Source organism: Desmodus rotundus, chromosome 1 (assembly GCF_022682495.2).
Source record: "Desmodus rotundus isolate HL8 chromosome 1, HLdesRot8A.1, whole genome shotgun sequence".
NCBI classification, from domain to species: Eukaryota; Metazoa; Chordata; class Mammalia; order Chiroptera; family Phyllostomidae; genus Desmodus; species Desmodus rotundus.
In genome coordinates this window covers 159525675-159669853 of record NC_071387.1, presented here as the reverse complement: position 1 = coordinate 159669853, position 144179 = coordinate 159525675, and the positions used below count along the sequence as shown (strand labels likewise).

The 144179-nt window shown below is 38.5% G+C and overlaps 1 protein-coding gene across 2 annotated transcripts; it reads right to left on the bottom strand.

Annotated features, from left to right (window-relative positions):
* Positions 1–35541: 35541 nt before the first annotated feature.
* Positions 35542–102523, bottom strand: HAPLN1 (hyaluronan and proteoglycan link protein 1). Of its 2 annotated transcripts, none has more exons than XM_024563590.3 (5): positions 102124–102523; positions 59521–59645; positions 44199–44570; positions 38372–38674; positions 35542–36421 (listed from the first exon to the last, which is right to left on the bottom strand). In XM_024563590.3, the coding sequence occupies exons 2-5, from the start codon at positions 59618–59620 to the stop codon at positions 36132–36134; spliced, it is 1065 nt and encodes a 354-aa protein (XP_024419358.2). In that variant the 5' UTR covers positions 59621–59645; positions 102124–102523; the 3' UTR covers positions 35542–36131. The 2 variants fall into 2 exon arrangements, with proteins under 2 accessions (XP_024419358.2, XP_053780625.1); XM_053924650.1 differs by having other exon boundaries at positions 35694–36421; positions 44199–44567.
* Between the last annotated feature and the right edge of the window lie 41656 nt (positions 102524–144179).

Here is a 144179-nt window from a genome sequence, read left to right as displayed (position 1 = left end):
CTCTGCCCCTTTTCATCCCCCTACCTCCCCACTGCCCACTCTCTCAGCATCCGACCCAAAGCCCCTGAGTGGTGCTCACGTGGGGTCAGGTTTGAGAGCCATTGATAGAAGGCCTCATAGGTCAAACGAGGACTTCAGATTTTATTTTAACTATTATACTAGGTACTAGTCGTCTCCGCTTTTAGAAATAATTCATGACTGGGTACAAAGGTGTTTTAAAGCAGATCACTGATGAAACCCTGACAACTGAACAATGTGCCTTTATTTGGATAGTGAATGAATAATCCATATGAGACAGGCACTGTCTTTATTATCACCTTTATTACAAATGAGGGAGACTTAGAAAGGTTAACCAGACAACTCTGATTCCTGCGGAGAAATATATATAAAAGTACACAAATTGGTTAATTTTGAAATCCACTCATGCCAAAATGGCTGTATAGTTTTATTCCTACTTTCTATTAACTTTGGTCAGTTCCATTATGGGTTATATGGCAGAAGCTAATTACTGGGAGCCTATAATTTGAAGTGACAGGTAATTGAAACTTAGGTTCTCTGTGAATATCTGTGTAATGCACAATACACTATCAAACACTAATCATTTAAAGTGCAAATGAAGTCAATTGAAGTCAGCTCCAGTAGTCGGTGGTTAATAATAAAATTGAAACTACAGATAATTAACAAGGGTCCAAAAAAATCTCATTTCAAGTTGGTCTGAAAAAATTGTTTTTTGTCATTTGGTATTAATTGTGACATGCTAATATGTCTAATTTTATTTGGCTCATCTACATTCACCTCATGTAGTCAGAATGAAAAGCAGAACAAAGCTCTACACCCAAGAAAGAAAGAAAATGATTTATCCCACAGTTGTATTAATATTTCATCTTCTTTACTGAATTAATACTCTGAGGTTACCAACACAGTCCTCGATGGAAATGGTTACTCTTTTAAAAGAATATGAAATGGATTTTAACTTCAAATGGAATGTTATCTTATAAAATTTGATCACTTGATTTTTTTTAAATGAAAAAGCCTCATTAGAATGATGGAATGCATATCACCAACAGTTTATATATATACACACTATGGTAAACATAAAATATAACATACAAATAATATAGATGATATAATAAATATGTACCTATACAATATAAATTATCTATCTATCTTTATCTATATCTGTATTTTTATAATTTCCTTCCTGGTTTTTCCTTCTGAAATTGTCCATCTGATGCTTTGGATCCTGTAGTAGCATCCCTTATAACGATACATCTTGTACAAGAGCAGAACAAAATGTGCAGACTCCTGAAAGCATGGTCTCAGTAACAGTTATTGGTAAACACACCTCTGTGAGTTGCAGGAAAGACTCCAGAGTCCTGCAGCATGCATTTTTCCGGTACACATTCGCCATGCTGCTGTGAAAATAATAGCTTTTACTTCCTCCGCTACTTATGTGCCACTTATCATTCTAGTGGAGTTTGAGAGCCATAACCTCCAGTATTTTGTTTTCAACAAGAGCAACACTTCATATTTGAGAAACTAAATGAAGGCCAGTGAGACTAAGGTGAGCAATTGGCATTTCCTGTAGGTTCTATAGCATAATACAATGGTTAAGACCTTGGAGCTCTAGAGCTAGACTCAAGAGGTCAAATCCAGGCCTCACCTCTTAATAGCTTGTAATATTTAAGTACTTAACTACTCTGGGCTTTAGTTTCCTCATCTGTAAAATACGCATACCACTTATAATGTCTACCTCATATGGTTGCTGTGTTAACAAATGAGCAATTGCATGGATGTACCTAGAACACTACAGACGATGCAGTATATATTTTAATATAAATATGAACATGTATCCTGAAATCAATTGCTTCTTACCACATCTAGAGCTGCCATTCTGTACACCATTACTTCTTGCTTTACTCCTAAAACTGGCTTCTATTTGGTCTCTATGCACTCACTCTAAACCCATTCTCCACACTCAAGTCAGGGTGAATTATTTTTTTACATAAATTTAATCATGTTGCTCATCTGCTCAAAACTTTCCCAGATTTAAGGTAAATCCACTTAGACTAGAATATCAAGCTTTTCCCATTGCCCCCAAGACTCTGCACGATCTGGCCCTGGCCAGCCATTCTGGACTCACTGTCTACCAGGCTCCCTGCGGCCACTACACTCCTGTCTGCACTGTCTGCATCTCATCTCATCACACGGTCTTTTTATGTAATGCTTTCCACACCTGCAGTGTTCTGTCTCTCCCTCTGCACACCTATGTTTTCAGGTCTCCTGCTCACATGTCCTCTTAAAAATGACTTGCATGATTATCACATCAAAATAGGCCCAGACATTATCTTCTGTCCCTGTGAATCATGTACTATTATATTCTTTTACCTTTACAGTCTTTAGCAGCTGAAGTTGTCTTACTTATTTTATTGTTTACTTGTTTCTTATTTGCTTCCCTTACTAGCCTCCAGTACCTATAACTGTAACATACTGGGGCTCAATAAATATTTGTTGATTAAGTGGATGCTTTTTATATATTTTGAAAAATGAAAGAATGATTGAAGATATTTATTGGAAGGTCATGAATATTTCCACTTTTCTGCTATACAGATGGAAAAGCATCTTTTTGCTTTATTTGTTTCTCTTCTCTCAGAGATTTCTGTCTAGTGCTGCCTGTTGTTCATCATCTACAAACCATTGTTTTATGTATCTTATCTTTTGGGGGTGGGGTGTTTAAAACAAAAGAGGAAATCTGGGTCCCGTTTCTCCATCTTGGTGGAAACTGAACAACTCCACATGTATGATTTTTGTGACCCCAAATGGTTGTATTTTATATGGACTTTTATAGATGGAGGGTACCTCACATAAAGGCAATTCTACAAACTGCTGTGTCCTCTCTCCATTCATATGCCAGGTCCTGAATAGCTAGTATGATATCATCCTGGTATACTATGCATAACATTGGAAATTGTATGAATAAAACTCAGAAGGGTCTATGTAGAATTTCCCTTGTCTTCTCCTAGCACTCAACTCTGTTATTTCTGACCTGTTGGGTTGAAAAACCAGGGTAGATCCCAGAGTAGATGCTTCTGGGAGACCCAAAGTCCAAGATGTGACTGAACATTACATGGTGTTTTGAATAATTCTTGTTTATTTTTCACTAAACAAGGTAAGTTTTTTCAAATCTGAATGCTAGAAAAGGGAACACACTAAGTTAATATCTATAAGAATTTAATTTTCTAAGAGTCAACATAAATTTTTTGTTGTAAGAGTCCCACACTCTCCCCCCAGAAATATATTTAAATACTAAAACTGAATAGATGCAGACATTTATACTTGGAAATTTAGAATATAATTCAAAACAGTAAGAAATATTTTCTGTAGAAAATCGGGCTCCTATTACATTGCTTTCTAGGCAAAATACTTCAACTTCAGTACCCTGGGATTGCTTTTCTACTAACTGAGAAGTGGATAATTACATGTGAATTCATCTGCTAGCATCTATACTTTCTACTTTCATTTAGAACAAAACAATTTTTCTCCATCAGTTAAAAGGCTAAAAATGGACGATTTTATTAGAGCATAGAAAATTCTTTGTTATTTAATCTTTTGTATAATGAAAGGGAAAGACATAAAAAAAACATTGAAAAAGACTTTGCTGTTGGTAATTGTTATGATTACGGTGCCAGATTCTGCATTCAGACCTGGTCTGGGGCCAAAAAGTTGTGTATGGATACCCTTAATGTATTTTTATTATACTATAGAAATAAGGCATAAAGAACATAATGATACCCTGGAAGGAATGAAAAAATAAAATTGTGACTGAACAACCAGCTCTGATACGAATGGGGGATATCAACTAGTGAGTTTTTTAATTGAGTTTTAGATATAAATAGAATATCGAAAGTTGCTGTTCCATATTTCTAGGTCAACCCCAATGGCGTGACACCAGTGTCTAGCTTTTAGGTATTAACTTGGATTAAAAGCTTTGTTGAAATATTTTGGCTAATGAGTTGCTTAGAAGACTGGACTTGTGAAAATCTTATTCACCAGAAATCTCTGGGAGACCCCTGCTATTCATAGGGTGGGAAATAAGAAGGAGAATTGTGACGAGGAAGGCCAGTTGTGACAGGCTGCAGCTTTGCTTACCCTTATGATAGAACACAGAGAATGTATTGGCTTGGGAGATGGTTCGAGTACGTGAAGAGGGCGCAACATGGTGCAGGGAAAAAGCAAGCATTCATCTCTGACTCGGACAGACCTGACCTTCAAGCTCACCTCTCCTATATACCCAATTTATATAGCAGGTGCTGTGTGTCCTCCCTCCAAAAATAAAATAAAATAAAATAAAATAAAATAAAATAAAATAAAATAAAATAAAATAAAATAAAATAAAATAAAATCATATGTTGGAGTCCTAACTTCCACAGTGATGGTACCTGGAAGTGGAGCCTTTGGGAGATAATTAGGTTTAGATGAGGTCCTCAGGGTGAAGCCCCATGATGGGATTATGTCCTTATAAGAAGAGGAAGAGAGAACAGAACTTTTTCTTTCTCTACTTAATGAGGACACAGCATGAAGGCATCCAACTGTAAGCCAGGAAAAGGATCCTCAGTAGGAATAAAATCTGCAAGCACCTTGATCTTGGACTTCCCAGCCACCAAAACTGTGATAAATAAATGTCTGTTTTAAGCCACCCAGTCTATGGTGTTTCCTTAGAGCAGACCAAGCTGACTAAGTCAGCAGGCATTCGAAAATACAAGAGAATGTTCCCTGGATATCAAACTTTGATTAAAAAAAACAAAAACAAAAACAAAAAAAAAACAACCATCATTTCAGGATACAACGTTGACTTCAGAAATAGGGAGAAAATGTTGCAGAATAGACCATTATCTCTCTAAGTATTGCTTCTCTCCCATTCTCCCTCTTCTCCCTTCCAGTACTCTGATTATACAGATTTCTGCCTTTTGACTGTGCCTTATATATCTCTTACTTTCTGCTTTATTTCTTCTATTTTGATGTTTATTTATTGTGTTTTCTCATTCACTTGATTTCCAATTCACCAATCCAGGCTTATATGGTATTCAGTCTTCTGTAAAACCCATCCAATGATTTCTTAATTTCAAATATTATATATTTTTCATTCTGAAATGTCCATTTGTTATTTATATGTTTCAATTTTTCACTTAATCATTTCTACTATTCAACTAACTTTTGCTCTAATGTCTAAATCACCGATGGATCATTTTTTCTCCACTCCTGTTTTTTAGTAAACCTAGTGTATTCCATGCATTAGCATGCTTCAGAAGTTTGGATATTGTGGATAAAAAAAACTGTAGAGGCTCTGTGGATTTCTTTCAAAAAAGAGCTAGTTTTTTTTGGCAGGCAGATAGATCCTGCTGAGGTGTGAATTTAGGCTTTATTAGGGCCAGACTATTAATTTGTTTTACCTTATTTGACCTTATTGTGCAGACCTTATTCCTTGTGGGTTTCCTCTGCAACTAGTGCATCCCCTCTCTGAGGTCTTGGCTACAATTTTGTAATGTTTACTGGTGCACCTTCTCTTCAGAAGGGCTTAAACTCTAACCTTTTCCAGGGCTGCATGTTGCTGAAATCTGTGCTCAGCTTTTTAGCTCTCCAGCTGCTGTTTTCATCTGGGTTTGTGGCGCACAGCCTAGGCATCGTCCAACAACGTGTGGCGAATATGTACACCACTTTCTGGGCTCCTTGTGTGAAATTCTTTCACTCTTCAGAAAGTTGCTTCTGGAGTGCCTCACCCCTGCAAAACTGCCACTGTCCACTAAGGCTCTATTTCCCTATGTTTGAATATGGGAACTACCTTAGAGAAAAAGCCAGGGGGAATGTGGGGCACACCTTCTATGACTTCTTCTCTCGGGGATTATAGCACCTGATTGCTGCTTCTCCAGTGTCAAGCCATTGTTTTGTACATTTTATATAATATATATTTTGTTACATTTTGTATATTGTACATTTAGTTCTCATAATAGTTTCAGTTGTAGCATTAAACCAGCACAAGCTACCATCCCAAGGCCAGAACTGGTTTCCCTTTACTTTCCAACTAACTGTAATGTAATTTCCATCCCACGACTCCATTGAAACCGCTGTTGCTAGGGTCACTAGTGACTTCCATGGTGGTACTTCTCTGGATTCTTTCGGCCTGTATCCTACTATATCTTTTAGTAGCATTTGACATAGTCAACCACTTTCTGTCTTTGGTTTTTATACCACACACTCTTGGTACTCCTCCTACCTCTGTTATCAAGTTTTTTTTCTCAGTCATCTTTGTTGACTTAATTCCCCTTTACACAAACTTTAATGTTGCTGGAAACTTTCAAAGTGTATTTCCAGTCCAGGCCCCACTTCTAACTTTACAGCTTAGATCGAATGATCTACTTGAGATCTCCAATGGGTGACTCAAGGATTTTCTAATTCAGTATGTCCAAAACCGAACTATTTTTGTGCTGTATGCTGACCTCCCCTTCTTCTAAAGTTCTCCTTGTCAACAAAGGATGCCATTCTCCACCCCCACTCCCCAGCCTGTAACTCTTGCCAGGCACTCGGGAATGACCTTGATTCTTCCCTCTCATTTTAATGCACCAGGTTTTCACAACTCACCTTTTGATCAGACTTTCAGCTCTATGAGAGTTCATCTCTTTGCTGGCTGATGATTTTACTTCACTTTGCCCTGGGCCAAATGCACAGTTCTGGAACCCATCAGGGTCTTTTTTTTCTTAGGGTATTTGAGGGCATCAGGGCTGTGAACCATGAAATGTCACTGTATCACAACATAGGATACAAAAATTCATAGGCAAGATCAAAGTCATTGCATGAAGATTAATTTATCTTCTCTATGCTTTGTTTTAGACATTTATGATTAATTTTTAAATAACATCTAGGAAACTTCAGAAATATGCAGGCTGAGGTGGGCTGTTAGGTAAATTCTGTGAGGCTCTCTTATGGAAAATAGCTACCATCTCATAGAACTGTATCTGCTTGTAGCTGAATAGGCTACAATTTACGTTATACAGTCTAAAATTTTAGGCTCTTCATTAGTCACAGATAACTGGGAGTCTTAGACTAGTACTAGTACATACCGTCTAGTCTATTATATGTCTTAAAATTAAAATATGTACAAAAGTAACAGTATGTTGTAGCTAATGAGTTTCTAGGAAACGTTGTAAGTAAAATGATGCTCTTATGCTTTACGAACTTACTTTAGGACCCCTAGACACAGCATAGTACCCTCTGACCCTGGGTGACCACGGGCAAGTCACTTACCTTCTCTGTCTTCACTTTCCTCTTTCATGAAAAGGTGATGATAACAGTGCCTGCCTCTTTGGTTGCTGTGAGGATTAAATGACTTAGTATTAACAAAGTGCCTAGAATAGGGCCTGGCACAGGGCAAACATGATAACTGTTTGTTAAATACAGTATTCTTGGCTGTTTCTTTTTGTTTCTGTTGTTTTGTGAAAAAACTAAAGAATGAGGAATCTTGGGGTCCCACCTTAGAGGTGCCATTGGTTATCTATGTGGCCTTAGTGGCACTTAATTTTTAGTATCACTTAGCTTTGGTTCTGCATCTGTAACATAAGTAGCATTTACTGAATACTTCTCTTCTGCCAAGCACTCTATGGAGCACTTGCCCTACACCATCTTATTTAATCTCACAACTATAGCTCTAGACAGATGGTAAAATAATAATTTTCATTTTATCTGAAGCATAGAAAAGATAACAATCTGTCTGAAGTCGCAGAGCTAGTAAGTGTGGCGTCTGGGCTGCTTGTCTGTCTCCAGAGCATGAAGCTACTGACCGCTGCTCTGAGATGCTGAGTCTCACTCCTCACTCTTTCCCATGGCTGCTTTCTTACTGACAGAGCTGCTGGGCATTGCAGAGCAGCCCAGATTTCAGCCAGAACTCCGTCTCTGAAAACCGTCGGCAGTGGGAGTCCTGGAGAATGTCTCCTTATCTGAGAGAGACATCTCTGTGGCCTCCTGGTGCAGGCTGGGTCCAGTCACGTTAGCAGCTCACTGGCTCTCTCCGGAAATGAATAGGGGGAGCCTGGGCCAGCCTTTGTTCCTTGGCTTTTGGCTCCATGTCATTGCTTTCTTTTGAGGACGCATTTGTAATGATAACAAAGCAAACATGCAGACTGGAAGTCCTGTGTTGCCTCTTTAGCATTTTCTCCTCTAAATCATGTCCTAGTTCCCCTTGGCAGCCATGTGGCTTTAGCCTTCACTTTCCCCCAAAGCAAGTCTCCCTGTAGCTTTCACATTCAAAACTGAATCTTGTTGTCAATCTTGTTATTTGTTATTTAGAATCAGACCATCCTTGCAATGGCCTCAGGAGACAATACATTAAATACCTTTGTGACCCTAAAGGTGAGAAGAGCAGGCCAGGAAGGAAGGAAGCGTCACTAGGTGGCAGGGTAGTGTTTTCAGACCAGCAGAATCTTGCGATACCTCTGAAATTACACCGTGGGGGGGACACGGGGGAAGGATTCCCCTACCCCTCCACTCAGGACCAGTAGGAACATTAAATGTTGGTGCTAGGTAAGATCAGACAACATTCCAGCCCCTGGAGAGAGGAGGCAGTCAAGACCACTAGAAGCTAATTGCCTTGTTCAAGATCCTAGGTCACCTTAGCATTTGACCAAGACCAGCTCTCCGGATGCCAGTGCCCATAACCCTGCATGGTGTCACCTCCTCCACACCAAACTCATGTGTGTAGCAGGTATGAACCCCAGACTGTTGGTGGTGAAACAGCACCAGATGCTAGAGGGGTGGAGTCAGACCAGATTGGTTCAGCAATCTCCCTTGAGGTCTGGCTATCAAAGAATTCAGAGTCAAGATTCAAAACTATAAGAGAAAGTTTATTTAGAAAGTCACGGAGGTAGAAGAAGTGATCTGTAAAAGAAATAGGCACAGGAAACAAGTTACAGAGGGTGAAATAAGGTCATTCAGAGCTTAGGAAAGAGAGAGGCAAGGAGAACTTGCCTGGGGACAGGGGGTAGGACAAAGCATGAGAGAGAGAGAGAGAGAGAGAGAGAGAGAGAGAGACTATAAGGGTGGGGATTATAGGGGAGGTCCCAGGGAAGGATCTCAATAGAATATTCATCAACTTTCCAGGTGTGTCCTTTCAGAGTTGTGGTCTCCACTAGTTGGTCAGCATGAGGGTAGGGGGTCATCTGTCATTGCAGTCATGGCATCACTTGTCAGGTTTTGCTACTTTTCTGGGCCTGGAGCTGAAATACAACTGAGGCCTAGATGTTGTCCCTAGAGGTTAATGCTTAAGGGAGTAGTTGTACAAGGGCCCAGATGGGAGTTTCATGAGGCCACTGTTCGGCCCCTTGTTCTTCCTCCAAGGGAGTCTACTGCATGACTAGTGACGTGCCAGGGAGGAAAGTTCAGGCGAGAGTCTGAACCTCATGACCACTGATACGAAAGGTCAGGGAGAAAAGTTTACCCTGGGGGCGAGGTCCTTGGCACCCAGGGCTTTTAGCCCTGTTGCCCTCTGTACCTGGCCCATTATTCTTGCTCTGCTCAGGCCTGTCTACCTGCCTACCACAAGATCACAGATTCAGGTGTGCAGTGGGTTGAATCGTGTTCCCTGGAGAAGCTATGTTCAAGTCCTAATTCCTGGTATCAGTGAATATAAACTTATTTGGAAATAAGATCTCTTCTGATGAAATCAAGTAAATATAAGGTTCTATTGGAATAGGGTGGGTTCCAAATTGGCGACCAATATCCTTATAAGAAGTAAAGAGGGCTCAAAGACACACACACACAGAGAAGGCCATGTGAAGGTCGAAGGAGGCAGAGGCTGGAGTGAGGCAGGAAGCCGAGGACTGCAGGCAACCACCAGAAACTAGAAAGAGTCAAGGAAGGCCTTTCTCCCAGAGTTTTTGGAGAGAGCCTAACCTGGATGCCACCTTCATTTTGTACTACTAGCTTCCAGAACTAAGAGAATAAAATTCTGTTGTTTCAAGCCACCTACTTTGTGGCAACCCTAGGAAACTAATATAAGGTGACTATTAAATATAATTTTAGTTTTCTATAATTCAACATGGCATTTATTTTGTTCTTCCATTTTCAAGGGGGTTAAGGCTGACAAACGCAAGTCATTTAGGTTCCCCACCATCTCCCCGGGCTGTGTCTAAGTCACACCATGTGCACACCTGTCCGGCCCAGTTGCCTGGGGACATGCCTTGTTTCTATGCCCACACCTCTACAGATCTGCTGTCTCCGGTAGCTTCCAGCCTACTGCAGGGCATGTGATTCTTAGACAGGTGTTTTACAGTCAGGGACACCTAGGGGAAGCGATGTGGACATTTCCACAGCGAGTGTGTCTGCCAAGATGGCCATGCCAGGGAAGGAGGCTTTAGAGCCTCTTTTCTGAAGACCCACCTGTGTCTTTTCTGCCATCTGTACCCCACCTCTGCAGTCATGGAAAAACACTGGACCCATTTCCCTCCACTTCACTTCTTGGCACTCTCCCTCTGGTCTTTATCTATGCCCCGGCCCTCTAACTGCCTCACTCAGACTTTTGGGGTATAAACCCCAAATATTTGCTGGAGCTTTCAGTTTTCTGTCTTTCCGCATCCCTCCTCTGAGGCAATGAACCCAGAATATATGCTAATGGTGTGGGTCAAGGAAAGTGGAAAATACTGGTGAAAAAACAAAGAATATTAGTGAGCTTATCAAAATTATGATTTGGATAAACATGATAAGAAAGAAAAATGTACTCCTAAAGCCAAAGAGAAATGTAATCAGATGCCAACAAAGCCACTTCTTAGCTTTAAGTAGGGCAAGTTTTATTTAGTCTCTGAGCCTTTGCACTCACTTAACCAAAATAGGAAATTAAAGACCTACCTTCCAGAGTTGGTATGAGGATTAAATTTAGTGAGATAATATATGCAATGCCATAGTGTCTCCATTTAGCAAAAACACAAAGAGGATACCAACTAGCCAAGTCAACATCATCGCAGAAAGGATTTAAGACTGAGTCAATTTCTCAGTTCTTTCCCACGGAACCAGCATCCGTGAAGACACTGGCTGTTTGCCCTGAAGCTTCATTCTGAAGGTGCCTCCCTCTACTATGTAAGATGCTACAATGGAGGATAACTGGCTCTTTAATTGTCTTGTGCCAAGGAACAGCCAGAGGGTGAGAAAGAACTAGGTTTTCAGTGGCTCCCCATCATCAGTTTTGAGCTTCGGAGCTCTTTGGCTTTTGTGCTTTCCTGAATCCGGATAAATACTGTACAGACAGATAAACCCTTATATTTTAATCTACTTGGTTCTTAAACTAGAGCACCGCAGAACTCTTCTGGGGAATGAGGAGAGCTGTTTGTCGCATTGTTTCAGGAGTTGGTAACATCAGGGCAGAGCCACTGTTGACTCTGCTCGATTTTCCTTCTTTGACTAAGTGGTTGTCATTCAGAGGCAGAGCCACTAGATGTCACAAATGGGGAAGAATTCTGCCTGTTCCCTGTGGTTTCTATTGCAAGGAGAGATGAGGGACTGTTATCCTTATTAAAATAAAATAAAATTTAAATTTAAATTAATTTAAAAGCTTTTGTTTTAAAAGGCTTAATATTTTTAAAGCAGTTTTAGGTTTATAACAAAATTGAGAGGAAGGTACAGATTTTTCTATCTACTCCTTGCCCTACACGTACAAAGCCAACCCCCACTATCAACATCACCCACCAGGGTGGTACATTTTTTAAAAAATATTTTATTTATTTTTAGAGAAATGGGAAGGGAAGGAGAAGGGGAGGGAGAGAAACATCAATGTGTGGTTGTCTCTCCCACATCCCCTACTGGGGACCTGGCCCACAACCCAGGTATGTGCCCTGACTGGGAATCGAACCAGTGACCCTTTGGTTCATAGGCTGGCACTCAATCCCCTGAGCCGCAACAGCCAGGGCCAGCATGGTACATTTTTTACCAAGAATGAATCTACATTGACACATCATTATTACCAAAAGTCAATAGTTCAACTTAGAGTTCACTTGTGTATATTCTGGCACCCTGATCTCAGACTGCCAGGCTCCAGAGAGAAATTGTTGTTGTTTATAAGCTATCCAGTTTGTAATATTTTGTTATAGCAGCCCGAACAGACCATAACAATTATATAGAGCATTTTCACCGCCCCAAAATTCTTCTGTTCTTCCTAGTCATCTCTCTTCCCCATCCCCCACTCTTGGCAATCCCTTATCTTTTTTTATGTTTAAATATATTTTTCTCTCTTTCTTTTCCTGATAATCCCATAGCAAAAGGTATGTTACACCTTTTGTAGTTGTACAACAGTCCTTGGATATTCCGTTTTGTTTTTTGAGTCTTTGTTCTCTTTGCTTTTCAGTTTTCGAGGATTCAGTTGACATGCCGTCTAGTTCAGAGAGTCTTCCCTTAGCCATGTCTGGTCTACCATCAAAGGCATTCTTCATTTCTGCTACAGTGCTTTGTATCAATAACACTTCTATTTGGTTCTTTCTCAGGATTTCCACATGTTTGCTTACATTGCCCATCTATTGTTGAATGTTATCTACTTTATCAGAGCCCTTAGCGTATGGGTCATAACTGTTTTAAATGTCAAATCTGATAATTCCAACATCCCTGCCACGTCTGGTTCCGATGCTTGCTGTGTTGTGATTTTGCCTTCTGGTAAACCTTGTAATTTTTAATTAATAGCTGGACATGATGTACCAGGTAAAGGAACTCCTGTAAAAAAGCTTTAATGATGTGATGGTGAGTTGTATGGGGAGGGGAAATATTCTTAATGTCTTATGATTGGGTCTCAGTCTTTTAGTGAGTCCGTGACTCCAGACTGTGAACTTCTTGAGTGTTTCTCAGATTTTTCTCCTCCTTTTGAGGGGACAGGGTGGCTAGCGTGGGCTGCAGTGGGGTTTTCTCCTTCCTCAGGTCAGTCAGGCGGTAATGTCCCAGCAGGCTGGGCTCTGGTTAACTAGTTCTCTCAGAGGACAGGCCTGGTTAAGAACAGAGCTCTCTGGCGTATTTCAAAGTGGTTCCTTTTTCCCTGCCCCTGCTGGAAGGAGGGAATTTTTCTTTGGAATTTACATTGGGAGTCTGGTCAAACTCCTGGAAGTAAATCTCACAACATTGTGGGTCCCCTGCTCTACCCCACCCCCCATGACTCAATCCCCTGGAGTTTTTAACACGCTTGTTCACACTGAGCCTCTAGCAACTCATCAGTTACAGGTTTTGCTAGCCCACCACTGCATCCCAAGGCCCCCTTTATTTGTGTGTTTCTCCAATCTTGGGAGAGCAGTTTCATCTGTGACCTCTCTTCTCTTATGGATCCAAAATGTTGTTGCTTTTTCAGTCTGTTAGCTTTTCACTTGTTGTCAGAACAACATAGTGGCTTCCAAGCCCCTTACATGTGGAACCAGAAACTGAAGCTTCTCTAATCCTTCTGTAGTTGGGGTGACCACCCCAGTGCACACGTGTGATTTATGCGGTCCGTCCTCATCGGAAGGGCCCAGGATGGTTACACATCTTTTCCACCTCTGTTTAATGATAAGTTCTGTCTAAGATAGAAGCCTTAAGAATCCTTTATGTATAGTGCTGGCAATACGGGATAAGCCGGGAGATGAGATAATGTTCTCGAAGTAAAATCTATGGAATTTCTTCCCAAAAAAGGGAAGATGATCTGTGTTACTTTCTTTTGGGGTTTCCACACCGACCTATGTGTGACAATGTGGCACTGCGCCAGGCTCGGGAAAGTGGAGGCAAACAAAAATGGCGCTCACTGCCCTCCTGGAAGGGTAAGGGAGACAGAAGTAACTTTCCTTTGTAGTGAAATCAGAAAATTAAGAAAATCATTAAAATTAAGGACAGGTTGAAAGTTTTCCTGTAGCTAAAGATACTTACCTTCGTAAGGAACCGGGCTTTTAAAAACTGTTTCTCTTTTGTGTTGATATTAAAATGCCCTGTATTTTGTGAAATAACATTCGTAGGTACGAGTTTTTATTTTAATAATTCTTATTTGCAAAATTAAAAGGCAGCTTTATTTTGGCGGTCTAATTTTGAAAATTTTTCTGGTCTTTAACATCCCCCAATCGGGAACCCCTGTGCTCGATACTCCTAAATGTCCACACTCAGAGCCCAAGATGCCCCTCACACCAATTGTCGTCCTCCTCACCCCCAGTTCTGTCACTGCCATCCGAGAGGCTGTCAAAGGGAGTGGAGAACACACCCTGCAGATGAACTGAAATTGGAAATTAACAGAATCATAGTTTGGGTGATGAATAGCATTAGAGTTCTCTCTAGAGAAACAGTTTTCCTAGAGCATCAGTTTTGCCTGCAGATTATTGATATATCAAATTTGAGTCTCTGGGAATGTTTTATAAAACAAACTCCTATTTTGTATAGTGTCCCAACAGAATGTAACCTATCCAACTTTCTTCTGTCAAACACACCAGTGAAATGAAAACGGAAAGGCGAACTCTCCGCCTCCAGTAACTAACCTGCCAAGGGAACACAAGAGTCTCCCTCCCTGTCATGGTCCTCTGACCCATCATCCGTATACCGACCTGCTGCCACCCGATGCTTGAATAGCCCATGAGAATAATGATGACGATGATGATGATAATAATAAAATGGTGTATGAATGTGCCAGAACTAAATGTGACCATATGAGTGTATGTAGCAATCGGCTCCAAATAGAGAACTTGCTGCTCTTTCTGGGAACAAATGCTGAAAAAATCAGCAGTGTTGTTAGGTGAAAGGAAATGGCCCTTTTCTCTAGAATGGTGATGGGGCAGAAGGTGGAAAAGGGTTGAGCTCTTCAGGGCTGGTATGAGCTACAGCTAGGGTGTACTCCAGAATAAACAGCACTCCATGATAATGACCCACTCGGTGCCTACAAGCTTGAAAAGAACTGGGCAGAAGGAAGTACTCTCTGAACTAAAGAACTTGAAGGCATTCTGTTAGCATGGGGCAGTCAGGAGGGTGGCGCTTGGACTCTTTGGTGCTGAGTACAGCACGTGTCCAAAACAGTGCAGCTTGCACAAGACCAGAGCTATATTCAATCAACATGAACATGGACCCCCAGAAGCCCCATCAAGGAGGGCCTGCTGGGGGTGGTCAGAGTTAGCCTTCAGATATTATTCTCTTGAAGGCATTCCTATGCTGGAGGTATCCCTGCCAGACCTAAGGGCCTGCCCTTCCTAGGGTGGCCCATATTCAGACTGACAGGTCTGTAAAGGCTCAGTCATTTCAGCACAATGTGGGACAACTTGGAAGGGCCATTATTTCCAGAATAGGACCAGAGAAAGCTGCTTATCAAGCCTGCATCACAGCTCAACTCTGAGCTGCGATCTACTATGACTCAGTATATACCTCAGTTATGCTGCTGTTCACATTGTATTGTACTGTTTACCCCAGACTATGACTTCCTTATGTCTAATTTAGGTATGGATGATTTTTGCCCCTTCCTGTCATTTGGTTATGATCTCTATTATAATCCCTGGCCCAAAGCAGTCATCAATAATATTTAGTTTAATAAAGGATAGTAATTCAGTCTTCATCTGCATGTGGGAATAGCCGGTTATCACAGAGATAACAAAGACTTCCAGCCCTAAAGGTCAATCAACATCCTAAATCAATGTCATTGTGATCTTCTCAAATTTGATTTTCTTTTATTTTTCCACAGTTATTAAATGAAAGCTCCACATCTCCTGGTATCACTAGCCTGTTAGAATAGATAAAGTTATGTAACAGTAATAACTTAAATGTCACTAGTGCATGACCTTATCTGCCTAATCATGACTGCCATTCTCATTTATTCACGTGAGCAACGGATAATTGTTTATGTAGTGAGTAAATATTGACTGCCATGTGCCAGGCACTGGGCTAGATGGAAATCTTGTCCAATTATGTCTGAGAGGATATCTTTGCCATGGTTACAAACAGAGTGTAGCCAAAACATTGCTAATACTGACCTCCTCCCATAATGCAACTTGAATGCATTACTTCATAGTAATGTCTGACAGTGTGTGAGTCTTTGCAAAACTCCTTTTTCTAAGGATGAGGAAATAGGACAAAAACAAAGGAAATATTCTGTTGTCACTCATCACCCTTCATTTCTCTAGTCTCTCCTTTACCATATGGTTGTGGGTGGAAATCATGCTCTTCCATGGGATCGCAAGAAAAGGTTCCAAGAACCCATGCATGAGAAATTGTAGCGTGGCAATATGGTTTATTTGTATGGAAGGCTGTCCCTGTTCCCTTCTCCATCAGTCTCACCATGGAAAATTTCCAACCGTGTCCCCTGTAAGGCCGAAACAACAGCCAGTGTCCAGAGTTTCTGCTTCATATTGAAGTTTAATCTTTTGGAGCCCTCACCACCTGCTGTGGGCCCCTGTAGCTGCTAGACCTGTATAGCTGTGTGCTCCTGGGTGAGAGAGAATGTGCAAATGCACGGGTGAGTGCATTACTGGGCGCAGGAGAGAAAAAGAAACAGAGAGGCCGAGAGAGTGAGAGCTCTTTTGTTCCCCTGGGATTATATTAGCTTGGGTTTGGGATAGACCAGGTGCTTTTTCAAAAAAACAGTCAACTTTTCAAGCTTTTGTGGGCTTTTGATAGGTCCACCTACCAACAATTCCTTCTTCCCCCAGGCTAGACAGACAAGCCTCTTTGGGCACCTACCCCTGTGTCCCCCTGAATCCAGCATACTGGAGGGGGGAAGGGAGGAGTGTTGATTTCCTTGGAGGAGCAATGCTATAACCCCGTGGGGTGTGCAGCTGTAGCATACTGGTGAAGCAGACAGGCTGGTGGTGTTCTCCAACATATAAGCTCAATGTCTAATTCTCTTTGTTCTTTCTTATTAAGAACTAGTTAACTACTTATGGTAACAAAACTATCTTCCAATGTGTATGGATAAGTCCTTTTCTTCATTATATCTCATCAGTGCTTTCCTATTACTATTATACAAAATAACCCCCCAAATCCTATGACATTTAAGGCTAGTTGAAGGGAACAACATACAAACAAATATCCCAGAACCAAAGTGACTGATCTATGGGACCTCTCAGGCTTTTTCTTCTTCCTGCCAGCTCAAGAGTGGTCTGACCCCCATCCCATGCTCAGTTTTCCTTTCTTTTTCTTTTAAGAAGAGTTCTTCCAGTGTCTGATGACAGCTGCTGGTCACTGTTGTAGTTTGGGGGTTTCCCAACAACACCTGGGGCAGGAAGAAGAGTGGACCTGAGCTTCAACCTGTGCTCAGTCTACTGGGCTTTGCCTGGTGCCAGGAGGTGACAGTCCCTCCAGAGGTGGCTTGCTTATCTTGCTGTCTCAGAGGTTTTTCATAGTTGGCTTTTGTGATTCAAAACTGGGAGAATTGTAAAAAGTCTGAACAAAGAAAGTAAAGGGGCCAGAGAGATGATGGCTAGGACTGGAAAAGGAGGTTTTCAGGCAGTTGGTGTGAGAAAGGACCAGAGAAGCTGCAGGTTGGTATGCGAGTGGATGGAAGGGAATGGGCCCTTAAGAAACATTACTCAAATAAAAAATCTAAGTTACTTTGAAATTTCTCTTGGTTGTCGAACTGTGTTTTCATTGTCTGGTCTGCCATAGTGTTCGAAAAATCGTTTTACACTCCAGACTTCATGTCTCAGTTTAACTAGCTAACCAGTTAGTTCCGGCTTGCAACTGCATTGCAGGTCCACGCGTGCTGGGAGGAGAAATCCTTTCATCTTTGCATTCATGAGCTGTTTGACCTTGACAAAGTTAACATTTGCTTAACCTCCATTTTTTTCCCATCTACAAATTGGGATGGTAACAGCACCTGCTTCGTGGAATAGCTGTGGGGATTAAGTGAACTCATGTATATATAAAGATCAGTATTTGGCACAGTGGGAGGGCTAACTAAACGATAATGTCCTGTGATTGTTTAGGTTGTTAAAAGGTGAAAACCAAGCAGACTCCTTGGAAATCTCCAAGACGAAACTGTGTTCTGACAAGCTAGATGGGACCCAAAAGGGAGCCTGGGGCCTGCTGAATTACAGTGGCTGCAAGCAAAGTGGTCTGCTGCTTGCTGTAGTCTGTAGACAAAACATACTTTTATTTCTAACCGCTAGCATGCCACGGTTCCCTTAAGTAGTAGTTTCTTATTTGAAGTCCTTCATATAATTTAACATTTTTCTGTGCCTCATTTGTTGTGTTTGTTTTCCCTTTCTTTTCTATTTCATCCTGTTTGCTTGCTCCTACTCATTCCTACTTCTATTGAAAAGTTTTAAGGATGTAACGCTCCTCCAAGTATGAATTTAATGGTGAAAATAAGCTGAACATCTTATCTTCTTTTGGAGCCATTGCCTTCTTTTCTTCCAACTCCCTACTCTACACCTTAGACATTTTCTTCAAGAACAACTTGCTCCTAAATGTCTCCTCTCTCCCACCTTCAGAGGAGAAAAGGTTAGAGTCCTTTAATCAGTTGTATCTTTTTGTCTCATAAAGAAATAACACCTATTACAACAAACCCACACTGCCTCAACAGCTAGTTATAATGATAAGCCAGATATAGCTTAAAATAAAATTCAGACAAACCCTGGGGCAAAAGCTCTTTTAGCCAGTGTGATCCAAAGGGACACTATCTTTCTTTCCTATTGTAAATTTCCACTTCTCCTAAAGCTTACTATTCGTTGCATTACAGAGTTCTGCCTCTCACATCGTTTTCAAATATGCAGTGTTCTTAATCTCTGGTCAGGGGTTGCTAGCCCAAAAGTTCTCTACTGGAATCCATGGATGCATTTCAAGGGCAAAAGACCTCTTAAAACTATCTTGAAGGTATGTGTGTGTGTGGGGGGGGGTGTTCATGTGCACAAGCAGACCCTTTTCTGAGAGGAGAATATTTACTAGTAAAATTCCAAGGACTCCTCCAAAATTAGTCACAATTCGTGTAGGACTTTAATGGTTTATTCAAACACTTAATTCCATTCATTTTCTATTTTGCCCCTGCCTCTCTCATTGCGTTTATGTATTCTTTACACACTAATAGATGTATACAGGCACTTCGGTTCTCAAAGCAGAAAAATCTCTTTCTTTTTCATTGTCACTTGAAAGGATTAGCTCCCAGTGTAGGGTGTGTATAATAGACATTTCAATTAAAATCATGTTTTCAAGTAGTATGATTGCATAAAAATACAAAAGCTAATTAACTGGTTCTTGCTGTCCTATAGTTTATAATATAACAAGGAGGCAGATATGTTTAAAAATGCATGAAGAGCAACAACTGCGAAATGCAATTATATGTATGGGGAGTTATGAGAAGCATGGATGAGGGGTTTCTATATCTGTCCAAGAGAGTTAAAATCGATGTGCTGAAATACGAGATATTCAAGTGTATCTAAAAAGGCCTTGGGGAACGTTTATGGGGAGAGCATTCTTGACTGTAATGGGAACAACAGCTAGTTTGGGTGTACCTGGGGCCTGAGGTGAATGGGCAGTGAAGTGAATGAAGTGAATGTGGTGGGCCTGTTACTGGTGGGGACAGTAGAGTCAGGTGAATGACCCCAGGTGAGCGACTTGGGATTTTAGGTCAAATCCTGTGTGTGTGTGTGCATCCCTACATGGATGCCTACCTAGAGAAAAATGTCATTTGGGGAGAAGACTGCTTAGTTGTGAAGAATTTCCAGGGTGTGGGAGATGGGGAGGCAGAGGACGAGCAAATAGAGACCATTGGGAAGTGCGGAGTCTGGCCTCGGTGCCCTGGAAACGCACGTCCAGGTCTGAGATGGCGATAGAGGGACAGTTCCCAGAGACATGAAAAAGGACCCAAGTCAGTCAGACGGGGAAGAAGCCAAGACTGCTATAGATCCTATGCAATTCTATGAGCACTTTAAAAGGCATCAGTAAATATACACCCTTACACACTTCTCAGTTTGCTTATTTAAACTAGGAGCTTTCAGCTTATTTTACCAAGAAGTACATTGGGTTTTGTGAAGAACGCTGTGCTGAGAGCACATGGTTTAGGTCATGTAATTATGTTCCAGACGAAACCCTAGTACTCACCGGTACAGGTCAAATGTACAATGACTACTTTTGAAAAGGTGACTCTCACATAATTCCTTTTCATTTTAATAAATAGTGTGTTCATGGATACTTCATTCTGAGCATGTCTTTAGTGCCTTGGCAAGTAGGCACTAAACATAAATCGGATGGCAGAGTCTATAGACCAAAGAAAGCAAGACTAAACATTGTGAAGTTGTTTGTAAGTTACGGCTCTCTGTGAGCGGACCAGACATTTGCGTCCTTTGCCTAGGGCTGCTCACAGACAGCTTAGCTGTCAAATAAAGTTACTAAATGGGCTTTCAATTTACCATATTTATCAGAACCTGAGGATCCTGTTGTAAATATCTGAGAATTGGCTGTGGAAGAAGCTGAGTTTGTCTGTCATCACTGTTAAAAATGCCGTATTTGATTCGTTGTTTTAGTTACAAAATCTAAGTATTTTGAAGGAGGTGCTTAGATAATATACTGGAGGTAAATTCAAGGGGCAGAGTAACCATGAAAAGACTTTTGTGCTGCAAATAGTTTTCACTTAAACTCTTTTCCATGATAAAGATAGAAAACTTATAGGGTAATTTTTTTGTTTATTTTGTTTTTGTTTTTCTAGTTTCTTTCTTGATGACATAGGCTTTGTTCCTCCTATTGTTACCCTTGATTTTCATTAAGCACGTTGCTGATATTTAGGTTTAAATCAAGGATCTCTAGGGGCTGGCAGGCAGGAGGATACATAATAATGTTTTACAGGATATAGTCACAGCGTTTGTAAGATGCGACAGGAAGTTTTGAGGAAGCACTGAGGAAGCACCACCTGCAAGTCACTTTGCTCTCACCGAGGCCTGCCGCAGACTGCGGCCCTCGTGACCAGCGTGGCTTCAGGCAGAAAGCCCTGCCTGAGTCTTCCCAGCCATTCCCACAGGGGGCATTTGCCGATGGGAATTAGCAGAGAGTGAATCTCTCAGTCTGGCCCTGCAGGGCTGTGGGCATACTGGATACAAAATTTTCCCAGAAAAACTGCACTGTGTTAATATTGGCTGAAAGGTATTTCTCCATAGGTGGTGTATTACTGCTAACCCAATGGTGTGCTACATTTGGTGCACGCCAGTTTGGGACACGGAAGAGGGGAAGCAGACAATATAGACCATACAGTCGTGACAGAAGAAGCCTGAGCAGGACCTTCCTCCACGCCTGTCTGCTTGAGGATCAGGAACATCTTTGATGTCCAAGGATTTAAACCTCAGTGAGGCGGACCTGTCTGTGGGCTGAAGGATTTTCTGGGGTAGTGGGTTGAAGAAATGATCTCAACCATTGACAGCAGAATTTCTGTTAAAGGGGAAGGTGTTCTTATTTTGGAAAATCATTTGTGTGATAGACTGGGGTGAAATAGGAGAACTTGGAGGCAGTAAAGTAAAGAGACGTTGGAGCACTGGAACATTAGGAATAAACAGGGATTTGGGGCAAAGAGAGCCACAAGCAGAGGAGAACAGAGGTGTGGTTGAAAACATAGAGGCCAAAAGACGTTTAAGAATAGGCTTTCTTAATGTTCACTTTTTAAGTTTCACGTGGCATATTATACATCCCCTTCTTGCCCGCAAAGACAGTTAATACAGTGTGTTGGACACCTCAAGGCTTTGGTTAATTGCTAAAACAGCCCTTTCTCACACACCTGAGCCACATGTATATATAAGAATAAAAATGTGTGTGTCTAACATCTGTTCTTAACCCCTATAAGTATAATTTTAAGATGTTAAAATGTTAATCAGAATAGCACTATAAATATCGTGTCTGGAGCCTTTATAGAATTAAAGAGTATTTACCAGAGGCTTACAACAGTGTTTTTCTATTTTTTTATTTTCATTTTTTGGTAATACACTTGAAATCCCATCTGGACTATTTAAAAAGTAATTTTACATGGTGGTTTAAAGTATGTTAATCTTAGTTTTTATATGGCAAGTCATGATCATTATTTAAAAAGTAGTTTATTAGTCCAATTTGACATCTCATCATAGCCAATTAACTTTGGATGCTGGTACTCTACCTTGATTTCTGAAGTTTTGCATATACATTGTTAGTTAAAACCATTTGTCCAGAAGTTTCGCCACTTAGCAATTTAACTCTTTCCAAAGTGTTCTCTTGTTTAAATATGAAGTCCCAACTTCCTTTTATCTGGGGACTACTTATCTAGAAACACAGCTATTTTACACTGCAGAAAAACCTAGTCACATACAATTATAGGATATTGTATACTTCAAAACAGTACCACTTTCCCCTAACCCAATTTAGTGTCAGCAATGCCATTGCCCTATGTGTTAGAAGAACTCCATCAGCTTGCTCAGAAAAGTTTTTCTCTAAAGATAAAGATGCTGTAGGTGCTCATTCTAAAGGATTGGTTCAGCAGTTGCCGTGTGGCACTCAGTGCCTAGATACTTTTTATATAAAGAGAGTGTGAACCTAGTAAATAAAAATTATCCAAGTAGTCAGCCGAAGATATGTTTATTGATTTGAGAGAGAGAGAAACATCAATGTGAGAGAGGAACATCGACCAGTTGCCTCCTGTACACGCCCTGACTGGGGATCCTATCAAAATCTAAGTATGTGCCCTGACTGGGAATCGAACCCACAATCCTTTTGGTGTATGGGATGATGCTCCAACCAACGGACTCACCTAGCCCAGGCCAAGTAGTCATATTTTTAAATGCAATTATATCAATATATCTTAATACATCAGTTTTTTTAAAAAAATTATTTCTTAGCCTACTCTTGAGTGACTTGAACATGTTTGGTTTCTGTCTCTGACAGCAGACCTGAATCCCATCTCTCCAGCATTCTGCTCAGCAGCAGTCCCCTATATTATCTGAGGTGGTTGCCAATACTAAAAGTCTAGAATTTACTTTGAAATCACTAGAAGTTTTCCTGCTCTCAGCACTTAAAAAATGCGTATGTAATTGAAAAAATTTAAGTTCCTCTTCAATGCTTATAGGGAAATTCTTTACTTAAAATACTTATTTCTTTAATGTAATTATTGTTCTATGAAGCTATTTGTGCAGTTCCTTAGCTTTAGATTTTTGTTTGAACATAATGCATAAAAAGGTTTCCAGAACTTAAGTATTTTATTGCCGTGGCTGATATAATCTTGAAAACCAGTCATTTGACCTACTAGAAGGATGAAAATGGACTCTGTGGAAGTTGTAAACACTGTCTTTCGGACGCCGTGTTCCTGGTGAACAGTGATGTGCAGACGAGCTACTTCGGTGGTAATGTGGCATTGGTACAGATTTCCTGCTAGCAGGAATGTTGATGTGGGCTGGCTGCTTCTGACTGTTCTGAAGAGCTGCAAAGAAAAAAATTCATCAACTAGAATTTTTAATTTTGGCTCAAGGCATGATCAGGATTATCTTAAAATATTGTTTTAATCTTTTGTAACCACAGAGCTATCATTACAAAAACAAGACCCAGGAGTTGCTGATGATTAGATGAGCTGAATGTGCAGATTCACCGGATCTGTTGTGTGGCTGGGAAGGCGGAAGGCCATGAGGGTTTGGAAAGGTAGACTTCCTAACAGTTTGGACGATGCTGTGTCCCGGTCCCCACAGGGCTTCCTCTGCCAGTAGAGCAGCCCCTCCTTTGTTAGCGGCAAAGCTGGTCCTGCCTTGCCTGGAAACCTCAAACAACTTCACCTGAGATAGTTATGCTGCGAGGGTGACACTTCTCATGTCCTGCCCTTCCTGTCTCTCATTTCTTAACCTGGCACTACAGTTAGTCCTAGCTTGCTCCAGGCAGACAAGTACGAAGTATGACTGGAGAGGAGAGGGCTGGCAAAAAGAGATTTGCAGGACCTTGACAATTTACCAAAGGGACGCTTGGGCATCAGGACTAAAGGCCCTAGATCAGGGAGACATGATTTTAAGGGACACTTGTTCTCCCAGCTGCTGGGCATGTTAGCTGCTGAAAATGCACATCTAAATCCCTCAGTAAGAGTTGGCTTCTGCTGAAGAGCCTCCTTAGAGCCGCCCACTTTCAAGGACTGGTCAGTTCAGGGACACAAAGACCTTGCCTCTTCCCTCAAGTCAGGACAAGCCTAAAGATCCATTCTACCTCTTGAGTGCCCGTGGGCTTGGCTGAAGCTTCCGTTGTAAGAGCCTTGACGTTCAGCTTCTCCCTCTGCTCACTTCTGCTGCTCGGGGTCCCTCACAGGTGTTACTACTGAGTGCACGGCACTAAAAGCTTCCTGAATTCAATCTACATCTTAGAGTCTGTTACCAGCAGAAGGGGATCGAAGACAGCCACTGCTGGCAGTAATCCGCAGGGGCCAACTCTAAGGTGAAGCATTGGAGGCGGACCCTGTGCTGTGGTCCGCAGCGAGGACCTAGTTCCTGCTCCTAGAGTGTAGGGAGAGCTCCTGGAATGTGCCCTTGGAAGCAGTAAGTAAAGCATGCTGCTTTTACCTCTGTAACTGGAAGGCAGGGAAAGCTAAGGAGTGGTGGCCTCACAGGACAATTCTGCACTGACTCAGGCAACACCTCTCCTTTGTGTTGATAGGGACAACATGCAGAGACTTTCTGGTTCTCTTTATTTGCTCTCCTGTCCACATGGCAGTTCCACGTTGTCTCTCCTCTCATCCACTGGGGAGCAGTAACCCCTGCAAGCAGGCGTCTGACTCTCAGTCTCCTGTGGAGCCAGTGCTGTTGAAGGGTTGAGTATCTTAGATTTCTCCCTCTGGCTCTGCATGGGTGACATGTGTCTGACCCCAGCACTTGGAGGGAGCAAGCCCTCAGGGTGTGAGTGAACACGTTCAGTATTTGGGAGGAAAGATGCAAACTGATATTTTAACATACTATTGTACCACATCACGAATCTCTATAAGTTTGTTGTGTGAGAGGCAGCAGAAAATAGTTTGAGAACTGCTGAAATACACACATTCTTGACGAAGCCAATCAGGAGACATTTCAGTCAAATCTTGAAGTTTGGTCTGCTTTTAAAATTTGTGGGCTCTTTCAAGTTTCATTTGGACAAGTAACATGCATTTCTACTCATTTATACAGAAAGCTGAGGAGCACCTGTGGACTAGGAAATTTACCTTATGACCCCAATATGTACTAAGATTAATTTGTATTAAATCACCCACCAAAACTTGAACAAGCATCAATAACATTTTCCTGTTGCATAATTTGCTCTTCATTAAAGGATACATGAAGAGGAAAAACTCAATTATTTTAAGAAAAATGTTAGATTAGGTGGAAATCTGCATATTTGTCAGCCATCTGGTTCACAAACTCCCCAGGGATCCTGCACATATTGCAACTAAAAACAATTTGAACTTGAATGACTTTTAAATTGGGACATAAAATGTGGCAGCCCAGACAATGCACGGGTACTTAACAAGGACTAATGAATAGATCTATTTTGAGCCTTTTGCTTTGTGATGTTTTCTTTTGTTTCTTTTTTTAGAACTAAAAAGGGTGCAAACGCTTGTTAATAATTTAATGAAAAACCCTCCCTAAAGTCTTCTGCTCTGAGTGACCCTTCTCACTTACCAGTTGGCAGGGACACAGGTTATCAGTCGTTAAGATCTTATATAAAGGAAACTCCTATAAAGGATAGTCAAGGTGGTTTATAAGTAAGTCTGCACACTGAAATGCAAAAAACCTCATTTTATCTTAGAATTATCCTCATTTTTCACATCAGACTTACCTCTTCAGCTACCTCCCCCTCAGACCCGCTGCCCCTTGACTGAGGGCTACAGCTAGCAGCACGTGCTGCTAGAACTGTGCAGGAGCTGGGGAACTGTGGAGAGACAGTACTGGATCTCAAAACTTCAGTGTTTCTACATCAGAGACGCTGTATGTCAGAACAGGGATGACCAAGTCCTAGGTCAGAACGCAGCTGACTTGCAGTTTATACTTGTTTGTCTGGCAAACATCAATTTTAGATCTTTTAACAGCAGTTAACTAGTGCCCTTAGTGTTCCCTCCCCCATAACTACCCAAACTGCATTTACTTACCTCACTCCACTAAGCGTCTGCAGTGTCTGCCAACACAGGCCCAGTCAACAGGTGCCCCAGGATTATTATTTAAAGACATGTCAAACCTTTCATGGATGTAATTGATAGTGTACCATTTCGAGACATTTGATTCTAAGTCTGAATCCTAGAAAGAGGATCTTCAGTCAATGAAAAGAAAAAAAAAAAGACTCACTTGCTACAGAAAGCTCTACTAAGCCATGAAAAAATATTTCTGGTTCAAGTGTTACCAGTCTTGTATTTTAAGAAACTTCAGCTGTTCAGTGCATGCAGAAAATTTCCAAAGGAATATGTATGACAAAGTTTACGTTGTGTTTGGTTTTACAACTCAACAAATGTTTTTAAAACATATATTTGTGAATAATTTTGGTAATTGTTTTTTGGAAAAATACAAATACAGAATCATTGTGTCTATTAGAAGTATGGGTGCAACTTAAAATTTTGACTATTGGGCAAAACTGTTTGTCTTAAGTTGATTGTCACCAGACTGAAGAAGAAATAACTTGCTTTATACAGAGCATGGCATATAGTAGACTAAGGGGTAATCATTGTAAGCTTCCAGGCTTCAGCCTTTGGATAAAATTATTTGATATATTGTGCTTGGAAAGGAAATCACAGATGATGATGGTGATGGTGGTGGTGATGATGATGATGATAAAGAAAATTATTGATGAATATGGCATTTATCGAACAGTTATTAGTGCCAAGCACTTACACATATTATTAATTCACTTAATCAACAAATAATCTTAACCAGAGGGATAAGGGCTGACATTAGTTTCTCCCCTAACCTCAGGCATTCGTAGAAGGACTGCAGCAGATAAGAGACTAGCGTAGGGTAAACTATCCCAGGGATTCCTGGAGAAGGTCAGCCCTGACCCAGCCCCAGACACATGGCTGGTTTAGGGAGGAGCATACCCTTCTAACTCTGGTGGACACTGCATCAGGAGCTTGGTTGTGGCCACTATATAGAACATGTAACAAAGCCCCACTGGGGAGCATTAGTTTCTTTCCTCTCCCTTGTACTCTAATCATCTGCCATGTAATAGAAAATGCAGGCATTTCTCAGAAAAGTGGCTATTGCCTATATTAGGAATCTAGGGAAAAGTGTGTGTTTTGAGTTGTTACAATGATTAGAAGGGAGCAATTACTAACAGTGAGTGGCTGGAAGAGTGAAGAATTTTAAGGGCTTGAAAGGTGAGATAAGCCCAGACAGCAAAGGATCATTTTTATCCAAAATGCCCAGGGCACTTCTTGAGAAAAACTAGAAGTGACTCAGACCTTCACCAAGAAATATCCATGGGGCTTTACAGTGGTGGAACTGGAACAAAGTATGGTGAAGTAGGGAGGGAGGTACAGAATCTAATCTGAAATATTGTTTCCAATTTTGGGGGGGAAATTTTAGCTCTAATGAGACTGTATTAATGTTGTGACACATTAATTTGTTAAGTAATTTTTGTATAATGTACCTTTGCTGTGGAAACTTCAGAAGCAGGAATAGAAGTAGGAAAAAGGATAACCCCCATGAACACATTAGTGTACTTTCTGCCTTTCAGGATTTGCTAGACTTAGGACTGCTTGCAGGTCATTGAGATCAGAAAGACACACACAACTAGCTCTTTTTGATTATTTGAATAGAAAGGAATGACTTTCATAGCCTCAGATCATTCCTGTATGCTTGTGAATTTTAGTTTTTTTAAAAGTTTGTATATGTGAGTCCCTGGCTGGTGTGGCTCAGTGGATTGGGTGCTGGCCTGTGAAACAAAAGTTTGTATATGTGAAAAGTCATTAGATATTTACATTTCAAATAGAAGTGACCATTAATTACATGTTAAGTGTTTTATTTACCCTTGCATAATTTCAAACAACATTGGGAAGAGTCTGTTTCTATCTCATGTCAAAACTGACTTGGGAAGTAATGCTTTACTTTAGCAAATGAGACAGGGCGTTTCCTTACACCAGCTGTCACAGGAGCAGCCGTCCTCCACGGGCTCTCTACACTATTAGGCGTCAGTCTGTGTTTCTGAGTTTCCACAGTTAATCCCAAACAGTGTTCTTCCACCAAATCCTTCAGACCCTGATGCCTGGACTTTCCAACACTGACCCTCTGCAATGGAGTCAGTTCTCAGTGAATTTGTCATATGTCAGCAGTTTTCTGGATCTTTTTGGTGCCAACTAACTTATATTGTTAGTATACTTTTCTACTTGTTATCTATTCTTTTTAATCTAGTTAGGGTATTGGTTATCATTGTTTCTTTGGAATTTAAAATTGTTATTCCCAGTGGAGGGAATACAACATAGAACTTTATCCTTCTGGTTTTTTGCAAGGATGTATTCTGATATGAGTCCTTCATGTCTTCAGCCACTAGTCTTTCCTTTATGTCCTCTAAAGCTAGGGAAGGAAGGAGCAGGTCCTGTCCCCTTTGCCAGTGTTAGGCCATTGGCCTCTGTGCTTTCTGCAGGACCCATAGGATTAAAGAAACTGAAGGACAGTAATGGGTATTTCAAGCTAATTTATTACTCTATCGTATTGTTCATGTTTTTCATTTGCATCGGGGTGGGTTGTAACAGACTCAAATTGCTATACCAGACCCATGAGCCCATTAGGAAATCAGTTATTGTTTTATTATGGCATAGTCTATACATCATATATTGTTTAGAGTTGATTAATCTGTTAATTAATTTAACAAGTGTTTAAAATCTATGTTGCTGATCTAATTTTTATTAACAGCTATGACTTATTTGTATATATAATAGAAAATATGATATTATTAAACAAAATAAAACTTTATTTTTCCCCTGGGTATTTGGATTATGAATGATACTTTCTTTTTGGTCTTATACTGGTATTTTCCAGTATTTTTACTATAAATGTGTTCAATGTGATAAGAAAATATTATCCATTTTAAATAACATTTATAGCACTACACTAGACTTTGAAGTGAATGTGGAGAATTATTAAAATCATATTAATAGTCTGTGCTTTTGTAAACTTACAGTTTAGCTTAATGACCAAAAGTATATGCAAATAGAAATATTAATTACATATTGAAGGTTTACATAGTAACAAAATGAACCATAATGATATTTCAAGGTAGTATTTAATGATGAATGATAATGAACTGAACTTCAAATAATCTCATTTAATTATGAGAAAAACTTATAATATTAGTATCCTGATCTATTTTATCAGTTGAGGAAACTGAGGCCTGTTTACCTATTTGACTTGGAAATCTACCAATAGACTGTAATAAGGACTAATACTTATCCAGTGTTTACTAGGTACCAGGAGCTGTTCCATCATTTTCTACAAAGTTAAGTATGGTGCAGTGGTTAAGAGAGAGGCTCCTTCAACCATCTCTTGATTTAAATCTTCACTGTGCTACTTACAAGAAGCTATGTGACTCTGAGCAAGTCATTTAACCTCCTTGGGCCTTTGTTTAGTCATTTTAAAAATATAGATAATAATACCTATATTACCGAGTTAGGTAAATTAAATAAATTGTATATGTAAAATATTTAGCACACAGTCATATATTGTGTTAGCTATTACCAAAATATACTAACTCATGTAAATTTTATAACTCAGTGAGGCAGGCATTGATGAGATGGGGAAACCAAGGTCAAGAAACATACTATGATTTGGGCAGACACAGTATGTGGCAGACCCGGATTTGAACTCCAGGTATCTGGCTCTAGAGTTTGTGTTCTTAGCCACTGTACTGAATAGTGTCTTCAGATTATAAAACAGCTCAATGTCTTTTATTCAGTGAGCGAATTAGTGAGAAGTAATAAGGAATGCATGTTTCCATATGTATGCACAATAAAATAAATATGCTTTTGGAAAACAGCAGATTTATACATTTTAACATGTATACTTATAGTATTAAAAAGTAGAAGTTGTCTCTGACACCTGGCAAATTTATTTCATCAAACCACATATCCTTTCTCAGGACAAAGGTAGATTTCTTTCTCCTCTCTCCTCCCTCCTCCCTTTCCACCTCTCTTCCTCCTCATCCCCTCCACTCTAGATCCTCTTGTCGATCTTGCCTGCATTGTGTTGGCATTTTTTTTTTCTTTTTTTTGGTCTTGAGGGTCCACGTTTGTAATGTAAGGCTCACAATGGAACTAGTTCTTTTATTTCTGAGATATAACTGAAATCTCAGAAGCCATTGACTTTCATGTGGAAATTGATTCTTTTCCCCAAAATATTTTATACAATTACTGTATAGCCCTTGGGTTTCAGATGGGGAAGAGTTTGATATGAGAATAATGTATAAATGGTTTAAAGTCACTTTGACATAAGTGACAATAATGGAGCGGGCATATAAATAGCTTCTTGGATACACATGTGCTCATGGGAACTATCACCAAAAGAAAAGACTAGATCAGATAAATTAAATATTTGAATAGTATTCTAAGTTCAATCAAATTTACACCTATTATACTACTTAAAAATTACTTTTAATTGAGCTTTTAATATTAATATAATTCTATATCAATTGAATGCTTTTAAGTTTTTGTCCTAAATCTATTAAGACCAGTGGTTCTCAACCTTGGCTGCTTATTAGAATTAGCTGAGGCTGGGGGAGGTTTAAAAAATCGTGATGTTCAGGCTGCACTCTTGATCATAATCTGGTGAGGAGAGACCCAGGCCTCAGTCTTTTTCGAATTCTCCCAAGTGATGTAAATATGCTGAATGTAACTGCTTTTATTAGGTTACTGGAATTCCATGCATATTGAACTTAAAAACTGGCTTTTAACGTTCTGTCAGAACAGCAGAATTCTCTTCTCAGCCACTTGATATTTGGCTCTCATCACAGGAGTGTCTTTCCATGGAGTAAGGATGTTCGATTTGGCAACAGAGCACAGGAAGAACCCCAAAGGACTTTATTTATCTTTTCCCTGGGCTCACAGCAATCATTACACATGAATATGTTTATTTCTCAGGATAATAAATGAGTGTTCTGCAGCTCTGGTTTTAGATTCACATGTAAGATTCTCGGCATCTTCAAGGAAGGGCTTTTCAAAGACTCTAAAACCTCAAACCCATTTTTCCTGCTCTCTACATACACAGTATGTGAGTTTTGGAAGGCAGAGTTTTCACTGATGAAAATCAGTGGGAGAAACATAAAAACAAAACAAAACATATTTCAAACAGGATGAAGAACCTGTGATTGAGCCCATTCCTTAGAAAACAATTATGGGAGTAAAATATTCTTAGAATTCTTACATTTGTTGATAAAACCAGTAGTTTCATTGTTAGGTAATGGAAAATCTGAACTTTCTCTCCATTTGGGGAGGACTCCCTGAATAAACAGAGCTCAGGCTGCAGTTCAGGTACCAACTAAATGAAAGGGCTACCTCTTAGTAGCTGAGGCAGGTAACACTGCACAACCCCAGTGGACAGAAATAAGCTGAGAAGGAAAATTGGTGGATTTCAAGAATGACGTGGAATCACCCTCTGGGTTGACCCATGTTGTTTCAGATGATGAGTGGCCATGAAGGTGATAAAAGTTTATTGGCCTAAAAGAAATATGGAGAAAATAAATAAGCTTTATTTGCTTCTCTGTAGAAAAAAAATGTGTGTAGTGAATTTCCTTCAAAGACTAGGGGATGCAGCCTGCTGTCAGTTTCCTAATATATCTATCACCTACTGAGAACCAAAGACGACAGAGACACTCTAAGTGGTCCATCTAAATAATCCTAAATGGACAAGAAAGCCCAAGAAATCAAGACAGAAAGGGAAATATCAGTTTCTACTTAGTTCATCCCTGTGTCCCTCTTATGCCCCAATAATCTTTTGCTTTCATTATTCTCCTTGCATATCTGACTGTCCTGGACAGGGTCCATTTTATTCAAGAATAGTCTTAATATGAAGCTTTGCCACTTGGTTGGGAACTAAGGACGCCACATCTGAACAGTGTTGCTTGTTTTTATTTAAGCATAATGAAACTCCATTGGACCCTTCAGTATCAGTACCAGGAGGTTTTGTACACGACCAGGTTGTAGCAATAGATGAAATTTGCTGGCAAGTTAAAAATAATATATTTCATCTGTGTGAGAAAATAAACACTAAAAGAAGATGTTTTAGTCCTTGGACTTTCTTCTCCAAAGTTTTTCATTGTATTCCAAATAAGAATGGGGAAAATTTTGGTGCATTTTCTGTTTGAATGTCAAAGACTCAAAATGTTTGGTGTGTGTTTGTGTTGAAGTCATTGAACCAGTAATGGACTCTTGCACCCAAGAATAGATTTCTTGTACTAAGAAAATCCAAAAACTATTTTCCACATTGAAAATTCTGGAAAAAGATGGAAATATTAAAAAATGTTCCCTGTTGTTGGAATGTAGTGAATTTACTATGAAAACAAAAATCTTTTAATTCAGTACTAATAATTGAAGTCACAAATTATCTCAAGTATTTTAACCAAATTATTAATATCATAGATTTCTGGAATTGTTAACCAATGAGCAAAATAAATTATTCTTTGAATCATACAAAAAGAAAAAAAAATAGATTTTGAGATAGTACTATTGCTGATTTAGCAACACCATAGATATACTTCTTTTTTCCTTAAGTTTATAAAAATCCCAGGAAATGGAAATTTCTATGTGCTTACAATTTGTACCTGAATGTATTAGAACAAAATGGGTTAAATATCTTTTCTTAAAATAATGTATTTATAGAGTTTGACACAAAGAACAATAACTAAGGTTGTACAACTCAGAAGAATCAAAAGATACTGCAGTGACACAAAATTGTCTTTTAATGTTTTTCAGTTCATTGTATCTTACAGAAAATGAAAACATTTTTTTTTCTTGTAATACAGATTGGTTCTTTTCCTCAGACTTGTATTCAGTAGGTATTAAATGCCTTTAAATACTGATTGTCTTTTAATCAGATGGCTTAATGACTTTCTGTATTTTGTATTTATTTTGTACATCATCGCTGCTCTGGCAGTAGTGAGCTATGATACAGTTAGCTTCTCAACAACACTGTCGGTTATCCATTGGTCATTCTCGATGCATTCTGTGCTGAAAACTGAGAATAATTCCCTTTTACTGCCCCCCACAGTGGTCAGCTACTCCGTGAGACCACCATATTCTTTGGAGCACTGAAATCAAGAAACCCAGTATGGCTGCCAGCAACCAAATTGGAATCTCCTTTGAGTCTACTTTGAATTGCCAAAATAATAAGCGACTATATTATTGCATAAAATAAAACTTTAACAGGTACCGGCCCCCTTTCTATGAGAGAGTTTAAATTTACAAAAACCATATCTGACTAAAAATTACTGTGATAAAATACGGCAGCAGTCATTAAAAGATAGCTTCCAGTGTTAATATGGTTAACTTGTCTCTATTCCTATTCTTTTTCTATGAATCATGTCTTATTGCTGGGTTTTAAAATACAGGTGTCTCAATCAAACTCCAAGATAAACCTTGCTGCTGACATGGGCCATATGTGTTAATTATGGACAAAATGATCAAAACAAGATTTTCTAACCCAGAGTCCCATCTTATGTCTTCTTGATACTCTTGGAACCCAAGCCTGAGGGGTAATTTCTGAATTAGCCAATGTTGTGCTGACTTTCTGTTAGTAATTATCCTACGATAATCTGTCTTTTTCCAACATTCTTCGTGAGATATCTTGGTCAATGAAGTAGGAAAGAAGACGTTTGGTGGGAAATGGCAAATGATAACATTTAAAAAAAACCTATTCAAGTAGAAGTCCAAAGGGGTAAGGAGATCCTCATTCTTTAGGGGGAAGTCAGAAGATAAAAATTCTGCCCGGCAGTTTTTTTTTTTTTTTTAAGATTTTTTTACAAGCTTGGAAAAATGGTGTGCAATCAGTATAGATTTTAATCAGCTAACAGTCAGACCAGAGTTTTTGATCAGCACCAATTCCTATACTAAATATTCAAAAGTTAAGAAATGTTAGCTACTATGCTTAACATTATAAAGGTAGAGTTTTGCAGCAATAAATGAAAATTATATATCTGTTCAATATAAATTTGTTCCCACTTGCATTTCCAATAAAATTCTTGTAACATGGGTAATAATCGTTCAAGTATAAGCTTCCTCCAATGAACTCACCTCCATAGTTGAGGTCTTAAGAGTCACTCTTTTGGAGATAGTACCATTTTTAAATAAAGTGTTTATCTTATTTGAGACCATTCAGGTATTTTTAATTTAAAACTTCAAGTTCTATTTGTATCATCAGCTTTTGAGTTAAACCTCACGATCTCTTTGGATTTATATTTGTAATTTTTGTACAATTTGCATATCCAATCTAATGTAAAAATGTGCATGCATACATTGTTATCTTTTAATAATTAACGCATCTGAAAATTTCCAGCTATGTCCTTGATAAAAGAAGTGATTTACTTTTATTTACAATATTTTGTCTGGATAATGTATGAATATACTTATGGTTTTATGGACTTCAAATTATTCTATACCTTCCACAAATGTAACTCTACATTTAGAGAGTAAATTTATTAGAATTATTACAGCACTTTAAATGCAACCACAATCAATTCAGGAAACAGATTTATTTACTCATGTTCATGGGAGGAAAATCTACATAAAAACATTCATGAAAGCATGCCAGCTATGTCATACTTGGATTATCATACTAAATCCCATTTATTAGAACTCATTGTGAAACAATGGGAAACCATAAAATGTAATTTGCATACAAATATTGGTCCCTGTGGGGTCTCAACAGTCATAAAAATATAGGAAACAGAGCTTTATTTAAGATTGGAGCTGCTAATGTAAAAGTTGTTTTTCTGAAGCTGGCTTTTTTCCCTTTTGCTTGCAGCACGGAAGATTTTAGTGTAAACCCTTTGATGACAGCGTCAGCGTCTCATTTGCACCTAATGGCGGCCAGCAAGGAGGATGACATCATTCACCACCATTTCCTTACGGTGGAAGGTTTAGAACTACTCTGTTGACTTCGTTTTCCTCAACCACAGGCACCAGTTGGGCTTTCTAGTGTAAATACAAATAAGAAAAATAAGAGTTTTGAAAGCTGGGTCCTTATTTCTTGGTTAGGAATGTGTGTAGTTATTTATTACTTTTATGAATTACAATTTTAAATGTAATGTAAATAAGAAGGAAATATTAAATAGCTTAAAGTTATTTTTATAGGACAATACCATTTCATAAGCTAACATAAAATCAAGCTGCTAAATTTTACAATTTTCTGTCCAGCAGTTTATCTATATAACTGCCCTGAGTAGATGCTAAATGCTGCTTAGCCAATGGCCCTTAGAATTTAAATATAACTCAGTAAAGCTACTCGAAAGATAAGATGATTCTTCTTAGGCATGTGTAATTTTAATAAGAAGAAGGTAGGAATCTCTCATTGGTTAAATATTATCTGCTTATTTAAATCTCATACTTCATATAAACGGGGTTATTAAGGAGTTTTAACTGTGCTTATTCTATGCATTGGAGTCCATATGAATTTTATTTTATTTTTTTTGGTCAAAAAGGCAGGATTTTAAACAGTAAGACATTCTATTGGAGAATTGAAATATTAACTTCTAGAAAAGTGTAGACTTTTTTCTTGTGAAACTGAGTTTTGTGCAACCTCTCAGAATCTCAGTTTATGTAAAGAAGCCTGCATTTCAAATCTGTTGCTCTAATTTGTTTGTTGTCATGCATCTCAAAATTGTACAAATGTGTAAAATTTGTGCTTGTGGAAGCTGCTGCTCTGAGTAGCTTTACTTTCCTGAATTTCGTCCCGGCAACCCTCAGGTTATTGCATGCCCCGTTGGTGGAAGGGTACTTCGTTGGGATGATGTAGCCTACACGGTTCAGCTCTAAAGCCTCTTTTATGTAGCACTTCCCTTAGAATTATATTAATTTATAATATATATTGAATGATAGCTTTACAAAAACAAATTAATGAATTGATCTTTATGAAAATGACTCTTTACAGTAAGTAAAAAAAGGGTTATCACAGTTTTGGTAACTTGCATGAGTTCATATTGAAGAAAAAAAAAAAAAAAAACCTTTCACATGTTCTTAATGACTTTGAACTTGCCGTGCTCTGGGGGCACGCTCAGTTGTATGCTCTGAAGCAGTAGACACCGTACAGCTTATGTTTTTTATCTGGGAAACCCACGAAGCGCACCGCAGCCTCCGTAGGACTGCAGCGCCTTCTCGGCCTAGAGATAGGGTAGCGGACGCTGCCGTCCTCCAACCAGCCCGCGTCGCAGCGGTCGTAGCCCAGAAGTCTCCAGGCAGCGAATATCTGGCCCACTTTCGCAATCTGAGCACCGTCGTTGAGACAAGCCTGCACCGCTTCATCGTAGGTCAGCTTGGTGGGGTGGATCAGGTAATAAAAACGGCCTGCGGAGAGAAGGAGAGAGATCAATGGGCCTGTGTGCGCCTGAGCCACACAGAGGTGGAAGGAGCCCCACAGGGAAGTGTTTCTCAGGCAAGTGGGAAATACAGCCATGTCTGAAAAGTTTTTGGAACCTAGGATTCTCATCAAACACAGTGCCCCTAAATCACTCTCCATTAAATTCGTTTGTTTGTTTTTTTTTTTTTCTGGCCCCTTAATACATGTTCAGACATACCCTTTTATAGCTCTAACAAAGAAAAGGGAAATGACAGATGAAGTTTCTGTTCACTAATTAGTGACTAAAAGGGCCCTTCTGTGGCAATAGAGAAGACAGAATTCCATGTTAAAAGCAAGAGCTATTGAAATTCTAGCTGTAGCAAGACTGAACCCCAGCACAAGTTTCTGGAGAGGCAAAATTTGAATGTGAAAGGATCAAAAAACATTCCTGACATAAAAGTCCATTAAAAAAAATCAAAAGCCCTCAAGTCCTTTTCATCACAGGTATCAATAAGACATTATTCTTATTCAAAGACTACAGTATGAAAATGCAAAAAAAAAATACAGGAAGACACTTGCCATAAATAATACCGGCTCAGAATGTGAACCTAGTCTGTTCACTCACCAGCAAAAAGGATGAAATTATTTTATTTTTTTCAGCTTTCCTCTGTAGGCGCCTGATACCTTTTTTTAAATTTATTTGACAAGAGCAATTTAAAGTTAGTGTCCAGCACTTACTGAATAGTGTTAATTACTAAGATGCATTCAATGTGTATTAAATATCCATAAAATATATAAAATATGACAGCACTGACTGAAGTGATACATGCCAATTGAATATTTTCTCAGACTTTTTTCAGATAGAATGTGATCACTCTTATATCTGTTTATCATGAAATATAGATTCTTGAAGTAGAAATTAATGCTTGCCAGTACTTTCTAGACCAAGATGATGTGATCTGGAGAAAGGGGAGAGGGCATCGGAACATTAGCTACTTCTGTCACTTACACCAGATGTCGGCAGAATACAGCACCTGAGTCCAGTGAAGTTTTATCAAAACATAATCACACCCATCCATTTAATACTGTCTATGGCTGCGATGGTGTTACTATGTCCAAAGTTAAATTGATTACTTGCAAAAGAGAGCATATGGACTACAAAGCAAAAAATATTACTATCTGGCCCTTTACAGAAAATTTGTTGATCCCTGACCCTTTGCTATTTTTTTCAAAGCATGTCACCAGGGAACTAAAATAGATGGGGCCAGGGTTTGCTTCACAGGTGTGCGACCTCTGCAGTTAGACACGGCCTCATGATTGCTTTAATGCCCTGCTGTCAATAATTTTGGAACAAGGGACCAACGTTTTCATTCTGACTGGGCCCCACATTATGTAGCTGGCTCTAGAAGGGGCTAGGTAGGTTGGGAGTTATGTTGAATGCAAAGAATCAGTCACCAACATTGAGGCAACATGAACCTGTTCTCTTCTGCTCTCACCTCCAATGTTGCTTCTACTGAGTTTTCTTGCAAAGTGTTCTTTATCCTCCACTTTGCTGATCACTTATGACTAAACTGACATTAGAATGTAGTGAGAGAGAACATGACACAAAAGCTACCCTTACTTCGTTTGGGAGAGCTGTATCCTAGGGAGGGTACACGGGGCAGCATCACCTTTGGCAATAAGAAGCAGACCCTAGACCACATCATGCCGTAAACTATTTCATAGTAACAATCAGATGCAACAACACCCAATAGTGGAAATATACACTCTTGCTTGACTTCTGTCAATTAAAAATAAATTATGACCTCAAAGAACTTTTTACATCTTTTCACACTGGAGCAATACTTCAAAGCTTTTATCTTTTCTTTTTAAGTACGTAAGACTGAAAGTCATGTGTAGTGTCATAGCACATACTGGTTTATGGTACAGGAAAGAAGGCAGTGTGGTTAATATCTTACCATTGAAGTTGGATGTAAAACAGAACACATCATATCTGCTTTTCTCTTTATCCCAAAACCCGTAGTTCCTGACACCGGGCACGGTGTTTTGGCCTCCGCAGGGCTCCCTTGGCTTGGTGATGGGGTATTGCACAGAGCCATCGCTGAGCCAGCCGGCATTGCACCAGTCCAGACCACCCCGCCAGGCATCGTACAGCTGGTCAAAGGAGGCAATCACAGCATCCTGGTCCAGACAAGCCTGCTGCGCCTCATGGAAGTTGAGATTATAGCGCCCCAGTCGTGGAAAGTAAGGGAATACCACACCTGTCCAGAGGAGAAAGCACAGGATCATTAGTGGCACAAAAAGTTGTAACAGGTATGAACAAATCCCACTTGACTGGTGAAAAAACATGAGAAACTCTCCATCAGATGAAGTAGTAGTTTTTGGCAACTTGCAGTGGTTTCTCATTGTCTCTTTCCCCTTCAAACAGCCCCTCAGCTCTGAGCATGTCACAGTTCACTTGGTTGTTTGACGACTTCAGTGATTTACCTCTTCTGCTAAGAGTTCAACCTGACCCTTGAAATTCTCCTTTCTAAAATGATTCACCTGCAGACTGTATTTTCCAAATAGCCATCCTGGAGAAGTTACCACCTGCTACTGGACCCTAAAAATGTATTCCTGAGCCCTGTTTGGGAAAAAGTCAATATTGAAAACTAAGCATGGTAGGGGATGCAGACAATAGTGCTGAAAGAGAAGTTATTTACCAAAACTCACAATGTATTTTTCTTACTAATTATTCTTATATAACTAATAATTCATTTTATATTCTTTTAAAAGTATAAACAAACATGTTAAATTATCCATCTATATATATATTTTTTCTTTTTTTATTGTTGTTCAACTACAGTTATCTCCATTTTCCTCCCACCATTCCCCCCACCCCAGCCATCCCCACCCTCGATCCTACCCCACTTTGGCGTTGTCCGTGTGTCCTTACACATGTTCCTTGACGACCCTCCCCTCTTTCCCCCATTATTCCCTCCCACCTGCCCTCTGGTTACTGTCAGCTTGTTCTTAATTTCATATACTTTCTTTTACCCTTGGTCCTAAAAACTTGCAGATAAGTAATTTTCCCTTACAGGACTTCTGATTTGGAGAAACCTCAAAGTGAAATCCTTTGCATATCTAACAGAAACCTAATTGAACAATATTACTTTATATTAATAAAGCAATTCTTTAAAGAGAGGAATACCTCCATAAAAAACATGGCTCTCTTATTTGTTTCAGTTTTTAACATAGCCCTTAAACTTTTTTTTCCTGTTCTTAAACAATGCAACTAAAATAAGGGCTTTATTTTAAAATATTTCCATTACTATTTTTCAGTTTTCATATTCATATATTGCAAAACAAAATTAAGCTTTTAAAAACATTTTTATGACAAATAAGAAAATAAATAAAACTTCCTGATGCGTGTCCTATACAAGGTAGGTAAAGAATAGACATCTGCTGATTAAGTTAATGCCAGAGAATTAAGTTAAATATCTAAAAAGGCAAATTAAGTGGTGTGATTTGGCAGTTAGCTAGCCTGGGAAGATGCAGTGGTTTTCTAAAAGCATTCTTTTTGGTCAAATAATCATGGGAGGGAATTGAGCTGTCTCACAACTTTCTGCACAATTTCTGTAAAGGATAATGATTACTTAAGAAAGCAAAGTCTTACCATTTGCTGGACTTTAAGAAGGACACTGTATCAAAATGTTTCCCCCATTGTTGCTAAAAGACAATTTTAGTGTGATTATTCAAGGCCTTGCCTTGGATTTTTAAAATATAATTAGAATTAAAATTTTAGATAAGGAATATAAAAAATTATCCCACTGACAGTAATGTGGTGAATTATATCACTTGTGCTATTTTTATGAGACTGCAAGTCCTATTAAAGATGAATGTACAATTCACCAATAGTGTAACCAGTACACAGGAAGCGTTTTCTTTTATAAGTTGTCCTGGAAGACTCTACAAGAAGAAATTTCAATAGCCTAGATCAAGTCACATCCACTGAAGGCCTCTGCAGGACACGTTTGTCCCTGTAGGGCAGTCCAGCTGGCACTGTCCACGACAGGCAGAGATCCAGGAAGGCTTCCTGATCTCATCCTGCCTTCTCAGGTTCTTGGCTGAGTGATCTGTAAGCTGAATCAGAGCCAAAAGGAAGGAGGAAAAGACTCGCTGGGTTGCCAGTGCCCCCTGTAGTGATGATGGAAGCCTGCAGATGGCTCTATCTAAGAAGAGTTATGCCCAGGTGTCCAGCTGAGAACGCAGTCAGTGCTCCCCGTCCCATTGTGCCTTTCATCCTTTCCTCAGCAACCCCAGGAATGCCACTGTGAAGGAAAACGCTTAATTTTTATCCATTAGTGATTTCCTTGGCAGCTGGATGTCAAGTAGCAGAAAAATTCCAAAATATGTCCATGTGGAGAGAGAAGGAAACCATGTGGGTTGAATTCCATTTTCCAAATGGCTTAAGATGGTAACAGTGGAGAATGTAGAATATATATTTTCTTTCATTTTAAATTGTTATTCTATTATAGGTATCCCAATTTTTCCCCCATTCCTCCCTCCTCCAAGCCTATCCCCTGCTCCCACAATCTCCACGCCATTGTCCGTATCCATGGGTCATTCATATATGTTTTTTTGACTAGTTCCTTCACCTGTTTCCACCATTATCCCCTATGGCTGCTGTCATTCTGTTTCATGTTCCCATGTCTTTGGTTCTATTTTCCTTGTTAGTTTATTTTGTTCATTAGTTTCCTCATAGAAGTGAGATCACATGGTATTTGTCTTCCACCAACTGGCTTACTTCACACTTTCCAGTTCCATCCATGCTATTGCAAAAGGTAGGAGCTCCTTCTTTCTTTCTGCTGCATAGTATTCCATGGAGTAAATGTACCAGTTTTTTAATCCACCCATCTACTGATGGGCACTTAGGCTGTTTCCAGCACTTGGCTATTGTAAATAGCACTGCTATGAACACTGGGGTGCATAAGTTCTTTTGAATTGGTGTTTCAGAATTCTTAGGGTTTATTCCCAGCAGTGGAATCACTAGTTCAAAAGGCAGTTCCATTTTTAATTTTTTTGAGGAAATTCCATGATGTTGTCCACAGTGGCTGCACTAGTCTGCATTCCCACCAACAGTGCACTAGGATTCCTTTTTCTCCACATCCTCACCAGCACCTGTTGTTTGTTGACTTATTAGTGATACCGCCATTCTGACTGGAGTGAGGCGATATCTCATTGTGGGTTTGATTTGCAGGAATATTTTAATTTATAGTAACTTAAAAAACCAAAAAAATCAGTTTAAATTCATTGCAGTATATTTAGTGGACTTTCATGGACATTAAGGAAAATTTTTCTTTAGTAATTTGTCCTTGATTAATCATTGAATATTACTGAAATATGGTAGGTTCAGTTCCAAATCCAGTGTAATATATTTTTATTTGAGTTCCTTTCAAATTTAACATAATTTCAAGCAAGCATTTCCTAAAGTCAAAATTAAACCCTATATTAAAATTTCACTATTTTCCGATCGTAAGAATAAATGATCAACTTACTGTTTTATTAACTTAAAAGATTTACATATATTTTAGTTAATATTTGATGATGCTGGAAAGAACCCATTGCAAGTACATCAAGGTCAATTTCTATGTTTTACTCAGCCGAAATTTTAAAGGCTTCACTGTATCATGCACATTCAGTGCATACATTTCAACAATCAAATATTTCTTCCGAGCAGGAACATTTCTGGAAGAACATGACTTTTAGCATTTATTTATTTACTTATTTTACTTTCAGCTTATTAAGACTTCAACTTCTATGACTATGATTGCAGAAACATTCTTGACTCTTTAAGAAAAATCTGCGACTCCTACAGCTGAATTATGGTGCAAGTGGTGATTGCTTTCATCCTCCACTTACAAAAATAAGAGAAGTCAAACTTGCATGGGTGAAAAGAAGGGTATTTAGTTATTTTCTGAGTATAATCAGTTCATCCTTATATGTCAAATTATAAGTGCTCTTTACTTTTCCACAGAGGCCTGGTACGCGTCACTGCAAAGGGGATTAATAAGGATGATACATCATCACATGGAAGTGAGTAATAGTAAACGATGTGAGTGGTTCTGTCAGTGGAAGTATGTTTTGAATACACATTCTTTAATATTTATAATTGCAGTCTATTTCACCCTAGTTGTTGGCAAACATAAGTTGTTAGACATATGAAAGATTTTCATATCATGGTACATATTAAAACTAAAGTAAATTTCAATAACTCCATTAAGTAAATATAATTAGTAACAAAAAGGCAGAGACCATGCAGCACAGTTTTACCTTCCTCTAGGCCTCTCCTAGGGCTTAACAGTGCTGTGTACATATATGGAACAATTTTTCTATTTCTGAAAGTCCTCAGATGACATTTTTGTGTATTTGGCCTCAGTTTCACCAATATTCATAGACATTAATTTGAATCAAAAACTTAAAGCACAAGGTAACATGCATTCAGGAGTCAAGAACAACAACTGAGAGAGGGGAGAAGGTCACAAAAATGCATTTTACAACATCATGTCATTTATTAGATACATAAAGCTAATAAATCCCCATACATGTGATGGGGTTCTATGGGGTTCTGAGGTCAAATCTTCAATGATGTGCTAGTGGAGCAAACACATCTTTTTCCAAAGGCACAAATCCATCCTAGGATGTGAAAGGAGCTTCTAGCATACACACACTTATAGTTTACGTGCATAGGAAAAAAAAATATTCTATCAATGTAGCCAAAATTCATCCTCCAGTGTAAAGAAACTCAGAAATTCATGAATGTAAGTTTTGAGATATGTGAGAAACCACAGAGAAGAGTTTCCCTACTGGTGGGGCATTTAGAGTGTGGGCTTTGGGCAGAGGAGACACAGGATGACAAGGACACTTTTATTGTTGAGCTTTCTATACATTTTGGGCTTCAAACCTACTGAAGGTATTACATATATTAGAAATGAAATTTTCCCTCAAATGCCTTGACCTTTTGGTATTCAATGTCTAAGAGACTCTTGACCATTAAAAAAAAGTACTTTTTGCCCTGGCTGGTGTGGCTCAGTGGACTGAGTGCTGGCCTGTGAACCAAAGGGTCACCGGCTGGTTCTCAGTGAGGACACATGCCTGGGCTGTGGGCTTAGTCCCCAGTAGGAGGTGTGCAAGAGACAACCAAACATTGATGTTTCTCTCACTTTCTCCCTCTCTTCCCCCTCTCTAAAAATAAATAAATAAATAAAATATTTAAAAAATTACTTCTTTATAATAATAGTTAAATAAATCTGGAGTTAACTTTTTTGTTAAATTAAGTTTTCACAGTTACTTTACGCAATACAATTACATCTATTTAGTTACCAGATGTCCTTCACAAAACTTGCCATTATTTTGAAAGTGAGATAATTTTAGAAGTATAATAAAAAAGCATTGAATCTGAATTTCTCAATAACCATGTAATGAGATTTAAATTTCGAATACCATAGTCAGTTTCTGAATATTATTAATTCAGTTCCACTGCACATTTCTTCTACTTGCAAATAGCTTCAATTTTGCATATAACCATCGTGTGCACATTTCAAATATGAAAGCTGGAATCATAGACAGCCTACAAAATACAGAAGAATAGAAAAACATGCTATGCATGGACTTTTGGTTTGTTGCATCATCGCTCTGATAACCACTAGACATCCTGAAAAAAAAAAAAGTCTAGACATCATGAAAAAATAAAAGAGCAATGATTAATTATAATTTCTAAGTTTGACATGATTTATAGATACTTACCTTGTAAATCTAATGCTACCACAGCAGTATCATCTTCTAATCCTTCAATCACCTCACACTTGTATTTCCCATAATCCTCCAGGGTGAGGTCTGTGATCACCAGAGAAGCATCGCTTTCACTGCCCCCCTTCAGAAACACTCTACCCTGGTAGCCTGCATAGGCTTTCTTGTGGTATCCCATGGAAACAAAAACATCCACTTCTTTAAGGTAATCTGAAGTTAACTTGGTCCACTTAATTCGGATTTTGTGGGTTCCTGAGCCAAATGCTATAGGGTCTCGAAAAAATGTACACGGCAGTGTAACATTGCCACCTCGGTGTGAGAACACCTTGGCTTGTTCTGCTTCCACACGGAGATGGGGGCCATTTTCTGCTAAAATTAAAAAAAAAGAAAGAAAAGAACCATTAACATGCTTTTAGACACTTCCCTGAAGTGAAATATGCTGCTTCTACAGGGTATCTGATGAACAGTAGCACTGGGTGATAAGCTTCTCTGCATTGTTTGAGAGTAGTCTCTTTCGAACCCTGTGGAAAGGCACCTCTAACACTTAGAGGACATCTATAAGGTTGCCATGTCTTTTGAACCATTGAAAAGAGGAAGAATGTGCATTAGCATTAAGAAATATTGGATATAAAACTCCATAATCATCTGGAGTTTGATGATTTCATACTAAATGTTATTTTTTTACATTTAAATGTCAAATATATAGAAACAAGACCAAGAAAAATGATAAAGTGCCATGATTATTTCATTAATATAAACTGAAAAATTAGTAGACAAAGTTTCCCCTTCCTAAGTGAGCTTTCTAATATAATGAATCTGTATTATATTTATAGAAAAAGTATAAAACAACGTGATCAACTTTTGCTAAACTTCTGGCCAAAGAACTTAGAATAGCCTCACCTTTGTGGCCTCTATTCAAATGTATACCTGTAATTAAAATGCCATTTGGGAGTATTTTAAGCAACATGCATACTTTAATTTTCACAAAAGGCCAGGCATCACAAAGGTATTTTAGTGAATGCTTTATAAAACCTCCAGATTTTAAAATATATCCCTTAAAGCTTGACTGTTAAAAGTGTATCCAAAGTTATACTTATTTTCTGACTAGCCAAATAATTACTTCTTTATTTCCTTAAATCTCCTTCTATCCCCTCTCTCTTTGCTTCCTGCTAGTTCTTATTTAACAGTTATCACAGCCACCTTTCCTTTCCTTGCCCTTCTGTTTTCCTCCTCCAAGGACTTTATCGCCTTGCAGAGAGTACCGCAGCATTCCAAGCTTGCCAAGTCAGCAGGGCTGCGGTTCTCTAGAGAGCCAGCGGTTATTTTCAGATCTTGGCTTTCTCTGGGGTTTCCCCTGGTTAGCTCATTGTGCCTTTGACCTTGACAAGGTCTCTTGAGGATGTGCAAGATTTGAAAATGAGAAAGTGATATAAGGACTCCTGGACACACACAACTTCTCATCTATACACAGCTCTCAAAGACCACCAAAAGCTGCCTTTCCTCTAGCCCTTGTGCCATAGGCAGGTAGGTACTGAGTGAACCTTGGACATAAATCATTTAAGATACATAAGACACCATAAGTTGTAGCCTCTTTCCTCCAGACAGATCTAAAACTTAGCTATTTAGTGGCATACATAGGATTCAGATTTAAAAATAAAAAGTGCCCCAAAATAGATACAGTGGTTCTACTTTTATTATACAGCTATCAAAATTATGCAATATCGAAAAATAAAATAAATTTCATGTATAGGTTGGCCCCAATCCTCAGAACTGGAACAGTTTAACAGTGCCATCAATGCCCCCGCTTTGGGGAGAAAGAGAGAGAGGGAGAGAGAGAATATATAATGGCTTAATTAAAATGAATCCAGCTCATTAAGCATTTCCTTTAGATTTTATTTTTAGGACCACCAAATTATAAGAGAGGAAAGGTAATCTATCCAACTCTACCCTACATATGATTTCCCCCTACAATATCCCCGATGAATGCATACAAGTTATACCTAAGTAGCTCCAGTGTTTTCTTTCTGGGAGGAGAAAAATGAGCTGTTGACTAAGTTTGCTCAGTTATGTGTGAGGGCCATGGGGAACATCTCCTACCCAGACCCTTGGGAGGACACCTAGGAGCTGGGCCTTCTCCTGCTGGAACTTGAGTTTAGACATGACACAGAACTACAAGAGGTTGCAGTTTCATATTTCTTTTAAGCTTTTTAAAGTCAAGACTAATGTCCAAATGCATTGGGATACAGTTATCACAGTGGTTAGGAATAAGGACTTTAATGTGATAGAGACCTTGTTCTAACTTCACCTCCCTAACTTACTGGCTCTGTAGCCTCGAGCAAGTTGTGCAACTTCTAAACCCCAATTTTGTTATATGTGAAGTAGGGGTAGTAGTACCTGCTATATAGAGTTGACTTAGTAGACACATAAAACACTTAAAATAATGGTTGACCCAAAGTGATTGTCCACTCACTATTAACTGCTCCTACTGCACAGATTTCCCAAGTATTTCTCAAATATAACCCTGCCTTATACTGAGCTTAATGTTGGCCTATATTTCACCTTCTGTACTTTTACTTAATTATACATTTTTGAACTATGTGGAGTAAAAAAAATACATAAAATGCCACCTGTGTTGTACAGGAAACATGGAAATGATTGTATGGTTGGGCGTAATCATAAGGTGTTACAGAATGAACACAAGAGCTGAGTGTTTTATAAATTAAAGAGTTAAAACAAAGATCAAAACTCTTGTGCAAAGGACTGAGACTTCTAATTTTTTTTCTGTGGTTAACCCTAAATCACCTTGTAGTACTTTAGAAGTGTAAGCTTATGACTTTTTTAGGTACTATTTACTTTTACTCCAGCATTGTGAGTAGATGACGACTTATGTGGTGTAATGTTGAGAAGGGAGCAGACACCCAAAATCCAGTCTTTCCACAAAATAACGTTTCGTACAAGCCTGCCAGAGTGTATAAACTTTTACCATTTTATTTTTATTTTGGGGGGACTGGGTGTTGAGCCAATAGATGACAGAAGTCCCTGACTGAAATTCAAAGAATCCTGAGAAAGATGGGTAATGTGTAACACATTTAGTGACTGAGAGCCATTCATCATTACCCTGAACCTCTAATGTGGTCCGCTGAGAACACTGCATTCTGTTTGCTTGTTTTATAGCAGATCCACAATGCAGATTAGAGGCACCGAACACTGATGGGGCGTGGCCTGCTGCAGAACAGGTAAGATGTGGGCGTGAGCACTGGCCCGTGAGTCAGGAGCTCTGGCTTCTATTGCAGGCTCTACCAGAACTTAGCTATTTGAGCGACAGGTCTATGCCATGAGAACATTGAATGTAAGAGTTTCAGATTCTTAAGAAAATATTTTAATTTAAATTTTTTAATCCTTACCCAAGAACATGCTCACTGATTTTGGAGGGAGGGGGAGAGAGGGAGGGAAACTCTGATGCCAAGAAACAGCGATTGGTTGCCTCTCACACCATGACTAGGGACAAACCCACAACCCAGGCATGTGCCCTGACTGGCAATCGAAACTGCAACCTTTCAATTTATTGGACGATGCTCCAGCCAACTGAGCCACACTGGCCAGGGCGAATTTAAGATTCTTATCAGACTCACTATGGAAGGTTGTCCTGCTAGGGATCAAGCAGGAAACACTCTAAGCTGGAGGGGAAGAGGGAAGGCACAAAGAGCAGGAAAGGGAACCAGAGTGCTGATGGCAAACTTTGCACTGTCTTGTCTAATAGACGTCTTACATCTGATCATTGGACACAAAAACCTGGATCAGTTTGAAATTTAGGCTTAAATCAAAATTGTTTGATCAACACTCAGTTGCAAAGGAAATAAAATAGAAAAGATAAAAATAAACTTTGGTAGTAAGAATGAGTATGGCTTGTTTTCCTTTTAAAAAATGTAAAAAAAAATAGTAAAACTAGGCAGCATATATATGCTCATTTGGGGGGGTGAATTTTTTTAAGTTCAGTTTTTAAGTTGCAGAAATTTCATATTTCCATTAATGAGTTTCAATGACAGTGACTTGAAGGATTTGATGCCCTTCATGGACCACAGTTGTCTCCAGGGGAAACAGCAGGGTCTTGTTATTATTTTACAAGTTCTGCTGTGAAATCCAGGATGTTGTTCAATTTCACCAAATTATAAAAGCAATAACATGACCAAATAAGTGATATTTATATTGCCATATAATTTAGATGCCGTCTTTTAAACAATAGAACAAAAACAATTTAGAAACATGATATTGGACTATTTATTACCTATTGTTCTTAGTTCTATTAAAAATGTAGCCCCCCCCCTTTTATTTTGGCCATTCCTTGCCGAAAAACACACAGGTAACAGAAAAGGAAGAGAAGGTGCTACAGATTCAAGTTTTCTTTTCAAAATAAACCGTTGATTGTGCACACAGCCAGTCTCGCTTGGCTACTTGCTCAGTGGTATGTAGGTGAAGTAGCCTACAGACTACTTGAACTTTGTGGATCAATAAAATACAAACAGAAAAACAAAGAATTGTGGAATATAACATGGCTAAATAAGGTGCTAAACTAGGACATTAAAATACTCCCCTGTACCACCATCTGAATTTTCGATTGTGACAAAATATACATAACATAAAGTTTGCCGTTTTAACCATTTGTAAGTGTGCGATGCAATGGCACTAATTACTTTCACCATGTGGTACAACCACCAGCACCACCTATTTCCAAAACTTTTCATCACACCAGGCAGAAAGCTGTTTCTCCCTGCCATTCCAAACTGGGAGGCCGAGTCTCAACTGTTAGCTCCACGATGAGTCATCTGAAAAAATCACACTGGTTTTAAAAATAGTTCCTTATTTCTGTGACATCTGTTATCGCTGTGGTGGGTTTGGGTGTGTAAGACTAACACTTGGAAAGCTGTTGCTTTCATTAGGGTAGCCAAACCTGCCTGAGGAGGAGCAGCCAAAGGGGATGGGTATCCTTACTGCTGCGCTTGCATTGTCTACTTGAAATCATCACTCTGCCTCCCCCTCCGGGTCTTGTTCACAGGGTTCCTCCCCCAGCAACAGAGCGCCTGGCACGCGCAGTGTCTGCCACCGGAAGGTGTTGTACTAGTGCTGCCCAGGGCCTGCATTAGCTGTAGCAGTAGGCGGGGATAGCTGCTGTTTGCTTTACACAGTTATACAGCTCTAAATTGAGAACGCTTTATAAAAAATCAAATATTCATACTGAAGACTATTTAAAAGGAAGTATAATTTAATCATTGGTCTCTCTTTGTACCTTACACATTACATTTCAGTAGGATAATTTAGGAAAAATTAAAAAAAAAGAAAAATGTGGTATCTTACTCATTAAACTTTAACTGTTTATAATTATTTTGTTTCTCTCAGCTTGGAACGAATGTAATTTGTCCTGAAGTTGCTCACCTGGAGTCAGAAGCTCCCATCATTTGGTTATAATTCTGACATGTCTGGTCAGCTTTGCATCAGAAACTTTACAAGGGTCTTCTTCCAGGTCCCTGCTGCCGCCCAACCCACACCTTCCAGTCAGCCTTTACTGTCCTTTTGGAGAGCTGATGACTTTTAATTTGTCAGAGACAGAGTTTTCATTTCTCCCCTAGGTATTTCCTAATGCAAAGGACCCTGGCTTCTCTGTGACTCAGCGCCTCAGCAAGGGCGGACCTGAAGAGGGCAGGAGGGGAGCTTTGGGGAGGATCCATTTTGCCCTCTTCCCTCACCTACTTGTTTTGAGTTTGAAACCTACTTGGATTTGTCCCTAGCCCATCTTTGCTTTCATCTGAAGTTCAAACTCTGCCCTAAGCGTATGTCGTGCTTCTTACCATCTGTGTAAATTCAAAAGAAATATGTATATATGCATAAACTGTATCTGAAAGGATTTACAAGAAACCCATGACCTTGGTAGCCTGTAGAAAGCTGAGGTAGATGTCTGGGTGCAGGAATCTTGGGAGACTTTCACTGTGTATGCTTGCACATTGTACCACGTGAACGTGTCACCTAGGTACAAACTAAATGAAAATGGCAGGACAATAAATGGTTGAGGGAATTTACCTAACAAATAAATAAACCAAAAAGCCTTATCTAGAGCATCTCCAGAAAACATACTAAAGAGCTCTTAGCCAAGATTGTAATAGTGTAATATGGTTATAATTGAAGGATAAGTTGAAGGATTATATTTTTTGCAGAAGACCTATTGCTCTGTTAATAAAAATGGTCTCTTTAAACGTCTTTAAAACATGCAAAACTTATCTCATAGTCTCTGTTCCTTAAAGATACTGTTGTCAAATGTCCTGACTAGTATCTAGTTTTGAACTATAAAGAAAAAAGCCCAATGCTGAAAACGGGGTAAGTGAAGACTGCTCTTCACTGTCAAATGCTCAGTGCCGGTTTCTACCACCTGCGACCCTGCCTTGTGGTCTCACAGGCCACCAGGATTCACTTCTCTCATCCCCCACCCTGCTCCCTACCTCCCTGCCTTCTCTCTAACCTTGGTAGAGTCTTTGTGCCCTGCTACTTCCTCTTGATCGACAGCTGAACTAAATTGCCTAGAACTGTGTTTTTACAATTTCTTTGCAGCATCTTCTTAGGTAGTGCCTTAAGCTAAATCGTTTCTCTAATGGGAAACTATCCAGCACCAAAATATAGTCTTGTTTTGGATGGTGCCGACGGTGAACGCATACCATGTTATTATATGCAAATTTCAGAGTAAAAATTAAAGAACAAACATTATTACTCTATTTTACAGCCTAGAGGTTGAACTCTGGCAATACATATTGAAAAAAAATTTCTGGAAGCATGGAACTTTTCTCCCCCAAAAGTATTTTAGACAAAACTTTGCAGTATAAATCTGAAAAAAGGTGAGCTTCTCTGATTGAAACGTGCATCAGGAGCCACTCCCCCCCCCTCAATAGCCCTGGCGGGAGTCAATTGAACACAGCTTAATAAAAAACCATTCTGAGATATAAAGATGAAAATGTTAGTATCCTGAAAAAAATTCTGTCTTCTTAATTCTCTTTTTTCATCTTTTTCTACCAGGAAGAAGTATGACAAGGGATTTTAGCTCTGTTCTGCTGATTAAGCTCTTTGTGGGTTTTAAATCTTTCCATATGCATTATTACTTCATCTATTTTTTTTTAAATTGTGTTTATTGGTTAAGTAAATGCTCTATACTCTTTATATTGTGTCACCAAACCTCTCTGTGCCTCAGCTTCCTCACCAGCAAAACAGAGCTGAGTCACCTCCTTCCCAGGGTCCTGGTGAGAGTTGAGTGAGGTAATATGTTACAAACTTCCTCCTGCCTTACATTCCGTGAGTGCCCAGGAAAGCTGGCTCTTTCTAACAAATCGCTACCAAGCTCCGCAAGTGTGCCAGGTATGCAACAGCTTCTAGCTTCCACATTGCCTTCTTTCCTGTGCTCCTTTAGAGACAGTTCCTAAAAACTTCTGGTTCCTGAGAAATTCAAATCTCATCAGCTTTCAATGATTCTCTTAATCCATTGGTTCTTATCGAAATAAGAGTGCATTTCAGGACCACCACCTGAGAAGCCTTTCAAGAAAATCTATTTGTGTCTATATAATCCAACTGCTTTCTGCTGCCTACTCAGTTTCCTTGGGGGGGTCCAGACCATCATTTTTCAGGGGTAGGGGTGTAGTGAGTTTTTTGCAGCTGCCACCCCACCCCCACCTCACTCTGCTAACTCCTCTAAAAAAATCACCATGGTGGCCTGTAGGAAAAATTTCTCTGAGGTCCAACAACAAACTCTTTTTTTATTGTGATTTGATTTCTTCTGGGACACAATTATATTCATTGAATGGAATAAAATGGCCAATTTACCCAGTGCTTCACTTAAAAGATTCTAAGAAAAGGTGTAGATGAGGCTATATGGTTCCTGTGCGAGTTAGGAACACAAGAACTGGTCTTCCTGAGTTTGAATCTCAGCTTTACCTCTCAGTAACCGCAGGACCTGGGGCAAGCTACTGACCCTCCCTCAGCTTCAGTGAGGACAACCACCTTCACAGTGCTGGGGGGAGGACTGAGTGTAGTGTACTTTCTACTGTGTATCACACATAGTAACATTAATATTACTGCCACTGGTAAGTCTAACACAACTGGGCCCAGAACTAGAGACGATCTTAGTATTTTTGTCAACTCAGAGTTGTCTGCTCTCAATTTCAGAATTTAAATATTTCCGTGTTATCAAAGATTTATGGAAAAAGAAATAGATTTAATTTTTATTATTTTAGATTTAGAATAAAACAAATTGGTTATCACAGTTATAGAGATTAATGAATGCATTACAGGAAAATAACCTGGAAAATAAAATCGAGCATTTCACATATAGTGAATGACATTCTTAATATAAATACACTGTGTAGAATTTTAACTGGAATGGAGGCTTGTTTCTAAAGGTATGGGGAAATCAAAACATTAGCATGAGTCATTCTTTTTCATTAGGCTGTAATTAACCGCACAGTCCTTAATTATTGCAAATGTCTTTATGTGGTAGAGGGGTAGATCGCTAATCTACTTGTCTCCACTCAGACCACTTCCACTTTGTGGGGAAGTACAAGGTCAACTTATCTATAATTTGCAGAAAGGACACGGTTCGTTTTATACTGATATGGTTAATGTCTTCACTTAGCATAAAAGACATCAAAATAATACTGTCACAGTCAATCCTGGAGGCAAAAGGGATCCTGTGATTCATTATTTTATAAACAATTATGATTTGACAGCATTCAATATGCCAAGTATTAAGTTTAGTGCTGAAAACAAAATGGAAGGTAAGTCAAATAGAAATGCCCAGGTGTGCAAGGCTGTGGGAGTGGAGAGGGCACCTCAGTCCTGAGAACACAGGGAGTGAGAAGGACATGCCCCCATTCCAATGCAGGAACCGCTTCCCACTGATGTTGTCCAATGGGAATGCAGGCTGAAGAATAGCACATCTTTGGGTTTTTTCAACAGACATGAGAAATGCAGATTTTAATGCAAAAATCCCCTACTTTAAAATATTTGCAAATAACTTAGATTTTAAAAAAATATGTATGAGAAAAAATTGGCCACACTTCTATGATGAGAAGTCAGACTGGGGAAGCATCTGCATCTGGGAACCCGTGCCTCCTCCTTTCCACACCTGTTGGTGCTGAGGATCTCCAAATCTCAGAACAGGGTTGGCTCCTTGCCCCCCTCTGCATTTCCTTCTTTCTCAGGTAACCTCATCTAGTCCCATGGCTATAAATACCACTATGTGCTGATGATTCCAAAACTTCCTCTCACTACACATGTTCCTGAACATCAAACTTAGTAAATCCAACTACCTGCCGTTCATATATTGGCTGTCAAATAGTTAACTTGAGTCCCCCCCGAGCCCTGCCCAAATCTGTTCTCCCAATCTTCCTCAATTTAGTTTCTGCTTCCATCATCTATCCACTTGTTCAAGCCAAAATGTAGGGGGTGTGTTTACTGTGTTTCTTCCCCCTGTTCTCTACATCCAAGTGCTGTTCTCTCTACCTCCATTTCCCCCCAAGCTGGACCATCTCCATGTGCTACCATCCTGGTCTACACAACCATGATTTCTCACCCAACTACCTCAAGACCCTCCTAAAGTTCCCCTTACCTTTACCCATTCAGCCCACCCAAATCCACTGCTCACACGGTCTTTTGTACATGTAAATCATACCACATTGTCCCCTTGCTCTAAACCTTTTAACCATTTTCAGGTGTGGTTAGAATAAAATCCAACCTCTGTACTCTAAACCAAACACTAAGTACTACGGTCTCACTCCAGCCTACTCTTCCCGTCTTGTCTTAAACCACACTCTGTCCACTGCCAGGCGGCAGCTCCTTCAGTTTCCTTCTGGTTTGAAAACGTGTTTATTCCCATCTCAGAGAATTCTTCCTCTTCCTACCTGGAATGCTCTATCCCTGGCTTTTCATGTGACTGGCTCCTGTTCGTTGTCTATTTCTCAACTAGATTCATCCCATGGCCCCCTCAGGGCTCTCTCGCAGCATTTTCCCCTTAAAACACTTGTATATTTATTGTTTATATGTTCATTTATTTTTATTTATTCAACTAGTGTGCAGGCCAAATAAATAGTTGTAAGAGGCTGAAGTTCAAGAAGCTTGGTTTTGGAATGTACTTCGTCTCTAATTCATTCTGGGCAGTCCATAAAAATGGTTACTTTATCGGTTAAAATGACTTATTCTTTAAAATTAGGTTTCTGTTTACATGGAACCATCTCAATGAAGTATTTGACATCTAATCAGTTTTTTTTAGAATTTTAAGCTAATTAAGACTCTTTGATAAAAGAAAAAGTAAGGAGAAGACACAAAAATAATCATATGTGGACTTTGGAGATTTAAACCCTGTCAGCTTACAAGAAAGTTAGAATTGACAAAAAATACCTGGAATTTGATCCTGGATTTATTTAATTCACATGTATTGATCACCTACTATGTGCCAGATACTGATTTAGATGGCTGGGATACATCAGCTACCCCTGCCCTTGTGAGGCTGACATGTTCTTGCGGCAGAAATGGACAGAAATGATTACTTAAAGATAAAGCCGACAGCCAGTTCTACAGAGAAAAAGAAATGAAGATGTGAGAGAAATCAGAGCCCAGAAGAGGGGAGAGTACAGTAGTCAGGCAAAATTCTTTAAGCTGAGAAATAAGCCCACATTGGAAGAAGGGGAGGGGATGAGCCCAGGGAAACTGTGCCTCATTAGCCATGCAACCTGGGGCGAGAAACAAAATCTCTGGGCTTTGATTTCTTCATTTGTACAAAGGCATATTGATCTCGATGTTGTACACGGAAGTCCTTTTAAGTTCTTAAGTTCTGTAAACCAGGGGTGTTCGACCCGCGGACTTTTTGCTCATCAGTTTCGTTAGTGTTTGTGTATTTAATGTGCAGCCCAAGACAACTCTTCTTCCAGTGTGGCCCAGGGATGCCCAAAGGTTGGACACCCCTGCTGTAAACTATGGTTTAGCTTTTGTCAACGTTAGGATGAAGACAGTCATCGAGTTAGTGTTCATTAAGCCTGTGCCATGTGTCATTGTGTTGCTAAATGCCACGGATGCCACGGGATTTAAGGAATGCTGATTATGATAGCAACAATTTGGATGTATCCCATTATGTTCATTCATTTATTCAACAAATAAGTACATATTAAACACCTACTATGTGCTAGGCACTACTATACCGCTGCGGTGTTACAAAGCTGACAATCAGATGAGGAAAGAGCCATTTTGACACAAAGTAACACATTCCAACCTGGAACAGAGCAGTAGTTTGAGACGCATAGAGCAGAGAAATCAACCCACTGAATGGGGAGTGCCCACTTCTGTCAGGGGTTCTAGATATGCATTCTTTTTTTACCCACAGAGATAAGTTTCTGACAATTCTTTCTTTAAAAAATTATTGTTTTATCTTTGAGAAAGTGACAATAAATTTTCCTTATTAAATAGAGGAGAATGATTTTTCTATTACTCTTATTTTTTTAATTTAAGAGAATAACATTTAGCTTATCTGTGTTCTCCTCATAAGTATATTAAAGGAAAACTACTTAAGTTTGGAAAGCTTCCATTTTTTACAAGGAAAGTAAAAGTATGGGATAATGTTTAATATTATTGGGGAAATTTTAAATTGTGAAACTAAAGAGAACAAAGAAGGCAAGTTATAAAATATTTACTTCATTAGAACTATGGTTCTGTTAACAAATACATTTGAGAAGCATGAGCTTTTCCGCCAGCTTTTGTGTTTCCTTTTCCAGGTGAGTGAGAAAGTAACAAGACGATAACAACCACCTTCTATCAGAAGGCGACTGTGTAGTAAGGTTCAGCGGAAAGCACTTGTCCAAATAGTATCTAATGTAACTCTTACAGAGCTCCGTGGAATAAACTGCTACTATTCTCAATTTTATAGATGAGGGAACTAAGACTTGAAGAGATTAATTGCCTATGTCCAAAGCCAGTAAGTGGCATCAGGGGAAAAACTCTTGAACTTGTCATCAGAAGACCTGCACTTGAACACCAGAGACAGGAAGCATAGGCTCTCTGACCTGAATGAGGTCAAGCAGTTATATATTAGTATAACTGTTACTATTTTGCCTTTTACATTGTTTAATGAGCAAGTGGTCATATAATTTCTCTGCTATCTATGTAAATGTCTTCTTAAACATTGTGTTTTTTAAAAAAGTATATCCATTATCTCTGAACCTCTACTTGTAATTAAAAGTCTACACAAAGAGCTTTTGGTCCTGATCCAAATATTTTAAAAAATACACCTTTGTGTGACTTGGTACTCCATATAAAATTCTTCCTAATGGTCTCAAGTTTCAAAGGATTCAGAAGCTGTTTGCCTAGGCATATCATGAAACAAGAGATGTAATGCATCAGTTGAGAGTGTTATAAAACAATATTAACAGTAGCTCTCTCTTCCTGCATCCGTATTTGAAGAAATTACTATCCGTTACATTGGGGACAGTATATAATATACAACCTAATACTTTCATTGAACATTTTTAGCCTACTTGATGGACAAGTAAAGTTTGCTTTCTTAAGTAACCAAGTTGCTTCAATAATATAATTAAAAAAATTAATTAGTACATGTGCATTTTTTTATCTAAGGCTGTGTCTTCATGGGAAGCTGGGAGCGCTTTCTTTTTTATAATGGAAAAGTGCTTTTCACCAGAAACCCTTTGCATAGGGATCTACACTTACATTTTCTTTTCCAATGATCTCACTTAAAAAAAAAAACAGATTAAATGTTCTTGTGTCCCTGTATCTACAGACTCTCCCACAATGACACTGTGAGGAAGCCTTCAGACAAATAATTAGGTAACTTCTGCATGAGACTCAAGGTCATTCCGTCCAAGAGTTAAGCACTGAATGAGGCAGCTAAGGAGAATTTGAGAACCCTCTGCACATTTTCCTGGGGTGATGTAGGCCTGTGAACTTAAGAGTATAAGCATAGAAACTTAATGAAAAATGGGAGGTAGACATGGTGTTTTTGCAGTGATGTGAATTTTGAACAATTTCTATCACTGAGAGAAGCTTGTATTGCTTATCAGTACAATTCAGGAATTTGAGAGTCAGATTTACTAAATCATCTGAGAAATTCTTACAAAATTTTATGAGGGTTTCAGCTTCTTTAAATTCCTTCTGGGCCATGTTTGATAAATAAAAGCTTAAATATGAGAAAATAATCTAGTATTTAAAGTAAGTAATGCAGGGTCTTTGCTTTTAGTGATTACTATGCTGCATGGTTTATTTTTGCATTGTAAAAGATAACTGAAATTATTTCAGGCCACGTGGAAGGGTTTCTCTGAAGGAGTGAAGAATATAAGCTTTCAACCTAAATGCTGTTATAAAGGAAAAAGAAAACTTTTTATTCGCTGAAAAATAACAAGAACAGGTGTTTGGAGCAAGTTTAAAATAAATTAGGACTTGTGGGCCTAGCTAGCACCATAACCCTGATCCAAGTCCCACGTCAGTATTAACTTCCCAGACACAGGCCTTGTGGCTTTAGGACTTGAAAGCTATGAGCAACTTTCTAAGAATGTCAATTTACAATTAAAATGAAGTGAACTATCGAGTTATTTTTAAAAAGCTAAATAGTGTGTGCAAATAGTCTGGATAATTCTGAGACCTCATGCCAGCAATTCCTCCGCACTGTATTCCAACAGAGTGGAAGGGAAGGGGAAGGCTGGAGCCATAGAAGTTTTCCCTGCTGACAGACCTTAAATCTGACCTAAAGGCTCCCAAAGAGTAATGTTTAAAATGTTAATACACTTCCAAAAGAATATTTTCATACTCTGGGTGCAATTTAGACTAAATGGTTTGTACATAGTTCATGACATAACAGGTATTTGTCTAATAATAACAACTCAAAACCACAGCTAAAGTTTATTTTACATCAACTTTAAAACTATCATTAATAATGAGTAGGTATTAACCTTTTGTCTGAGTTGAATTCTGTGACTAGATGTTAAAAAGATGCTATTTCTCATCAGTAAAAAGACTCATGGACACGGACAACCGTGTGGTGATTGCTGGGGGGAGGGGCATACAATGGGTCTAAATGGAAAAAATACAATAAAGATCAAATTTAAAAAGATATCTCTGTGTGTAAATATAGTGTTTGGGAAACAGCTTCGATTTGGCTACTGTACACATTTAAAAAAGAGCTGAGTCAGCAGCTTGCATAGTAAAATTTATGATTGTATAATTCCTCTTCATGGTCCAACAGTGAAAAACACGAAGCTGTTGGAAGCAAAAAGAGCTGAGAGAGATGTGTCCAAAACAGCCAGCTATTGTCAAATCAGAATTCTATTTGGGTAGTCATAACACACCGGAAAATGCTTCCAGCCAGACTTACACTGTCGTTTGACCTTCACAAGTCATACTTTTCAACGGTGGGTGCAGTTTTCAGAGACTACACTTTTGACCTTGAAGACATAACTTGATGTTTCATATCTCTTAGCAAACTTACAATGCCTCTGGTCCCCAGACTGAGCTCACCTAAAATTAATATCATCATATGCTTAAACTGTTAAACTGTGTAATACTTCTTTTAATTATTTAGCTCACAAGGGCAAAGAGAGAAGCTAAAGCTCCTTTGGAACTATCTTTTCCTAATTGCTAAGTCTCTTAGCTTGCCTAATGCAGGATGTCCCTCGTCTGAAGCTGGGACTGAGGAAAAAGCTGCATTGTACTGCAGCCCCAAATCTTGCTACAGCTCTAAGGCTTAGGAATCAGCTGAGCTGGAAAGGCATATGCAGAGGCAATGTGTTGGTCTATCGGAACTAAATATTTACCAAAGGAGGTTATAATGGGGTAAGTTACTTTTTCCTCAGCCTTCGCTTGTCTGACTTTTATTTTCACATTGTTTTTCCTAAGGTGATTACTTTAACAGCATGACCTTACATTGTAAGTTTTACTTCCTATATCTCCCCCCCCAACCCCGCTGCAACCCCGCCCTCATTGCCTTGCATTTAAATAAACTTTAAGCCCTCTGTTCTACTTAAAAGATATCAACTGTACTGAAAAGCCTTGACTAATTGCAGCAACTCCCTGTAGTGGGACATTCATAAGCCATTCCACTTTAATTGTCCCCAATTCTTAACTCTACTGTAGTGCTATAGCATTCAAAAGCCAGGGAGCATGTTCACCAATTAGCAGAAAGGAAAAGAGAAAGTCAATGCAGCAGAACTAAAATGAGGAAACACTAACCAAGCATCTCAACTCTAAGTAACTTGAAATTCATTTGACTTTCATAAGAGAACCTATGTTTTCTTACCTTGGATGTGAATAACTCTGCCATGATCTAGGGTATAGTTGTCTGAAGGATGATCAGCCCAGCAGACTGAAATCAGCACCAGAAGAAGTAGGCTCTTCATCTTTATAGCCCAAGACTCTTCTTCACTGTGAGAGCATCACATACAAAGAGGCTCGTGAGATTTGGAACCCTTTGGAGTGTTGCACTGCACAACTTATTACCGCCTTATCATCATAGAATGGGTCTGTAAAAATATTTAACCCAATCTATCCAGAAAGTTTTTGTAGCTGTCTTTGGGAGCTGAAGACTGCAGCTTTGAACAATTCCAGTTTCGTTTATGGAGCCAGAGTCCAAATAGTGTTTAACTCTATCTTTGCAGAATTGTAAAATTTAAGATAGTATAGTTTTGATAATAGAGTTAGAGCAAGGTGCAAAGACATGTGGCAAGGATATCATAGACTTTTAAAAAATTTTAAACCCCTTAATTTGAAATATAAAATAATTATACAACAATTTCATGTATCTATATATGGACATTTATCAGTAAGTCTAATTAGAAACAGAATGTTAAACAAGGGCAAATAAAGAATATTTGTGTGAAAGTTAACATCATCATTCATTTTCCATATGGCTTCCTAAGCAGTTCAGATTTGCTTGTTCTAAAAGGACAAAAAAAAAAAAAAAAAAAAAGACTGATTAAGCAGAAGCAGCACATTCGTTACACATTGACTTACCATGTTAAGCACTGCTTGGGTCTATGGTGAATAGTTGCAGATTATGGACAAACTAGGTTAGAGTTGTACCTGCTACCACTGCAGTCATCCTGATTGATTTTTCATTCATTTCCACCTAAAATGCTGACGCACCAACTCTGAGTGCCAGGTAGGGTCTCTGCAGTCAGCAGAGCCATGCCGCAGGGAAAGTCCCTGCCAGGCTCACAGGGCAATTAGGCAAATGAAGAGCTGAAACAGACGGCGAGGAGCAGCTCTGGTCCTATGTGAAAGAGGCAGAGCCATCACTCGGCTGTCCTTTACCACAAGACCAACTGATAAAAGGGGACGGAATCTACCCCTCAAACTTCGACACTGGAAGGAGCAAAAAGTCATTCCAAGTGATACAAACCTCACGACCTTTGTAGTTTCTGCCGAGCAAGAGTTTCAGTGTGGCTGCTCTGTTTCAATGTGGAATCTGAGGCAAATATTAACAAGGGCTTTCTTTTTCTCTCATGCACACAGCAGCCTTCACAATTCTTGGCTATTTTTAAAACTGAAATTGCACAGTACTGGCTTCTCACACTAATTTGTTTTTTCCAGGAAAGCCTGACTCCCTGGAATACTTATTAAAGAGCTCCGAGTCTGTTCCTGGAGGTCCTCGCCAGCCAGCCTCTACTCCAGAGCCTGACGCACTATGTGCTCTATTCGTGCATGTCCCCTGAGTCTCTCTGGGGACCACACCACCTGCCTGCATTCTTCTCCCCTCTAAACAGTGGCAGTACTGTGATGCTTACGGCTTTAGTTTTTCATGTTTGCTTTAACCCTTTTCTTCTTCTTCATTATGTCACAGAAAGAAGATGGTGGATGAGCAAACTGAGAAACTTTTCTCAGTTTTCCAAAAAACGAAGGGTCACCTTCAAAATTCTACCTGATACACATCATAGTTTCAGAAGTTCACCATTGGCTTGTATCTCTGAGGACTTTTTGAAATGGTTATTTTTTGACAGTACTGACTTCTGACCATGAAATACTCTTAACAAAGATTACCTGTTTTGGTCCCAGAATATCCTTTGGGTGAACCAATATAATAAAGGTGACCATTTTGGAATTTAGAATGTAGTTGGGACAATTATATACACAGACATAAAATAATGGGCAAACCAGCACAAATTTATAATTCTCCTTTAGTTCCATACCAAACTATTAAAAATTAGACCACTAAGGGCTTATTTCATTCGTTAGGTATTAATTGTCCAAGGACCCAATTACATATGCAAACATGGGGTTAGAAATAACAGTAAGAGTAGTGACCCTTTTTAACTGAATACCTACTACTTGCCAAGTTTTGTCTATGCTAAGCGCTGTGCAGTCTCTGCAATAACACTGTGAGACAAATATCTCCCATTTTGCGGTTTTTTGCTGAAGGTCACGCATCTAGTAAGCGGCAAAGCTTGTACTTGCTTTCAAACAAAAACAGCACCTACTCTGAGTTGTGCTTATTTTTACAAAACAGGAACTTATTTGTTTTGTTGCCTTTTTAAATTTAGGCTTTTTAACTTGAACCTACTATGATCTGAAAACTTTGACTTGTGTTATACATGAACATAGCATTTTTCCCAAGACTTACATAAAAGAATCCAGGTGGCGTTTTGCTTACCATGACTGCTCACACCACCCTGGTGCCACGAACACTTCCCTGGTGGCTCATGTGTGTGTACACACATGTGCACTCACACACACACCATCTTCAGCTTTAAAAGAGCTGAGGACACTGCACGACTTTAGTGGTCTGGGATTAGAATCGAGGCACCTTTTCTGTGAACACTGCCAAGGACGCCACTGCTGTGAGCATCCTACAGGTAGCATAGAGTGGAGACCATCTTTGCCACGCTGGCAGCGTAACAACGGTCTCACCAAAAGATCTGTGACTAGAAAAGTGAACTTTAAGGACACAATCTTCAGGTCTTTCAGCAAAGTACACATGGGGTTCCACACGCTAGACTGAGGTTCTTGAGGATAAGGGCCGTGCCAGAGGTCTGTGCACCAGCCTTCAGAGAAAAAGGATGCTGACTCTTGCTTACTCGCATTTTGTAATGATGTATTCTTTGAATATCTAGGTATGTTTAGTAAAAAATTTTAGTTTTTGATATGAGTAAAATTGAGGACATTTGGGGACTTTTATCCCACCAGCCTTGAACCAGCACTCTTAATTTCCTTACCACTCATACACTGATGATCTCTTTTTCAAACCCATCCAGCCTTGAGGCAGTGACCCCATGGCCAGCTTCACAATGAGTTCAAATAGAAATGTCCGTATTCATAGTCAAAGACATGGCAGACTATAACTGTACAGTTCAGCTTCGGTGATAATTGAACTGCTATTTGGAAGCAAGATACTTTGGACAACATAAAAGTCTAATAGTTTAATAGATAGAAATGAAAACATGCAAATTAATGCCAACAGTCTAACTGCAAGGTGGCCAATTGCCATTATTGTATTAGGCAATGGAGAAATAAATCCAAGTGGAAGGCATCAACACAACTTTCTGTGCCTGGAGAGCTGATGTCATCTATTTCCTCCGCCACTACTTTATGCCTGGTGATTGAAGTAGTATGTTAGCATACACCTGTCCGAATGGTGAAGTCCCACCATGTGAAGGGAAGAGCTTGAATCTTGGCAGTGTTTCCTAGAGCCTGCACTCTCCACCCCTTCACTGGTGTCCTATGTACCCCGAGGAATGTTCCCAGTCCCATAGCCAGCTCTCATGACTCCTTCAAGGCCTCGCTCACACAAGCTAGAACGCCTCCCCTCATCCCCCTCTCACCGGCTTGTGGGTGTGTAGCACTGATTGTAGCCCTGTTTGTGCAAGACATCTGTGAGTTCAAGTCTGAATGCTTTCCTCACTGCACGCCCGGCACCCAGCACTGTACTGTGTCCTGAGAGGGAGACTGAATGGAAAATGGACCTGGGGAAGCCAGTTACACAGACTAAACAACCAAAACTGAGGGGAGATTTTACTCCATTTAAAGATTATGCGTGTTATTGTGTGGAGGATGATGAAGAGCTACTTTTTTCTCCAGGGAGAGCATAAGAGAGCATAATGACATACACCTGTTTCAGTTTAGCACTTGACTTTTAGTTTAAAAATTATGAGAATCAATTTAGAGGTTTCTAGAAAATTTTTTTAATTTTATTTTTTTAATTGCTGTTTAAGCACAGTTGTCTCCATCTCTCCCCCACCACTCCACCCAGCTCCCCTATCTCACCACCTACCCTCAATCCTGCCCCCCTTCATCCTTGCTCATGTGTCCTTCATACATGTTCCTTGATGACCCTTCCCCTTCTTTCCCCCATTATCCCCTTCACCCCTCCACTCCGGTTACTGTGAGTTTGTTCTTTATTTCCATGGCTCTAGTTGTATTTTGTTTGCTTGTTTATTTTTGAATGAGCAAAGAAACCATAAAATCTCAAACCAAAGAATCTTTTTTGATGAAATTATTTTAAAATAGGCTGAAACTTCTCTTTGGTATTTTTTCAGTCTGATCTATTTACAGTCAGAAGAGGGTGAGTGATCAGCGTTTTCTCAAAGCTGGTCAGTGGTGCAGTGAAGTGGACTGCAAATGTACTTCTGTCCTTGGGTTAAATTAACTCAATTAAAAAAGTTGTTCTTATTTTTCTGAAGTTACTTTTCTTGCCATTTTTCTGTTAGAAAGACCTTTATTTTATAGAATTATAAATTTTAGACTTTTCAAATTGTAGGTTATTTTATCCTTACTTAAAATGCCTTTAATGGGTCATCAACTGTTTTTTAATGTTGGGTGAGCTTTGTTTTCTGTTGTGACTCTACGCAGGAAAAATACAGAAGTCAGGCTGCTGACCCAAATGATGGTGCAAGACCTCAGACGAATGATGTATTTGAATTGTCCGGTGTGTGCAGGTATAGTACATCTAGTTCTTTACTGAAGCCCCAGGATCCACTGCATATAATGGTGAAGGGTGCAGAACTGCTTGGAATAATACACCCAATGCTGAAGACGGAAACCAACTGGAAAAAAAAAATCTTTGTTCAACTATACAACAATAATTCCCCTCGGGGAGCAAGTTTGTATACACTTCAAGTGAACAGAGCGTTCTCCCTGTCATTTTTCATTGTTCTACCAAAGAATAAGCTACTGAAGAAACTGAAGGGCATTTATGAAGTCCTGAATTAGATATGCAGCCCAGACACCGTGGTGACCTCCTGATCTGGCCCCGGTTCCTTGCCCTTGGCAGGACCCTTTGGCAAGCTGGGAAGTGGAAAAGTGTCCTAAATCAGGGAGAACACATGAGTTCAACTCCAGATCTCATCTCTACTATATCAAGTCTCAATTTCTCCCCCTACAAAAGAGTAATAATAATAATAGTAATAACAATAACAATAATAATAATGACAATAAATTCTCTCTAGGGTGAAAAGTGTTGTTGAAAAAGTATGAAAATTGGACAAGCTATTGTTCTCGAGCTGGCATAACCAGCTCAGACCCAGTTAATTTTTATGGGTGAACACAAGAAAAAGAGCACACTAAAGATACGGTGCACACTCACACCCAGAGGAGGCGAGTCCCGAAAGCTCACTCTGTGGAATGAGCACAGCAGTAGGAGCAGTGCCAGGACACTGGATTGGAAAAGCAAATTCTCGGGTCCCGCCCCAAATCTCCCGAGTCAGAAACTGGGGTGGGACCCAGGCACCTGTGTGTCACAAGCCCCGCCCTTCCTCCAGGTGAGTCAGACAGGCTCAAATTTAGGAGCCACTGGCCCCTGTCTTTAAGATCACCAGATGTTCTTCATCTGCAGTTAAACTTCAGAGAGTCCACAAATCCCTGGAAGTAATGTTTGTCTATGTTCATTTTTCTTCCCTAGTTTTCCTTTTTTCTGCAGAGCACATGTGTTTGTTTTTAGTGTTATATTAAAACACTAGAAAGTAATGCACATAACATGTTAGTTATTTTCCTAAAATATCAGGCAAACAGATACTCATAAACTTTTCATAATGTTGCTATGTTTATAAAATTAAAAAGGCAGGAAACTATGTGATTCAATTTGGAACAATTCCCATCCAAAAATGGCTAATGATTTAAAAAATATATTTGACATTAAAAATATTATTTACCATGATTTGTATTCTCTAAATTTGGAAAGACTGTCATGTTACTAAAACAGTCTTAGATACTTTCTAAGAGAGTCTCTGGACTTTTGACATCTGATTCTGAGGTTCCCGAAAAGCATCAGCTCTGGGCCCATTGCTCCTCTCCGAAAACAATGCGGTTGCCCCTTACAGGCTCACTGTCAAAGGGTGGCAAGTGGATGGGAATAGAGTGAAAAATAGAAGAAGGGATAGAGGAGATATTAAGAGAGGTATGTAAAGAGGAAGTAAAGGTCACTCAGAAATAAGAAGGGTGATAAAAAAGTAGCAAAGGGATACTAAAGGGAATATTTGGCACACCGTCTCTGAGTTTGAGGAAATAAAAATGCCACAAGAAAGTGAATATTGGGATTCCCAGGTCCAAGAATGTCTAAAGATGGCTTCTCTAAGAATAAGATTTGTAGCAAAGCCTGCGGTTACTGCTGATGGAAGATCTAAGTACACCTTAGCCACTTGTATGGAAACTGCTCAGGTTTAGAGCAAACCATTTGAAAATGACCAGTTTGTTGGAGATGTTTCTACTATTTACTTGTGGTTTCTTTCCTAATTAAAAGTCTCAGCCTTGGCTGGTGTGGCTGTGTGGATTGAGCGCCAGCCTGTGAACCAAAAGGTCACAGGTTCAATTCCCAGTCAGGAGACATGCCTGGGTTGCAAGCCAGGTCCCCAGTTGAGGGCGTGTGAGAGGCAACTAATTGATGTATCTCTCACACATTGATGTTCATCTCCCTCTTTTTCTCTATCTCTAAAAGTAAATTTTAAAAAATTGTGTGGGTTTTTAAAAAATAAAACAAAAAGTCTCAGAAATCTCAACAAGTCATGGATTTACGCCGTGCAGATAAAACTTGACAGGTTGAATCTAGGATCCTCGTGACTCTCAGAATAAGCTGCATTTAAAAATTTGTGAGTCATTTCTTTTTCTCTTCCTCCTCTGCATTTTGTAATCAGCCTATTTTTTCCACCCCCCCTGAAATTTTCCATCCTTTTATTTTTCTCCTGTTTTTCTTTTATATTTCCATTTTGTCATTCATTACTTACAAATGTGACTCATCTACTCTTCACTTTTTCTCTCCTCTTTGCCCTATGTTGTATTACATGTATTGCATTATTTGATATTTAACGTGATCACATGACTTGGGCACAGAGCGAACTGGAGAACTCTTTATAACGAGGTGGGAAAACAGTGCCATGTGAATTAGGGCTGTCTCAGGGCGATGGGGAGATGCAGAATGCGTGTAATGGAAGAGAGGCAGAATTTAGTTCCATTTCTTGTTCTGCCACACTCTAGTTTTGGACCACGGGAGAAGCCACTCAGCTGCTTTATGTCCAAGTTTTCCATCCGCCAATTGGAATAACTGGTTGCAAATGTCAAAGCCATACACATATTTGTTACTATTATTATTGGAGACACCAGGCCCTCCTTTCCACTTATATTGCATTTTAGGACTGACCCTTCAACACAAAAATTCATGGATTTTTTTAAGGGATGATAACAGTAATGCTTGTTTAAAGAGCATTTCAATTCACTTATTTGCTCTTGGCTGGTTATCCTTTGCCAGCTCTCCCTTAGAGAATGTTGCAAGTTTAGGACAAACTCTGCAACCCTACACTTAATCAAAGCACATTTGCTCAAGCTGTTCATCAGCCTACATGAACCTGCTTCGCACAGCTCTTGAGACAGGGGCTCAACTTCTCTGAAACTCGCTTTCTTAAAGGGTTCCTCAGTTGTTTTGTTTGAATATCTAGGGTGTGAGGGGAAAGCAGTGCATATACATACTAATAAGTGCAGGACTTACTGGGACTTTCTTTTTGTTCCCGAGTATCTAACAGCCTGGCATCGCTGAATGCATAAATAAATGAAACACATATAGCAGGATTTTGACACTCCTACGTTACAAACTGTGTGAAACCTTACCCTAAAAGTGATGCTTAAGAGTTGTAAACATTTCATTCAACCTTTATTTGCAAATGATACCTTCATTTGGAATTGTATTCTCCAACCCAGTTCACATGGAGTTTGGGAATGAAATTTATAGATATAGTAGATATAGTATTGCAAATGTACTTTATATGTCCTTTGATTCATTTTTTCTACTGTTAAGAGAGTTAGCAGAGTAAACTATGCCTCTCCAATCCTGTGGTACGTCTTCTTCAACCAAGAATGGATCCATCTAGAGATCCAACTAGAGACTAGTGGACAGGTAGTTGCCAAAATCTACTCATATGACAGGAAAGAAAGAATATAAGTTGTAACTATAGGAAAAATTAACTTTCTTGTTGTTGTGTGTTGGCAGTGCCTTTTGTATGTGTAGCTACATCATACAGGCGAGACTGGGTATATACACAGAAACACTGATTCATTCTGACAACTATATAAAAATGTTTTTTAATTGGGCAATCACTAAGACTCTCTTTGCAGGCCACACTGAAAAAATTCGAGACTTGCTTTCCATATATTACAGTATTCTAGTTCTAACTTCAGTGGATAATTCACAGTCTGTTGGAGAAAAAATACGGCATGACAGCTAGACAAGACTTATGACCTCAAAGCCTCAGGGTGCAGTAGAAGTTGGTGCAGTAGCTTTAGTACATTCCTCCGAGCTCTGACTATACGTTATCTGCAGGTGTCCTCACAATGCACTCAAAAGTTTTTCAGTTAAACGAGACTTCTAAGTTTCTAGGGTCAGGAGGGGAGCTGTATTCTGTAATTAATAGCCTGGTTCATAAACAGATAATTGTTAGTGGAAGAAGTAAATAAATACATGTTAGGCAATACATTTTGATGATAATGGCAACATTAAAAAGATAAAACTTTTAGCTTCCCTTCTATTTATCCTTGAGGGTTTTATTCTATTTTTGATGCCTTAAAAATCATAATATTACCACAAAACATTAAAAAAATAAAATATAACCAATATAAATATTACAATGCTATATTTTTTTAAATGTATCCTTCATGGAATGAAAAAACTCCCATATATTTTCTGTCATTACACATAGAAAAGTCATCAAAAGTCAAAGCACCTCATGATCTGTTCTTAAGAGACGATCAATCTGTCAGAATATGAATCATCAATGCTGCCACTTCTCAGATGGTCTCATCATTTCTTTATAGTTTAATATGCTAACTGCTGTCACGGCGTATTGGCATTATAATAATGATACATTTTGTGAGGATAAGTCCACATGCTATATGTAATTTTGACTAACATGAAAATTTCAAAAAAAATGTTGTTTCTGGCCTGATGTCAGTTTCACAAACAAACTCTAGCAAACTCTAGCAAAACACTCCAAAAAGTATGCTTTTTAGGCATGCTTTGTAGGAAGGATGTCATCTTGTAGATTCATTCTTTCTTGATCCCATGATCAAAGCATTATATCGAATAATATAAAATTACACTTCACAACTTCTTTTGCTTAATATATGAAACCAAATAGCTCATTGTCATTATCAGTAATAGCAAATGATTTTAAACACTGACAAGGAATTTGACACTAAATTATGAACTCTGAGAAGGTAGACATATTTCCTAGTGAATTGCAATTCAAATAGAACTTAAATACAGTCATTTTAAAGAGATCGGAATACCCTTTTTAGTCAATGATGTATAGTAAACAGTTTTTTATTTGAAACGTTATAAAAGTATGCTTATATATATGAATACTAAGAACTTAGATTGCTATCTCATTGTTTCCTTACTAACAAATAACAAATCCCAAAGCAGAGAAAAGCAAATAAAATAAAACAACGTCCATTTTTATTACTCTTTTACATACATCGTTTCAAAACTATGAACAGTAACTCTTCATTTTTAAAGTGCACATATGAATAACACTGACAAGTGTTAGGATTGCTTTTAAATGCAAGTTACATAAAAATGAGTTTAGAATCTAGCTCACACGCACACAACTAAATGAATACAAACATTAATTTTAGGCTTTATAATATAAAACAAAAATTTCTGAAATAAAGTATTTATAAGTAAAGAGTATATAGCTACAAAATGGAACATAACATCAATTTCAATTAAATTACTTTCAGAAATATTTCTAATTGAGCTAGTAAATCAATATCTTAAGACTCCATTTCATTTAAAATTTTAGCATTTCTTATAAAGTTCAAGTTTCAACAGCTGTCAGTTAAACCTTATATTAACACTGGATCTAAAAATAGAACGGCAAATCATCTATGACAGCTTTGGTGGCATCACAGATGCGACAGCAACAAGTTTTCTACACGATGCAAAACCCAACTCGAAGCTCACCACTGCACCCCTCATGTACTCCTACACTAGCTGACAAACAACAAGGATCTGGCAACTCACATACATGTTAGATGGTGATCAGACTCTGAGAAGGTGTAGAAAGGTTTTAAATATTATGTCAATTCTGAGTTTCTACTAAAGACTGATCGATGATTCACTGAGGTATCTGATTGGACTAAGTCATGATAAAAACAAAAATAAACCCATTAGGGATCTTTAGCAGCAGAAAATTCGCTCTCCTCTCCTCTTGATGCAGTCCCCACCTCTTCTGGCTGTCACTTTTAAGCCTATTGTTCAAGCCTGAAGCAGGTTTACTATTGGTCCACATCCTACGTCAGAGCACGATCTCATCAGAATTCAGTTTATTGGCTTATGAGTAACAAAGCCTGTTTCAGCCAAGAAGGCTGTGTCTACACAGCACAAAAAGGAGCCTACAATATTCTTCAATTAACTTGGCAAACACTGGCAGATACGCTCATTAAGTCGAGCTTCCAAATTGGTTTTGTAATGCAAGACACAAAACGAGTATTCATTTAATAGGTTTTTAATTTATAGTAATCTTTGAAAGATTTTAAGCTTTTAACACTCAATAATCCTCATTCACATCTTCTTCAGCTGAGGAATTTGTTCATTCTGAAGGCAGCTAAGATCATTTGACCAACCTCCTCCATAGGCACTGAAGCTCAGTCAGTTAGAACTCACGACTCCAGACTCCACAGTTATCTACATAATTTGTAACTTTTGTAAAAGACAATGCCATTGAAAACTTCTATGTTATATAAGTATTGGGCTTGCCATTGACTCAGACCAAATAATCATCTATGAATGCAAAGCACAAAAATTTGGGCAGTATTCTCACAAGACGTAGGGGAAAATAGGTGTACCGAAAACTCAAAGGCTTTTCAATGTCCTAAATTCCTTAAAATTGCTGCCCCATCCTTCCCACAGACTCCTTTCCACCTGGCTCCAAATTTCCACCATGAGAGTTACTAATACAAAGTTCCGCAAGGCCTTTTTTATTTTAAACTTGACCATGGTTTTGTAAAATATTACGGAGAGCCTCAAGTCCTTGCTAGTGAGAGTGGCAGCGTTCCTGGGTGGGTCCTGTCAATGTCAAGAGGAAAGACACAGCCATAAACACAAAACTTCTCTCTTCCACAATTTTTAAACAAGAAATGGTCATTCACGAACAATTATATAAAAGACCCAAATTCTCATCACTGCTGGGCAAATAATAGTTGAAGTTCATTTGTGTACTAACGATCTTTGTACTAACTCTCACATTGTTAACTTTAGCCATTATAGAGATGTATTTATATCTGGGAGATGAAATGGAATCCCGAGAATATAGTCCCCAGAAAGCAAGAGAAACGGTAACATTGTACAGCTCCTCAAAAAAGGAACTGCTATTCAAAAACTGCAGGAAAAACCTCACATACACAGCTGTCAGTCATCACCCTCAGAATCTGGCAATAGCTGTGATTTTTAGTGCACACAGTACTGCAAATACTGAGAGAACCATGAACGATGTAAACACCAGGAGAAATATAATGTCAATGGCTGATTCAGAGACTGGCTTCTAAAGAAGGGTGTTTTGGTAGGTAAGTGTTTAAAAGGTGAAAACCTCTACCACTGAGAAGCAAGCAGAAGAGAACAAGACAGAAGAGGAGGAAGAGGAGCAGGAGGGGAACAGAGAATTGGGGGAGAAGGAAAAGAGGGAGAAGTAGAAAAGGAAGACAAGGAAGGTGAAGATGAGGGGATGGGGGAGGAGAAAGAAAATGCAGCATATGGGCAGAGGAGGAACAGTGGTACTTAGTAGTGGTAATGAACACCTACAAAGTCAGCCAGCAGCACAGCCACTGGAAATGGGAGAGATGACTTGAAAGGCAGATATCAAAATAGAGGAAAAAAAGCAGCCACATAGGCTAAGTGAACAATCGGAACAGATGCAGGAAAAGAAAACCCAGCCTTACACATCTCAAGGGCTCCTAAATTATGTACTATGCCATATGAAGCCATAATTCAAGTAATTATCCATTGAGAACCACTTTACGTCAGGCAAGCAGTAAAAGGCTCAGCTTCAAATCCCCAAAGCAGTCACCCTTTTGGGAGGCTGCAAGCAGCAGAACAGAACAGGATGCTAAGTGCACAGAGACATAGTCAGGCTGCTATTGGAGAAAGAGGAGGGTCTCTCTAGTATGCAATGGGAATGACACCCCCTGGAGCTCTGCAAAGCAGTAGCCTTGGCAGGCACCTCACCCAGCCTGGGAGGAGACAGGAATGGTTTCACAAAGAAGATGATTGCTCAGCTGGATCTGCAAGATGAGAAAGAGATAGAGAGGAGGGGGCAGATACTTTTGTCTGTTGGAGTGACACGTGCGAATGGTAAGAGCTGTGAGAGGGCTTGTGTTGTTGTATGATTGATTGCATGCAGCTCCTCGTGATTGGAGAGTAGGGTAATCAGCATGGGCTGGCTGGAGACCAGACCGGTGCTAGCAGTTCTGCTAAAACCAACTGCTACCACCACTGCATGTTATTTCCTTATCTTTACATACTCCCAGTAATACCTTACAGTACAAGTGTGTTAGAGCATATGACATACAGAATTTTCTGAATTGTGTCATGTATACTCTGTTTATGGAGGAAGATGAATACAAAACTAACTAAAAAGATGTCCATGTGTTTTGAAAAAAGTAAAATGTAAAAATTTCAAAATGTAACAGGAGATCTTTTAGTATTGGATTCTCACTCACTTTTTAGAAAAGCCAGATTAATATAAATATTGTTATAAATTCAACGATCAGTGTAATCATGGAACACGTCAAACATTTAAAACATTTTCATACTGAGTTATATCAAAAGGCTGTCAAGCCACATATTTTAAAGTGACTAGGAATATTTTATGTGATTTGAGAGCCCAGCCCACTGCATAGATCTGTAACTGCTGGAATGCAAACTCCACAAGGGTAGAACCCGTATCCTCACAGTACCCTCTGGCCCACTGCAGGAGTTCAGGGGTGCTGGCTGCACTGCAGGACGAACGGCAGCCCCCGTGTTGTACGATATGCAGCCCGCACACCCATGTGCTGTAGCCCTCTCTATATCAGGCAAACCACATACACCCAAACATACACACATCTAATGAACAAAGCATCACAATTCACGCAAACACAGAAAACAGTCACGTCATTTTCAAATGAATGATGAAGCACCTGAAAGTGTTTGATTTTATGCTAATGTTACAAAAGTTTAAACCACGTGAGGACAAAAAACGTATTTTATTAGTCTCTATAGTCCTGGCATCTAGTGAGTTTTCAGTGAGTATTCAATGAGTAAATACAGAGACTGGCATTTCTGTGCTTCGAAACACGACTGATGCGAGGGTGAATGAGAGTTAACTAAAGTGGTGGCTAGACTAACTCACTCACTTGGTATTTTTTTGATTGCTATGCCTCTCTCTGGCCTGCCTCAACCTCAGCTTGTCATGAGCAAATCTTGTAAGTTTGCTGCTCATTTGAAAAGTGTAATCTACTCTGACATAAAAGGACTGCTTCTGGCCAAGAGCATACAACTCCTTTACTTTCCTGCAAATGTTTCCACAGAAGTTTTTGAAGTTCATTTGCAGGAGAACATACCACATAAAAGCTTTTAAAAGGCACTTCCATGCGCTCTTGTTGCTAACCACCTACCTCCTCTCCCTCCACCGCTAATCCCCAGCCTGTTTTATTGATAGAATACTCTCACGCTGCTGGAAACAAACACGGCAACAAGCCATTGAAGGCTCAGTGTGAGCGGGACTGATTTTTCATCAACATTTCCTATTTCATTTCTTCCGGTACTCTGGAGATTGTTTGAAATTGTACTCCTATCAATAGCAGAGTCAAAACACAACCAGGGAAACAAAATATAGTCAAATGGGGAAGGGGAAGGAAAGAACAAGACGGGAGGCTGAATAACCTACCTCGTTTCCCCCTACTTACTAATTTAAAATTTGCTTAAGGATGGTGTCTTTTTATCCACTCCTGGCATGATTATTTGTCCACTATCTTAGATAGGGAAAGCTATGGCAGATAAAAAGCAAAACAACAACAAGCAAACAAACAAAAAACACGTGCTACTAGTGGTAAAAAGATAGAAGGGGGAATGAGACCAGACCCTAATGTAATGAGGCTTTCCAAACTCTGCTTCTTCTTTCCTGCCAAGCTTATGGAAATCTTCCTTGGCTTTGGTGTGAGACAAAGATAGTGAAATCCACATACTTTAATTCTCATCTGCATCAGTCATACTAATAGCAGCAATGAAATGGGAAGGTTTGATGTTGTTGGACTTCAGGTGGTAATTTCTAGCAGTGAATGATTTCAGAGGCATCCACGTCACCTCTTCATTCTGCTAATGCTGCCTGGAAGTATGGCATCAAACCCAGAGCAGACCCGGGCATATGTCCCATCCCTCAACCCACCTCTGCCTTTGGAGACCCAGTCAGCACGTGAACTTGAAAAAGCTTCCTGAGTCTGCACTGCTGGGCTACAGGGCGAGAGAAGATGGCAAAGCAGATGGGGTGCAAAGTGACACAAAACAAAAGAAGGTGATTTAAATTTGGGGAAGTTCAAGAGCAGGCTAAGTTTATTTTTTCAACATCTGGAAGGGTGTGTTGTTTTTTTCATTCCTGAATTTCAAGGGAAGAATTTCATACTGTAAAAAATGCCATTGCTAAAAAAAATTTAATTGAAGAACAGGAAATTAAGAACTTAAGTTGGCTGTTTCCAGGTTAAGGGAGTTAAGGTGACAGGTATTTTTGGCATATAAACAAAAGAGGAAATGTACTTAAATTAGTATGTACAATATAACTGGTATAAAAAAGGGTAACTGGTCATTAAAAAAACAGCAAAGGAAAAAAAGACAATGATCTCATTGAATCATTAACTTCAATGATCTGATCTACTCAAAATCAATTTTAATTTTTAAAAACTGCACAATTGGTGAATATTTTGTCTGTATGTGGTGAGTGGCCTAAGGATGCATCTGCCTGCTGTTCCTCCCATTGCGGAGAAAAGCACAGCCCTCAATTAGAAACCTCTTGACCACAATTTGCATTTTTAATGGTAGTTATGAAGGTGTTTGCAAAATAACCCTCATAGAAAAAGCATAAATTTCTGTTCAGTCACATGCGTAGGCAGAAGAGCTACTTACCAACATCGTATTTAAAGCATTTATTGAACAATATTTTAGAGGCAAGTAAATAAAATGCAACCCCTATCCCCAAATATCTCTCACCATTATGGAATGACCAGAAACGACCTCTTTAAATCCCATTGGATTGCACTGGTGTCACACTAATGTCATTAGATGTGTGACTTCCCCTATTAAGTGCAACTGCCTTAGAGCAATGACCACTTAGTGTATTATCAGTCCTTGAATCTCCAGCACCCCGGCTGGAAGAAAATCCTCATAACTAATTCAGCAAGTTATATCTGTCAATCTCAGTGTTTGGAACACTATATTCTTTAATCTAAATAATGGAAAGAAAAAAGATCAGGAGGATCAATGAACTTTTCTGCCTTTGGTGTTAGAATATCTAAATTCTGAAATGCATTTATATAGAATGTTCCCAATTATTGCTCTTCAATTGAAATATCACAAGGCTGCTTTTACCCCATTGGTTTCCTTCAGATGCAAATACTGGATAAATGAGAAATCTCGGTCACAAAATAGGCCAAATGGGACCACGTACATTTGCTCTCATATCCCTCCATTCCCTCCTTTGTTTTCCTTCTTTCTTCTTTCCCTTTTTAGAACATGCTAGTATCTGGACATTTTCACTACTGACAGATCGACCTTTCCACGCTCCCACCTCAGATCTATTGTCCTGATTCCAGTGTTAGCTCCTTTCTGACCCTCTTTTTCTCTGAAACCAATACTTCTCCTTTTTCTTTAGTCTTCCAATAATCTCTTGTTTCTGATTCAAAGGTTTGTCTTCCAGAGTGAGTGACTTAGGCAATGGGAGATATACTTTGTCCAAGAAGTCATCCCATTGGCCAATGAGACACACCATCCGCCTTGGCTGTCTGTTCTGAAGCACAAGCTATATTTACCTCTATGTAGCAGCATAGTTTCTGCAATTCTTTATTTGGTTCTTTTCACAAGTTAAACTTCTGGTGCCCACAATGGATCTGGCATGATCTCACTGGCACAGTCCCCACTTTAAGAAGTCCTTATTCTCAATTGTAAAATGAAGTTCCTTCAAAATACTAGTATAATTGGCCAATCAAATTCTCTCCAATAATTAAATGCACATGAAAAGCAAATGGTTGTTGACCTCCTTAGTGGGCACCCATGATTTTTGGATAATTTCCTGGAGTAGCGTTTGCCAAATGCAAATGCAGCTTCCAGTCTCTTTTTTAAACTTTGAATAATGGGTATTTGAGGAAAGCTTGTTTGTTACATGGGAGACAAAAATACAGACTGGAGAGACACTAACACTGAAAAAATGATGCATTCAGGGCAATGGTGAACAGAGTAGGAAACTTCCATCACTTTCTCCTTAAGTACAGTGGGGAATTGTTACTAATAATCCCACTAATAAAGCCATAAGCCAAGAAAGCTAAGCTGCAGGCCATGACAGTATTTATTTGCCAGCTAATGTCCATTTGGTCAATAGCTGATGAAACTCACCAGCGCCATGGAGAATTTTAGTCGATGTTCTGTATTCAGGCTCAAGTACGATTCTTTGTACAGACGTCGTATTTGCACAGCCAAAAGTGCCGCTTAGAATGAGCCTGCCCGGAGGGTTTGCAAAGTCTACAATAAGCGCATAGTCTGTCTTATCCAAATTTGCTCAGTCCACTAGCCAATCATCCCAATTATTAGGTTCCTGTTTGTAGAGGATTTTCTTTTTTCATGACAGATTTAATTTGACTATCTTTCATATCTGGGGTGGGTGGGTGGGGAGGCTCTGGGGTCACTAGATTTAGCCAAAGCCAAAATTAAACATTCAAAAAACGTAAAGGTTGACTGTTTCCACTGTGAAACGGACACAGGAAGTATAATAATAAAAACCCCAGTACGGGTGTCTGAGTATTAAGTGCTACAAATACTGTCAGCGTGCCCTGTGCTTCTCGGGAGGGGGTGGCAGCCTCAGTGGACATTTTTAAGGACAGCAAAATGCAATTTTCTTCTGAGCAGCCAAAAAAAGGAAAAAGAGAGAAAAAGTCTCTGGGAAAAAATGGTGTGTCCACAAAAGCAACTTCAACTAAGTCAGTATTTTGCCCGCAGCAAACTATTGTATAACGGGGGGATAATAACATGCACAGGTGATTTCAGACCTCAAAGAATCAAATGTGTGAACTAAGGCTAAATAATGGCCATTTTTAAAAAAAATGGAAGGCGTTTTGTATTCACTATATAGCTCTAGGTACTTTAAATCTATTATAGACTAAGTTTAATATACAATGTATTAAGTATCTGTGGGTATGTATCTATTTACATATTAAAAAGAAGCAACACATGTTGTTTCCACACACAATTAATTAAACTTGGCTAATTCTAAGCCTAATTAATACATATATCTTTTAAATAAGTTTCTTCCACTGGATTTATATGGATTTTTTTCCTCTTAAAAGTCAGAGATAGGAAATTTTATATAAATAAACAAAAACACTGAATAGCTATTCATTTTTTCTTGGCTTCAGAATTAAAGGACTAATGTTATTTTACATTTACACTATTATTAGTTCACTACTTTCTTCAAAGAAGTATTTTTAAAGGACCACCCAGAAGTTTCAACTAATTGAGGAAGCAATCTTTACTTTCTTAAAAAGAAAGGGTGCATGGGGCACATTCCTGCACCAGGACTCTGTCATAGCTGTTTGGGCTGGATATAATGGAAAGACAATCTTCAATTTTTGTTCCCAAAACACCCAAAGCAAGAAAATAATTAAAAATCTCGGATACCTTTTCCAGAGACATTGTTTCATAATTTGAGGTTTAGAAATGCCAGGAAAAAAAAAAGCGAGCCACCCAAGGAGATCATAAAAGCCAAAGTCACAGATGTAGAAACAGGTTTTAGGAAAGTGATGAGTTTCGGAGTTTGGGGAAAGTGTAAGAAGTTATTCAAAGTGGAGGACATAGGCCATGGAATTCTCATTAGCTGTTTGGTCATGGAACAAACATCTATAAATGGAACTAAAGTTTTTATTAAAAATATTTGAGGAATACATTGAACCTAGAATAAGGAAAATGTTGGGTAATTTATATTTAGAGCTAAGTAAATGCTATTCTAATATGTACCACTGCAACACTTTAGGGCTTATTAATATGTCTTTTTAAAATAAAGAGTCACATATCTTTCTTTTCAAAACAGGTCTTTCCATTTTTTTCTCCTAAATTATGATATTTGTGTGCTTATGATTTTTTCCTGAGGGGGAGAAATAGCTGATATAATTTGGATGTTAATAAAGAAGTTGAAAATTATATAATGAATTTATTAGATATTGGCATGTTAACATGATTAATTACCAAATAAATCTTATAATACTACACTGTTTATTTTATTAAAATAAGTCTCATGTTTTTAATATCACAAGTTTTATATGTATGTGTGTACTATTTTAGAGATATTAGAAAAATAAAAAGCAAAAATATGAAAATAAAACCATCTACAACTTCAGCTTATGATGAAGATGGAGAAAGAGAGGCAGGATTTACCCTCCTATCTAAAACAAAAAAAAGTGGAAAAATATAGAAAGAATCAGCACTCAAGGTATCAGAAATTAGGCAAAGAAGAACAATACACTGACGTGAGCCATATGATTATCCCAGCTTATTACCTAAAGTAAGTTTTCAGCCCAGGAAGATGGAATGTATGCAGACCACGTTGGACCGCTTGAGTTGAGGGGATGGAGTCCAGAGTTCTGGAAATCCAAGGAAGCTAGAGATCAGAGGGCAGAATAATGGACAGGAGACGAAGAGAGGGAAGGGAAAAGTAAGGGAGGTGAGGGGAAGGGAAGGGTGGGAGGGAAGAGGAGAGACTAGCCCAGAGCGAAAACTCAGGATATTTATAGAAACTGTCTGTGAAATATTTGAGGACTGATCAGTGCTTGTGGGTGAGGAATCTGCCCAAGTCCAGAGAATAATCATCTTAAAAGATTAACATTTACACAGCACTGTCAATAGTACTTGTTTCCAGTAGCTAAAACAGAAATCTTTATAATTCATGGGGCATTATTTTTAGAGACTTAAGAAGATTCTTTATGCAATAGCGGGGGAAAATTAACACTAAATTAAATGCAGCTCTGGTACCATCTAACAAAGCTTACAAGAATGACCTGAAAGAATCAAACTGTTTCTAAGTACCTGAACCATATCCCCAAACAAGGTATAATATTTGAATGAATGAAAAGTATTCAGTACTAAACAAGGTACAATTCAAATTTTATGGCACCCAGGAAAAAGCTACCAGGCATGAAAAGATACAGAAAAACAACCCCAAAAATAATGAAGAAAAAAAATAATCAATGGACTGACTCAGAAATGATACTGATGATAGGATTAGTAGATATAGATGATGGATAGAGTAGACAAAATGATTAAAATGCTATTATAGCTGTATTCCAAATGTTCAAGAAGCAATAAGGATCATTTAACATGTTAAATAAAGGTTTAAAAAGACATTTATTAAAGACCCAGATAAAACATTTAGGGAAAAAAAAAACAAAACAACATCCAAGATGAAAAATGTATTGAATGAAATTATTGGCAAGTTAGACATCAGAGAAGAAAAGATTAATGAAATTGAAGATGTTAAAATAAAAACTATATAAAATAAAACACAGAGAATATAGGCTGAAAAATAGAAAAGAAAATAGTATAAATTACAGGCCAGGTCTAAGTGTCTAAAGGGGAGGAGAGGGGCAGAAGAAAATGAAGAGACAATGAGTGAAAAATCACATATTTGATGAAAACTGTAAACCCAGAGATCCAAGATCTCCACACATTTCAAGCACCAGAGACATGAAGACAGTTAAATCCAGGCACACAATAATATTGCATACAATCAGTGGTAAAGAGAAAAATGTGGAAAAAACCCAGAAGTAAAAAGGTGCAGCGTGCACAGAAGAAGAGAGGTAAGGATCAAGGCAGATTGCTGGTCTGAGACAATGCTGGAGCCAGATCTTCAAAGTACTGAGAGGAAGTACCGATCAACCTGGCATTGCAGGTGATGCAGGTGTCCCCTCTCTGAGTGACTCTCCCCTCCCACCAGTTTGAAGGGACAGTTACTGGCCTCGAGCAAAACTATTACAGCTCAGAGTGCAGAAGTATTATTTTCAGGAGTCTCATTCTCAGCACGAATATGGCCTGGCCATGCTGGGGCAGGCAAGGAGGGATGAGGGTGGCGAAGGTGGGGGTGGGGATGCAAGTTTTTCCAAAGATATACAGTAATGCAAATTAAAATCACATTTTGCTTTACAAGTAAATGAGTATTTTCCTTTAATGTTTAGATCTCAAACTGGTCAAACTATTTTCTTTTAAATTTGGGCAATTACTGCATTACCGTTAGTGGTAACAATCAGACCAAACTAGGGATTTTTTTTACATGACCTGTTTAAGGATGCAGATATTTAATGATATTAGAAAAACACTGAATGCTGTTCTCACTCTGCTGTCCGAAGATTAATTTGAAATAGCAACAATACATAATGAAATAAAGTCACAAGAAGAGTCCAGATGGTCTATGCCTTCAGTCTTCAAATACCGTATTTTTGGAGTATAAGACGCACCCCCAAGTTTGGGAGGGAAATGGGGGTGCGTCTTATAGTCCGAATGTAGCCTACCAGGTTCGCTGGGGCTGGGGGCGGCGGTGGAGTGGGGTCATGGGAGGCAGGAGCAGGGTCGCCGCTGCAGGAAGCCAGCAGCGGCAGGAGTGGGGCAATGCTTCAGGCCCTGGGTTGGGGGGAGGGGGTGTCCCGGGGCTGCAAAGGAAGGGGGTGCAGGAGCGGAGTCCCCACTGTGGCATTGTATAGTGCTAGGGAGGAGGGTACTGGCGTTGCAGGCAAGGTACGAGAAGAAAGCCTAAGGCGCCCATACATGCCTCCATCACGGGACTGGTGTGTCCCCCATTAACATTAACATAGGCAAATTCCATTGCAGGGTCACCTGTCACTGTGGCCCTGCAGCTGTTGCAGAACTACAACTCCCATCATGCTTGGACATCTGGGGATGATGGGAGCTGTAATTTGGCAACAGTTCCAGAGCCACACAGGTTGTGCAACATGGCTGTCCCCGTACAAGAGTGTTACACAACCTGTGGTCCTCCAGCAGCAGATCCCCGCATAACAGTGTCAGCAGCAGATCCCCCCATAACAGTGTCAGCAGCAGATCCCCCCATAACAGTGTCAGCAGCAGATCCCCCCATAACAGTGCGTCATCCACTGATGTTCTCAGCTACAGTGCCCCCATAACTATGAAGGGCACAGTGCTGATAGTTCGGGCATTACTGTATTTTGTTGTAGAAAGATATGATAGTGTACCGTAGTCTCCTGCTGAATCTACCGTAACTGTGGAAAGATGTCAAAGTGGGAAAGGATTTCTGCTTTAAAGGATGTTATTAAATATTGTACCACATTTTTTGCTTCAAAAAATTTCCCCCTATTTTCCTCCTCTGAAACCTAGGTGTGTCTTACGGTCCAGTGTGTCCTATAGTCTGAAAAATATGGTAAAGGTTTTCAACTCTTCATTGACAATTATTTTCCATTTCTCTGGTGCCATAGCTATTTGTTTAATAAAAGGAGACCTTTCCAGTAACAAAGGCATTACCTTATTCATTTCTATAATTCTATGAGCACAGTCAGATCAAGAGGTTTGCTTTCAAGTCATGTTATTAAAAATAAGTCTTTTTTTTCCATTTAGTCTTAGAATTTCAAGACTCAAAGACTGTACATGGGTGAAGCAATGTGGCTCGGAAGCCAGAAGAAAAAAAATATGATCTGCAGAGTATAACTATGGGCCTGAAATACAATTTTAAAGAACAAGATATAATGTTTTGCATTTAGAAATAAACTGCCTAACTATGAACTAGGGAAGATATTCGAGTTACTCAATGTAGCTCCACAGGGCACAACTAGAACAAATGAGAGGATGTTAAGCAAGCCGATTTTGTGCAATGCGAGTAAGAACTTTCTGGTAAGTCCTCTAAAAGCAAAATTAATTGCCCTGTGAAATACAGAATGTTTTCTGCCACTGCAGGTGTTGAAGCAAATCGACAAACATCCGTCAATTATGTTCCACTAGGGATTCCTATAGTGGGTGGGAACTTGGAATAGACTAGGTCCTTTGAACTCTGATTTTCTGTCGAAATTTTGGGGTCAAAACTCTGAACCACTTATCTAAATGGATAAAACAATCTGCTAACAAAGAGACTATAAACTAGGAAAAGAGAGACATTTCAACAATAACAGCAGTGATTTACAACCTTTTTCATCTCATGGCACACATAAACTCATTATTAAAATTCTGCGGCATACCAAAAAATGTTTTATTTTTTTGCTGATCTGACAAGAAAACCAGGTATGGTTTTGATTCATTTACACCAGATGGCTATTATGCTGGCTGTTGTCTTTTTCTTTTTTTTAATTTGACGATCTAAGGGAAAAGAAGTCAGTGCCCCTGACTAAATAGTCAGGTATTGCATATTTTTAAAAAATTCTTGCGGCACACTGCTTGCAAATCGCTGACTTACAGTACAAATACATAGAAAAGAATGCTAACTGAAGTAGTGGTGGTGCACATATGAAGAAAGAATTGAGAAATAAGTGACTAATTCCAGGTAGCAGTATGAGGTAAGGTTGCCTGGAGGAAGTGTTATATTCATGATGCTAGCGTGAGCCCTATTTGAGGAGGCAAGGACAAAGTGTAAGGAATGTCTGCCTGAGAGAAGTGCTTTGTAAAAAATTGGAGAAGTAGAGCTTCTTGAGTGTTAGGGAAGGGCAGATACACGTTCTGGAAACCATCAGAATCTTTGGGATAAATTTGCATTTTCTATCAAGACCGGACTTTCAGTGCACTAAATAGTTATAACATTGTAAAATATCCTGTATAAATCATAAACTTCTCAATCATCACATTCATTTCTTCTTTATAATTTAAAATAACATGAAATAGTGATGCAATTACAAAATTAGGAAGTATCTTCCATGCAAAGAAAAAATAGTTTTTTAAGTCATACCCCTAGTTTGAATCTGCTCACAAGATTCATAGGGTTCCTACTCTAGTTCAAATAACTAACTATAAAACGCATGTTGCATTTTATGTTTTTAACATTATTTATTGAGTTCCAACTTTGAGCTATTCTTTTTAGAATTTTTTTCTGAGTAGTTAATGTGTGCACTCTCCACTTCTCGAAATATGAGGCACTCCAGATTAAAACAAATAACAATATCTTGTGGTAAAGATGGATATAAACTTCCCAAACTGCTTTCCTAATTTTTTTCTAAATGAGTAGGACTATACAGCGTCTGAAATTATGTTGTAGAAAATGACCTGCCACTAACGTTTATCTCAGTCCCAGCTTCTTCAGAGGCTAGGCACACCATTACCCCTCCATGCCTGAAGACTTAGCTCTTTCAGAGAAAGTAGATTGAGCCGATAATATCTACCCAGAATACAGTCAAGCCAGCCTGCTGATTTTGGGCATTTCCTAAAGTGGAAACAAAAAAAAGCAAAGTTTTCAACTAGCTATTTTTTTTTATTTGTTAGTTGATTTGAAGTCTTATGTTTCTGAAAGATTTTAAGTGTTTCTGATTTAAAATCAGCTTTTCTATGCCATGTCTGGGTATGGATCTTTTATTTTTTGGTATTTATTATTCATTCTGTTGGGGCTGTTGTGCTTCTTGAATCTGTGACATGAGGAGTCACAAGCTATTATTTCTAACAGATTGTTTCTGGCCCGTTTGCTCTTTCTTGGCATTCCTCTGGGATGCCAATGTCTCTATCCCGTATTCTGTCATTTACTTCTTTCCCCACCTTTCAACCAGTATTTTTCTTCTTCTTTTTTCTCATATTTCAGTCTGGTTATTTTTTTCAGACCTATTTTCCAGTTAACTAACCATCTCCTCAATGTGTCTAAACTTTTTGAGAAATTCCTAATTTTAGTTACTACTTTTTTTAGTTCTAGAATTTCCATTTTAATCCTTTTCCTGTGCTTTCCAGTTCTTTGGTAAAATTCTCTTACAATCTCATTTCTTAAATATATTACTCACAGAAAATCTATATCTGAGAACTCTAATATTTAGATCTCTTATTGATCTGTTTCTGTTTTTCATGTTGAGTTTTTTCGGTTATTTGATCCTGTTAGCTGGTGTGCTGGGGAATTTTAGATGAGGAGAGGTGAGTCTGGAATCATTAGCTATGATTGATCACTGAGAACCTTGAAAATGGTATTAAATAATTTGGACTAAAATTTCTCTGCAAAGAAAGGCTTCGCTGCAATGGGAGGGCTTAAGTAGGCAAATATTTCCAGTTTTACACTTTAGAAAGGTTATGCTAGCTTCAGCGTGGGGGAATGCTTCAGAAAGCAACGTGACTGGAGACACAGAGGCCCATGGGTAAGATTTGTAGGAATTTAGGCAAGAGAGGATGGTGACAAGGATAAGGCTTCTGCTAATGGAGATAGAAGAGTTCGTATATATTCAAGAGATACTTGTGAGCTAAAATCAACATGATGACTTCCATGTTTCTGTTTTTGGAAACTGAGAAGAGGGAAAATTGAGCCATTTATTCAACTTGATAAAATTGGGGGAAGTTCAAATTCAAGAGAAAGGAAAGTTGTTCGTTTGGGGCCTTTGGAGACTCAGATGTTGTGAGACCTCCCGGCGACAAGATGTATGTGGTTTGGACACTCAGGAGAAAAGGCTGCACAGACGCAGCGATCTGCCAGCGTGCGCACATAGGCGGTGGAGGTACGACGCAGGCGGGTGCGCAGAGTGAGGGCAAGGCATCCTGGCTGTGGGAATGCAGGTGGCTGTGGGGCAGGTGAGCTTCTCCTTAGACGCCTGAAGTGGAAACGGAGATCGAATCATTAAAGAGGTCTTTGGAAAATGAGGAGAGTGTGATGTCACAAAAGCAAGAGATTGTTGTAAAGGGAACGTGGTCACCAGCACTAAATGCCACCAAGAAAACACATTGAAAACAAATCTCTGGTGACCCTCGGGAGGAGCATTTCAGCGGGTAGGTAAGGCAGAGAGCACACTGCACTGAGTGGAGGGGTGGGGCGGGTGCCGGGTTAGAAAGTGAGCAGATTAATCCATCCAGTTTGGCTCTGGTAGAAGTAAGATTGGTAGACAGAATGGATGTGAGAGTAGGAAAGGTCATATATTTTTAAAACAAAAAGATTGAACCATAATTAAATGCCAGTAAGAAGAAATAACCAGAGCAGGAGAGGTTGAAGATACTGGAGGGAAAGAGGCCAACCCACAGGGAAAGATTTGGGGAAAATTAAGGATGAGAGATTTAGAGCTCAGGAGGCAACACTGCTTAGACTCTTGGAGATAAAGGAGACTTTTTTTTCCCCGCTAGAAGGGAAAAAAGAACATATGGGGGTACTAGACATCAGGGGCTAGTCTGGGTGGCAGGATAGTGAGAGGGTAGTTCTTTACAGATGGCTTCTATTTTCAGGATAAATTAGGGAGGTTTGGACCTTTGCTATAGAGTTCAAGAAGCAAAAAACCCGATTTTTAAAAAAATCCTCACCCAAGGATATGTGGATATGTTTTTTTAGTTATTTTTTTTAAGAGAGAGGAAGGGAAAGAGAGAGAGAGAGAAACACGGATGGTTGCCTGCCGTATACGCCCTGACCAGGAAGGAACCCGCATCCTGGGTAGGTGCCCTGGCTGGAAATGGAGCCCACAGCCTTTTGGTGTACTGGATGATGCTCCAACAAACTGAGCCACACCAGCCAGACAAAGAAGCAAAAAACTTTTAAGAAATATGGTAGAACTACCACACAGGATTAGAGATCCAGCTGAAGCCAGGTACATGACGTATACAGTGTTCCCCTTCTTCAGTGTGACTCGAGTTTCTCCTAGCAGCTTGCAGCAGTTTGAGCGAGTGTGATGGAAGTGGACAGTTCAATTTTTCCCTCTGTCGACCACAGGACAAGGGCATGGGGAATTTCAGCAAGCACGATGCGCAGTGGAGAAGAAAGTGAAGGCGAAAGGGAGCAAATGGATGAAAGGAATACAGGAAGTCTGAGATGGAGGTTCCGGCTCAGTGTGATCAACCCGTAGTCTGTGACTCCAAATTTTCTACTTTGGTAACTGAAATTATTATATACATTTTACTGGTAGTGTATATAAGGACACTAGTTGGCCTGAGCCAGTCTTGGCTTATACCTGTTTAGCTGAAATAATTGGTAAGGCACTCCATCTACTTTCAAAAGTGTTCTGGATTAAATAATAAATCATGTGGTATTAGTATCTATTTAGAGATTACAAGGACCAGACTTGATAGAAGAAAAATAATGAGCTCAATTTTGGATGTTTAGAGTTAAAAGTTTATTGGAAATTCAGGCTAAAAGATCAAGTGAACTGAACATATATGTAGGTACAATGTAAATTTACCCATAAAACAGAAATTAACACAGTGCTAAATGACGTAATTTTGTAATAATTTCAAGATTGATATACTAATTTGCAAATAATTCATTAAACTCCTACAGAATATTTGCATTAAATACTTGACAGCTCTTTCTTGGTATTAAAACATATGCTATTTTTGGTCCTGGCCAGTGTGGCTCAGTTGGTTGAATCATCGTCCCATAAACTAAAAAATGTCACAGGTTCTATATTTAGTGGGGGGCACATGTCTGGGCTGTGGGTTTTGTCCTAGTCAGTGTGCATGTGCAAAAGACAAATGACTGATGTTTCTCTCTCTGTCTCTCTCAATCTCTCACTCTCTCTCTTCCTTCCTCTCTAAAATCAATTAGCATGTCCTTGAGTGATGATTAAAAAACATGACAGTTTTGGGTATAGTGAAAAATATTAATCATTTGAGAAATAATTTTAACAACCAAATTATCAATCTGGGGTAACATGAGAATATAATGAGTTAAATTGTCATACCTCAAAACATCACAAGGTGGCAGCACATCTACAATATAACAATTAATTAGGGAAAATATCCTTTTCAGATATTCTGTAGCTAGAATATGAGAATTTATACCCATTGTACATTATATATATTTTAATGAATATATGCTCTTTCATTAAAAAATTTACAATTATCATCAACTCAAAAAGGTAAAATTCCAAAGTTTTATTGTTTGACATGCACATTATTTAAAAATATTTTAGACTAAAGCATAATCACTAATATACATTTAGGGCATTCTTAAGATAGCTATTAGTATATAGGGTATAGAACACCATGGTTGTAAACATTATAAACTTGCATCTTGACTGGTGTATTGTAGTTAGATAATTTTATTCAGAGTATCTCTTTAATACATTTATCTCGCTAGTGAAAGTAAATTCAGTAACTTCAATTTTTGACATTTTGAAGGAAAGTTCAGAAGACTCATGGACAAATTCTTTTTTTGCCATATTCTAGTTACAGTAACTTCAGCTAGGGAGGAAGGGTTATCACATTTAGCCAATAAAAATTATAGGACGCTCAGTTAAATATGAACTTAAGATAAACAACAGATAATCTATTTAGCATAAGTATATACCATGAAATATTTGGCACATGTATATCCTAAAAATTATTCAATTATTTGTTGTGTTTTATATGGCCAACCTAGTGTGATAGCAGGTGCAGTGGGAAGAAGGGTTAGGAAAAAAGCAAGTTTTTGAGAAAACCAGAGAAATTTTAGGATCTGGTCTCCAATCTAACTTAAAATTTAGAGGCCCTCAAGATCAAGGAACTAGGAAAATGATTCTGTAGGCTGCATTCTGTGGTGAAATCATTTACATGTTAAGCTAAACAACATGGGTTAGTCAAGCACTCTGGTGAATTACTGCCTACACCACACATTGATTAGTGATTTTTAAACAACAGCAACAAAAATATAATAACATATATTTAAAGCTAGGTCAGTATTGGGAAAAATTGGATAATTAACTATAATTCAGACATTTTAGGGTCTTACTCAGGTTCGGGGTTATCATTATGAAAATCTCTCATTAGAGCATCAAGGCTGGAAAATGACATTTTAATTTCATTGAATTCAATAAACATGTCTGATACCTTCTATCTGCATATGTCTAAAACTGTGAGATATAAGAATTAATAAACCATTAATGTTATCGGACTCAGTGGACATTTACAGTTGATGAAAGTAAAAATCATGCAAAAATAAAGTAAATGCATTCTTACCAATTTTTCCTGCGTTTCAGTTCTTGGTCCACTGTTCTCCCCTGAGATGATATTCTTCCCTCTTGATAAATCCTAGCTCTGGAAACCATATCCCTCCTTTCTCTATATCTACTCCCCAGACACCTAGCCTTTTCCCTGGAAAACCAGGAGAAGAGTTGCCTGGACCTGGCTAATGCCCACAAGGTGTGGACATCTGGCAGGCTAAAGACCAGACCTTGACCTAAGTGATGTTTCAGTGTCTGAGCCCTAAGGTGGAATACCACCCTGGTTACTTTCCAGGCAGTGGGATGCCTGAAAAAAAAAAAAAAAAAAACAACGCAGGGTTGTCCTCCAGACTTGAAGAAATCATTCACTACCCTCAACACACCTTTGACAAGTCAGCTCTCTGTGCCACCCTGAACCCCTAACCCATAGTTTCTTGTGATTTTGCCCTATGTAATCTGTAACATATGTGCTACTGGGGAGTTTCAACTTTGAGCATTAGCATTCCGTTCTCCTGGATGGTGCCATTCATAACAAAAAGCCAGTCTTTCTCCACTGCAGTTCTCAGTGTCCAGTGTTTGGCTCTGTTAGTGTTACCATAAAACAGTTGGTCAGAGGGCCAGGGAGTCTCCCTCATCAGCCAAGATGGTGGCAATGGGAGGTTCTTCCACTGAGCATGCAAAAAGCTGGCAAAATAATTGGATAGAAAATAATGTCTTTGCCATCCTCGACTTCAGTACGAAATTGGGGGTGGGACCAGGAGAAGGCAGGCTAATACATCTTAGAAGTCAAAATGGTGCAGGGGGAGCTGATAGATCAAAGAAGTCTGTCACTATTGCCTGGGGAAAGAAGGGATTGTTTGGGAGATGGGCCCATCCGAACCATGCAAAGGTTTGGGAAACTGGTCATTTTTGAAAAACTCTCTCTTGTTTGTTACCTGCACTTGCACAGTGCACTCACCTGTTCTCTCCATGGTCCACGTGGCCTTGTGGCCCATGGCCGCCAGGAGGAGCCTCACTCTCTCTTGCCCACCTGGTGATGCACACTCTCTTGCCTGGGACCACACAACCATGCAATCCTGGCAGCCAAATGCTTGTGGCTCCAAAGGACTGTACTTTCAAATGGAACAGGAACTCTGGACACTGGTTTTTTTGTCTTGGCCTTGCTGAGGTCTTTTCCCATGGCTGCAAGAGGAGATGGGCTTTGAGATGGGAGTCTGCCATTCTCCCATATCATGCAGCACCTGGATAAAAGCTCTTTCCTTTTGCACCAGCACCTGCCTCATGAGTTCAGCTTTTGTGGCAATAGGCAACCGGACCTCCATTTTTGTTCAGTTACATTAGCACTGGGTGGACAAACCCTCTCTTCTGAAACAACGACAACCAAGAAGAGACTCAGCCCTGAGTGGGCTTTCTGCCTGCTGTCCAGCAGCAATTCCTGGCTGGGAGCATTCTCTCCAGGTTCTGTCTGAGCAGCTGCCTGAACTGATTATTCCAGGGATGGAACTGCAGGGATCACTGACTGGCTGCAGCTGACCTACAGTGTTTTCGTTCTGCAGTGAGAGAAACTGGGTACTTGGTTTAGGAAACATTTGCTGGTGTGTAACCTCATGGGTGAAGACCCCAGGGAGCTCCACCTCCCCCCGCCCCCACCCCCTGATTTCTTTTGGTTGGGTCCTTAAGGGACTTAATCTGACTTGCTTTGGGGATCATCCTAATGGCTGTATTAGGGAAAAGCCCTGAGAAGTTGAAATTAGCAAGTAAGATTGATTACTGGAACTGTACCTGCTATTTGTTGAGTCTTTGTCTCATCTGGTGGGAAGGGGTCTGACTAGGACGGCATCGTCACTTTTCAGCTGGCCTTGAAGGAATGCAAAGCAGAACCTCCACCCAGTCATGGAACTTTGTTTCTAACTTGAAACCAATTTTGAAATTGGTCTAAACCTGGCAAATTAAATGTGAAACTATTGTATGTTGGGGGGGAACTGTGTAAATGTGAGTGAGTGACGGATGTTATTTGTTGATATTATTTGTTTTACTGAATGCAAAGCTTTGGTCATTTGATCAAAATCTTAAATGAGCCCATCTGCTGGACATGTAATTTGGATCTAACTTTTCTTCTAGGTTTTAAATTGTACCTGGGACACAAAAGCTAGTGATTAAAAATGAAAGCTACAAGTTCTCTGTTCATAATTATTTGTGTGTTTATGTATGTCTGTGCATGTTGTAGATACAGCATATTTCCACTGATGAATGATATTGCTTATTTCTTTTTTAAAAAAGACTTTATTTATTTATTTTTAGACCAAGGGGAAGGGAGGGAGAAAGAGAGGGAGAGAAACAGCAGTGTGCGATTGCCTCTCTCGAGCCCCCTACTGGGGACCTGGCCTGCAACCCAGGCATGTGCCCTGACCGGGAATCAAAACCCGCAAACCCTTTGGTTGGCATGTCAGCACTTAATCCACTGAACCGCATCAGCCAGGGCTGCTTACTTCTAATACTAAATTGGCTTAAGCAAACAAGTGTTTATGTGAGAATTCTTAAAAATAAAACAGACTAACCTAAATGGTTTTCAGAATCACATTACTTGGGAAAATATTTGATATTAAATCTGGTCTGAGTTTGATTTGATTATATAAGCATATCCTTAAAATTATAGCATCAAATAATGCTTTTATTCTACCTGGGCTTATTAGTCAAATCAGTTCAAATCATCTATGTTGTAAACTTTTTCAGCAAGGAAAATAACTTGGTATGGTAAAATTTTCATAAGTAATCTAAACAATTGTTAGAAGCCAGTAAATGTGAATGAAATTAAACGTTTCTTTTAGGTTACCTCTTTACCAATAATTATATTTTATGCATACTCAAATAGTTTTCTAAATCTCTTTGGTAACTTGAAACTTTAGAATCTTACTAAGTTAAAGCATAAAAATTGAATGTCTAGGTTTTTCCAAATAATATGAAATACTGAAATATTAATTGCTCGATGTGTCTAAATTTACTTCTTTTTGACCTCTTACTACAGAGAAACTAAAAGAAAATTTACATTTGTTTATGAAAATGTTTTGTGTTTTGCCAATAAAAGAATGCATTTTTCTAAAGTTTGTGAAATAGATTTGTAAATTTGCCAATCTGAAGAATACTGATTTTGCCCTGGCCACTGTGGCTCGGTTGGAGCGTAGTCCTGTAACCAAAAGGTGGCAGGTTCGATTCCTGGTCAGGGCACATATGGAAGGCAATTGATGAATGTTTCTCTCTCATACTGATGTTACTCTCTCCCTTCCTCTCTCTCTAGAAGTAAAAAAAAGTCCTTGCCACAGGATAAAAAAATAAAATATAAAGAATGCTGATTGCTTACATTTTAGTTGTCAGTAATAATGTTATAAGGGTTATAAATTCTAATTAATGTGGAAGGAAATAATGGATGTTTTCAGTGGAGAAGGGTATAAGGTATGGAAATACATTTTTCAAAGAATTAAAACAAAGTGGTTTGTTCTGAAATAAGATTGTTTTTTTCTGAATAAGTAAGAAGAGACAAACTAAGAGAGTCTAGGAGAGTCATAGAGGGTTATGGAAAAGGAACCCTAAGAAAGAAAAAGTTATGTATGGTCAAGCTGAGTAAGATTAAAATCAACTTAATAGGGTAAGTTAATTTAAGTACCTGAAGTAAGCTAATATGGAATTGCAGTTTGATTCTCTTTCACACTGTCAAAAGGATGAAGTTTTCTTATATTGTTCTGCTCCAGATAAGATACAAGAAGTTTGCTAACTAGACAGCAATAACGCTATATTTTATTTAAGTAGTTTTCTGTGTTCCTTATTTTCTGCATCAATTACTTGATCACTCAACAAAACAATCTTCTCAATCCTAAGAACTAAGGCTTTGATGATAATAGCTAACCTATGTTTATGCTGGGCATCTTTTATTTTCACTTTGACTAAAAGAATAAATAATTCACTATCATTTCATAATGATATATGATCTCTTTGGTCAAGCATGTTTGACAAATATGCCAGGGTTCAGGATGTAAAAGGAGAATTTTTTTAACCTAGAGATGGATTTGGGCAATTCCAGTGGGGCCCTGGTATGCTTCAACAATTTGTTCTCTCTCTCTCTTTATACAAGTATAAATTTAAACTAATTAGGCCTATCTGATATACTAAAATCACATGGAAAGTTTTGTCAAATAAAGAAATAATAATTATATTTTGTTTGTATTCACATATTTTTATTACTAAAAATGAATTTTCTGGAAATTGTAATCTCCAAGAGTCTGCAATATCCTGATATGTTTTCATTTGTAATTCTAGTTGGCATCTTAAAATGTTGTGTTGCAGAAAAAAGCAAATTTCTTTGCCAATTGCATTATGATTATATATGTAACCATGTTATTTAAAGATTTTGTCATTTACAGACAGTCATTATTTTAGCCTGACACTTTCACAAATATGTTTCATCTTCAGAAAGACAGAGAGGACTCTGTATTCCAAAACATGGGTCTCTTGAGAATAAACTTTTGGATTGTACCTTTAAGATAAATAAAGATTTATAGAACTCTGAGGAACAATTGTAATCATGAAATGCTGGCAAGTGATCAAGAAAAACAAAAAATGATTATATGGCACTGAGTGAACTGAGAATGATTATAATTTTTATAAATTTTTGTTTAAAATATTGCAGATTAAAAAAAAACTTTTGCTTTCCAAATAAAAGGAAACTTGTTTCTCTTAACCTACTATGATTTAGCAGTTTGGTAAATTACACCTTTGCAAACAGAATTGAAACAATGATTTTTTTTGTCTCTACTTAATCCCTCCAGAATTCTGAAACTAACTCTTAAGGAGTTGAGTATTTTTATTTTCATGGCAATGTGATTATTTGCCGTAGTTCAATAAGAATCTGTTCTCTTTATAACAGGGCACAGTTGGAAACTAGTTTTTACTATCAAGGCTTTGACTAGAATGGCATGTTTGAATGGGAAATGCATAGACTTGGATGTGACCACACAGACTCAAGGAGTTAAGACTTACTTACAGAAGCCAATTAAAACCGTTGGAAGTATTGGCCTTGTACCTTGCTCACATGGTTCCCAGCAGCCTTACTATGTGAGCAAAGAATGTCACTTCTTGGCAGGTGCAGGAACCTTGATACATTTTGGGACCTGGAGAAGAGGAACTCACCCAAACCTATTGGTGCTGCAGGCAGTGTGTAATGGAAAGTCTTTGCCGTGGCTTTTTTGGCCTGGAGAGGCCATTTACACTCCCCCTAAAGATGCCTCATGAAAGACTCCAACACAGCACACTTCAAAGTGCCCGTGTGGTTAATTAATATTCTTGCTGGACTTATACAGCTAATCAGGCCAGTTTATTGAAATGACCTATTTTGCAAATAAATTAGTCTTAATTTGGCTATCTTTGGTAAAAATAGGGATGATTAAAGAGAAAAAAATCATGTTTTAATGCAATGAATGTAATATTAAATGATAGTATACCTCTGTGGATGTTAGAGTCTAGTGTTCATTTTCTTTTGGATTTTGTTTTGTTTTCTGCTTGTAAACTGGTTGAATCCTGAATCTTTCTAGTCTCCTCCAATATCTGCCTATGACTCTCCAAACACATTTCCAATTTATCTCCCATGCTTTAAGTAGGAATCACTAAGAATCAAAACTGCCTTTTTCCAGAGACTTGCAAGCTAAAGACAGACAGCTTGACATAAAATTCAGAAAACTACACAGCAGCTCCTGCTTAAACAATCTGTGAATGGTGCTGTGTAAGCCACGCAGAAAGTTCACCTGAGCACCTGATAACATCATCAGAGACATTTCAAACTGCAAAAGATGCTTCCAGCCTTAAATCTAGAAACCTTGACTGTAGCCTTCAGAAGCTGGCTTATAATTTGCTCAGGTCATTAACCTTTGTTTATCTTTTGTTTTCACAGACATATTTCTTATTAAATACCTGATATTATGGAATTCAACATAAAGCCATTTAGTCTGCTCTACTGCTCGAATTCTAAGACTCTAAAAGACTTCTTTAGAATATGTGGGACCTTAGACAATAGGGTTGTTTTCTATTACATACTTGCTGGCAAAACAAGTAGTCTAAACAGCAGCTAATACAACGTGCTAAACCTACATTAACACCTCTGGAGAAGTTGCACTCAGAAAAATAGAATTATGCAGAAGGCTACTTGGTCACAAGATGTGAGAAAGACCCGTTAGACAATGTCTTTTCCTGGCTACATTCTGGAATGGCAAGCCTCCTTCATGGGTTATTGTAAGGATGCATCATATTGACAGCCCTTGCCGTATCATGTTTTCTAACTGTTAGAGGTGGTACGTCTTTGACTAAAGATCTATCTTTCGGACTAAAAGCAGAGTTCCCAGGGAAAAGTCAAATGGTATAGTAGTAAGCAACATTCATGGTAAACAAAGAACTAAAAACTATTTTCAATTAAATATAAGACGGTTTCATTTCTCTAATCCTGAGCTCTGCCCCTGAATTTTCAACAGAAAGCAGCCAGAGTGGTTTTCACACTTTTCCCTCAAGACCAAGGGATGATCAAAAGAAAGAGAAGAATTGAAACCAAGGGTCCTTATGACTTTGACTAAATTTAGTTTTAAATCTTAGCTCTAAGAATAATCTCTTTTTTTCCCTCTATCTATACCCTCTAGAGGCCTAGCCATTGCTACTGGTAATCAGCAGAACATAGAAGCCCAGATGGGACAGATGTTCACAGGATGTGGACCTTTAGCAGGCTAAAGATAACATCTTGACCTAAGTGATATTTCAGCTCCTGAGCCCTGGGGTAGAACTGCTCCTCCTGCCCAGTACTTTCCCCAGGAGATCAAACACAGACACTGGAAAAACAAAAAAACTCCAAACCCTTAGAGCTGTCCTCAAGACCTGAAGAAATGATTCATTATCCTTACCACACTTTCAATAGGTCAGCTCTCTGCACAACCCTAAACTCTAATCCACAATTTTTTGTGATTTTGTCCTATATAATCTGTACCCTGCACACCACCACCAGGAAGTTTCAGCTTTGGGCATTAACTTCCCATTCTTCTGGATGACATTATTCATAATAAAATAGCCAAACTTTCTGAGTGTCTGGTGTTAGGCTCTGCCAGGGTGGATGACTCTTTGTGTTCTGTAACACCCTTGCATAGGATTTTCAACTCCCATTTTAATACCAACGACTTCTAAGTGGCTAGGTCCAGCCATGACTTCTCCCCTGAGCTTAAGACATGCACAACTCAGATGGGGTCTTGGCTCTCTCACTTCCTAAATTAAACTCACCTTTGTCTTTAGGAACTTATTTTTTCTTTACTCCCAATCTTAGTGAATTGCATCCCTTTTCATGTTATCTTCTGCCCTTGAAATATTCACAATATCCTTGACTTCTCTGCCCCATCCAATCAATGCACTCTTATTAAATCATGCCTATCCTGTTACATGGCCTCTTAAAACTCATTTCCTGCCTCCAGTCTTGCTTTCCTTAAACATAGAGATTTATGAATATTACCAATTAGCATTATTTACTTTATAAATTTTATACCAATTATTATTATTTAAATCTGAGAAGAGTTTATAAATTTAACAACATTGAAAGATAGAAAGTTGACTGAGAAGGAAATAAAGACAAAGTCAGGGAATGGCCTGGGCTTGGGAGGTGTTCAGAAATCTGAAATACAGGCAATTGGAACAGAAGCCAAGGAGACTGCTGGTGCTGCATATTCAGCGCTGTGGTGGACACTGATAGCAACAATAGGGCACCTACTGAATGTTCAGCATTTATATCCCCTGTGCAGTGAGTAGTGAAGGCCGGCCATCCCTCTTCTCTAGGCTACAGGGCAGAAAGGGAAGGAAATCAGCTCCTCAATCTGGGCCATCAGTCCTAGCAATTTAGAAAGTGGGAAGCACATTTTTATGTGAGAGGACTAGATCAGTGTCTTACAGGAGCACCAGACTCTGGTGGCATAATCAAAGAAGTGGAATCAGAACATAAATAATCGGAAACAGCTTCTAAAGCATGACTGTCATCCTGCCATATGTTAAGCATAAAGTGGGAAAGAATTTAAACAAATGACTCTGATTAGTGTTACTTTTTATATAGCCAAAGCAAATTTTCACTGTTCTTTTGGCCACAGTTAGTTTTCCAGAATCTATAATCAGCATCGATGGCAAAATTTCTCTGGCACCAACTGCAGTTAAGTACCTGGCCACATATTTTAAAAGGATGTTGACTTTGACTCATATTTCAACGTGACGGCTAATTCCTGTGCTTGCCCTGTGTATATTCTTGGCTTCCTCCTTCAGCTCCTTGACTTGGAGCAATTCGTGGACCAAATATGTAGATTCTCATTATTCCCTCCCTCCAGACCCAGATATTTGGGGTGGCATAAGGGCTCAAACAGTAGAATATAGCCAGCAATAGGTGCCTTTCTTGTTCAGGGGCAGCAACCCAATCATTGTAATGAGGGCTGAGAGGCCCTGAAAATAGGTTATGGCAAAGTAAATAGGAAGGGTTCAAAGGAATGGGTTTGGATGCCACTGGATGCGGGTGGGGTGGAAGGACAGGTTGAACAGGCTCAGGCTCAGTGCGAAGAAGCCAGTGGTTAACAGAACCCAGGGTTCTTCAACTTTCTGTAAACAGGCCTTGAGGGACTCCCTCTGGCCTCACCTTGGAGTGGGGTTCACTAAGAGACAGAAGACCAGAGATGACTAAATCAGCTTAATTATACCTCTTGGTGTAAAGATGGTTGGGCCTCCAGATGTTTGAAATCTTTTTACAGAAAACAAAACATTTACTTTAAGGAGATAAAAGGCTTGAATGTAAATGCTAGTGAAACTCATTCACACTTAGGTGTGTGATCAGTCAAGAAATGGATAAACCAGAGAAGTGTCAGATCTTCTGGGTCCTCCGTTCAGGAATGGAGAGCAGGAGTCTCAGTTTATAAGATAGAAGCAGGTGGAAAGTTTGGATTAGTTCAAAGGGAAAAGACCAGGGAGCCTAGGAAGGCAAACTACACCTACTTGGCAAATTTTACGAGTATTCATGGTGTGGGTCCATCTGACTTTTCCACTAGCTTGTGAACTCCTCCAGCCAATTACTCTGCAGCTCCTAGCAGGGTGCCTGGTGCAAATCATATGCAGTAAGTCATTCTGTGATCATTCTGAATTTTAGTTGCAAACTGGTAGACGGCAACTATGTGCAAATGAATTTTTGCTTTTCCTGACCATCCAACTAGACATATTATTGGAACCCCAGCCCTCCTGGGGCCCTGAAGTCTCTGAGCTGCCCTCCCAGGCCCATCTGTGCCCACACAACCAAGAAACAAAGCTGTTACCCACTCAGCGAGGAGAAGGCAAATAGGAAAATGACTGTTAAGATACTCAAAATTACTCAAAATTGCTCAAAATTCTCTGAGCCTTTTGAAGACAAAAACTCTGAGCCTAGAACTTTTTGGTTGTTTCTGTCACTCAGGATCTTGCAATACTTTAGATTCATTATCAGTTTTGATTTTCTAATTTTTTTAGAATTAATTTTCAAGGTATAAAGTGAGAGCCACAGCATGTAGTGCTAGTACAGTGACTGGCAAAAAGCAAGTATTCAATAAAGTTTTGCTACATGAACAAATGGATGCATGAATGATGAAATGAGGTCATCTCCAAATTTAAAACAAAAAACATCACATAGTATATGGGTGGAGACTGAGCCAAGATATTACTTACAAAACTTTGAGAAAAGTTTTAAAAATTCAGAAATAATTTGAATGTATTTAACTTAATTGGAGTTTACTTAGTACAGTAAAGGTAGTTGGAATATAGTAAGTGGAATTTAGTAACCATTCAACTAAATCGTATTCTCTTTGGACAAAAGGGGGCATTTCTGTTTCTCTCGCAAGACTGAAAACCAATCCTTGAACCTTAGTAAGTTTTCCAAATGAAGTTTAGTACTCTGTAGCTTATTTTGTTTGTTTTTGTTTTGCTTTGTTTTGGAAGTAGCCTCCTGGCCTTCTAGCATTTACCCCATTTCAGATACCACTCCCCAAACCCCTGTTAAATTATAGAACAGTAAATAGAAGTTCAAAAATAGTCCAGCAACGTTAGATAGTCCATTTGATATCTTAATACATCCTGGATTTATCTGAGTATAGCGAAGAACTCTGCAATGCCAGTGAGCGCCCTGCAGGTCTCCACCACTGGAGAAGCCGTTATGAGGAGCTCCAATAATACAACCCAGAACCCAGGAGCATCAGACCCTGTCACAGAGCTGGCCGATTCTCCCTTGTAAAGATGGTTCTTTTCTACAGTAGTATCATTATGTCACGGAAAATCAGGAAAGCTTCTTGTAAGAGCTTTCCAATCCATGACTCAGCTTCTACATTCGTGTCCTTTGACTTTCAGGCAACCGCTCGCCAGCTCACCAACTCTCTCACTGGCGTGAGTGCAATTCACCCTGAATCACAAAGGTGATCAGTTGACATTGTCAACAGGATGGCCAGTGTAAGGGGGATAATGACTTTTTGGGAAACAGATATTAAGATAATATGCTTTATTTTACATGTTGTTAGTGTTTCCAGTCATCACCACGACCAACTGAGGCTATAATTTTGCGGCATTAATGAAAAAGGACTTACTGAGCACGTTTCTTCTTTCCCCAGGTAGGTCTCACTGCCACACACAAAACCAAAGTTCCTTTCCACACTGGCAGGCCTAATTCAATTTATGGATTATACCTCTAGACTCAGCAAGTAACAAATTAATCATTTTTTTCCTACTGTGGCATTTTTACCTTCCGATCTGAATTTCAGAACTGGCCTTGATTAATGCTGATGTGCTGAGAACTGTTACCATTAAGTCATATATCTTGCAGAGAGCCAATGGGAGTAATAATTCATATATCTCCTGGAGATAAGTTTTTCAAAACTCTCAGTTTAATATTCTGATGGATTAATCTTCTATGATATCCTGATGCTTCTTTCAAACATTGACTTTTGTTGTAGTTGTTCCTGCCTAGGATTTTTCCCATCATGGCAATTTAAAGGAAGCAATGTTCTTGCTTCAAAACTGCATATGGATAACAGGTATAGAAGAAGTTGTTCTATACGCTAATTATTACAGTTTGAGCACAATATTTTGTAAAGAAGAAGAAGAAAAAGAAACCTCACTACCCAAAAGCAACTTTTACAATTATCCTTTTACATATAATGAAACAAATCTAAATAGTATGTAGTAACATGTGCTATTTTTTGTGTGCTAACCTTTTAAGCTAGTAATTATTTACCCTTTTAAACTTGAAAACAATAAACCTTACAAAAATGCATTTCCATTCGAAAAAACGGTGATTCAAGATTCAAACTCTCCCCACCCCTTTTTTGAACTAGGTCATGACATCTTTGCAAAAACAAATCCCTACATTAGAAGCAGGTTATAGTTATTAAGCTGGATCCTCATGGAGGCAGAACGTTAATGGTAAATTCCCTAGTAAAGAGTGAACTGGTTTGAAATGCAACCATTAGGAATTTGACCAACCATAAAGTGGTGCCTTGGTGTTTAAATTATATAAAAGTCATTTGCTGTAGTTTCTAGTCTGAGCACCCATCCCAACGTCTGGCACGTAGTTTGCATTCAATGTTAACAGACGGAAGTCTCTGCATTTTTTAGGAGGCTGGTCAGAGCGCCTTCTTTGACTCATCCACTAGGTGGCACCCAGGCACCGCGCTTCACACACTGAACCATCACAGACCTTCCCATTCACGGTGCAAAGAAAGAGCTGCATTATTAATTTATACCACCACGACCACTCTACACCTAATATTTATTTAACCAGCTGCTTCCTCTAATCCTCCTTAAACACTATTGATTAAAATCCTAAGTATATTCAAGTTTCCATCCTTCCCTATTTCCTCCCAACAACACTTTGTTACTTCTAAATAACAGACTGACTACATTTAAATAACATAGACCAGGTAATATGGTTGCTAATAGCAAATCCAGGCTGTTGGAAAACTAACTACAGGCAACAGAAGACTGTAATGTAAAAGTTATTTTCAAATTTATGTTGCATTTTGTTGGAATTTTAATTGGTGGAACACCATTATCTTACAAATAGAATCTGAAAATAAAACATTTATGGAATAAAAAGAAAACTAGTGCTAGTGCTTTCAGCATAAGGGAGTTATTTTTTGAATACGACTCTCGTTCATCTTTACACAGATGAAGTGCAGTGCCACCTAAGGGTTCAAAGACTCTTTCAGTTACTCAGAAAATACCAATATTCTACACCCAGGATGCTAAAAAGCAAGACTGTGTAGCAGACCACCTACTCAAACTCTGCATACTCTGACTGTATAATGTATTTATCCTGGATGTGTTACTTGCTCCCAAAGGAATGAAGAGGATGTGAAACCACTAGGACTATAATGAATTGATTCTTCTCGGTGAAAGTCTCTTCAGTACTTCTAAATTACAGTGTCAGTCACTCCTTTGAGAGACAGGGCACAGCTGACATAAATGACTCGCTTTATAAGAACCTGATGTTCCCCCCTTTCTTCTTTCCTGTGGAAAGCCCAGGCTCACTGGACACTCCTGTCTGCAGGACCCTGGGTACATTCTTCCTGGGGACCAGGGGTCTCTGGAGGCACTTGGTTTTCTCTCGCTCATTGAATTAAATTTAAGCACAATACTTCTTATCTAGTTTTCCCATTTTAAGCTGTTTCCAATTTTTTGAAGATTCTACCAAAAATGTAAAGTCATTCTCTCTTAGCGTAAAAATTAAATTATATTAAGTAGTCCCCAAATAACTAAAGACTAAAGCTTAAATGCTCAATAAACATTTGGTGTACATTCCATTTCACTGAATGGAAGGAAAAACATCTTTGTTAGTAGAAATAAATAGACTTGATGTTAAAAACTGATGTAAATGATTAAGAAACATCACATTAAAAGTAATCCAAAGAGAACTACTATGATATATTTTTAGTGGACAATATTCCCATTTTATGATTCCATTAAAATATCAAAGTATAAAATGTTGAAAATATTATATACTGAAGTGTGCATAAAATTACTGCAAATTTAGTACACTGAAATAATCAAATAAAAATGGTTACCAGAAACTACATTTGTAACGAATAAATATTACATTTAACTTAGAAAGAAATTAATTCACAGGCTTTATTTCTTAGGAACCGTTAGCTTCCAAGAAGCCAGCCAGTGTGTTTGATTTTATGACATCACACTGGAACATGTACTGGAACAGTTTCCACCTAAAAGTCCCCAAACGTACTGGCCACTTTGTGTGTTTTTCCAGTGATAAATGAAAATAAAATAACCTATTTTCAAAATAATAAACCATCTTATTTTCAACACAACAGTCATATTCAATGAAAGAAAACAACTTCATTTAAGCCTCAAAAAGTTCAGATTTGCTTAGGGTGGTGAATAGTCTCAACACATGAATAATTCCTTTAATTAATTTTTAAAAATAATCTTAACAACGACAAAAATTTTTGCATATTAACATTATCCATCGACGTGATTCTCTGTATAAAATGCATCATAATTCTATGATCTTCATTTCATCGTTAACTGGAGAAGCCTGGACCAAAATTGGTAACATAACAAAGATGATCAATCTAACAGCTGTTATCTATGATAACAGTAACTTTCATTTCATACACATCTGTATATTCCCTAAAACATAACCCATAAGTCTGAAATGGGCAGTCCCATTCCCCAGCATTTCCTTCACCCTATACTATTCTTTTCTTCCTCTCAGGTGCTATAAAAGTGCTTATTGAAGCACAGATGGAAAAGCCACCCCTCGGAAACCAGACGTCTACTCGATTTGTAGGAGCACGCGCAAACGCCAGAATACTGGAGTTAGTCCTTGCCCCAATTCTACACTGAGCTTGGTCACTGCCATACAATATTTTATCTGACATGAATCCTAAAAAAAGTTGAGATGTTATGTTAAACTCAAAAGAAAATCATAAGAAAATTTATTTTAATGTATACATATATCGTGATATGTATTGCTTTCTGAAATCTGAAAGGCACCGACCAAGGTTTGGCAGAAAGAGTAAAAAAGTGATGGAAATTTTACCTCGTCCTGAAATCCAGAAGTTCAGATGTTCTCAAGTCCTGCTGAAGTTGGAGCCTGGAGATCAAGTGAAGCTAGAGCTCTTTCCCCTCACCTTAAGTTTGTCTCCAGGCAAGTGTGTGCGTGTGCGTGTGCGCGTGTGTGTGTGTGTGTGTGTGTGAGCTCAGAATGTCTCTTTGTGGCGCTGGATGGCAGAGGTCCTGGTCCTGAGAAGAAGGAGGCACTTTCTCACCAAAAGCAAAAGAAAAGCAAAGCGTCACCAGGAAAGTTTTCCTCCCAGATCCTCTAATTACAGCCTAACATGCACTTCATGCAAACTTCAGGGAGGAAGGGAGGGGCAGCCCTGTGCCCAGACCTCGTGAAACAGCAGCTTTTAGAAGGCTTTCCCCTCTGCTCAGATCCCCGAGTACAGGCAAAGCAGCAGCTACAACCGCAAGCTCCTACCCACACCACACCTCCTGCACCCTCATCACTTCTTGGGTGTGTCCAGAGGGCACGGGGCAAGGGGTCTGTGGAATGAGCTGTGGGGCAGACGCACCGGGACAGTGAATTTTCACTTTGTTTTTTAGTCTCTGCTTAAAAGGAAAATTCAAGGGTAGCAGAGGTCCTGGCTTTCCTGCCTTTTTCACCCCAGAGTAGATCCAGAGTAACCAGGCAGAGTGGCAGTTATGGCCATAGGAGATAAAGCTTCCTGAGCTGGAGGTGCCCTTCCAGTGCAATGGCCAGAAGTGTGTTTTCTCGTTTACTGGACGCAGCATCGTTACTGGGTTTGAATCTCCTTTAACAAACAACTGCTATTGTACCTCTGGATGACAGAGCGCAAAACCTGGGTTTATTTATAGCGTGAGGAATGCGACGGGCAGACAGGATGGGTGGGGTCGGCTTATGGATCTGTACCCAGGATTAGAACCAGATGCGCACAGGGCACTCGCGGACACTCACACTCGCCCCTAAAATAACCATCGGGGAAGATGCTGGGACACGCGGGAAAACACCTCCTGAATAAATAGACATTTATTTATAACTCCCGAGAGAGTATATAGGTCCATTGATTCCCGCCTTGAGTAACCAAGGGTATTGGAGAGGAAATGGCTTCATATTTCAATAACAGAGCCACCTTTGATGGAGCCTTGGAGGGGAAAAGAGAAACACACCGCAGGAAGCAAACGGCTGTAGAAGCAGCCGGGAGGAGGGAGCGGGGCTGGCCTGGGGGTGAGGACAAGCAAACAAGCCCCGGGGCCCCTGGCCAGGGAGGAGGCGGGACCCTGGCTGGCCCGAGCGGCGGAGGTGCGGCGCACCTCGGGCTGGGGCGCTGGGAGGGGTCCGGGGGCCTGGCCACCGCACTCCGCACTCTCGCCCGCCCGCCCTGGGGAGGCGTAGGGCCGCCTGCGGGGACTCGGGTCGGGCAGGGGCGCGGGCGCCGACGTGGCGGGGCGCCTGGTGGCCGGAGGACTGGGGGAGCAGCGGCCTGGTGGGGCAGGGCTTCTCGCAGGGCGGACGAGCCAGCAGGGGAGGCGCGGGGACCGGGGCGGCCGGGACGCGGGTCCGGCAGGTGACTCGCGGGGCAGGTGGGGCAGGGGCGCGGGGAGAGCGCGCTCGCTCCTGGCTGCGCGGGCGGCGGCGAGCGGCGCTATTGTCCCACAGATGAGTCCCACACCCGCCACTGCTCCCTCTGCGAAGAAAGGCGGGAAAGAGACCTCAAAAAAAAAAAAAAAAAAAAAAAAATCTCCCCGCTTTTCCTTGACGTATTTCACCAGTTCTCGTGCCCGGGCTCGCCCTTGCCTGCTACTCATTCCTCTTTGGTAATTTTACACGTGCCTCTTGGAAAAACTGTATTTCAAAGACAAACCACACACTCACAAACCTTCACGACAGAAAGACAGTTATTTTCGAAATGAAATAATTAAAAATGAATCCTCCAACAGACAATCCATCCCCTTTTCTGTAATTCGAACCACTGAGCCAGACACCTCTGTTCGCTGTTGCTCCGTTTCTCCCGACAGGCCGCTGAAGGTTTCAGGCTTTCAGCCGTCAGTTTGGTGCTACCGAGGTGGCTGGTGGAATGCATTAACTGTCAATGCAGCGAAAGCATCTGTCTTTTAACCATGAAAGGAGTGTTTACGCAGTTACTTGTAAATGCTCGGAATGGTCTGTATTTTAAGGAACATAAAGGAATTAGAGTTAAAAACAAGTATTCTATAATTTTTATATTAAAGCCCCACGAAGGTGGTGAGCTGCTGGTGTGTGGCTATGAAACCACGTGAAGATAGTTTAAATACTGACCATGCTCCCCCAGCCGAACAACGTCACTGCTGGGAACTGCCTTGGGAGGAAGTCGCTGGCCCTTCTTCCCTCGTCTCGCGTCTGCTCCATGCATTTATGCCACGCGAATACTCAGAGAATGCATGTCTTCCCCTCACAAACGGTTTGTTAGCCACGCAAAAACATCTGTTTTGCTATTTAGTCAGACCACAGTGAGGATATAAAAAATTAGAATTTTTTTTCAATTTCGGGTATAACCCCAGTTGAGATAGGCTTCCAGAAATAATGACAGTCACTTACCCTTGCTGTTCCTTGTCATTCCTACCCCACCCCTCTTTCCTGCCTTCCCTTCCAAGTTGTCTAGTTACTAGTGTTAAAAGATATTCAGCATTTTTAGTCACAAGTACTTAACCTCTCAATAGTGTGTGTTTCAAGAGTTATTCAGGCTTAATTTAATTATTAATATATATTTTCATTCTTTTTGGGGGCTCGTGGTTACCAATTATTTAAAATTTACATTGCATCCCCGCTGGTGTGGCTCAGTTGATTGGACGTCATCCTGTAAACCGGAAGGTCGCTTATTTGATCACAGGTCAGGGCACATGCCTGGGTTGCAGGTTCGGTCCCCAGTTGGGTGCTTCCCAAAGACAAACAATAGATGTTTCTCACATTGATGTTTCTCTCTCTCTCCCTGCCTCCCCCTCTCTCAAAAGTCAAAAATTAAAATTAAAATTTACATTGGAATTAGCTCTAAGTCCTTTAAATTTTTTTTATATTTTGTTAACTAATGTTACCCTAAATAGGTATACATTACTTTGATCAGTCATTATAATTATGCATCAAGGCAAAATTATAAAAAGCTTTGATAAAAAATCAAGTAAGTAAATAAAATACAAACCTGTTTTTATGACCAACATTTTTACAAAGTGTGAGTTGTAAAAAAAAATTAAAGATCCAAGTATCTTTCCAAATGAAAAACAGCAAAAGAGTATTCTGTATATGGAGATTCCCTCTAAGTATTAACGATATTAACTCACGTGAAAACTTATGTCCTTCATTGCATATTGAGATATTTTTGTTTGTTTTTTAAACATTTAATTGCTGTTCAACTACAGTTGTCTCCAGAGATGTTTTTGTTTTTACTTTAGAGAAGGCAGGGGGACCAGTTTTTTGTTTTTTGTTTTTTTTTAGTTTCAAGAGAAAACAAATGCTTTCTTCAATATTAATTTTTAAAATGACATATGCTTGAAATTCATGTCAGGCTTTACCTTCAATTACCTGACTATTTCTCAAGATACAAAACCTAAAAATCAAACTTGAAAATCAAGGCCAGTTCTGAAAAAAGACACAAATTTAGAGATAATGGATAATATATGCATTTTCTGCACATTTTAAAAAGATCTTATTTAGCATAACACACAAGTATTTAAAAAATAAAAGATCAGAATGGTGTTGTAAAATATAATTTTGCATTCTTTTGCTAATTTTAGACAGTTTGAGTAATCAGATTAAACCAAATAAAATGGAATATTCAAACATTTTTGACCCATCCAAAAAGGCAATTTTATCTGGCTTAAACTAATACAAAGTTAGGTATGTGCAAACTATAAACACAGCAAGAACACTTTCAATATTTAAAGACTGTTTTTCTAAAATATCATGAATCTATAAAATATAATATGTTCTCTAACAGAGGTAAGGAGGAGGGTATTCCTCCTTGCATGAACAAAATATACATTTACATTCAAATGGGAATTACCTAAATTCCTCTCCCCTTCCAACTCTGAAAAAGGCACCTCTATTATCCACTGAATTCCAGAGAACTTCTTCCCTGTGAGTTGAGTTTCCTGGAATTTTCGCCTCAGGCTAATATTGTACCTGGTTGAACATCTGCTAACAGAAAGGTGCAGCTCTGTGCACTTTGGAGTACGGGGGAGGAAAGCCATTTGACCTTTCCCGTCTGAGGGCTCGGAACTTCATGAACACATCCCTTGAGACTGCCAGCCTAACCATGAGAAAGACATCATTTGTAATTAAGTCCTTCCCACTGGCTAGGTTCTTGTTGAACTCTGTGATTAAAATACAATATCAATATTGTAACTGGTCACAAAGCATTTGATAAAAGGTTATTTTGTTTTTAATGCAATGGGAGGGGGATGACATTCCAAGGACCTACTTTCTGTACTATCACTTTGGGAAAGTGTCCTGCAGAGCGACTCCTGAAAAGAGCAACTGAAATAATTAGGCAATAAATTGGTCAAATATTAAGAGCAGGGCCATTTCGGAAGCTAGTGAGGCCATGTATGAATATTACACCAAGTGATAAAATAGCCTGAACTCCTGAAAAGTAAAAACGTGCGTTTTCCCTTCTTGTCTGCTGTTTGAGTTTGTTTTCACAGCACCTTTCTTGTCATCTGTTGTTCTCTCAGTGTGTTTCTTCTGTCCAGAATGTAAAAACTCTGTTTTCATTTTCCCCTCATTAACTAGATTCTACTCATTTTTCGCAACTTTGGTCTTTGCCATGCTGACTGTCCAATTGAGGAAGCTATTCCTCCCTCCCTGCCCGTCTTACTGCTAAGGACACCCACTCGCCGCTTGTGTGCTGCCCTGTGTTTGATTTTTGTTTTCACGAATTTAGATGTTGACTCTAGTCAGGTGTACCATAAACTCGTATTATTTATATCTTTGCATATTTAATTTCTAGCACACACCCTTGCTACTAGAAGCTGACCTAAAAATATTTATTGCCATTGTTGAAGATGACAATAGATTCTTTATATTCAGGAGAGAAAATAAAAACAAATGAGGGATGCTAGTTATCGAAAAAGCTAGTTAAAACAAAAAAAACCCTTCATAGACACAGGCGACAGCATGATGACTACCAGAAGGAAAGAGCGTGGGGAGGTACATGAATGGTGTAGGAGGGATAATGGTGATGCAAGGAGACGTCACTTGGGGTGGTGAACATGCAATACAATATACAGATGATGTACTATAGAATTGTACACCTGACACCTATTTAATTTCATTAGCCAATGTCACCCCAATAAATGCAATAAATAAAAAATTAAAATAAACTGTAGATGATACCACCAAAAAAGCTAATTCAAACTATTTTTGCATCTAATAGCCAATGGCATAAACAATAAATCATCAAAGATTGATTAATAATTTGTGCCATTGTTATTGATCTCATAGAATTAAAAGAACCATAATACATATTTTTCTTCCATGCTTGGTTGACGATAATAACAAAGGTAAAATATTTTGGTTTTTTAAGAAACTAGATTAAGGCTAGTGACAAAATTAAGTTTTATCTTGGAATTACAATTGCAGCCACAAGAGTATTGATTTTTTACTTTCATTTATATAGGTATTTTTAATTTAAACCAATTATAACTTATCATCAGTAAAGGTAGTCCTTATTGTATTTTCTTTCTGCTCTTTTCTTCTTATAACCTTCAGAGGAAAGGATGTCAAGTTTAATTGGGCTGGAGTGATTTATATATAGTCTTCTTAGAGTAAAACGGGTGTAAATTAGCTAATGCATCAAGGTTGGCATAGGGCAAGACTACTCAGGAGAGACCAAGATGTAAAGCTTTGATTGTTTGGAAGTGAAGGAAACTAGTCTAGAGTTGTCAGAAAGAGGGAGGGAAAGACAGGAGTACGTTGTACCAGAAGCCTCTGAAGAAGAATTTCAAAAGGGAGTGATGAGCCAAGTGCCATGCTGAGGGACAGTTCCACCAGAAGACTAGGAGGCAATATTAACACACATCTGGAACAACATGCCTCAGTAAGTTTTAATTTAAATGGTTTTGAACAAACATCTGGATGTTTCTGAAATTTTTATATACAAGTCTATGCTAAACTTGATAGGTAAAACCACATTTTTCCTCATCTCACCAGAAGTACAGAATTAGTCATTTCCTTACACTAAAGTTTTAGGCAGACACTAAACAGTATTTAAAAGAATAGCTAAAGTACCTATCTATACACACATACACATAAATCATATATACGCTTTTTTTCTTTTGGCATTAAGGTCATTAGAAAGCTCACTTTGGTTTATTTTAAACACTGAGGAAGTAAAAAGATTTTGGAGGAAATCTTTGAACAGCGCATGTGGAAATCACTTTATATGCGTTTATCTTGAGTACTTCCTTTCACAGAATAGTCCAGCCAATTGATTCTACTGTAAATAGGAAATCTGCACTTCTTTTTTTTTTTTTAAGATTTTATTTATTTTTAGAGAAGGGAAGGGAGGGAGAAAGAGAGGGAGATAAACATCAATGTGTGGTTGCCTCTCACATGTCCCCAACTGTGGCCCTGGCCTGCAAACCAGGCACGTGCCCTGACTGGGAATCGAACTGGCTACCCTTTGGTTCGCAGGCTGGCACTCAATCCACTGAGCCACACCAGCCAGGGCTGCACTTCTTTCTTACCATAGTCAAGTTGTTCCAACCTATGGCTAAATTAAGGCACACAAAGTTAAACTGGAAGGAAGACTCTATGAGTAAATGGAGATATGAAAAAGAGGAAGCATTGCTCCGTGTCTAACTATCAGCCTTCTTGCTAAATGCACAATAATTCTTCAGTGTTCCTGCGCTAAATGTCAACTAGATGATGCTTGCTGGTGCAGATATGTGGTGTTTGATCTCTTCTGAACTTCAAGTCAGGTAATTTGGGAACATGAAAAATTTCAAAAACTTGCAAAGTTCAATCGACTCTCTCTCAGCTTTAATGGAAAGAATTGCCAGTAACTGCAGAACCCGGTGATCTGGAGGGAGTCTGCTAATGTTCCCTATTCTGAACTCTCCTTATCCCCTTCCAATAACACGGAAAGAGAAGTAGAAAGTTGTCAGAGTTGAAAGTAGGATGGAATGATCTAAGAACAACCCTTTACTCTCTGGGTAAGTAAACTGAGTCTACAGACTGAGAAATTGTCCCAATGTCCCCCTGGTGTCCTAATGGAAGTTCTCCCAGCCACTCATTTCTGCAAATCTGGAGTATCTAGGGTGCGGTTGTAATTAATGTTATTTTTTCCTGCAACACAGCTAAGAATTAATTACTGTCTCTCACTGTTTATTACCTTACATCTCCATTATGAACTCAGCACACAATTAAGTTCTCTAGTTAGGTATATATTTATCTCTCGTTATACTATGAGCACATTGATCGCTCATGTCTAATTCATTCTCCAGTCTTCCAACATTGCCTTCCAAACCACCTCAAGCACAATTCCTTGTACATTTGGGGATAGAGAAAATTTGTTGAATTGAATCAAAGCATAGAGGAAGTATATTATTAGGAAGAAATTGGAAAATGATTCTAGTCCAATTTTTCAGGTTTATCTTTTATAAAAAATAGCAATGTGTTTTGATTTGGGACCTGAACTTAATTTATTTTTATGGCCTTTGGTCCTTCCCTCTTCCCTGGTAGTTTTGCTCTTCAGTGTCTTAATGCCTAGTATTACAAATGTTTCATTTTTCCTATGAGCTGGAAATGATCGTGTCAGGAATCTGTTGACTATAAAAAAGCCTGTAATGTTTCTCAAACCTGTAACCTTTTTCTCATTGTGAATAACCCTTTCTTATACACTCTTTGTAATAGCATCTTATCTGCCTTCCCTGACTCTTGGCTTTCCTTCATAGGGACCATTTCTACACGCCTAAAATATTATTTCATTCTGTCTTAGCTTGAACATAGCACTTCCTTCATTAAAAACTTTTTTGATGGGCTGGCTGGAGAGTTGAGCTCTAAAAGCCTGAGATGTATACAGGTATCCCTCGATTTTCAAAAGTTCATGTTATACCACTTTGATTTCACGAGAGACCTATGTTAGTACCTGTTTTCTCTGCCTATAAAAAATCTGAAGAGGATTTACACTTTTACAAAAAAAATGATGAAAAGTGAAAATAGTTTCCAGTATTTATTTGTTTTGCATTGAGCCATTGTAGAGGCAGCGTGCAGCCCATGCAGAGAGGGTGGCACCGCAAACTCCTTCCCTGGGAACCACACTCAGCATCTCAGCATCAGTCACCATGGCTTTGAACTGTCTGTGAGCATCTGTGCTTTGTCTCAGTTTATGTTGCGCACCCGTTAGCAAGGGTGTCCTAAGGTGTAGGAAAAAGCTAATGGTGTTACGCTTAGCATAAAACTGGACCTGCTTAAGTGTATTTGGTATGATTTGGTGGGTTATTTTGGGGGTCTACGAATGCTTAGACATTTTTCCATATAAATTAATCGTAATTGCTTCTTTGCTTTATGCCATTTTGGCTTAAAAAAAGTTTCATAGAAGCACTCTGTGGCTATTAGGCTTTGTGTCGCATATTTCTTATTATCCGATTACTCGGAATAGTGTGTGGTGAGTTCAGAAGTCTCCACCCTCAGCTGGAATATCAGTTAAAAGAAAACAACTGTGTATATTGTCTTATTGAATTTCTATTTTAGAAAATACTTAATATTTTTACAGCAGTTTTAGGTTCACAGTAAGGCTGAGAAGAAAGTATAGAGATTTCCCCAAACTCATCCCATCCCCACACGTGCACAGTTTCCCACGTGATCAGCATTCCCTGCTGGTGCAATATATTTGTGTCAAATGGTGAATCCATATTGACGCGTCCTCGTCACCCAGAGTCATAGCTTACATTAAGGGGTCACTCTTGGTGTTGTGCATTGTAAGGATTTGGGCAAATGTATAATGACATATGTCTACCATTATAATATCGTACCAAATAATTTCACTGCTCAAAAAATTCCCTGTGCTTCCCCTATTTACCCCTCCTTCTACCTAACAGCTGACGACCACTGAGTTTCCATTTTTAATGCCTCCAGATATTTTAATCAAGCTAACAGAGAACTTCTGTGAGATCTCATCCTAAATAAAAATTTATAGTCCTCGCGACCACTTAGAAAGCAAAAAAAACAAAAACAAAAACAAAAACAAATTTGTGAGCTTTTAAGATACGTGTTATTTATTTTAAAATATGTCCTAATATTGTCTAGCTTCTATAGAGAAGCAGATAGATTAGAAGTATTGAAGTAAAATAATTCAGTCCTTTAGGATTATATTCCTGGCCTTTTCCTAAGAGCAAATCTTCATTTCTGCCTAGTGGACCGTCAGGCAGGCTGCTTCACTCCTACTGATATTCAATAGTTAGCCTTCTCTACATCGTTATTAATGGGGGTATTATTTTTTATTTAGTAATTTTGCTATGAAAAACAATGAATTATTTTTATTCAATTGTATACTTTTATGTGAAATTATATTTCATAACATTATTTTCATTTCAGTGTAAAATACGCATGTCATTTTGTGACTACCCTTTTAAAAGGTAACTCTGAAAATGACTTTCTAGCACCATTTTTAAAAATAATTGAATTTGAAGTATATTTTTTCACCGATTCTTCAAAGTTCTGGCTGTCAAAAGCTATCCTTTTCCCTTAGGGTTTAGAAAAAAGGAGACTCATAAAATAAAATGTACATCTAATTTTCATGTCTCTAATCTTTCTGTGTGCTGCTGTTGCCAAGGAGTAAGAAAAACAATGGCTCCATGACTGCAATTTCTGTTCTTTTATTTACTTGACCTCTAGGAGAGGGACAATGTAAATAACCCATGTTTGTTGTTTTAATGGGATAAGACTTTGGTAAGGTTTTTATTGTTTTCACTTCAAAATGGAAGAAGATTTTACCCTCTGTCATGGATTAGGCAATCACATTTGATTGATTAATAAAACAATATGTTGTTAATGCTTTATGTCATCTACTTTGTGTTCTTGCATCAAAATATTCATAATCAATTATTGATGCTATTTTGTTTTATTCACCTGTCATGCAGAAAATGGAAATAATAGTAAATAGAATATATATACTTTAAGAACTGGAAAAGAGTGTATTATAATACATCTATATTGTTTTGAGGTTACATGCCTAAGTGTACTTAAAAAAATGAGAACATTTATAAACTGGTCAAATCATACTCTCCAGAGGTTTCTGTGTCCTGTTCAATGGAATACATGTTCTGTCAAGGAAAAGTTTATTCCTGAGAATCTTTGGTGCTTGGAAAAGTTACAATAGGACAGTTCTTTAGAACCCTAATTGCCTTGACAGATAAATTTATTTTTTTTCAGAGACATATGATTCATATGATTCTCTCTTCTTAAGATGTGTTTACCACCACATTGGTATAAGAAGCCGTAATCACTTCTGGTATGATACTGGCACTTGACAAATAGTTTTAAGAAAAAACATCCACTTAATCTTCCAAAATACTAAAAGACTTCTGCTTCTGCTGTCTTTGAACTTCAGTCACTATAGTTATATTTTAAATTGGCTTTAGTTATTATAGTTATAATACATGATTACTACCTACCAAGTTCTAACCATTTTTAGAAATTAAGAGTGCAGTTACATACCAACAAAAATCAGAAAAGGGCCTCAATTAAGTTCTCTTTTTTCAAATTTATTTCTTCATGGTATTTGTTTTAATGTGAGGGATGATGAACTATGGAAACTGTAATAGAATTAGGAGGAAATGATAGCTAGAGTTTTCTTCTTGAGAATTATAGCCTCGGTTTCCCTGTCATTACTCCCTTGGCACCCTGAACCCCTTTACATCGCATTTTTGTGACATTTGAAATCTGTCTTCCCAGATAGAAGCAAGCTACCCTATAGCACAGATATAGCACCATTATGTCCACTGTTTTATCTTTAGTGCCTAGCAAGTTGCAAGTTCTTGATAAATAGTTGACAAAAGTTTTTAAAATGATGTTTTATTTTAAAAGTATAAAACAAAAAAGAAAGCCTCATAGCTAAAATTAGATTTTATGTCCAAGGTGTTATCCTTAGTTGACTCTGAATGACACTGATGCTGGAGAGAAAAATGTTTTCCTACCCCAATTTACACATTCCCCTTCTTCCAGGTCTATCAATAAGAAATAGCATTGAGTTCGTTTGAGCCGCGATGACCCTCCTTACAAACAGAGTGGAAAGCAGTGCCAGTGGCATAATTTGAGGGACAGAGAGAGGCCTGTCAGTTCAAAAATAGCTCCCCTCTGGTTGCCACAGTATTTGGAGTACCCATCATTACAGTTGTTTCGTTGTTGTTCTTGCTGTTGAAGTGTCCCTGGGAGGCCCATTTTAAACTTATTTATTCTGGTTGTTGTAAAAACAAAATGATATACTAGCTCCTTTATGGGCCAGGACTTTTAGTTAAGGCTTATTATGTGAAAGGTTACGTTTGACAAGTAAAATGACACATGATATGCTATCGTTTTGTTATATAGACACAGATGATCCACCTGAAAATTTGAGAAGGAAAAAAAAATCAAACTCTAAAAAGATATGTTAAGCTGTAGGGAAGGACTGGAAATTACTCCTCTAAGGAGGGTAAGCAGATAAGAGGTTGAACAATATCAACTACAAGATTATTTCTGCAAAGTTTAAGAAAAAAAATGAAAGCAAAACAAAATATTCCTAAAGCATGGAAAACCTGTGTAACGCGGAGATTACATGTTTTACTTATGTATTTTTATTGTGGAATGGATAGAATGACCAGGCTGGGGTTGGTGAGCAGTGACCAGCGGGAAAGGCATGAGCGTAAGGAATGGGAGCTGCTTAGCAACCCGAAGGCCTTCAAAGCGATGAGGCCTTGTCAGAAGAGATGCCTGGTTTGTGACACTGCCATCCGCCCGCTCACCTCATCCGGGAAACAGAGAGGTGGGTCTGGGGGTGGTGCAGATTTCCCTGGTTTTACTTCCGGGTGATTGTGATATTGTGAAGAATGTGATAACAAAAACTATACACAGTAGCCCCCTTATCTCCAGTTCCGCTTTCCGCAGTTTCAGATACCTGCCACCGACAGCGGTCTGAAAATATTAAATGGAAAACTCCAGAAGTAGACAACCCACTAGCTGTAAATTGTGCACGGCCCTGAGTATTGTGATGAAATCTCGGGTGTTCTGCTTTGCCCTGCTGGGAGTGTAAGTCCCCCTCTTGTCTGGCATCTCTATGCTGTGTAAGGCCCCCACTTGTTAGTCACTTAGTAACTGGCTCAGTTACCAGATGGCCTATTGCTGTGTTTAAGTGACCGTTGTTTTACTTAATAATGGCCCCAAAGCACAAGAGTAGTGCTGCTGGCAATTCAGATCTGCTGAAGAGAAGCCAGAAAGTGCTTCCTTTAAATGAAAAGGTGAATAGTATACAATGAAATATCCTGAGAGAAAGAGACCACATTTACGTAACTTTTATTATAGTATATTGTAACTGTTCTACTTTATTGTTCGTTATTATTAATCTCTTTCTGTGCCTAATTTATAAGTGTTATATTGAAAAGTATAGTCTACGTAGGATTCAGCCCTCTCCATGGTTTCAGGCATCTGCTGGAGGTCTTGAAATGCGTCCCCCACGGATAAGGGGGGACTATTGTATTTGGTCTTTATTCCCATTTTCACCAGAGAGCTCCTAAAACCCTTGGAGTTTCCTAAGTGATAAGAATGAAAGTCTGTCTTTTGTCCTGTTAATGAGGTGATTTTGGACCTAAATAAGGATGGGGGCTGAGTGGAGATGTGGGAGATTGCCGTCCTCGGAGAGGGCATGGAAGTTCCCAGACCCTGCCCCAGACCCTGCCTCTGCATCTCCTCCATCTGTGTGTTCCTGAGTTACATTTTTTAAATAAATCAGTGATCTAGTGAGTAACGTTTTTCTCTGAGTTCTGTGAACTGCTCTAACAAACTAATCGAACCCGAAGGGAGTTGTGGGAACCTCTGTTTCAGGGCCCGTCAGGATGGAAAGTAACAACCTGGATGTGTTATTGGTATTCTGAGCAGGAGGGGCCCTGTAACCTCCAGTTTGTAGCCACTAGATCAGAAGCACTGATCACAGCCTGGGCTTGGGCCTGGCATCTGAAGTGGGATGGGGGCAGCCTCTTAGGACCCAGCACTTGACCTGTGGAATCTGATGCTACCACCTGGTAGATGGTGTCAGAATTGAGTTAAACTTTAGGACACCCAGCTCATGTCCTAAGCAGTGCTTGTCGCGATGGGAGGAACACCCTCACCCCGATGGCATTGGGTTCTTCTCGTCGGAGTGGGAAAAACCTCCACACACTTGGTGACTGGCAGTGAAGTGTGCTGTGTGAGTGTGCGAGGAGTTGAGAGCAAAAGAGAAGCACACGGGGAAGGACTGGGTTTTCCCCACGTAGGTGGACTGACCTGAGTTTCTCTAGTTGTGCTGTCTTGTTTTGTGTTTACCTCTCTGTTTGCTGCTTTCTTTTTGATAAAGGTGATAATGTGTTCTGCAGCAGCATTAACACGTGCGCAGTTATGCAAAACCAAAAACCCCAAAGGCTCCAAATTGCATCAGGAGGTATCTTCCTCAGTGGCTCAAACATGGGAAGAAAGGAAACCTTTGATTTGTGAAAAAAGTGCTATTTTATTGAGCTTGTTTTCCTCCTAGAAGATTTGTCCTCATAGGTGGTTTATGCTTTGTTATTAGTTGGTATGAGGCACCAAGATCTTAGAGAAATGCTGTGAACTGTAATCGCAGAGAACTTTAACTATTACATGCTAAATAATTAGAACAAACAAGCCGTGCTGAGCAATCTGATTAAACACTCACCTTTTGAACTTCCCTCTTAAACTTTTTTTTTTTTTTTGGTCTAAACACAGTCACTGCTTCAAAATTTTTACTTGAGCATTTTGTGACAGTAGCTTCTTTTCTTCCCCTTTGCTGCTCAACCACCGTAGGTCGTTTCTGCCTCATTCACCTGACTGTTCTCACAGGGGACTAACGCCATTTATGGTGTCAACTCCAAAACCAGTGGACAACAATCTGTGCTTATTTGCCACTTTTGGTACTGCTGCCCACAAAACCTGTTTTCAAATTATTTATTCCCTTAGCTTTTGTGATGATACTCTCACCTTTTCCTCATAAATCTCTGACCAGTAATTCTTTGTCTGTTTTGCAGGCAAATCCTTTCAAACCCCGCCATTCCTTTAGTGCTTTCCATGTGTCAGTTCTTGGCCTGCTGCTCTTTTCTCTTTACAAATTCTTCTTAGATGATCTCATTCATCTACCATATGTGTCAATCACTCCTAAATCTGATCCTACAGAGTTTAGACTCCAATTTTCTAACATATGTCTGACCGTATGTCCAAAGTGAACATTCTCCTGAACCAGCTCCACCACAAATACACTCAGTCTCCTTAGTTCCTGCCTTGGCTTATGGAAACACCATCTGCCCACTTGCCTACACCAGAAAGCTTAGGAATCACTCTCAACTACCCTAGCATCACTTCTTATACCAAACAAAGTCCAGTATGATTGAGTTCCTAATACATGTCAATTTGATCTGATTGTCTGCCTCTTTAGTGACACAAGTCATCATGTCTTTATTATATGTCCATTTTTTATCATTTTAATGATTATGATAACAAGCCCTTAAAAGGTACATACTAAATCAGTTGACTTTATAATGGGAAGATTATTTTGGTGGGCATGGCTAAATCACGTGAGCCTTTTATAAACAGAAACTTTTTTTCCACTGGTTACAGAAAAGAAAGTCAAGAGATATAACACATGAGAAAGATTTGGTATGCTGTTACTGGTTTGAAAATAGAGCAGATCCCATGTCAAGGAATGAGAGAGTCTTCACACCACCCAGGAGGTGAAACCAGCCCCTGGCTGAAAGCCAGCAAGAAAACAAGAACCTCAGACCCACAACTGCAAGGAACTGTGTAGTACCAACAACAAGAAAGAGCCTGGAAGCCATTTTTAAAATATAACATCGTGTCATCTTTGAATAAAGGTAGTTTAACATTTTTCTTTCTAATCTGAGTGTGTTTTATATCCCTTTTTGTCTTATTTCCTTAACTAGATCCTCTAGTGCATCGTTGAGTAGAAGTGGCAAGAGTGGACATCCTTGTCTTGCCCCTGAACGTAGGAGGAAAGCTTTAGTCTTTCAGCATTCAGTATGATGTTAGCTTTGGGTTTTTGTAGATGTTCTTTATCAGGTTGAGGATATTCTCTTCTATTCCTAGTCCGTTGAGTGTTTTTTTTTAATTGTAAAAGGGTGGTGTTGAATTTTGTCAAATGATTTTTCTACATTGGTTGAGATGATCATGTGATTTTGTTGTTTAGTCTATTGTAGTAATATGTTAATTGATTGTGTGTTGTTAAGTCTATTTATTTCCTGAGCTAAATCCTACTCGGTCGTGGTATATAAACCTTTTTATATGTTGTTTGATTTAGTTGGCTAGTGTTACAACAAGGGTTTTTGTGATTAAGTAACACCTGTAATTTTCTTTCTGATGTCTTTGTCTTGTTTGGGTATGATAGAATAGGCTACAATAGAATGAAATTAGAAATACATAAAAGTATAAAATTTAGGAAATTAAAAATTAAACAAAACAGTCATTAAGTAACCAATGGGTCAAAAATGAAATCACTATAAAAGTTCATTAAAGACAAATAGGAACAAAAACACAACATACAAAAACTTATGGGATGTAACTAAAACAGTGCTTAGAGGGGAATTCATGGTTGTGAACACTTACATGAAACAAAGAAAAATATCTCAAATCAATAACCTAACCTTACACCTATTGAAAGTAAAAAAAAAGAAAAAGAGAGAGAAACCTGTAAACTAAAGACAAACTAACCAGAAGAAAGAAAATAATTATTAATGTAAATAAATGAAATAAAGAATAGGAAACGTTGAAGAAAATCAGTAAAACCAAAAGTTTGTTCTTTGAAAAGATCTACAGAAATTATAACCTTTGTTGAGAAAGAGAGAGAGATTAGGCTCAAATTACTGAAATTAGGATGAAAGGTAGAACACTGCTATCTGAGCCCTAATTTCCTCATCTGTAAAATGAAAATTATAATATGTGTATCATTAGGTTGTTGTAAATATTAAATGAGAAGCTACTGACCACTGTACCTGGAGTGTAGTAAGCTGTTAAGAGTTGTTTCTCCCTCCCGTCTTTTGTACTTCATGTTCACTTTACACCATTTAAACTTTCCCGAAGTCTATATTAAAAACCAGAAGTGATTATTCACACATGTTTAAATCTACTACTATGCTATCTTTCCAGTGCCTTCCATATTTTAATCCCAATTAACTTTTCCATTTATGGTCCTCCCTATACTGTGGCATTGATGCTTAGCTTCAGCCAAGTTTTTTCATTAGCTTTTCCTTGGATTGAAAAGGTTGTTAGTATTAGTTTTCATGTATGTATCTGTTTATTTTCTGTATTTGCTTTCCCTTTATCTCTGCTGTTTTTCTGGTACTCTGTAGGCTATTTTTTCTTCTCCAGTCCAAACCAGAGCAGAATCAATGAATCAAGGAAGGCATTTCTTACTTTAGTGAAAGGCAGAATCATTAGGTCCTGCTAGTAGAGCTGTTTCTTCTGCACCTCACCCCCTTATTTAAACAGCCTTCAAACTTCTTTCCCTCATACTATATACACCTTTCAGGACCTTGTATCCTGTCTCTTCCTTTAACTCTTCATTCATGCCCAGTTTGAAGCTCAGTCTATTTCTGCATGTCATTGCAATCAGTTTATTTAACTAATATATCTTTTGGTTTATTTAATTGCTGTAAGACAAAAACTGTAGCAAAGTATCTGTATACCAGCATATCAATACAATGTTACTTTGGATTGAATTATAAACAACAGGAAAAAAACACAATTTAAAAGAATTTGATTATAAAAATAAACAATATTTCAGGGAGGAGTAGGGGTTTTATGCATTTTTTTCTGCACATTTTTGCCCACAGAATCTAAAATAAAAGTTCTAGCTTTTAAACAATGTCTTCAGAAAACATTAACTTTAGACAGAATTTATTGAATATGTGTGGTAAAAGATCAGGAAATCAATGCACACACATCTTCCCACTTCCTATTGAACAACTTCGTCTTACTTGTGTGATGCATATTACAGTTATTAATATTTTCAAGGTTTATAGTATAGACATTCTTAAACTGACCTTTTAACCTGAGCAACAAAATACCCACATGCCTTTAACATGTACATATCATTTTTTTTCATTTGTTCTATGGGCTCATAGTACATCCCATTGGATGGCTGTTCTGTAATTTATGTAACCTACTTCCTATTATAGGACATGGAGATGTTTTCCATTTTTCCTGTATAATCAATATTCTGATGATTATTCTTATAACTAAACTTTTGCTTACATTCTCACTTTTTTTCATTCTTTCTTCCTTATTTATGAAGAAAAAAAAGACAAAGACAAGTTTCAAAATTCAAGCCTGGATAATCATTGGTTATCATGTTGATCAAGTACACAGCAATTTTAATTAATGTATGTGAAACCTACTGCAGTTCACCCATACAGTTAAAATGTAATATCCCCTTCCCGAGGTTTTGAAAGTACATGTAGATAGATAGCATCTGAAAACAGGGCAGTGGGTTACTAACTTCATTGTTGAGGCAGCTCTATGAAACCACACCGAGAGAGCACAGCTTTTATATTTTATTACCTTCAGACGTAAATGACTACTTACAAAAACGGAAACACTGTGAGAATGTCAGAACAGTCCTGGGTTCTCTGCATTCCTGGCTTTAAAGACTTCAGCAGACCATGTGGTTAGGAACTTCTAAGACACTTCTTTCTGAAAAACCACATGATAATGGCTTTTTCAAATATTTCATTTACTGACTATAGTATTTTAAATTAATCACAAATCTAAAAGTTTAATATGTATATGATTGTTTCCTTAATTACAGTACAATCCCATCAATTGCAATGATGGCATTTTTGTGTTCTTAAAAAATTTTCAGAGGCTCTGCATATACACTGTGAATATAGATGTTAAGATAATCTCTGTTAGCTAGTTAGTACCTTTCATAATGTTTGCAAATGATATACTGAAACACATGACTTCACAAAACAGGTTAAGGTTGGAGGAGTTTAGTTTTAAGAATATGTGCTTAGGTTAAAAGGAGAGGTGGAATGCATTATTAATTCCAAATGCTACCATTTATACTTGCCTAATTTAAAAAAGTCTCTTCACCGAATCTGTCGAGTGGAGTGTCTGTGTGTTACTGACATCTCTGCACCATTAGCTTTCCTCTTCTGTTTACAAGTGTTTAACAGAGAAGCAAATGCTATTGTAAATATGCCATGGATTTGCATGGTGTAGACAGTTAAACAAACATTAAGATCCTACTGTGGAGCGGGCACTATGCTAAGTGCTAGAGGCACCAAGATCAACACTTTGTGGTTTCTCTCTTTGATGAGTTTACAGATCAGAGGGAGAAATAGACACACAAGCAGGGCATCTCAATATAATAATTTTAAATTAGTATTTAGGAAAAAGCATTCAAGGTGTTTTGGGGAACAGAGTATTGACCTAGTCTGTGGTGAGGTAAGGTGATGCCTTGATGAGACTTTGAAGACAAAAGACACCCAGCGGGCAGTCCAAGCAGCCAGCAAGGTGTGAGCAATTTCAAACAGCTCCTGTCTAGTCCTGCCTCGGCCAGCAGGCTGAGCGTGGTTGTGCAAGCCGCCTGCTACAGTCAAGCCCACACTGCCCTAATTTGTGCTCTCAAAACTTTTTATAATGCATCTGTCCAGAGGAGGCAACTTTTGGTAATTTCTCTATTGAGAGTGGTGTCTTTTTGCATTTGTTCATTAAGAAGGGGTACTTTTTGCAGTTTTTACAAGGCCCTGCACTTTTAGCCTCGTACTGTTGGCCAGAGGGCAAGGTTTCTATTCAGAGCTTCTTTAACTCACAAGCATCTTTTCTAAGCACCTGTAACAGCTTTTTACCCTCTCTTCTGGAAGCTTCAAGTATCCTGAGCTTTCTGTTGTCAATAGCTGTCAGATTGAGAAGTGGAAGGAGAGTGTTGGTGTGCACTCTGGGTTGTCTCTCTGCGGTCTAGATCAAAGTCGAAAGAAACGTGGACAACTGGCTGGCCACTAAAAGGAGTGACTTTCACAAGGGAGAACATTGCGCAGTGAGTAAGTTTTTAGAAAAGTTAGTTTCCAGGGGCTGGTGGTTTCTCCTCTGTCTTCTTTCTACGTGGTGCCTCGTCATTGTTTTCACTGGTTGCTTCCATAGACTCTGCCAGTGGACATTTTCCTCTGCAGTAAGCCTCTGAATCTCTCTCTCTCTTGCCTGGCTATGACTCTACAGTAGGTGATTCACATCTGCCTGTCTCTGTGCAAGCTTGGGAGAGGTCAGAGATCCCCGAGAAAAACAACGGAAAGAACTCACTAAACTCAGGTGTATAAGCAGGGAAAAAACAGAGATTAAAATTTAGAAATATTCTATTACCATATGCTAGATATCATTTGCAAAAGAACAATTTGGGAATACCTGGGGTAGTGCCCAGCAAATATAGTCACTTAGTTTAACTGAACGAAGGAGTCATATAAAACAAGTCTCTGAGAAGGAAATCAGGTACTGATAATGAACAGTGTCCCAGTCAGGTATTAGAACTCCATTAAGCAAAGATATTAGCTTGATCTTTGAAGTTGTTAGGCAAATATTAACCTTATAGATAATAAAGGACTGATAGCAAGTAGTTTAAATTCCTCTTCTACTCCTTGGGGGAGCCATAAGGAGGCTCCTAAGTATATTCAAAAGCCTTTAAATTTCTGGTTGGGTATTTCTAAGGAGCTCCAAAGAAAAGGCTGCAAACTGGGAAGCATGACTTGGAACAGAGATTATATGATCTTCGGGGAAGTCCCAACCCAGCAAAGTCCTGCTTTTTCTTAGAAGTTGGACGTAAAAATATGATCTTTAGCCAAGAAAACCAGCAGTAGCTATTCAGCAGCAATCAATTGGCAAGTAAAAATCCGTTTCAAAAAGGGAAAGTGCTGAGATAAAATTATCCAGACAAATTGGAAAAAGAGTTAATTGGATAAGGGCTCCTGGAAGAGGTGGATTGGATATTGAGATGTAAGCCTGACCTAGAGAGATTGAACAAATACTGCTCCTTAGAATAGGCAGGTTCAAGGTAATTTTTGGCAAGGTGCCCAAAGCCTGCAGACACTCTGCCATTGCCCTGTACCCCAGCCTATGGCAGTGCCCTATGGGTGGAGGCTGGGGGCCACTCACAGCACAGTCACCTGGGGTGTGTCAAATAAGTCAAGTTCCTGGACCCCAGCCTGGATTTACAGCCTTGGTATCTCTGAAGGGAGACTCAAGGATCTGTTTTTGTAATGGCTCTGACTAATTTCCAGGTCCATTGTCATTCAGGAATTATTAACTTATAGAACACTAGGTACTGCATGTAGTACTGACAGGCAAGCACATAGGAGTTTGTTTACACAAAGATAACACAGATGCAGATACAGAAATTCTTGTTTTTGAAGATTTAATTTTTTTATTTATAGAGAGAGGGGAAAGGGAGAAAGAGAGGGAGAGAAATATTGATTGGTTGCCTCTCTCATGCCCCTTACTGGGGACCTGGCCTGCAACCCAGGCATGTGCCCTGACCAGGAATCCAATTGGCAACCAATTGTAACCTTTCTGTTTGTGGAAAGACACCCAACCCACCGAGCCACACCTCTCAGGGCTAGAAATTCTTCAGTATGCATATATCTCTTCATGGGAGGACTATGCTCCTTCAAAATAAGAGCGTAGCTACCAAGCCAATATGGCTCTTATATAGATTTTTCCTCCTTTTTCTGAAAAACATTTTTTAAATAGAAAGCTTTATATAGATAAACTGGAATGAATTGAGGGTGGATAGATGAAGAAGGAGGAAAAGAAAAGTGGGGTGTTGACATAATAGCTGTTTATAATTAAGGCCATAAACATGACTAAGTAAATTGCACTGATTATTATGGTGGTATGCTGGTAAATGTTTAATCACCTGCTCCTTGGGAAAAAGTCTGATTTGTAGAATTTTCTGGTTTTTGTGGTATAAGTACTTCCATATTAGTCAATTTCAAACTACCAATGATTTAATAACTGGCTAGGAAAGTTCCTAAAATTTTAATAAGTGAGTTCTTGTGAACTAATGCTAGCCATATGCATTGATTTTATATATAAGCAATTATATTTCTACTTATTTTTCAAAGTTAACTTTGGAACTTATTACATTGAACAGTACATATTTTCCCCATGTCACCATCAACATTCATATGTTCATGTATTTTTTCTTTTTCTGCTGTTCTTTGTGCATTCTTATGGTTTTGAGATGTTAACATGGACAGTGCATTTTCACTCAAATTGTTTTTCTAGAATTGCACACTTTTAATGTGCTTTGAAAAAGAAAAAAAGAGACTTTAAAATAGTGACAGATAATTAACAACAACTATTAGAGGAAGTTGAAGTTATTTTTACAGGTATTTCCAAAACAAAATGGCATCAATGTATCAAATACCATCTGACTTGTTACATTTTTTTCTCTTTTGCAAAATAATTGGGTTTTTGGACTTGAGAGGTTCAATTGCTAGAAAACTTTAAGTAACTGTTTAATATTCTCTAGGAAATGCAAACCAATGTGCTCTGGCAGCCAGTGGGTTTGCCAAGGAAATATTTGTTGTATAATTTTCTGAAAAGAGAGAAAAGGTTTAGGAAAAATCCAGGGAGATATTTTAACAGTATATCTCCCTGGATTTTTCCTTAAGTTTTTGAGTTGGAAACATCAGTGAGAAGGTCAGGCATGTTTTAGGGAAGCTCCCCCTGATAATTCTGATTCAATTCTTATGTTGTTATTATGTAACTATCTGTAGGTTATGCTCCCTGTCTCAGCCAGACTCACCCTTCCTTAAGAAGCACTTGGGTAAAACATAGACAAAATATTGGATTAGAGTTATGATTAATTCAATTCTATCTGAAAATACTATTTTTAGAGGAAGTAAGAAAGTAGGGATTTAATTTCTCAAAGTGGCATTAAAATTGTTCTTCTATTGAATAATTCAGCTAAATTAAGATGAGTTTATTAGTAGGGAGGAATACTGTGGTGTTTTGGTTAAAAATACTAAACACTGGGATTATATGTTGTTATAGATTGAATTATGTTCCCTCAAAATTCAGAGGTTGAAGACTTGACCCCAATGCATTTGGAGACAGGGTTTTAAGGAGGTTATTAAGGTTGTATGAGATCATAGCATGGGGCCCCCATCCAACAAGATTGTTATCCTTATAAGAAGTGGAACAGATATCAGAGCTATCTCTCATCTCCCTCTCTGAAACATTTCCCACACCCTCCTCGGTTTGTGCACAGAGGACATGGAGAAAAGGCTGATCTCTACGCACCAAGGTGAAAGACTCCACTAGCACCCAACCCGCTGGCACCTTGATCTTGTACTTCCTTTGTCCAGAACTGTGAGAAAATAAATTTCTGTAGTTCAAGGCACACAGCCTGTGGCATTTTGTTATGGAAACATAAGCAGATATCTATACCTATATCTATATGTATCTATACCATCAATATCTCTATCTATATCATCTATATATCTATATCTGTATCATCTATATCTATATTTATATCATCTATCTATCTATACACACAGATAAATATCTGTAATAAAAATATGTATTTCATGAATTCCAAACATAAAATAATTAAAAAACAGGCCAAATATTCTTTTAACAACTATTATCATAACAATAATAGCTTAAACTAATTGAATTTGTCTATTCATGTCAGGCATAATCTCAATCTTTTTCTGCTAGTATCAATCTATTTAATCCTCAGAAATCTACTAAGTTGGTACCCACTTTTTTGTTTTCCTCGTCTTACCAAGTGAGGTAATGGAGGCCCAGGAGTTTTAAGAATTCTCTCAGTGCCACAGATCAAATAAGCGGTAGCACCTTTGAGCCCATCATTCTGACTCCAGAGCCCAAGCTCTTGTTCACTCACTCTGCTTGTAAGAACAGTTCATTTGTAAAATAGGACTATATGTACTTCTATAACCTTTTGTTTTACCAGAAGCAAAGTGTTCATCTAAATTGCTTGTCATCATTCCATGAAGTTATCATTTGCACACATTGTTCTCAAGGGGTTGAGGGTGAAGGGTAATATTAGAAATTCACCTATGTTTTGTAAAAATCCATTTCTCTTGACCTCGTACCCTCAGTTTAGCCATAATGACCCCCAACTACCGGTAGAGATGTGTTACATATTCTGAATCCAGGGAAGGAGAATGTTTGAGAACCACCAGTTAATGTCATTAGACTATTAAGTTTACTATGTGGGGCCTGAATGAAATTTCAGCCCAGAATCTGCCCACTCGATGATACATGCAGTGGAATGTTCAGAAAGATTATTACTTGAACGACAATGTTTTTGAACATCCAGCGTCACCAGGTGTAATAAGTAAATTGGAAAAGTAAATCTAAATGTGCCTTTATTGAGTTTCCATCACAGTCAGTGAGAAAATTTTGATGGACCTTGGAAAAAAATTTAAATAAGGAAAATATATCTCAAGATAGAAATGAAAATAATTTTAGGCAGGACTCTATTGTTTAATTATATGGATTATTTTATTTTAAATATAAATTTTACTCTTCCAAAACAATTTAAAGTGGGTTTTCAAATAAACATGTAGATAAGTATGACCAGTTCTTATGTGCATTCCTATGTATGGGGGCGTTAAGGATACAAAATGAAGTTAGAAATCACCTGGTAAAAGGAAAAGTAGTTGTTCTGCTCACCGGGGATAAGATGGCCCATTAAATTGACTTTGGGGGTCTTGGTATTTCAAGGAAAGACTAATTTAATACTTTGCATAGATTTCCATGTTGGTATTAGTCACTTTATCACATTGTAGTTCATTTTATTGTCCAAACTCTGGAATGGAAATAGTTGACTTCTATGAATGAAAAATGATCAATCTGTAGGGTTACATCGATTTGCTCTGGTGCGGTTTTTCCTTAAGGCCCTTAGCTTGCCTTTGTAGCTGGGTGATTGCAACTTCATGAAAAGGAAGAAAATGCTGGTTAATGCCCTTTTTTTTTTTTCCTGGCTAAAACAAAGGATGACTTCAGTAGTTATCAAGATCTTTCCTGTTTTTGTTATATTTGGTCTCTTCCTGCACTCTTCCCTATGGCTCCTCAGCTCCTTCAGATCCCATGTTGCCATTTGCTTGAACTTTGGACCTTCCATCCGGCACCCTCTTGTAGCAGACACGCTCTTTTCTCTGAGAGTGTAAGACCTTTAGCATCTTTGAAGATTTTTCTTTTATTTTTTTTCCATAGGAAAAGCTATACTAAGTTTTATTTTGGAACCCAATAATTACAATTCAACTTTATTAAGGTCACAATTTAAAAACTTAAGCATAAATTCCTAATTTAAGCTTAGATATCTTACTATTGCAATTTATAAGTCTAGCAATTTTTAACCACCATTTTAAAGTACTTTAGAATAGTTTTTGGTACTTAATTAATAAACATTTAAATGTACTTAGATAATTTATAAATTAAATATGTCCAACATTCTTCTTAAATATTTCAATTGTCTGAAAGGAAAAACTTGTCCATAAAAAGATCATCTTTCTGCATAGTAAGTATTGCCAATGTGATAAATTTATAAATACTTTCAAACTCCCTAATATTTATATACATGAGCATACCTTTAATTGAACTCCAGCATTCAACACCCTATCTCCAAACACTGCAGTTTTCTGTTTGGATTCCACCTGTCTGTCATGTGCTGCTAAGAGTTTTCCGTACGGGAGAAGCCATCTAAATATGAATATTCCTCAGTGCAGTGCTCTTCCTCAGTTTCTGTCTGCTTTTGATTTCTCTCCATTGCTTTCAAAATTTTTAAAAATAATTTGCCTAAAGTTTTAATTGTTTCCTGTGGAAGAGTTAGTTTGGTACCAACTACTTTGTCATTACCTCCTCAGCTGGACCTCCTGCACCAGACACTCTTGATTGGTTAAGCAGTCAGTGAATATCAGGGAAAGGTTGGGGTCGTAAGACTTCATAGATAATTACCGAGCAACATATCATGTCTTCTCTCATAGGCAAAGCTGAAATTGAATGTAAAATTCACATGTGCCTTTTCATTATGTGAGTGGCAGTGCTTCGGAGTTGGCATTGGCCCAAAGCTGGCGTTTCAGAACTGTGCCCTAGAACCCTTGTTGTGTTTTTTCTCCCTTAAGTGGCTCAAATACCCGACAAATAGCAGATTATTGACCTTTTAGCCTGCAAAAATGAATGGGTGTGCCTGTAGCATATTGAGACACTTATGCAGACTATAGCTATAAATTTTGAGTTTAAACTTATGAGAACATGTCATTACTCCACTTGAAACATATAGTCTATTGGAATGCCTCATTCAATGCAATAGATAAGTAGCAAGGAACAAGGACAGAGAAGGATAGTGGAGGAGAAGATAATTTTTAAACAAACATTACATATAAAATGTATCTGAGGAAAAAGAACACGGAAAAGAAGGAAAGATGGAAAACCCATCTAAACCAGTTTGGCTGGGCAGCGGTGTCACCTCAGACGAAAAAGCATGGTCACCTCAGATGAACAGAGATATGTGGGAAGCCACATGTTTTTTCCCATCTTCATGTTACCCAGTGATATTTTATGATGAAAACAAGTCTTAGGCTAAACCCCTGTTCTGACTAATTTACAAATACTTATTAGCAAACAGGAGCAAATACAGACATATAATCTTTTTTCTTTTCTTTTTTTTTGACCTGTAGAACTTCCATCTCTCTGTCCTCAGGCCCTCTGATAGTTCTCTTGCATGGAAGATTCAATCTGAGGACAAGGCAATGATGTTTTGATGGCAGGGTCAGCCACCATCTGTAGGGGTCAAATAAGAGAGTTGTCCTTAAATCGGAGTGATCCAAGGCCTGCGGGCCCTGAATTTCAAGTGAGTCCCCGTTCGAGGTGCTGAATTTTCATGCCTTCTTCATCTAGTCTCACATGCTCTTTCTGGCTTATCGTACATTTCAGAAACCACTCATTTTAGCAATAAAAACCTCTTGCTAAGATTTCTTACAGATTAAAAAAACTTCTGGTAAAGATTTTGATGACATATTCGAAGTGATTAAGTGCACTTCTAGAATGTGGATTCTTCTTTAATCTATTTCATGTGATAACTGCATGTCCTGCCTTGAGGATATACCTACATATATTACGCTGCTTGCTGCTGGATCTTAAAAGCCACTTAACACACAGATAAGATAAAATTCTCAATAACAATCAGATATGTCTAGAACACCTTAGCCCAGGGGTGTCAAACTCATTTTTACCGGGGGCCATGTCAGCCTCGTGGTTGCCTTCAAAGGCCAAAATAATTTTAGGACTGTATAAATGTAACTACTCCTTACCTGTTAAGGAGTTGAAATTACACTTGACCCTTTGAAGGCAACTGCGAGGCTGATGTGGCCCCTGGTAAAAATGAGTTTGACACCCCTGCCTTAGCTGAAATGAATAGATCTGAATCACTACCTTCACATTGAGGGTAGACATTGCTAATGAATAATAACTGTTTTTCTGCTAGGATTAAGTATAGATTCACATTTTTGAGCAGCAAAGGCAGGCCCTACCAATTAAAATTTTTGATTGAGATATGCCTTATTATTTTAGGCATAGTCCTTCCTCAGTTTGCTATCAAACATTTATTTTATTTAAACATCTAGGTAATAACTAAGGTTTCCATTTCACATACTGTATGGTAGCAGCTTCAGGAAATACACATTTGACATTTGCAATCATGAAGCATTTTTTTCCTAAGAGAAACAGAAATAGTGGGAGGTAGTTGAGTCGTGATTATCACAGTGTTAGGAGAAGTCAACATTGCAGATGATTGCTTACAAGTAGTAGCAGGCAGAGATCACCTATGAGGAAAACAGCGATAATTACAAACAACAACCACAGCTGTTAACGGCAGCACTCATAACACATCCTCAGCATGAAAAGATTGCAAGTAATGCCTCACGTGTCAGCCACATGGAGTCACTGGGATGGGCCCAGAGTGGAGACAATCTACAGACAAGCCGACTCTCATAGCAGCAGAGGTCAGAATTAAAGTCCACAGCTTATCTTGCATGAACATTTTTATTTGTGTCAGAATTAAGGTCTAACAGTTTAAATTATTTTACATAAGAAATATATTATCTAAAGTTACTTATCAATCAACTCTGCAAGATTTCTTACCTTACTTTAACATTTCCTATAGATGGCACTTGAATCATGATGCTTATTTTTCCCAGGTGCAAAAAGAACCACGAATCACGCAGGTACTGTGCTCTGTACTCTATGGTCCAAAGAAACACTTTGTTGCTCCTAAACAGGCTCAGTAGCTAAGGGCCAAATTATGCTAGACTCTTCTCCAGAAAAATAATTATGATTTACTTAAGAGTATTCCTTCTTTGAATACACTCATTTCATTTTCTGTGAAGCATATTTAATATTAGGATTATTTGATAAATGTTTTTCCACTATTTTTAGGCACTAATATCTGACCAAGCTCACAAAATAACCAGCAACCACAAGTCAAGTAATAAAAAAAACATGCATAAAAATAATAATTGCATAGGTCCAATACATTATTCAAATTCTGATAAAATCACATATAATTTAAACATACTTCAGGTACTTTGAAGTAAGCAGCATTATTAGAATATACTACAATTTATAGGTAAGGTCAAATAAGATAATACTGCCATCATTACTTTTCTTGTGTCCCTATCTGTGTATCCAGTTAACATGAATTATATGCATTTAAAATGTTTATTGTCACACACAGAAAAGATATTTTGTTTCTGACAAAGTGTTAGTATATAATGCATTTGCTTAAGGGACACCAATGTGCGTAAAACTCTTAATGAATTCAGTTTTTGTTTGAACTGAATGCCGGTTAGCTGGCCTGTAGTGAGATTTAGCTGTAAGTATTGATTTGAGAAACAGAAGCATGCAGATGAGGTGCATGCAGCCTTGGCCAGAAATGAGCTTAGGCAGGACTGTAGAGAGGAACATTTCCTCTCCTAATTACCCAGGAAAGCAAGTCGTGGTGTGTGTAGATTTAGATACTTAGAGAGGGGATTCTTGCACCAGAGCTTCTATTCTCTCTTGGAAGAAACGTGAGGTCAGTTTCAAAATACATAGTGAAAATTTCTCCATAGAAGTCTAGAAAGCAGCTCAATTTTCTAATGTTTTTTTTTCCTCCCCCAAATCTGTTTTCCCTCGTCCTAATAGGAATTTTGTAGGGAACTTAATGGATAAACTTACATTAGCCATGTACTTGGACTCATCTCAATGGGGAGATGTGGGACGATTAAAGTGAGGACAGTGGGAAAGTCTGATTTCATACCTGTTTTTCCCCCATCTTCCACCTGTGTTAATTAAGCAGCTTTTGAGTATATTCAAATGCATGCTACACATAAAATATATTAAGTTTTCAAAGCATTGCCACATATAATACTTTACTTGGTCTGAAGAGGGGCCCAAAAAGTAGAAAGGGAATACATTCTTAGTGTTAATAACACACTAACGAAATCTCATATTTATAGAGCATCTTGTAATATGCAAAGTGTTTTCATGTAATTTTCTCATTCCAGCCTCAAATTATCAGAGTATTAGGACAATTTGCAAGAGAATAAATATGACCAGTTAGTATTCACAGAAGCTGGTCAAGGTCAATCATGACCAATAAAGTATAAATTAAAATGACCAGAAAACATTTTCACGTGTCAAATAATTGAGGGAATGCTAGACTCAGTTTTGTCTGAGGCCCGTGCTGGCGAAAGGGTACTGCTGTATGCTGTAGGTGAAGTTATTTGTCACATTTCTGAATGACATTTTGATACTAGGGATTTATTACGAGGAAGACTGGGAGGTATAAACAAAGGTTTACATGTAAATAGATTCATTAGAGAGTTATTTATAATATAGAGTATTAGAAACCACATTTATTTAGGCAAAAGTAGTTGGAGGCAGTCATCTTGGAACAAGAGATCTCACAGAGGCAGACCCTGTAAAGTGAAACCAGAGTTGGAGGAAGGCTGGGATTGGAGCTGCCCTCCTCATCCTCACCGCACATCTGTAGAATCTTACATGAGAAACATTAAATGCTCAGTTCTTTTGGGATTAATTTGTTAACAACCCAACCCAATTTTAACTGGCATAGGTATACTTGCTGGGTTATGCATATATAAATGCATTTATTTAATATCTAAACACGTGTTTTGAGAAATCTCTCAAAGGAACTGTCTTATTGGGTAAATAGTAGGAGTGCGCCTACATAGGAATGGCCCACTTGTTAATCCGCTGCAGAGCCAATAGGCATTGACAACGGAAGTTATTTTTAAAAACTATTGAAATGTGTGTCTCTGATTAAAATAGCTTAGGTAATATCCTTTATTCTGATTTTAAGACTTGATGATCCTGAGATTTCTTTTAACTTTATGAGTCCATGGTTGATTTAGCAGTAACATTTATTATTTGAAGAAAGTGAGAAAGATGTGTTAAATGTTCCTCAAAGTGGAATTGAGGTTTTAATTATTATAGGACATATGGGGGAAAGAGACTGAACAACTCAATTACCAAACCAGAGAATGTTTCAATGAATATTTTAAAATATAACAGTGTGCCTATTCAGTTAGGAAGCTGCTGGTGTTTTGTTTATTTGTTTTAACTGTGTAAAAATAATATGGCCACTCAAGTCATTACAACACTTCCAAATTAATAAAGAGAAAACTTTTTGTAACATACTAATTAATGTGTCCTTAATTTTCATTTAAACAAAATCAGCGCTACTAAAACCATGTGACATTTTTGCTTAGTCTACTGCGGGTGTATCATTTGCAATTAATCTACAAAATTACATTTAGTTTATTGAGCTGTAGTATATTCTTAAATTGTTTTTCTTTCTGAATTATTATAGTGAAGATAGAAGGCTTCTTAAGTATCAAAACAACTGTTAAAGAAAGCAGCATTTCTCTTGTTCCTCAGATGCCCTCTCAGAAGACTTTGCCTTTTTTTTTTTTTACAGGTGACATCCATATACTGTTTAAATTTTCTATAGCATCTTACATTATTCAATATTTTCTCCTTTCTCTCCCTTTCCCTCCCTTCTTTCTTTCTTTCCCCTTTTCCCACTCAATTATTGAGATCAAAGTGGTGGTGCTACCATAGGTAAGGACAATGGAAAATTGTGGCTTTATGTGAGCCGTCAAATGTAGGAAAATACTCTAACGAATGAATTTACCCACCTGGACACTGGCATAGATGGGCCTGAAGGGCAGGGTCTGTACCTGCAATCTCACCGCACAGCAGAGAACCTCCGTTTGTCCTAAGGACATGTGGCTCTAGGGCAGAGATCTGTCCTGAAAACACCCTTGACCCTTTGGTTCTGTCACAGCTCACTGGCCTTTTGCTTTCTTTCCTTTCTATTCGTCTCTCCATCTAGCTTCTTTCTTCATTGCTACCTCCTCTTCCTCTAGCTTGCTATCCTGAGACTTGGATATCCCTAAATTTCAGTCTTCTTCCTTATACCCTTTCCCTTTGGGGTCTCTTTGTTGCCTGTGTGGTTTCACCTATTAAAATCAAACTCATTCTCTTTCTGTCTACACACAGCACCCCTTTGATGTCCACATTTTGCTACTATATCACACTTTTTCAGTCACCCAGGCGCAGAAGGCTGATATCCTTTTCTCTAATCAGACATTCCTTTGCCATATCTCCTGCATTGATCCTTTCCTTTCCATTCCCACTGACACATGCTGGCTCCATGTGCTGTGAGATCAGTTGCACCGAATATGAAAGGGCCACACAAAGATTAGTTCATTTCCTTGTTTTTTCAGCCTTTCCCTCATCCAGTTCACCCTGCACACATCAATCTTCTTTACGATTAATATCTTTTGCCTTTGGGATTAAATCTTTTTATACCGCACTTGAGGCCTCACACAAAATTTACCTTTTATATCCCTTTGAGCTAATCTATTTTTCTCACACAAACCTTCCATTCTAATCCAACTTAACTAGTCACTATTCCTTAAGTTGTTTTTCTCCACGTCTTTGCTCACTCATTTCTCGTTGCCTAGAGGATTTTCAACACTTGTCTATCAAAATCTTACCGTTCTTCACCCTGGCTGGTTAGCTCAGTGGATTAGAGCATCATCCTGATACGCTAAGGTTGCAGGTTTGATCCCTGATCAGGCACATACAAAAATCAACCAACGAATGCATAAATAAGTGGAATAACAAATAGATGTTTCTCCTTCCCTCTTCCCCTCTTTCTCTAAAAAATAAATTTAAAAAATCTTACCCTTTTTTATTAAGGTCCAGTTAAATTAAATTTCATCCTTTCTCATGAGCTGCTCTCAACATTAAATTATATATACTGCCTTCTAAACTCAACAATTAGCTTTTATAACATTTTTGGTCATTTAGCAGTTTTATGATGCTTTTGTTGTTTTATTAATTTTAATATGTTTTATCTCTGATTAGATTATAAGCTACTTGAGTGCAAGGAGTTTATTAGTATTTTTCACAATTAATAGGCTAATTCAACACAGTTTACTGATTGCTCTCTGAAGATTGTCGTGTATTATAAAAACTTTTCACCTCCCTGGTCCCATGAGTGATTCTGAAAGTTAATATTCCAAATAGCTACTGTATAAGGGAGTGAATGTTTTGGACATACGAGCTTTGATACTTTCCCCACTTGGTATGCCCACGTGGGCTTCAGTCTATTATTAATTTTACTCCAGTCTCGGGGGTTCTTGGGGTCTTCAGAGCTCTAGGGCTCTATTTATCTTTAGTAAATAATATCACGCACAGAAAAGTCAGTCTCAGAAAATCAGCAAAACAAATGATCTCATTGCATAACCACATGCAAAACTGCCAGATCGAAGCTATTAGAGGACAGGGCCTGTCCTATCGAAGGCTTTTCTGTTATAATTCTTCAAACTTTGAAGAAGTTTCCAAGAGTAACAATAACACATAGTGAAATTGGGGTCCAGCAAAACTAATGAAAAGACTTTTCCCAGAAAGATAGTATGGTCACCTTGGCCTGGGAAATAATCTTTTTTTTTTTTTGGTCCCTCAAAAATGATGTGTTTTGACAAGCTAATAGCAGATTCCTCTCTTGGCTTTTGGAAGTAAGATTTTGGAAGCTGACAGTAAGAAAACCAGAACAACTGAAATAACTGCTTAATAAAAAAGGCCGCATGGCTTACATTTCAGCTGCAATCAAATGTTTTGAACACATTCTAAAAAACAGTTCACATAAAATTCCATACTTATAGTATTATTTTGCAAAAAAAAAAAAAAGTATAGGGGAGCATGACCTGAAAATGATGCAGTGGATGACACAGGAAGTCTTTTGTTGTCCAATGTGAAGGGATTTTGACTTGTTTATATATTTATTGAAAGCTGCATTGACTTATAGCCACCCTGAAGTTGTAAAGACCTGTCTATATAATCTTCTCTTTACAGTAATTTCTTTATTGATTCACCTATAAACAGAAATATTAGAATCCAATTTTCTACAAACCATTTTCATCAGGTATCTCTGACAATATTCTGTGCGTATTTCCCCTTGTGTCTTTTTTTTGCTTTCTCTTTTCTAGTATACTGTGCTACTAAGCATTCATTTAGTTGAATTCCCACTTCTGAATCTCTGCTTTCATTATCTTTCCATCAGAAATCTAGGAGCCTGCAGGACGTAAACAATGTCATCTTGTGTTAGTGGAGACATAATTAACCGCAACCTCCCTCCTAGTAGACAAATATGGCTTTAAGTTCGCCCTGAAAGTATATCACAATAATTTAGCACATACTCAATTCCAGCTACTTGATGAACGTTATCTTACAACTAGAAAAGGGATACCTCTAGTTTAGAGATGTATCTGGGTAAAAAATAGTGGGTGCACTAACCACCCTCATAGTTCTAATGGTGACCTTAGGAAAAATATGACTGTCTCTAATTTTGGATCTCAAGATATTTGCTGAAGGAACAAGAACGTATAGTTTATAATACCTAGATTTCATTTTAAGGACACCATACAGTATTTATTATTATTTGTTATCCTCATCCAAGGACCTTTTTTCATTGTTGGGGGAGACAGAGAGAGAGAGAGATGGAGATCAGAAAGAAACATTGATTAGTTGCCATCTTGTACACACCTCAACCATCCCAACAGGAGGATCGAACCTGCAACAAGGGTATGTGCCATGACCAGGAATCGAACCTGCAACCTTTTGGTCTATAGGATGATGCTTCAACCATCTGAGCTACACTGGCCAAGAGTTCATACAGTGTTTTTATAACACACCAAGTCTGAAATCATTCCTATGGCTGTTTATGCCCCTGCCTCAGCCATTTCCAGGGGAAGTTAGATTTGACGGCTTCGATGGAGTTTCCTATTTTGAAGTGGCACAATTTCCTGTTCTTTGGCAGGGTATGGCTTTAGCACTTTAGTGTATTGCTTGAAATTTGTATTTTGATTGCTTGGGTTTGTGAAATATAAACTTTTAATTATTTATTTGAAAGTTCTAGCTGTAAATGATCATGTTTATCATGTACTTATAAATTAAAGGAAGAAAACAAAGAAATAGTATCTTATTAAATGTTTGAGAGATTATTGAACAAAATGCAAAAATCTAACTTCCATGTAAATAGATGAAATGTGGGGACTAAAATGGTTTATTAACTTTAAAAAAATAATTGCTGATAGTTATTGTTTCAAGTACTTTGCTGAAATTACCTCACATATGCACCATGGTTACTCTAAAATAAGGATTCGTAGACCATTTCATGGACATCTGCTACTTTGTGAATTGTTTGCATCTCCTTCTTTCTGTAACTAGCCCTGTATGTAATTCTGGTAGTGCAGCAGCTAATTGTGCCTTCACCTCCATGGGACATAGATCAGCTCTGCCAGTCCGTGCCTAATCGCAGTAGCCAAAGTTAGTGCCCTGAGGGTGGGAATGCAACTCAAGAGCAACCATCAAGAATTCACCTTGGAGGTTCATGTGACTCTTGGGAGAGTCTTTATACCTGGCTTTTCCAGTGTTAAGGGTTTTTCTACTTGGGATAGCGAGGGCCCATCTTTGCTACTCCAAGAAAGGATCTTCTTGCAAAGGAAGCCAAACCAGAAAAAATCGGAGCCAATAAACTGTGTTAGTCAGATGATGATGATAATGATTATGATCATGATTACTATTGTTATTATTTCTTAAGCCAACTTTAGTAGGGTTTCTGGCATTTACAATAAAAAAATCTAACTGTTATTTCTTCTCAGTTTTACAGACAAAAGATTACCTGACTTCCCTAAATAATATCCACAACCAGTCGGCAGCAGGCCCAGAATTTGAACTCAATCTCTCTGATTCCAGAACCATGGTGATAATATGCCACAGAGAGTAACGCACGGAATCTTGTAACTATTCAGTGACTTAAATATCAAGATGGCTTTGAACTTTGATTCCAAATCATGCAAACCATTTTCTTCCCAAGAGGCTTTTGTGTGTCCCCAAATGATAAGGGGAAGAGTTTTTGAGGACTGGATGTAGGGCAACAGATTCTAACACATATCTGTTAGAATGTGTTAGAAGACACACATTGTCTTTGTTAAGACAATCTGGAAGAATGTAGCTTATCTTACCCTTGGCAAATGACAATGTTTCGTAGAAACTGACTTTTTACCTTTACCAGTGTTGGTTTGCACTGTTAGAAATCCTGACGTTTACTGTTGTTCAAATAGTCAGTCTAACCTAGTACCAATTGGTGGGAGCTGGTGAGAAAACCATTGTATTTTGTGAGAAGTCTCTGCTTGGATGGTGCGGGTAACTGTAACGTAGGAAACTTGGTCCTCCGATGTCTGAGGCATTCTGTGAAATCCTATAGTCTGGTAAATGTTCATGGATCACTAAGTATATCCCTTTTGGTTGAGATAAAAACAACTTTAGAAATTTTTTTCAAACAAGAAATTTCTAAGACTTATTCTAAACTTTCCTCAAATTAATATTGCAGAAAAAGTTGAAGTATTGGGATAGATGGCACAGTTCTTAGTTGTAAGGAGAACTGCCTTCATTTCTTTCCAAAATTTAAATCTCTTAACAATAATTTGTGGGGAGAAGGTTGCAGGTATTCAATAAGTTGTGTCTCGCACTCAGCGAATAAAATGAGAACTTGAACATGGTAGATGTTTTTGTCTCACAGATGTTTGAGATATTGCTTCATTTTTGGATTCTTTTTTGTCCTTTTCAAAGCAGATATAAAACCTTCAGTACACTGATTCCAAAGGCCAGGTTTGAAATATTTAACGTTTATCAACACACACATTTTAAACTCAGTTTACTCAAGTTTCAGGACAGAGGTTGGGTTGAACATCTTACCAAAATTACTTTAAAGTTGATTTGTACTGCCTGATATCCAATTATATTTAGTTTAAAAAGACTCCAGTTCTGTTATTGGAAAAGCTAGTGTTTGGGGATTACAATAAATAAGCAGACATGGCTAACTTAGTCTCAATTTTTAAAGGTTTTAAAAATGAAAGTACATAGGACCCATGGACATTGACAATGGTGTGGGGATTGACTACGGAAGTTGGGGGCAGGCAGGGTGGAGGGGAGAAAAAGGAGAAAAATTGGGACAACTGTAATAGCATAAACAATAAAATAATTTAAAAAATAAATAAAAATTAAAGTATATTATAAATTGCAAATTGGAAAATGCAACACAGTGAGTTGAAAATGCATTTGCTTCTGCTCTCTCCTGAAAAACTGCAATAAAATGACAGGAGAGGTATTTCTGAAGGTTATAAATAAACAAGGACAGAGAAAATGGAAGAGAAGATGTCAGTAATGAAATGATGAAAGCTGAAGAGTAAGTGGAAGAGTGGTAACTGACTCGGCAGATGCCAGAAAGCTGAGTCCTAAACATAAAGTGAAGAAAGTAAAGGAGGAAACTCACTGTACCTTGGGGCCTCCACAAGGCTGGAGAATTACTTATATGGATAGTGTGGGAAGTGGAGATTAAAGTGAGCTGAAAACAAATTTTGGTAGCAAGTCTTTCACAAAAGTTAGGCTGTGGCTCTCTACTTTACTCTGCATAGCTCCTTGCTGTTTCTCTCCAGTGTGGGTTTTAGAGAAGGTCTCTGTCCTCATTCTGTTCTAAGGCACATTTAGAACAGAATTCTGCACTGTAGAGAGGGGAATGAAATGAAGATTTGTCTATTCAGTGTATTTGTGTATTTGTGTATTTGTGTATTTGACTTTCCAAGTCTAGCTGTTAGCATTCTGTCTTCAAACATGAATTGAAGAAATTGTCTCTGGAGAATCTGATTAGTGCCCCAAGTAAAGACACTGGGTATCCTCAGTGGACTAATTTAGGAAGAATTACTAAAAAGAACCCATATTTAACACCCATCTGCCTCCATCACATGTAGGCTTCCTAGTCAACAGTTTAAGGCTAAGTCACAAATTTGAGCAGTCAAGGGTCACCCAAGGGTTTGAGGAAGTCCTCAAACTTTGGTTTATGAAAGGCATAAACTAAAATAAAGAACAAAATAAGAAAAATAAGTTAAAATAAAAATAATTGGAATTAGGAGAAAAATAACAATGACCAAAACCCAACAATTCTAAAACTACTCAGGGATAAAACAATATTTTGTTCATAAAATAAACACCAAATGTCAATAAAAGAAAACAAAACCTTTTTATAGGATATAAAAGTACTCTTGAAAATTTTTTAAAAAGTGAAAGGACATGAAATAAATAAAATACTCAGTTGAAAAGCTGGAAATGTTGAAAACTTTTTCTCAGAAAATATAGCAAAAAGAAAAAAGTAGCAAATAAAGAGTAAAATATAAATTAGAGGACAGATATAGGAAGTTAAATATCTTAAGAAGTTGAAGGGTGGTTGAAAAAAGTGAAAGATGACCACAAAAGAAATAATTCAATATAATTCTTAACAGTGAAAGTTCCAAGTTTCTAGGGTTAAAAATCTAGGGTAGCTGATATAAGGGATAGAAAAAAAAGTCTTATAACCAGGCATGCTATTTTGAAATCTCACATCATTAGGCACAAAAGAGAAAAATCTAAAGACTACTTTCAAAAACTACTGATGGAAAATATTTTCTAATCTAGAAAGCTCTTTTACAGGCAAAATATCAATCAAGTTTGGAAATAGATTAAATCCATTTTCAGGAGTATAAGATCTTAAAAATTTTAGCATCAATGTTTTCTTTCTAGAGGCATTAGCAAAGTATGTGCTCAAAATAAGGGAATGAACCAAGAATCAGAAAATATGGGATCCAGAATATACATCCAATATATGACAGAAGCAAAAGGAATCTCCTGGAAAAAGTTCAGGAGAACACTTGGTCTTTACTGATGTATATCAACAGACTCTAGAAGAAACTATTTTTTTCTAGAAAATATATTTGAATACCTAAACTGTTTGTATTAATTTAGAGATTTATGTAATGGTGGGGGAACAGTTTAGGAATTGACTAATAATGTTATTAGAAAATAAGGCACACAAAAATAAAGTATTTATTAACAACAGGAATAATAACATGGTCTGCAGAAAAAAAAATAATCATGGTTTACTGAATAGTGTACTATAGCTGAAAATAAACATTGCATTAATAAAAATTATGTTTTGATTACCTTGTGAGAATGGGAGATAGTATGAAGAGGTGAGAGGAACCTCGTCTTCACAGTGGGAAGTCAATAGTGTCTAAAACTCAAAGTTCATGAATAAACAATTCAAGTAAATTACTCAGAATAATAGAAATTAATAAGTTGTTAAAAGAATGAAAAGTGGTTGCCTCTGAAAACCTGGAAGTAGTGGTATAGGGGAGGTCAGAGGCATGCTGTTTTTATAAAACAAGAGCTATGAACTCTAAACTGTGTTCATGTCTAATGATAACAAAAATAAAAACCCTATTAAAAAATAAAAATAAAGATACTATATGCTGCAAAACATTTTCAAAGGATTCATAAGTATTTGGAATGCATTTTTCACAGACTCCTCACTGTTTTATGGCAAAATAAGTAGTCATTAATTATTTATGTGTATATATCTCGATGAACATATATGAGGCCTGTCCAGAAGGTATCCAGCCATGTAATAGGAAAAATAGAGATACTTATTGAAGAAGATACAAGATATAAGAAACATCATACATAAGACAATGATGCCTCAGTCTCCTTCAAAGTACACACCTTGGGACCTCAAACAGTTCTCCCAAACGCCATCAGCTGCCCCATTGTATTTTCCTAAATCTTACTGATGGTCTGAAATCTTTTCCTTCTCAAAGGTGGTTTAGTTTTGGGAAAATCCAGAAGTCACAGGGCACCAAATCTGGGCTGTAGGGAGGCTGAGTCACCTGGATGATCTGATATTTTGCCAAAAAACTTTGCACAAGACATGACACGTGAACAGACTCATTGTCGTGATGAAGCTGCTAGTCATCAGTTGCCCATACCTGTGGCCTTCTGAATCATCTGCATGGTTTCTGCAAAGGAATGCTCAAGCTTAATGCAAAATTTGATGCAGATTCGTTTCTTTACTTGCTCAGTCATTTTGAACGCAACGGCCACACAGTACACATGCTCACTCAACAGTCTCTACCACCCCCACTGACTAGTACAGTGAAGTCATCATTGCTCATGCATGTCCATTCCAGTCCACCCTCCTTGGCTGCCAGGTTACACTGATGTTGTGCAAACCATTCTTGTTCTATTAACTATGGCTGGACTTTTTCTAGACAGACCTCGTACACACACGCACACACACACACACACACATATATTTATATTTTTGTTTACTAATGAAAATAATGTTTCAGTAAACAGCCTTAATCACTTAACTTTATTTGTAAAATATCTACATAAGTATGCATACACATGCACGCTGATACGCATATTCAAATAATTATCTTGTGATTTAGAAAGGAGGATTTTCAAAAGGAAAAACAACAGCGAGACTTCCACACTGTACCAGATTATCCTCTGCGACATGTAAAGCACGAGTGTCCAATTCTTACATTTATGCTAAAGCCCAGCGGAAATGGCCCTTGATCTGTAAGCCTCCCCTGACCCATCCATCTTAAAGTGGACTGTCTGCTCCCTTCACTCTTTCTTACATTTTGCCTTTTGTCACAAATGTTTGCCTTTTTGTTCCTTGACTCTAATATTCTATTGCCACTGATTGCTCCCTAGCTCTATGTCTCACAAACTCAGTCTCATGGAGATACTGCTTGAATATTTCTTTGGTTCCAAGTCTAAGACCAACTTGAGTCATGGTTCTGTTCCTGAGGCCAACACTTATGGAGGATTTTGTTGAACAAAGTGGCTCTTCAGATGTTAGTGTATATGAAGGAGCAAGGCTTTTTCCATAAGAAGCTAAAGGCACTGGAAAGGTATTCCCTCACCAGTGCTCATTATTACTGTGGGGAAAAGGATGATAATTATTAATAAAATGTATTGGGTCAAAACATTTGACCCAATGGGAAGGGAAGGGAAGGGAAAGGTATCTAGAGATTTTGTAAAGAAACTGGCCTCTCCTAGCCCAATGCTGCTATTTTTGTTGATTAACTTGTTCCTTTGTTGGGTTTAATTAATATTCCATATCATTATTTTTAACAATTTCCATTTGATCACAAGTAAATGTGGTAGTCATGGTAACACCTTGATGAACTATTAATTCCCATTACTAATAAAATTTATCCAGCACTGTAACCTTCAGGTGCATGTTCTAAAGTGCTTAATTCTTAATTTCCGTAGAAATTCCAGTGGAAGACTTAGATGAATCATTATGGAAAAATTAGATTAAGCCAGAATCTGTTTAATAGAGAAAAGTATATGACTGTAGGAAACAAAATATCAGGGTAAATGTACTTCAGACCAGTTTACTGGAGCAGTAAAATTGTCCAGCACAACTCATTGATTCAGGCATTGTCGCGGCACATTCTATAACTGAGCAATGAAGTATGACGAGAGCTCTTAGAAAATCTGAGTTAGGGTTAAGTTGTAAATTGACATATCAACTCATTTGAGGGCTACTTATCTCACTAAGAAATGATTCATGTGAATAACCACGTTCAGATTTGTTGGCATGTCATGATTCAATTTTTCAAAGTGAAAATACATTCTCTTTTCTTTGTCTAAAAGTGTCTGTTTATTTATATTTAATCCTGAGCAGAAAAAAAAAACATGGAAAACACTATGACTTAAATATCATAATTTTCTTTAAGGAAAGTTTTATTCTTTAGGAAAAGTTGGATTTTCTGCTTGATTCTTCTGTAATTAATGTATTGATCTTTAGCTCCTCTAACTTCTGCGTAAATGGGTATCTGATTGCTTATGTATTCAGAGTACATATTCTTAATTTAAAATATAGAACCTAATCAACCTATTTTCCCCGCTTTGGGAGGCTTGCTTTCCTAGCTAACCATTCATCAGTGGCCTTTAAATTGCTGTAGATAAGCAGAAAAATATTTCTTTTTACATTTTCTTAATATGTTTTTTTTTTTACCAGAAAAGGAAATTACTAGAAGTGCAAAAGACTCCCTGAGAACTTTTGCCACCACTGCAATTTAGAAATATTATTGAATTGGTAAAAATATATGAAATAAAATAAAACGAAAAGATTAAGCTAAAGAAAGCTGCAGTTTTGCTTTTTAAAATATGTCTATGGTTAGCAGGAAACAAACTAAGGTTCCGGCTGCCAACCCTAGAGTCAAAACCTATAACGAACAGGGACGGACTCATTCTCACAGGTCATCTCACTAACAGAATCGTTAATGATGGTGGCAAACGCAGACACACCCAATCTCATTCTCAATGAGAGACAAGTAAATTACAATGGTAATGAGATATTGTTTCCAGCTATATGACTGGAAAAGATGGAAAGGTTTGCTGATACACACGGGTGCGGGGAGAACAGCTTCCTGGCTTCTCACACTGTCGGTAGGAATGCCAGTAGAATGACCTTCCGAGAGGGCAATTTGGCAATATTTATGAAATGTAAAAGTGCTTATGGTTCTTGGCCTATATTTTTACTCTAAAAATTTACTCCAGAAAATATATCTATATGTACAAAGATATTGATTGTGGCTTTTCCTTTTGTGAATAAAATAAACATCCATCAATAGACTTTTGATTAAATAAATTATGGTAAATGTATGATAGGGAAAAATCTGTATCATATGCAAGAGGCATTATTAAATTCAGTGCAGAACAGTCTGTAAAGGTGGAACCCTATAGTTTGTGTTGTTTCCCTTGATTTTTTCTTATTTTTAAGGATCTATAGAAAGCTACACGAGAAGCTGGTTACAGGATTCACCTTGGGAGGGGAAGCTTAAGGGGAACTGGGGTACTCTGTTTCCATATATCTTTTTACACGGTGAAAAAAATATGTCAACACAACATTTTTCTGCTGAGTTCAAAATCTGAAAACAAAATGGGAAGTACAGTTGCACAGGCTCATTGTTCTGCTGACCACTGCAGCTCTAAGCTGCCACAGGTATCCCTAAATGTCCATCAGCAGGCTCCAGAGCTGAAGGACAAGTGGGAAAACAGTTGGATGGAGCAAATATTGTGACATAAGTAACATTAGGAATAGTGGAATTACTTCACATTTTTTGAATAGTTACCAAGGTCTAGGCTCTGGTCCAAGCATTTTTCATGCATTAACCTGTAAATCCTCACATCTGTCCTAGAAAGTAAGCATTGTCATCATCTCCATTTTGGTGATGGAGACCTGAGAGCCTGAGAGGTTGAGGAACCTCCCCTAGATCACATCATTAAACGAGTGCCCGCAATCTCAGTGACTGCATGTGCTGCTCTGAGCCAGGCAGAGAGCTCCCTGCCTCCCCACCAGA

What these genes read in the sequence shown, in the direction of transcription:
- HAPLN1 (XM_024563590.3), bottom strand. Translation starts at nt 59,620, where the DNA reads ATGAAGAGCCTACTTCTTCTGGTGCTGATTTCAGTCTGCTGGGCTGAT. An exon ending in CAGAGTTATTCACATCCAAG is followed by an intron (nt 44,571 to 59,520) that starts GTAAGAAAACAT and finishes TTTTAATTTTAG; the next exon opens with CAGAAAATGGCCCCCATCTC. An exon ending in GGTAGCATTAGATTTACAAG is followed by an intron (nt 38,675 to 44,198) that starts GTAAGTATCTAT and finishes TCCTCTGGACAG; the next exon opens with GTGTGGTATTCCCTTACTTT.